Source organism: Salmo trutta, chromosome 23, assembly GCF_901001165.1.
Source record: "Salmo trutta chromosome 23, fSalTru1.1, whole genome shotgun sequence".
Lineage (NCBI taxonomy): Eukaryota > Metazoa > Chordata > Actinopteri > Salmoniformes > Salmonidae > Salmo > Salmo trutta.
In genome coordinates, this window is record NC_042979.1 from 28,265,287 (window position 1) to 28,372,350 (window position 107,064).

The 107,064-nt window shown below is 43.4% G+C and overlaps 6 protein-coding genes across 10 annotated transcripts; 3 read left to right on the top strand and 3 right to left on the bottom strand.

Annotated features, from left to right (window-relative positions):
• Positions 1-1,539: 1,539 nt before the first annotated feature.
• LOC115159726 (proteinase-activated receptor 2-like) lies at positions 1,540-7,311 on the top strand. The gene is made up of 2 exons (XM_029709732.1): positions 1,540-1,695; positions 5,753-7,311. The coding sequence occupies exons 1-2, from the start codon at positions 1,692-1,694 to the stop codon at positions 6,142-6,144; spliced, it is 396 nt and encodes a 131-aa protein (XP_029565592.1). The 5' UTR covers positions 1,540-1,691; the 3' UTR covers positions 6,145-7,311.
• A 9,251-nt stretch (positions 7,312-16,562) lies between these two features.
• On the bottom strand, positions 16,563-17,483 carry ch25hl2 (cholesterol 25-hydroxylase like 2). The gene has a single exon (XM_029710649.1). The coding sequence runs from the start codon at positions 17,481-17,483 to the stop codon at positions 16,563-16,565; it is 921 nt and encodes a 306-aa protein (XP_029566509.1).
• On the top strand, positions 17,373-25,768 carry LOC115159727 (protein S100-A1). Of its 2 annotated transcripts, none has more exons than XM_029709734.1 (4): positions 17,373-17,432; positions 20,812-20,868; positions 21,085-21,257; positions 24,680-25,768. In XM_029709734.1, the coding sequence occupies exons 3-4, from the start codon at positions 21,117-21,119 to the stop codon at positions 24,836-24,838; spliced, it is 300 nt and encodes a 99-aa protein (XP_029565594.1). In that variant the 5' UTR covers positions 17,373-17,432; positions 20,812-20,868; positions 21,085-21,116; the 3' UTR covers positions 24,839-25,768. The 2 variants fall into 2 exon arrangements, with proteins under 2 accessions (XP_029565594.1, XP_029565593.1); XM_029709733.1 differs by having other exon boundaries at positions 17,416-17,432; positions 21,082-21,257.
• A 2,964-nt stretch (positions 25,769-28,732) lies between these two features.
• On the bottom strand, positions 28,733-37,845 carry LOC115160288 (early nodulin-75-like). Its single transcript, XM_029710650.1, has 3 exons — positions 36,939-37,845; positions 35,925-36,852; positions 28,733-28,859 (listed from the first exon to the last, which is right to left on the bottom strand). Exons 1-3 carry the CDS (start codon positions 37,843-37,845, stop codon positions 28,733-28,735), a joined length of 1,962 nt encoding a protein of 653 aa, XP_029566510.1.
• A 995-nt stretch (positions 37,846-38,840) lies between these two features.
• On the bottom strand, positions 38,841-76,859 carry LOC115159729 (corticotropin-releasing factor-binding protein). 2 transcript variants are annotated; one of them, XM_029709741.1, is made up of 8 exons: positions 76,746-76,859; positions 74,925-74,989; positions 43,472-43,565; positions 42,691-42,848; positions 41,860-42,070; positions 40,785-40,933; positions 40,244-40,361; positions 38,841-39,559 (listed from the first exon to the last, which is right to left on the bottom strand). In XM_029709741.1, exons 4-8 carry the CDS (start codon positions 42,835-42,837, stop codon positions 39,405-39,407), a joined length of 780 nt encoding a protein of 259 aa, XP_029565601.1. In that variant the 5' UTR covers positions 42,838-42,848; positions 43,472-43,565; positions 74,925-74,989; positions 76,746-76,859; the 3' UTR covers positions 38,841-39,404. The 2 variants fall into 2 exon arrangements, with proteins under 2 accessions (XP_029565601.1, XP_029565600.1); XM_029709740.1 differs by lacking the exons at positions 74,925-74,989; positions 76,746-76,859 and adding an exon at positions 43,950-44,247.
• Positions 76,416-88,165, top strand: LOC115159728 (angiogenic factor with G patch and FHA domains 1). Of its 3 annotated transcripts, XM_029709736.1 has the most exons (16): positions 76,416-76,500; positions 76,588-76,649; positions 82,242-82,450; positions 82,563-82,662; positions 82,782-83,005; positions 83,270-83,401; positions 83,482-83,682; positions 84,605-85,037; positions 85,259-85,370; positions 85,542-85,593; positions 85,712-85,813; positions 85,941-86,112; positions 86,272-86,351; positions 86,684-86,811; positions 86,957-87,056; positions 87,279-88,165. In XM_029709736.1, the coding sequence occupies exons 3-16, from the start codon at positions 82,250-82,252 to the stop codon at positions 87,492-87,494; spliced, it is 2,253 nt and encodes a 750-aa protein (XP_029565596.1). In that variant the 5' UTR covers positions 76,416-76,500; positions 76,588-76,649; positions 82,242-82,249; the 3' UTR covers positions 87,495-88,165. The 3 variants fall into 3 exon arrangements, with proteins under 3 accessions (XP_029565596.1, XP_029565595.1, XP_029565599.1); XM_029709735.1 differs by having other exon boundaries at positions 76,435-76,649; XM_029709739.1 differs by lacking the exon at positions 84,605-85,037 and adding an exon at positions 84,129-84,198 and having other exon boundaries at positions 76,436-76,649.
• The last annotated feature ends 18,899 nt before the right edge of the window (positions 88,166-107,064 follow it).

A 107,064-nucleotide genomic window follows, 5' to 3' on the forward strand; every position in this document is an offset into this window, starting at 1 on the left:
ATATTTAAAAAATAAATAAAAGAAATGAAATTTATGCATTCACTACTGTAAGTCGCTCTGGATAAGAGCATCTGCTAAATGATTAAAATGTAAATGTAACATTTCTGAATGGTACTCTGAAGTATCCATTCTAACCACAAAAGACTTTGATCTTCAGGGAAGCAGAGAGAGAAACGCTGATGAACTGACTCTCCGCAGGAGGACCGGATTCCAACAGAAATCACGACAACACACTGGGCGTAAATATATATTGATTGCAATTATTCCCGAATGAGTGTGCATTCATGTGCAAAGGATTAGCATTTCATTTCATCTAATTATCAACTGTGTAGTGATTCCTTTTGTCTTTCTCCCATGTTCTCAGTCCCCACTCGCTTCCCTTTTTCCACCAAGCTGTCATATCGGCTTAGCCCACTAGGGAATCTCCCCTATCATTTCCTTGTAACCATATCTACTATGTTTTATGCATTTATGTGATTAGTTAGTTAGTTAGTAAATAAATGATTAAGCCAATTGGTGTATGGATGATTTATAGTAAAGGCTGGGTTCGTGCAGATAACCAACAATTTACGATGTTTGGAATGAGACTAACGTGAGGTAAATAATAATTAATTAATTCGAAGACTAATTGATCAGATATTAAAATATCTGAAGAGTTATATTAGGAAAATTATAACTTTGTAATCTGAAGATTTTCCTTGGTGCCCTGACTTCCTAGTTAATTACTTTTACATGATTAGTTTAATCATGTAATAATAATTACAGAATTGATTTGATAAAATAAGTCTTCACTTTTAATGATGCCAAAGACACAACAGTTATGACATTTTGCTGCAATTAAAGTAAATCTAAAAAGAGATTAAGATAATTTAAATTATTTCTTACAGAGCTACACAACCTGCTCCACATTTTCAAAGTGAAATAAAAAGTATAGAATCATTTTAAGTTAATAGAAATGATGTCTTGATTGTATATGTCTTGACAGCCCAGAGTTAATACTTGGTGGAAGCATCTTTGGCAGCAATTACATCTTTAAATAATTTGGAGTAATATTCTACCAACTCTGCACAACTCTTAGAGCAAAATTATATCTGTTTGTTTGTTTTTGTCGAAATTGCTCCCCCTCTGTACATTTGGTTGGGATTCATTGATGGACAGCAATATGTAAACCAGGCTTTGCTCTTTTCATATTTATTTTGATCCCGACAAACTCCCTATTCTCTGCTGGTGACAAACATACTCATGACATGATGCTGCCACCACATTACTTCAAAATACAGAGGGAATACATGAAGTGCAGGCATACATGAAATGTTGAATAATCTATATCCCCTATAAGATTCACATTGAATCAACTGCGATTTGTCATCTTTGGATAAGACCAAACAGGTTGGAGCCGTGTAAATTCACAGACACTCAAAACCATGTCATGTGACAGAGAGAGAGAGAGAGCGAGGCTACACCGGTAACCTGATTCCGTCAGTCTCTTGTTTTTCCGGTGTGTTCTTCTGTTTATGTAAAAGAGAAAGAAGGCATCGGCATCAGGGTAAGTTAACTACCATCTTGACCTTGGAAGGAGAAGCCAATTCATAGACACAGATCATTTATACTGTACAAAGTTCAAGGACAAGACCTCATCTCAAATACTTTCCTGCTTATTGTTGTTCAGTTGCGAGTGTGCAGCCAATACAATGGGTAAGATTTACCTTTTCTAATTGATCTCATGCCTTTGTCAGTAGCCTACTTGTAGACACATTGTATTATGTTGAGTTAACGTACTTGTACTGGGGTAAATCCATTTGAATTCAATCACTTTTTGACAGCATCCCTTTTGTTTTAAACATAACTTTCCATATATATTTGCTCAGTGGTCAGGAAGTGACTTTTTGGACCTGAATGCCAAAACATTCATGAGATAAAGTATTTATATACACTAGCATTGCTTTCAATTGGGTTGCAGAAAAACAGTCCATGGGAAGCCAGCAGTTAAATACAATTCCATTTCAACTTACTGTGCTGGTAGGCAGGAAGGTTGGTCATTATGATGGGTGGAATTTGAGATAAATATCTAATGGATCGTATTATTAAACAGATTTTCAAACGTGGGTCTGTTGTAGATGTACTTTTTCTCTACTTACCTCATGTCAAAATATAAGTTATTCCTTTTTTGTCCACATGTGGTGCATGTGCCGGACTTTGATTTTGACCTGAGGTAAGCCTACTTTACATCATCTGAGGTTTTTGTGTTGTGCTGGCAGTCAGTTGAGACCAACATGCTCTTGAATACAGGGTGGGCGTCATTTCAACCATAGAATAACATTAATAGAATTAACCTATACCTTCAGATCACTGCAATTTAGCTGGTATGCCATTGAACTTTAAATTGATTTGAAATGATAACTTCTAATTACTATGACAAAGATGGCTGCCGGTCCACACACTGTCGATGTCAACTTAAATGGTCATGTCTAATCTATTATCTACTCTCCTATGATTTCAATAGGTTTCTTATGGCGGATTGACAGTATAATTTAAAACAACAAATATTCCCATTCAATTCAACATTCTCTGATGTGTGGACCTCCAACAATCTTTGAAATTTGAAATGTACATTTTATCCCCATTTTAGTACATTTATTAGCCAAAACATGACACCCACCCTGTATTCAAGCATGTCACGTCTCAACCGATGGCGGACACAACCCAAAAACTGTTTAAATGGTTTGACAACCCTGTTTGTAAGCTTTTAAAAATCAAATCAAATTTTATTGGTCACATACACATGGTTACCAGATGTTAATGCGAGTGTAGCGAAATGCTTGTGCTTCTAGTTCAGACCGCGCAGTAATATTTAACAAGTAATTTAACAATTTCACAACAACTACCTGATACACAAGTGTAACGGAATGAATAAGAATATGTACATAAAGATATATGAATGAGCGATGGCCGTGCGGCATAAGCAAGATGCAGTAGATGGTATAGAGTACAGTATATATATATGAGATGAGTAATGTAGGGTATGTAAACATTATATAAAGTGGCATTGTTTAAAGTGGCTAGTGATACATTTATTACATCCATTTCTTTATTATTAAAGTGGCTAGAGATTTGAGTCAGTATGTTGGCAGCAGCCACTCAATGTTAGTGATGGCTGTTTAACAGTCTGATGGCCTTGAGATAGAAGCTGTTTTTCAGTCTCTCTGTCCCAGCTTTGATGCACCTGTACTGACCTCGCCTTCTGGATGATAGCGGGGTGAACAGGTAGTGGCTCGGGTGGTTGTTGTCCTTGATGATCTTTTTGGCCTTCCTGTGACATCGGGTGGTGTAGGTGTCCTGGAGGGCAGGTAGTTTGGCCCCGGTGATGCGTTGTGCAGACCTCACTACCCTCTGGAGAGCCTTACGGTTTTGGGCGGAGCGGTTGCCATATCAGGCGGTGATACAGCCCGACAGGATGCTCTCGATTGTGCATCTGTAAAAGTTTGTGAGTGTTTTCGGTGACAAGCCAAATTTCTTCAGCCTCCTGAGGTTGAAGAGGCGCTGTTGCACCTTCTTCACCACACTGTCTGTGTGGGTGGAGCATTTCAGTTTGTCCGTGATGTGTACGCTGAGGAACTTAACTTTCCACCTTCTCCACTACTGTCCCGTCAATGTGGCTAGGGAGGTGCTCCCTCTGCTGTTTCCTGAAGTCCACGATCATCTACTTTGTTTTGTTGACATTGAGTGTGAGGTTATTTTTTTGACACCACACTCTGAGGGCCCTCACCTCCTCCCTGTAGGCCGTCTCTTCGTTGTTGGTAATCAAGCCTACCACTGTACAGTAGTGTCGTCTGCAAACTTGATGATTGAGTTGGAGGCGTGCATGGCCACGTAGTAATGGGTGTACAGGGAGTACAGGAGAGGGCTGAGAACGCACCCTTGTAGGGTCCCAGTGTTGAGGACCAGCGGGGTGGAGATGTTGTTTCCTACCCTCACCACCTGGGGGCGGCTCGTCAGAAAGTCCAGGACCCAGTTGTACAGAAAGTCCAGGACCCAGTTGTACAGGGCGGGGTCGAGATCCAGGGTCTCGAGCTTAATGACGAGTTTGGTGGGTACTATGGTGTTAAATGCTGAGCTGTAATCGATGAACAGCGTTCTTACATAGATATTCCTCTTGTCCAGATGGGTTAGGGGAGTGTGATTGCGATTGCATCGTCTGTGGACCTATTGGGGGGGTAAGCAAATTGGAGTGGGTCTAGGGTGTCAGTTAGGGTGGAGGTGATATGATCCTTGACTAGTCTCTCAAAGCACTTCATGATGACAGAAGTGAGTGCTACAGGGCGATAGTCATTTAGCTCAGTTACCTTTGCTTTCTTGGTACAGGAACAATGGTGGCCCTCTTGAAGCATGTGGGAACAGCAGACTGGGATAGGGATTGATTGAATATGTCCATAAACACACCAGCCAGCTGGTCTGTGCATGCTTTGAGGACCCGGCTAGGGATGCCGTCTAGGCCGGCAGCCTTGTGAGGGTTAACACGTTTAAATGTTTTACTCATGTTGGCCACGGTGAAGGAGAGCCCGCAGGTTTTGGTAGCGGGCCGTGTCAGTGGCACTGTTGTCCTCAAAGCGAGAAAAGAAGTTGTTTAATTTGTCTCGGAGCAAGACGTCGATGTTCGCGACGGGGCTGGTTTGCTTTTTGTAATCCATGATTGACTGTAGACCCTGCCACATACGTCTCGTGTATGAGCCATTTAATTGTGACTGTACTTTGTCTCTATACTGACGCTTAGCTTGTTTGATTGCCTTGCGGCGGGAATAGCTACACTGTTTGTATTCGGTCATGTTTCCGGTCGCCTTGCCATGATTAAAAGAAGTGGTTCGAGCTTTCAGTTTTGCGCGAATGCTGCCATCAATCCATGGTTTCTGGTTGGGGAAGATTTTAATAGTCACCGTGGGTACAACATCACTGATGCACTTGCTAATAAACTCGCTCACCGAATCAGCGTATACATCAATGTTGTTGTCTGAGGCTATCCGGAACATATCCCAGTCCACATGATCGAAGCAATCTTGAAGCGTGGAATCAGATTGGACGGACCAGCGTTGAACAGACCTGAGCACGGGCGTTTCCTGTTTTAGTTTCTGTCTATAGGCTGGGAGCAAGTTATCTTTATCTTTTCCAGTGATTTGACATTGTATGTCTCATGGTATGGTAGGGTATGCAAAATAAATCAAACTTTGTGCACCTTTATCTGTTGAATATTTTGGGGTGCTGTCAAAAAGTGATTGAATTCAAATCGATTTACCAACTGGTGACTCGCATCAATGACTCTGTCTCATTATTTAACATAAAAACGTAAAAAGTATTGTGCAGCTATTTATTGTAGGTGTCAATGTTCTTTCACTTATTTATTGTAGGTGTCAATGTACTTTCACCTGACTGGAATATGTATTTTGTGTGTTTTTAGAATGAGTACCCTAGATAGAACATGACCCTGTTTGTGATAATCAGACCAATGAATAAGAGGGAAATTAAAGTTAATAGCCTCATAATTAAACTATATTTGTATCATATATATTTTTCTCATGTCATTTTTAACAATGCAATTTGTGTTACATGTTTAAACTCAAAAGAGCATTGCTCAAGGTGATTATGTTAAATGTTGTCAACCATTTTTTATGGTAGCTTATTGTATGTTGAGAATCACCAACACACTGTCCAATATTACAGATCTTTATCAGTGATGTTTCTCTCCTGTTTTTTATCACAGGTATAGGATGTGGGTTCATTGGGGTGGTCAACCCTCAGGATGCCGACCGCGTCACAGTGGACAAGGCGACCGCGGACACGCTGCGGAGCAGTCTGACCACGGTGTTCCTCCCCATCGTCTACATAGTGGTTTTTGCTGTGGGGCTGCCCACCAACACCATGGCCATCTGGGTCTTCCTGTTCAGGACCAAGAAGAAGCACCCTGCCGCCATCTACATGGCCAACCTGGCTCTGTCTGACCTGCTCTTTGTCATCTGGGCGCCTCTGAAGATCGCCTACCACTTCAACGGTAACGACTGGATCTTTGGAGAGAGGCTGTGTAAAGTCCTGGTTGGCTTCTTCTATGGGAACATGTACTGCTCCATCCTCTTCATCACCTGTCTGAGTATTTAGCGCTACTGGGTGGTGGCCCATCCTCTGTCCCACCAGAAGAAGAACAACAAAATGGCCATCGCTGTCTCCGTCTCTATTTGGGCCTTCATCTGGCTCACCACCACCCCTCTGTACCTCTACGACCACACGGCCAAGCTCAAGGTCCTCAACATCACCACATGCCATGACGTCAACATCATCCATGACCTGGAGAACCCCTTCCCTGATGTAGCGCTCCCCTACTTCTACTTCGTCCTCATGGCTGGCATCGTCTTCCTGGTCCCCTCGCTGGTCATCATCTTGGCCTACATCCTCCTCCTGAAGGCCCTGGGGCACTCCATGATGGACGGGAACCCCGGGAAGAACCGTCAGAAAGCCATTGTTCTGATCGTGACGGTGCTGGTCACCTTCCTGGTGTGTTTTGTCCCCAGTAACATCATGCTAGTCATCCACTACACCCTCCTCAAGGACGGGGTGATCAACAATGGCTATGGCTTCTACATCACCACCCTGTGTCTGGCCAGCCTCAAAAGCTGTCTGGATCCCTTCATCTACTACTTTGTGTCTGAGGACTTCAGGGACCATGTGAAGAACACACTGCTGTGTAGAAGCAGCAGGACGGTGGAGAGGATGAGGGTCTCCTTCAGCTCCATGAAGTACTCCAGGAAGAGCAAGGCCTGTGTGTCTGAGTCAGAGAACACAGAGCAGTACCTGCTAATAGTGCATGGGAGCCATTCAGACGACTAGGTAAAGACACTGGGAGAGGCTCATTGAAAATACAATATTTCTCTGTATGTATGTGGACTGATGCACTGAATGTACCTTATGAAATAAAGATACGAGAGTGATCTGTCCTATAACAGTTGGGATATAGACAGCATTGACAAGAAATGGAACATGGTGGTGTGTGAGTGTTGTGTCCTCTATGAGACAGAGACACACAACCTGACCTCTCACAGGACCAGGACACAAGGATATGGAATTCTGAAGAAAATATGTAGTCACATCACACTAAACAACCCACACAAGAGGAACTATATTTCTCATCTGTGTAACAAAGTGTCAAGGGGAGTTTTAGTATGTTTTAAATTAGGCCTGGACACTGCTGAGCTCCAGACTAGTGAAAATGGATGACCATATCCTGGATTTCTTTTGTGATTTTCATAGACATCTCTCTCATGGATGAAATGAAAGCAGAATGTATTTATCACAGTTCTTGACAGGCTGTTAAAGGGCCAATGCGTAAAGATCTAGTTAGATATTCTAAATTTGAAGAGGTGCATTTTGGACATGATGTTACCTAGCACATGGTCAACATGTTTTATGAAATCCCAAAATATGGACTTCCATTGTGCCTTATAGTGCTAGTGTAAATTAACTCAAATGTCATGCCTTCAGGTGAAAGTTCTGAGTATCATGATTTTTTTTTTTACCTTTATTTATCTAGGCAAGTCAGTTAAGAACAAATTCTTATTTTCAATGATGGCCTAGGAACAGTGGTTTAATTGCCTTGTTCAGGGGCAGAACAACAGATTTTGACCTTGTCAGCTCAGGGATTTGATCTTGCAACCTTTCGGTTATGAGCCTAACGCTCTAACCACTAGGCTACCTGCCGCCCCAATAATGATGAGTGAGATATTTTAGAGGGGCGGTGTTGGAGTAAACTGGCTTTAAGTCTATGGTCTACATATCTTCACCTGGTATATGCCTTTATATAATTACCTCTGTGAGATTATATAGGGCAGTAGGCTGTACACATTAACACTGCTCATTTTTTACTTTAGTGTCGTTATGTTTTAAGCTCACGTGAATTTTTGAAGCCATGAAAAGTTTTTTGTTTTAAGTTTGTTCATTTCTTAAATAAATGTATGCCATATGATAAGCTAATGGTGTTTGTTTCTATAGTTCTTATTGTTCTCTAATGTGTAACTTTGTCTCTGTTGCGTAATCCATATTAATATTCCAATGCCTTGGTGCTCATAGTACTGGATAGACTGAATCACTCCTCTCACATGCCTGGTGGAAGATGATGTTTCAAGAGTCATTGTCCGGGATAATAAAGAGTCATTGTCTGTGATTATGGTAAGGAATTAATGTAATATTTCACAATACCTTTCAGTGTGATAATCTGAAGACTGATGTTTTCTGTTTCAGAACAGTTGACTGTTGTTGAATATATCAACACAAAAGTTGAAACTACAGGGATTTTTCAGTTTCTCATCTCTTAAGAAGACTTGACTCTCTCTCCCTCTCTGTTTCAGTCAACTAAGGTAGGCTAGGCTGAGGAATGTTTTAGAGCAATATTGAACAGCTGTGTTTCTGTTTCCATGGTGTAAGTGATTCCCACAGATATCTGGTCTCTGTGTAGGAACACCTGGAGGGCAGGCAGGAACAACCTCTGATTACTATACACCTCTCTTCCCCTTAGTATATACAGTACCAGTCAACAGTTTGAACACACCTACTCATTCAGGGTTTTTCTTTATTTGTACTATTTTCTACATTGTAGAATAATAGTGAAGACATCAAAACTAGAAAATAACACGTATAGAATCATGTAGTATCCAAAAAAGTATATTTTTGTCACGTCCTGGCCAGTATATAAGGTTAATTGTTTTGTAGTTTGGTCAGGGCGTGACAGAGGGTATTTGTTTTATGTGGTTCGGGGTGGTGTGTTTGTGTAAAGGGTGTTTGATTTAGTATGTCCGGGTTTTGGTTTATGTCTAGGTAGTTCTATGTGGAATCTAGTGTGTGTGTTTCTATGTTTGGTTGATTGGGGCTCGCAGTTGAAGGCAGGTGTTGTCTATCTGCCTTTGATTGAGAGTCTCATATATGAGGGTGTGTTTGTGAGGTGTGGGTGATTGTTCTGTGTTCAGCCCTAGGCTTTGCCAGACTGTTTTGTTGTTCGTTTGTTAGTTCTAGTAGTTTTGTTATTTTGTATTTAGTTGTTTTTTGTAAGTTAATAAATCTAAATATGAGCATACACGTACCTGCTGCATTTTGGTCCTCATTCACCAACGACAACCGTGACAGAATCACCCACCAACAAAGGACCAAGCAGCAGAGGAAGGAGCAGACGGAGTTCGAGTTGGACTGGCGGGAGAAGTGGACTTGGGAGGAAGTTCTGGACGGGGCCGGACCTTGGCATCAGGCTGGGGATTATCAGCGCCCGCAGTGGGAAATTGAGGCAGCCAAGGCGGAGAGGCGATGGTACGAGGCCAGAGACGCGCCGAGGGAGAAGCACGAGAGGCACCCCCAAGAAATTTTTTGGGGGGGGCACACGGGTAGTTTGGCTAGGCGAGGGAAGAGCCGGAAGCCAGCTACTCGTGGTTATATGGAGGAGCGTATGAGGTGGGGAGCGCCATGTTTCGCTGAGAAGCGCAATATCTCACCCATACGCACGCACAGTCCGGTGCGAGTTATTCCAGCCCCTCGCAGGTGCCGTGCTAGAGCGGGCATCCAGCCTGGTAGGAGGATGCCTGCGCAGCGCATCTGGTCACCGGTACGCCTCCGAGGACCAGGCTACCCAACTCCCGCTCTACGCACGGCTACCATCAAGCCCCTGCACAGCCCAGTCTGCCCTGTACGAGCACTCCGCTCGTGCAGGGCTACTAGTTCCATCGAGCCAAGGCGGGTTGTGCAGGAGGTAAGATCTAGACCGGCTGTGCGCCTCCATAGCCCTGGGTTTCCAGCTCCTGTCTCTCGTGCGGACCCGGAAGTGCGTCCACCCAGTCCGACTCGTCCTGTTCCCGCTCCCCGCACTAAACGGCAAGTGCGTAAACCCAGCCTCGCCAGTCAACGGTCGTCGGAGCTGCCCGCCAGTCAACGGTCGTCGGAGCTGCCCGCCAGTCAACGGTCGTCGGAGCTGCCCGCCAGTCAACGGTCGTCGGAGCTGCCCGCCAGTCAACGGTCGTCGGAGCTGCCCGCCAGTCAACGGTCGTCGGAGCTGCCCGCCAGTCAACGGTCGTCGGAGCTGCCCGTCAGTCAACGGTCGTCGGAGCTGCCCGTCAGTCAACGGTCGTCGGAGCTGCCCGTCAGTCAACGGTCGTCGGAGCTGCCCGTCAGTCAACGGTCGTCGGAGCTGCCCGTTCAACGTCGTCGAGCTGCCCGTCAGTCAACGGTCGTCGAAGCTGCCCGTCAGTCAACGGTCGTCGAAGCTGCCCGTCAGTCAACGGTCGTCGAAGCTGCCCGTCAGTCAACGGTCGTCGGAGCTGCCCAGACTGCGCTGAACTGCCGGAGTGGCCAGACTGCGCTGAACTGCCGGAGTGGCCAGACTGCGCTGAACTGCCGGAGTGGCCAGACTGCGCTGAACTGCCGGAGTGGCCAGACTGCGCTGAACTGCCGGAGTGGCCAGACTGCGCTGAACTGCCGGAGTGGCCAGACTGCCCTGACCTGCCCGAGTGGCCAGACTGCCCTGACCTGCCCGAGTGGCCAGACTGCCCTGACCTGCCCGAGTGGCCAGACTGCCCTGACCTGCCCGAGTGGCCAGACTGCCCTGACCTGCCCTGACCTGCCCGAGTGGCCAGACTGCCCAGACAGCCTGGAACGGCCTGAGCCGGAGCCGCCTCCAATATAGGTGGGTTGGGGAGGGGGGGTGTAGCACAGTGCCGTCGTTGACGGCAGCCACCCTCCCTTCCCTCCCTTTAGAAAGGGGGAATTTTTCTTTTGGGTATTGTTTGGGGGTATTTATATATTTTTTTGTGTTAAGGTGCTTCTGGGGTAGCACCTTTAAGGGGGGGGTACTGTCACGTCCTGGCCAGTATATAAGGTTAATTGTTTTGTAGTTTGGTCAGGGCGTGACAGAGGGTATTTGTTTTATGTGGTTCGGGGTGGTGTGTTTGTGTAAAGGGTGTTTGATTTAGTATGTCCGGGTTTTGGTTTATGTCTAGGTAGTTCTATGTGGAATCTAGTGTGTGTGTGTTTCTATGTTTGGTTGATTGGGGCTCTCAGTTGAAGGCAGGTGTTGTCTATCTGCCTTTGATTGAGAGTCTCATATATGAGGGTGTGTTTGTGTTTGTGAGGTGTGGGTGATTGTTCTGTGTTCAGCCCTAGGCTTTGCCAGACTGTTTTGTTGTTCGTTTGTTAGTTCTAGTAGTTTTGTTATTTTGTATTTAGTTGTTTTTTGTAAGTTAATAAATCTAAATATGAGCATACACGTACCTGCTGCATTTTGGTCCTCATTCACCAACGACAACCGTGACAATTTTAGATTCTTTAAAGTATCCACCCTCTGCCTTGATGACAGCTTTGCACACTCTTGGCATTCTCTCAACCATCTTCATCTGGAATGCTTTTCCAACCGTCTTGAAGGAGTTCCCACATATGCTGAGCACTTGTTAACTGCTTTTCCTTCACTGTGGTCCAACTCATCCCAAACCATCTCAATTGGGTTGAGGTTGGGTGATTGTGGACGCCAGGTCATCTGATGCAGCACTCCATCACTCTCCTTCTTGGTCAAATAACCCTTACACAACCTGGAAGTGTGTTGGGTCATTGTCCTGTTGAAAAACACATGATAGTCCTACTAAGCGCAAACCAGATGGGATGGTGTATCGCTGCAGAATGCTGTGGTAGCCATGCTGGTTAAGTGTGCCTTGAATTCTAAATAAATCACTGACAGTGTCACCAGCAAAGCACCCTCACACCATAACACCATTCCCATGCTTCATGGTGGGAACCACACATGCGGAGATCATCCATTCAACTACTCTGCGTCTCACAAAGACACAGTGGTTGGAACCATAAATCTCAAATTTGGACAGACTTCCACCGGTTTAATGTCCATAGCTCGTGTTTTCTGGCCCAAGCAAGTCTCTTGTTCATATGGTGTCCTTTAGTAGTGGTTTCTGTATAGCAATTCAACCATGAAGGCCTGATTCATGCAGTCTCCTCTGAACAGTTGATGTTGAGATGTGTCTGTTACTTGAACTCTGTGAAGCATTTATTTGGGCTGCAATTTCTGAGGCTGGTAACTATAATGAACTTATTCCCTTTAGCAGAGGTAACTTTGGGTCTTCATTTCCTGTGGTGGTCCTCATGAGAGACAGTTTCATCATAGCGCTTGATGGTTTTTGCGACTGCATTTGAAAAAACGTTCAAAAAAGTGATATCTTAAAGTAATGATTGACTGAAAAAAATACAAAAGAACGGTTGGTTTTTTCTTTGTATTATCTTTTACCAGATCTATTGTGTTATATTCTCCTACATTCCTTTCACATTTCCACAAACTTCAAAGTGTTTCCTTCAAATGGTACCAGGAATATGCATATCCTTGCTTCAGGGCCTGAGCTACAGGCAGTTAGATTTGGGTCATTCATGTCATTTCAGGAAAAAAATTGATAAAATGGGGCGGATCCTTAAGAGTTAATCTGAGAGTGGTTACATTTCTCCAGGCCCATCCCTCAGCTTTTTACCAAAACAGAGGCGGGCGACCGTTTTGTTATTGTTTCATCTGTAGATTTACCCTTTAAACAGATGCATATTATCAAGATATCAAAGTGTTACAAACAAAAAGGTAAACAATAGGCCTATAGCAAATGCAGCATATGGCATTCATTTTTCACATGTAAATAGCACTTTTTAGTAGTACTCAAATCATGCCAATCCATGAGAGCAGCATTGATTTTTCAACTCGAATCAATGAGCCCAATCATTCCTCCATGACAACACAATCATAAACAACAGAGTAGGGCTGGCTAATAAGTCCTTAGTTTTGGTGTCATGCTCAGGTAAAACAATTTGGGTAGTCTAAATTTCCACATTTCCAAGACCTATTCTTGAAAATCAAGGTGTATAACATTTATTGGAATGACTAAAATTCTGATAGACTTGGGTTTTTAATGTAAAGATATAATTTAATCGTATTATTATATGTAATAGAAAGCAATGGGTTAGAAGAAGCCTACGTAACCAACCCATAAAGTAAAATGTTACGTCCATATATGGCCAGCTATGTAAACTTTAACATTGATTTATCCTGCAATAGATGTCGTTCAATTGATAACATACATTTTTGTCTTCTTCTAATGCCTCTTAAGGGGAAGGTAATCTAAAAGTAAATGAATCTAATCAGATTACATTACTGAGTTTGGGTAATCCCAAAGTTACTTTACTGATTACAATTTTGGACAGGTAACTAGTAACTTTAATGGACTACATTTAGAAAGTAACCTACCCAACCTTGATCTGCAAAATGTATAGTTTTGAGATAATTCGTATTTTTCAAGTCCCAGATCTCAGAACTGTTTTGTGATGTCTTGCTCTTTCATGACTCAATAAGTATATCACCTTATATACAATTATTTTTGATTGACAATCCAGCTTTCCCACTGGCAAAAACTAGTTGAATCAATGTTGTTTCCATGTCATTTGAACTAAAACATTTTATGTGATGAAGTTGAATCAATGTGGGAAAATTCATCAACTAAGGGAATTTTGTTTTTTTTTATGACATGGTGACATTTGTTTTGATTTCTTGTTAGTTGACAACTCAAGTCATTTAAATAAAAACTGGACGTTGAACTGACGCCTGTGCCCAGTGGGTTGTGTTATTGGATTGCAGATGGAACCATGTAGCACCAAGGTAAAAGGTGTTTGCGCAGATTGAACTTTCTGATTATTATTATTTTGTTTATTGGAAATTGACTTTTTCACAAATCTGACATGCTGTATCTCACATATAAAGGACGACCTAAGGAGAAACTCTATATAAATAACTCTTTTTTTACCAAAATGTCAGATAGGTCACAGTATGCTGATGCCCTTCCTGTCAAGAGGCAGACGTCAGTAGATTTTCATCACCTGAGAGGGAGAGTTGTTTACAGGAACTAGTATTCTCCTAATGGCTTATTCATTTGCATTTAATATAAAATAATAATATAACATATGCCATTAGGCAGACACATTTATCCAAAGCAACTTACTGTCGTGCGTGAATACATTTGAACATAGGGTACAAGAAGAGCAGGCTCTACAATTACAGATGATTTGCAGAGGGAAGGGTGGAGAGAGAGAGTAAAGGGGTGACATGTTTTTGGGTCAATCAGATCACAGATCACGTCACGCCAAGTGTTTACAGTAGTTCTCAAGCTGATAGTAGGGCAGGAAGGTCCTGAGGCTAATTATTTTCAACGTAATCCCGAGGTGCCCAGGGAGATACAGCCACTTCGTTCTATCCCTAGTTCCCATGACTCACCTAATTTGGTTCATTTAACCCACTCACACACAGTCTCTGTTTCAGCCAGTGTCTCATGGCCTGTATTTCTAAAATAGACTCAAGCGTTGCAACACAAGGTGACTATATTCATGCCTCGACACACCAAACCAGTTCTGCAAGTACCGTCACTTTGTGAATAACAACAAACAAAGGCACAGTGTATTGTGGGATGCTGTACCAAGGTTATCAACCACAATCACAGTAGAAGCTCTTTTCCAATAATAACAGAGAGAGATTTTACATGAATGCCATAGGCCTACTGATATTTGCTTAGTGTGTAATGGGTACTGTTGTAATAGATCTACTGCTGTACATACTGTATCATTTGTAGTATATCTTGTGTAAATTCATCCGATGTATATACATATAGATTGCATTTGGATTACTGTTACAGTTCTATTTGGGTTGTTAATTGGATTAGTTCTGACATGTATTTTTGTGTGTGTGTACTTGTCTGACATTTAGGAGCTAGTAACATAAGCATTTCACTGCACCTGCTATAACATCTGCTAAACTGTGTATGCAAGCAATAAACTTCGATTTTATTTGAATATTGTACTTCATGACAAACTGGCAGCTGTTCAAATAAGGAAGTCACTGTGCCTGTGGTCTGCTTCAGGTAATGGGAGTTATACATTTATATATAAACTATTGTCTGACCTTTTCCTATATATGGCAGTCCAGGTGTAAGTGTGTGTATGATTCTCTTCCCATTTCTCAACAAACCTATGGTGTCTAAAATTGTACATTATGTTTAGGGAGACAAATGTTGGATAGTTTGTGCAAGTGCATGTATTTGTGATGAGATACTACATGTGCACAGTGAACAAATGAACATTGTGAATGGATGGTATTGTGCTGAAATATAAGGATTTCATCTCACAGTGGATGACGACTTGTTTAAATGACACTCAACATTCATATATGTTTCATATTGTTTCAAATTTTCCAACAGTAATTTGACAATCTGATTAAAACACAGCTCGCATTCGATACTGCCCACTGGGAACACACTGGTTGAATCAACCTGGTTTCTAGAACCAACGTGGAATAGACGTTGAATTGACTTTGGGTGTTGGGTGCTCTCTAACCCTCCATGAGCCCTCTGCTCCAATCATCATCAGTAGGACAAATGCGCTGCAGTTTCCAATATTATGCATCTATTAGATAACAAGCATACTTTCTAGGAACAGCAAGTATTCTTAGTGATCTGCCAAAGGCACACTTGAAAAGAGAAATAGTTGTGTTTGGTTTTTGTTTAGATCACAGCTGAAGATCATGGATCACAAAGAAGGTGGGAGGGGCAGTGTACACCTCTCAGCCAATAAAAGCATTGACTGTCTGAATGAGAGGATGACACATTAGTATTGGCCCCACGCATCACTCTGGAGGCACACTGGGCACAGCGAAAATACCCTCATTCAGCTCACTGGTTCGTGTGTGTGTGTGTGTGTGTGTGTGTGTGTGTGTGTGTGTGTGTGTGTGTGTGTGTGTGTGTGTGTGTGTGTGTGTGTGTGTGTGTGTGTGTGTGTGTGTGTGTGTGTGTGTGTGTGTGTGTGTGCTCTACTCCCTTGTATTATCCTTCTTGAATTGCGGTGCTGTAATCATGTGTTAATTCTCCTAACAGAACCCAAAAATTCAAAAAATACTTTCAAACAAGGAAATAACTATTTAGGATCAGTTATTAGAATGTCTATAAAACATTTGTTATGTTTACCAGCCTCACATCAAGCAACAGCCAGTTATAGCTATATCCGATTATCCATGTGGTACTGTATGTCATAAGATTTACAATAAAAGTTTATTCAAAAAGAGTTCAATACAGAGAAACATAAGAACCTTTCAATATCAAACATCATAGCAAAAATATATTTCTTTAAATGTAATATTTGTTTTGAGAAAATCTTAAACACAACAAACACACATTTGAAATGCATAAACGTCTGACCTGAGAATGCCATGGAAACCAATCAAAAACCACTGAGTAATCACCAAAAAGATCTATATCACTACATACAAAACCAGAGATCTGAAAGACAGCAACAGTTAGTATGAAGTCAGTAAAGACAAACACACAGAAAAAAAGGTGGAAAATGGGACGAGAGAGAGGTGGACACAGAGAGAGAGACAATATAGAGAGAGTAAGGAGAGGAGAGATATTGGATGAAGTACACACAAAAGGGGGAGAAAAGACAGAGAGAGAGGAGAAAGAAAAAAGCAAGACTCAAGCAGTCCCTTTATCTTTCCTTCCTTGCAGACCTTTCGTAACAGATGTATCTCTGGAAGGGATGGTAGGCACCATGTTGGTCCCCCCCAGCCAGTCCCAGTGGGAGAAGAACGGGGCAAAGTTTGTCCCAGGCATCTGGTGGTGAGCGTCATGTTTGGGGGGTCCACCCCACAGGCCGAAGGGTACCAGGCGGTGCAGAGACCAGGGGAAGTCGTAGCCACAGTGGTCCTCAGTGGACACACAGATGGTGAACATCATGAAGCCCCAGGTGGTCAAGCAGTGGCACTGCAGCAAGAGGGGGTCCACGGTGGTCCAGAATCCCACACTGATCAGCTCCCATGCGGACAGGTACTGGGTGACCAGGCTGAAGGGCTGAAGGTACTGGTGGTGCATGGCATGGAAGGTACGGTACAGCCAGGGGACTCTGTGGTGGAGGAGATGCCAGAGGTAGTACTGGAAGTCAAAGACCACTGTGCACCCCAGGATGCCCAGGAGGAAGCTCGTTAGAGTGGGGGCTTTGCGAGGTAGCGGGATGGGTGGCCTCCACAGCCACTGGCCCACGGTGGCAGGGAAGACATAGACCAGGTGGTTGTAGACTGTGAGGCCGAGCGTGGTCCAGATGTTGTCCCATGTGACAGGTCTGTCTGGGTGGAGCTTGTAGCGGTTGAGGGTGGGCCAGCTGGGGGCCAGGACGTCCAACAGGGTGTAGAGGGTCACCAGGAGGAGGTAGGTGGAGACTGAGATGACCACAGGGAACAGAGGGCTCCGCAGCTCAGCCTGGTGGTACTGCAGGAAGTAGTCCCACACTGGCTGAAGGACGGACGGCTCCGGGAGCCCCAGACCCAGGGTCAGGTTAACTACATCCAGGTGAGAAATCCAGATGACAGCCACATCACTGAACAAACCGCCAGCACTCATTATGACCACAACTAGAATTGGTGGTTCTCTATAAAGTCTACTAATCACAGATGATTAATTTATAACTGGGTTGGTTGCAGCAGAGTCCACAAGAATAGCATAGATCCTTACAGCTCTAACGTAATGTTTGTTTTTCTGCAAAAAGCAAATCATCTGATGCCGTCGTGCCAACTTGGGTTGGCGGTCGATCTTAGCCTCTTATGTACATCGAGGCGCCACCTCCTCCTTCTCCCCTACCCCCCCCCCTCTGGGTTTTAAAGCAGGTGGTCTGTGAAGACCCCTCTTTCTCTGGCCAGAGGATCGCTGCCAGCACTCAGGACCTGAGTCACAGCAGCTCTTATTTCTGACCTAGATCTTAGAGAGCTGCCTCCCACCGATCAGAAGTGACTTGAATTTGACTTGGTCAAAAGAGCAGTGTGTTTTCATTACTGGCATTGAGGAGCAGCAATACACTGTTGTCAAAAAGCAAGACTTTGGTGCAGTCTGTTTAATGCAGACACTGTCGTATGAGCATAATACGTTGAAAAGACATCTTGGTTTGGTTCAAAATACATATTGTTTGTTGAAAAGATGTCCAAAAGACGTATTTCAACCAATTTTGCTCAATGGCCGATAATCTGTCAAATTGATCACTTTGGTTAAACCTGTTGATTATTTTATTAAAAACAACATTTTTAAAGATGTTTTTCTCTTTTTTAATTTGTATTTCTCCCTCTCTTTCTCTTATTGGCTTGTTGTGAGGGCCAACAGTAAAAGCTGTCAGAAGTGACGTTGAGTTCAAAGGTTCTACTTATTCATGTTGAATTACACTTGGCAACAAAAATACAATGTTGAATTGTTGTATGGTTCAGCTTGCATCATACTGCTGAGAAGAAGGTCTGATAGTTGGAAGTGACACCACAGAGGTGGTTTCTATGGTGGAGCTCACGTAATCCCTTTCTAACTCAAACAAGGCTTTATATAAATGTTATCATATTATCTAAATTAATCTAATAATGGGCAATGAATTCTGCTTACATTTTTATGATAATTGCATATAAACGCTGTTTATGTGCAATGGCACCACCAGATTTTGTGCTGTCTGGCACCACTAGAGGGCAGACAAGTACCACTGGAAGAAAGACGGCTCTACTCTGTACCGTAGATAGTTGTTTCTGAAGGGGTTTTTCACTTACATCATTGGAATCTTGATTCCAAAACATTTCATTTGTGGACACACAACCCTTTTCTGAGGGCTGCAATTGAAAATCTCCCTTTTTTCAAATGTTTTCATGAATACCTGAAACTGAGTGATGTGAAGCTCCATTAATCTTTGTTTTTATATGCATTAGAAGAAGTTGAAGTGTAGAGCAGCACATTGTAGGATTTGAATGTATCTCAATGAGAACCTACGTTACTGTGTATTACTGTTGTCTGGTCCATAGCTGTTCCACATACATTTTAGGGACCAAACATGTAACAACAAGATAACCTCATGACACAACAACAAAGTAATCTAATTCTCCAATTTACAGATTTTCAGTTCAACTTTGAAGGGGACTCAGTGGTCGCTATGCAATGCGAGAGTAATTCAATTATGTTTACAGATATCATTTCATTAGGACTCTCACCCCCTCCATGGAGACATTACATGTCTCTTCTGCGTAGCATTTTTTAATTTAGCTTGGCCAACTCTGAAGGGAGCAGTTTCATCAGCCTAAACAACGGAAATACATTTTAGTTGTGGAAGAGGAGGGCGGATAAAGGGTTGAACACAGCTGAGATCCACCCTCCCTCAGGTGAGGTCTGTAGGGGCATGAAGGCTAAACAAAGAACCAGCCTGCGTTGCTGAAGCACCTGAGGCGTAGTCTCCCTACTGGCGCTATGCAGGGAGGGAGCTGGAAATCTGGTCACAATGCGGACATGGTGGACGGATAAAAGACACATTTTAATACCATGTGTAGACCCCCAAGAATTTGGGCACAATCAGAATGTGGACATGATCAGGACAAAGACGCATGTTAGTACGAGAGAGAGAGAGAGAGAGAGAGAGAGAGAGAGTGAGAGAGAGAGAGAGAGAGTGAGAGAGAGAGAGAGAGAGAGAGAAAGAGAGAGAGAGAGAGAGAGAGAGAGAGAGAAAGAGAGAGAGAGAGAGAGGGAGAGAAATAGAGAGAGAGAGAGAGAGAGTGAGAGAGAGAGAGAAAGAGAGAGAGAGAGAGAGAGAGAGAGAGAGAAATAGAGAGAGAGAGAAATAGAGAGAGAGAGAGAGAGAGAGAGAGAGAGAGAGAGAGAGAAGAGAGAGAGAGAGAGAGAGAGAAAGAGAGAGAGAGAGAGAGAGAGAGAAATAGAGAGAGAGAGAGAGAGAGAGAGAGAGAGAGAGAGAGAGAGTGAGAGAGAGAGAGAGAAATAGAGAGAGAGTGAGAGAGAGAGAGAGAGAGAGAGAGAGAGAGAAAGAGAGAGAGAGAGAGAGAGAGAGAGAGAGAGAGAGAGAGAGAGAGAGAGAGAGAGTGAGAGAAATAGAGAGAGAGAGAGTGAGAGAAATAGAGAGAGAAATAGAGAGAGAGAGAAATAGAGAGAGAGAAAGAGAGAGAGAGAAAGAGAGAGAGAGAAAGAGAGAGAGAAAGAGAGAGAGAAAGAGAGAGAGAGAAAGAGAGAGAGAGAGAGAGAAATAGAGAGAGAGAGAGAGAAAGAGAGAGAGAGAGAGAGAGAGAGAGAGAGAAATAGAGAGAGAGAGAGAGAGAGAGAGAGAGAGAGTGAGAGAGAGAGAGAGAGAGAAATAGAGAGAGAGAGAGAGAGAGAGAGAGAGAGAGAGAGAAAGAGAGGGAGAGAAATAGAGAGAGAGAGAGTGAGAGAAATAGAGAGAGAGAAAGAGAGAGAGAGAGAGAGAGAGAGAGAGAGAGAGAGAGAGAGTGAGAGAGAGAGAGAGAGAGAGAGAGAAAGAGAGAGAGAGAGAGAGAGAGAGAGAGAGAGAGAAATAGAGAGAGAGAGAGAGAAATAGAGAGAGAGAGTCACCTTGTTCTCCCATATTCTTCATAAAGAACATATCCTGTACAATCCCATTCAATGCAGCTGAGACACATATTGTACATAGATCTATTTTCAGCTGGCGTGGTGCAGTATCTCTCCACTGGAGTAACACTGAGGGCCTCCTATGACTAAAGTGAACCCATAGGGGAGACCAGGGCCTATATGGGAACATGTTTTGTTTTTCACGGCGCCACCATTGGGCATTTGATTAAAAGCAGAGCAAGAAGACACAGTTACCATGTTACCATGGGTCTCTCACCTGTGGAATTAATTATTGCTATGGCGATGAAGGATGAAACGTCATGTTGCCACTGATTTTTAGATAAACAAGCCATGCTGCAACCTCTCTCAGATCACACCAGCCCAGGATTCTAACCAGGTAGGAACACCACCCCTCATACAGAGCTTTTGTTATGTCTAACCATATGTTGTTTTATGTGTCTGTAGAGTAATATCTCATATTTGTACATGTCGCCTATTGAGTGCTTTTGAATACTTGCGGCCATAGATTTAGACTTAACTCTGACCTTTATTTTAATAAACGTAGACTTTAAACTGTTTTTAAATTGTTTTTCCTTTACACTTTCCCCAGTAGGTTGTGAAAGACATTGTCCTCCTATCAGCACCATGCCAAGCCAACTCCAGAGTGCCATGGACGCACTTATAACAGTTTTCTACAAATACTCCGGGAACGACGGAGACAAATACAAGCTCAACAAGGGAGAGCTGAAACAGCTACTGAACAGTGAACTCACTGACTTTCTCATGGTAAAGAAGCTGTTTAATACTCATAATTTATCAATCTCAATATATGTTGACATGATTTTGGTATTCTCTTCACTAGACAGTGTTTATCAGTTGAAAGGCCCCTAAACACTATTTAATTGTTAATAAATGTATTGGTCACATGCTCCAAATACAACAGGTGTAGACTTTCCAGTGAAATGCTTACTAACGAGCCCATTCCCAACAAAGCAGAGTTTAAAAAGTAAGACAAATATTTGCTAAATAAAAAGGAAATAGTAACACAATAAAAACATTAACGAGGCTATATACAAGGAGTTTCAGTACCAAGTCAATGTGCAGGGGTACGAGGTAGTTGAGGTAATTGAGGTACAGTAGGTACATGTAGGTAGGGGTTAAAAGTGACTAGGCAATCAGGATATATGATTAACAGAGTAGCAACAGCGTATGTTATGTGAAGAGTGTGAAAGTGTGTCTATGTGTGAGTGTATATGTGTGGCGTTTATATGCATGTGTGTGTGTTTGTATGAGCGTATGTGGTGTGTGTGTGTGTGTCTGTGAGTGTTGGAGTGTCAGTGTAGTATGTGTAGTCTAGTGAGTGTGCATAGAGCCAGTGCAAGGAAACTGTAAAACACAGTAGCATGAATAGAAAAAAACAACTGTATAATTTATATTTGTATTCATCTGTTTTAGCTGTGTGTTGAACCTCAAATAAGAAGCTAGCTGTCTTGAATTACAAACCTTCTTGTGACATTTAGATTAAATCATAACAGCATTCATTTCATGATGAACATTAGGGATATTTATGCTGTATTTATGGATATGTTGGGGGGCTTTTTGATGCTACTTGACTACCCATTGAGACTTGAAAGATGAATTAGACAACCAAATACATATTGAATTTATCAGATTCACTCATGTCAGGATTGTACAAATCCATGTGGTCTGTTGTGTTCATTTGTTCCAATGATAGACCTACTACACAACATTTACATGATTCTCTAGAGACGTGGCAATGTTGTTTTTCTGTTCTTCAATATGCCTCAGTGGCTAAAAAGCATACAATTACACTCTTACAAAAAAGGTTTCCAAAAGGGTTCATTAGCTGTCCCCATAGGAGAACCCTTTTTGGTTCCAGGTAGAATCCTCTATAGAAAGGGTTTTACATGGAACCCAAAAGGGTTGTACCTGGAACCAAAAGGGTTCTACCTGCAACCAAGTGCATTATTCAACGTGTTCTCTTATAGGGACAGACAAATAACCCTTTAAGGTTAGCTCCTTTTTTTCTAAGAGTGTAGAACATAGTTGATAAAGAGAATGGTAGAGTTATCTAGTTATCCAAAAAGGAGGCAAGAAGGAAACATTAACGCAAAGGGACCTTATTTGACATTTCTCCTTCTACATTACGCTGGATTAGTTTAGCCGCTGTGAAGTTTTGATTTCTGGTTAAGTTGAGTATAAGTCTCTTGCTTCTGTAATTTTGTGAAAGCAGGCAAGATAGTAGTTCCTCTTCACTGCCCTGTCTGATTGTAGTAGGTTGTTGTAGATAACCTACCATGCTGCAGTGGCGTAGAGGAGTGGACAAGTGTTCGTGTGTGTGTGTGTGTGTGTGTGTGTGTGTGTGTGTGTGTGTGTGTGTGTGTGTGTGTGTGTGTGTGTGTGTGTGTGTGTGTGTGTGTAGATCAGAAGTCCCTACAAGAATAGTAAACAAAAAATGTTTGACCAACTGGGGACATTTTGTTAGTCCCCAAAAGGTCAAATGCTACTTCTAGGGGATTTAGGGTTAAGGTAGAATTAGTGTTAGGGTTAGATTTAGGGTTAGGGTTAAGGTTAGGTTTGGGGCTTAAGGTTAGGGTTAAGGTTAAGGAAAATATGATTTTGAAAGGTTATAAATTGTGTGTACCTGCAAGATTAGTTAAACAAGACTGTGTGTATGCGAGTGTGTTTGGGGAGTAAACCTGCCTGTCTGTGTTCTAATGGATGAGCCTCATACCATGAGAGATGGAGTGAGGGGTTGAAGAGACAAATCTCTCCTCCCTCCTTTTTTTCTCTCTACATCTTCTCCCTCCCTCTGATGGAAGGAAGCCTCAGGTGCCTATGCATCATCACCAGTGACCCACATCACCTCAAAATATAAACTTGGACTACTCTCTTCTGATGTCACTAGTCTCCACCCACCGACGTGCCTCTGACAAGTATAGAGACGGTGTCCTGGTAACAGTCGAATACACATTCAGGACACGCCACAAATGGCACCCTATTCCTTAATTAGTGCACTACTTGTCAAAGTGCCATTGACAAGTAGCGTCATTTGGGACCCATACTGTACTTTCATATCCTGGGGACAACAGTGAGCTAATTACGTGGTTTATTTCCGTAACCTATCACTCTTTTACTGATCACAGGCAGACTGTATGCTGAGACGATAGATATTACTGCTTAATTAGATCCATCGTTGTTACCTTGGGCCAAAGACTGACTTTTCACGTAAATTTCAATGAGATTTGTACATATACAGTCAACCTGTGTGTGTGTGTGCTACATACCTCCATTAGCTCCATGTCACTACTCTGTATCACAGGCTTGCTTGGCTTGACTGACAGAAACCATCCAACGGTCACCATCTCACACACACACACAAGTGCACATACACACTTCTGATGGTTCTCAGCTTATGGTTCATTGATTATCGCCACCGTCACTCTGGATTCCAGTGGACATTGGCTGTGTGGTGTGGTGCCCTGCTGTGCTGTGCGGTGCCCAGTCAGTGCCTTTGGCGGTCTAATATCCGGGATGGGGCTCCAGCACCATGAATCCAATGACTCGGAGCCTGAGGCGTCTCTCCTCAGATCTCCCCCATCTCCATCTCAGATCTCTGGCTGGGAGATTGACACAGGGCCTGATTGCAGCCTGCTGTCATGAGGGGACTTGTTTATTGGCCAAGCAGCTGAATCCAGATCGGTCAATGGGCGACAAGAGACATGATTCAGGACGGTCTATTTCCTGTTGATTAGAGTAGTAGAGTGAGTCGGAGGCCTGGAGTAAGCTCAGTGGAACAGAATACATTAGAGTTACAGTATAGAATATTTGCTGCTGTTCAGTTGTTGTTTTAATTATAAGATATGCCTATATCTTTAGACTCAAAATTATGTTGATCCATAGATCTGTATATTCATTTGAGAGTGGTTACATTCCCCTAGCCCCATCCTTCAGATTATCAAGGTTTTAAATGATTTGATTGGTGGCTCAGTTGGTAGAGCATGGTGTTTGCAATGCCAGGGTTGAGGATTCAAATCCCACGGGGGACCAGTATGGAAAATAAATTGTATGAAATGTATGCAATTCACTACCGTAAGTCGCTCTGGATAAGAGCGTCTGCTAAATGACTAAAATGTAAATGTGGTTAGATCTTTGATTGATTAATTGTTGTTTCTTTTCATTTCCAGTCTCAGAAAGACCCCATGCTGGTGGAGAAGATCATGAATGATCTGGACTCCAACAAAGACAACGAGGTGGACTTCAATGAGTTTGTGGTTCTGGTGGCGGCCCTGACCGTAGCCTGCAACGACTTCTTCCAGGAGAAGCAGAAGAAGAAAGCCAACTAACAGTTCAATCCGAAATGGCTTCCCCTTGCTTATTTAGTGCACTTCTATTGGCCAAAGCGTCATAGGGCTATGCCAGGTCTACATAGGGCTCTGGTCAAAAGTAGTGCACTGCATAGGGAATAGGGAGCCATTTCAGATTGGCCCGTGGATAGAAATAGAATTAGAAACCAACAGAGGTAGAAAGTAACGAATTACAACCACACCCATCATGCTGAACATTGAATATTTACTGTGATCACTTCTCAATTCTCCATGGTCTCAGTGCTACTAAAACCACTACACTATATGTTTGTCAACAGCAGAAGGAGATTAGACTAAAGTCGAAATCATAAATTAACTTACTTTTGCTAGAGATAGGATACTTCTGTCACTCCGACGCGTCAAAACAGATGATTTCAAACATGGTGTCACACTACCCTGAGTGCCAGACTGTTTCAGCTCTCAACAACACTTCTGGCCAGAGAACATAACCACAAAGATCTGGCTAGAGCAGAAACAGACTGGTACCCAAGCTATCGTCACATAGCCTGAGGTGATATCAGAATAAGTGTCTGCTTGGTTAGTTCAACGATTGATTTATTCTGTCATTCATCCACCTTTTCATTGATTTTTGCAATGTATTGTAACTATCAATGTGTCACATCTTGCAAAGAGGGAGGGGGGTTATTTCCTGTAAATCAGAGACATACTTGAGAATGTTCCTTCCATTCTAAAATGTGCTTGTTTCATGAAACCCTTTCTGTCACTTAATGAGAAATGTAAATCTAATTACAATTGCATGAGCATGTTTCTTATTCATAATTAATTTGCCATCACATGTAAATGATTGACAGCATTGACAGCCTATAATCATATGAAAATGATTAGCTTGACAATATTTGTTTTATATTGTGACAGTAACACAGCATAATAAAGTCCTAATCCCCAAGACCTTGAGTGTGTGTGTTTTAGACTCAGTGTGTTGTGCGTGTGAGTGTGTGTGTGTATGTGTATGTGTGCTTGTATGTGCCGGTCCTGTGTGTCCTTCTCATCACTCCTCTGTGGTAGAGTCTTCTGAATATTTCTCAAGGAGAGGTTGTGTTGTGCTTTTGGATGGTCTCTGTATAATGCGCCTGGTGATGCGTTCGATGACGCATGATGATGATGACGCAATCCCCATTAACCACCTGGACCTTTCACCACCTGTCAGTCAAAGTGACTCATGACATCCCAACTTCAGAAGCAGTCACAGTGGCAGTTTTTCCTTGGGGATTCATAAAGTACATCCAAGCTAGAAAGTGCAGAAGAACAACATTTTATTTTTTACAAATGTAATTTTAACCCCTAATCTGAACCTGAGCTTTTACACTAACCTTACACCCACCTTCTGATCCATTAGAAGCAACAAAGCATCTTTAGGTTTTAGAAAAGCGCTATAGAAGAGCAATGTATTATTAACAACAACAGCATACTGTATACAGTACCTCATTAATTATCTCTACAGTCCTAACAGTATCCCCTGTTGTCTGAGCTGAAACTATAACATTAAGAATTAGTAGTCTTCCTTTGTTTTGTCAGAGCCCCAACCCCCTGTCTCTACTCCAACACAGAGATCTGTTATTGAGGATCCTGAAGGAAAAACATTCATGAGCCATCATCTACGTACGTACGGATTCACACGCACACACACACGCACACACACACGCACACACACACGCACACGCACGCACGCACGCACACACATGCACACACACACATACACACACACAGAAAGTTCATTTCTAATTTCTGTGTGATTGGTTGTGATTGAGCGAGATAATGAGCCTGTCCCCCCTGGAGGAAAATTATGTGATGATTATCTTTTTTTTTGTGACAGCTGTAATCATAGAGACTTGGAAATTATACTTATTTTTCCATGATTCATAGATTCTCTCTTTGTTAAAGAACTTGTAGTCGGTGTAACACCATTCTTATCTTTTGTTATTATCAACCCCTTAGAGTGATGTGGTGTCACAGTTAAAGTTTGCTGTTGTGTCATCTTTCCATTGGAAGAATGCTGAACTAGTACATGCATTGCATAGCTTGTCAGTCTCTTCATTTAATATGTGTGTACTGTAAGTAATATGTGTGTACTGTAAGTAAGAATAGTATTTTTTACATCATGGTTTACATGAACCATCCGTGTGTAACACGCAAGCATGCACGCACGCACACACACACACACACACACACACACACACACACACCCTTCCTTTTGACTGCTGTCTCTCCCCATCAAATACACATTTCTCTCTCACTGTCAGAAAGCCTCTATTTCTTTGGTGGCAAAATGTATCTCTTTCTCCCCTTGTCCTTCTCTCTAAACCCTGATCGGACCCTCAGTCTGTGACATCTACAAAACTGATCATGAAGGGCTTGTTTTGCCATTCAAGAATAAACTACAATCATCTATCACTCCCCTCCCATCATGTTATGTTTGGGATGGAGAGATGGAGGGTTGTGATGGTAGATTTTTATTTTCACAGCCAACAGCCCGTCACTCACACTATAATACTTTCAGATGGTCTCTTGGTTTTGGTATTTGTGTTTGTCTCCATGTCTTTCACCTCACAATGGGGCTTCATAATGGGAGGATCAGCTCTTAGTGGTGGCTATAATCTGTAGTAGATATGTGATCCTTCTCTTTCTAATCCTGAATGATAAATGAAGACAACAAAGCCTGACAGGGTACTTATTGACTGTGTCAGCGATAGTTGCAACCAGGGTCTATTTAAATCCCAATGACCAGGGATCAGCCATTTAGTATTTTGTAGTATTTTATTAGGATCCCCATTAGCTACTGCTAAAGCAGCAGCTACTCTTCCACAAAACATAAAACGTTACATAATACATAACATTAATAGACAAGTACAGCACAAGGACAGAACTACATAAAAAGCCATCGGTAGGCTGCTGCAGATACAGGGAAATGTTTCCTTCACGGGGGACTAAGGACTTTATGTTCAAAGATACATATCAGCCCATTAGAAAAAGACACACAAACCACAAAATCCAAGGTTGTCCTTTACAGTTTCTCTCCATATGCCCTTAAAATAACGTAATGAGGGAAAGAGAGAGAAAGAGAAAGAAAGAGGGGGTTAGAGTGAGAAAGCAAGAGAAGGAAAGAGAGGGACAGAGGAAAAGAGGGAGAGAATAAGTGTGAGATTTTCCTCACGGGGGTTTTGGATGGAAAGAGAGACGAGAGACGGACCGTTCAGACGTTTCCACACCATAGTGCTCTAATTCAGCGACAGATGGAAGATGATGCTCACAAACAACACGTGAGGCCGAGCCTCCAGGACAGTTTTCCAGGACAAGTCGGTATGTTCTGCCAAACAGCAAGGTCATCCCCTGGGGCCTAATGACAGGCAGAGAGAAAGAGATGGATAGAGGTGCCATAATAGAAATAAAATGAAGTAGACTAGGCTATTAGAAAGAGAATCCCCATTTGGATCTATCAGAGCCATGTATTTAGACTAAATATCACTTATGATGTCCCTTGTGATTCCTGTTGTACTGACTTTCACTTCTTATGACTTGTTTAATGCAGGAGAAATGTGACCGTTTCCATTGAGAGGTCATGTGGTGACTGATGACATTGAATAGGAAGGATTGCTGCAGTTTTTCCACCTGCACTAAAAGGTCAATGTCATCATGGGAGAATCAAGGCACTATTTAGAGAGAAAACAACTGATTGTTTATCTCAATTAGAGAGTATATCTATTCAAAAGAAAAAATTATAGAAAGAATTAGTGAGAATTAGAAGAACGTTTATCGTCCTTCAACAATGTCAACAGGAATCATTCCTGTCCTGAGAGGGGATCGGTGAGGCATAAAGGACCATGTAAGCAGGGATCAGATTAAGGGCATGTAAGGTTACACTGTTATCTGGAGATAAGGCTCCAGGAGGCCCTGGCCATGTTGCTCTCCCTGCCCGATCAGAGTCACTCTGTCAGAGGGTGGGATGGGGGAATGGGGGGGGGGGGGCATACAACAGGGGCCACTGTCAGGAGGGAGGAGAATTAGAGATATGGGAGAGGAGAGGGGATAAAATACACCAGAGAGGAGATGAGAAAAGCTGTAATGGCTCCTGCTGATAGCAAGTGATACTGGAGAGGAAGAGAGCAGGAGGAGGAGGAGGAGAGACACAACCCAGTGGAGGAAGAGAGATTAAAGTCCAGTGATACAGTGGAAATACACTCTTAAACAGTCAGGGAGAAAATGGATGTTGATAATCCAATGTCCTGATGACATTGGATTAGTTCAAACTGTTGAAGTGCAGACTGGGATGATTTTTCAACCCTCAAAATTGACTAAAAATAATGATTAACAATAATGATTATGAGTACATGGCTATATACAGGGAGTACCAGTACCGAGTTGATGTGTGATGTAGTGCCTTCAAAACGTATTCACACCCGTTGACTTTTCAACATTTTGTTGTGTTACAGCCTGAATTTAAAATTTTATAAATTGAGATTTTGTGTCACTGGCCTACCCCATAATGTTAAAGTGGAATTATGTTTTTCGATAGGTTTACAAATTAATCAAAAATGAAAAGCGGAAATGTCTTTGGTCAATAAGTATTCAATCCATTTGTTATGGCAAGCCTAAATAAGTTCAGGAGTAAAAATGTGTTTAACAAGTCACATAATAAATGTGTTGTGTTCGAGAACACCTAAAGCAAGACCGATACAAGACCGAGACCAGAGGGGGGCGAGACCGAGTCAAGACCGAGACCAGAGGGGGGCGAGACCGAGTCAAGACCGAGACCAGAGGGGGGCGAGACCGAGTCAAGACCGAGACCAGAGGGGGGCGAGACCGAGTCAAGACCGAGACCAGAGGGGGGCGAGACCGAGTCAAGACCGAGACCAGCAAAATGTAAGTCCAAGTCACCATCAAAATACGAGTTCAAGATGTTTCTGTGTTCATATTTCAGAAGAACATATAATCCATTATGAACTCTTATTATGATGGTAATTTGACAAAATTACAATCACAGTATTGAATTCGACTCAGGATTAGACATTCAGAATAGTGAAAAAATGCATGCTGAGGGAAAATAGAGGCACTCTACAAATGATTACTAACCCAAAGACAGTGGGGAACAGAGAAGGGCTAACAGGTAACAGTGCATGTCAGAGCAAAAACCAAGCCATGAGGTTGAAGGAATTGTCCTTAGAGCTCTGAGACAGGATTGTGTCGAGGCAAAGATCTGGTGAAGGGTACCAAAACATTTCTGCAGCATTGAAGGTCCCCAAGAACACAGTGGCCTCCATCATTCTTAAATGGAAGAAGTTTGGAACCACCAAGAGTCTTCCTAAAGCTGACCGCATGACCAAACTGAGCAGTCAGTGGAGAAGGACCTTGGTCAAGGAGGTGACTAAGAAACCGATGGTCACTCTGACAGAGCTTCAGAGTTCCTCTGTGGAGATGTGAGAACCTTCCAGAAGGACAACCATCTCTGCATTACTCCACCAATCAGGCCTTTATGGATTAAACCACCTGACCAAGTCCTAAAGCAATTCCCTAAATCTAAATCCTAAATCCTAAAGCAACTCCCTAAATCTTTCTCAGATTATTACCAATCCCACAAGGTATTACTCCAAACACCCAGAAAAGGCTACACTCCTCGATATTATCCTCACAAATAATCCTGATAGGTATCAGTCTGGTGTTTTCTGTAATAACCTTAGTGATCACTGTTTTACAGCCTGTGTTCATAATGGCTACTCAGTGAAACGACCTGTCCTGATTTGTCATAGACGCTTGCTAAAAAACTTTAATGAGCAAGCCTTCCTTCATGAACTGGCCTCTGTAAAATGGTATAGAATCAGCTTGATCCCCTCTGTCGAAAACGCTTGGACCTTCTTTTTTGATATTTTCAATGGTATTGTTAACAAACACGCCCACATAAAGAAAATTAGAATTAAAAACAGGTTCAGCCCCTGGTTCGACCGTGATCTTGCAGAGTTACTCCACCTCAAGAATTGCATTTGCGAAAGGCTCGGCACACGCATACTCAAGCTGACTGGCTATCTTTCAGGGAAATAAGTGCACTCAGGCTATCCGGAAGGTCAAAGTTAGTTACTTTAAGGAGCAGTTCTCTCTCTGTGGGTCTAACCCCAAGTTCTGGAAAATGGTTAAAGACCTGGAGAATAAACCCTCCTCCTCACTGCTGCCCATGTCCCTTAATGTTGATGATGTGGTTGTTACTGACAAGGAGCACATGGCTGAGCTCTTTAATCACCACTTCATTAAGTCAGGATTCCTTTTTGACTCAGCTATGCCTTCTTGCCCGTCCAACAATTCCTCATCTCCCACCCCTTCTAATGTGACTATCCCCAATGCTTCTCCCTCTTTTTCCCCTGCCCACGACAAAGTTTCTTTCTGCAGGCAGTCACTGAGTCCGAGGTGCTAAAGGAGCTCCTTAAACTTCACCCCAAAAAAACATCTGACCCTATTTCTATTTTGCCCTGTTTATCAAAAGTGTTGGAAAAACCTGTCAGTAATCAACTGACTGGCTTTCTTGATGTGTATAGTATTCTCTCTGGTATGCTCAGGTTATGGATGTGTCACTGCAACCTTAAAGGTCCTCAATGATGTCACCATTACCCTTGATTCTAAGCAATATCGTGCTGCTATTTTATTGACTTGGCCAAAGCTTTTGATGCGGTAGACCATTCCATTCTTGTGGGCCGGCTAAGGAGTATTGGTGTCTCTGAGGGGTCTTTGGCCTGGTTTGCTAACTACCTCTCTCAAAGAGTGCAGTGTATAAAGTCAGAAAATCTGCTGTCTCAGCCACTGCCTGTCACCAAGGGAGTACCCCAAGGCTCGATCCTCAGCCCCACGCTTGTCTCAATTTACATCAACAACATAGCTCAGGCAGTAGGAAGCTCTCTCATCCATTTATAGGCAGATGATACAGTCATATACTCACAGTGTCTCCCGACCGTTCCTGTCTCAGCCTCCAGTATTTATGCTGCAATAGTTTATGTGCCGGGGGACTAGGGTCAGTCTGTTATATCTGGAGTATTTCTCCTGTCTCATCCGGTGTCCTGTGTGAATTTAAGTTCGGTCCCTCTAATTCTCTCTCTCTTTTCTCTCTTTCTCTCTCTCTTCTTTCGCAGGACCTGAGCCCTAGGACCATGCCTCAGGACTACCTGGCCTGATGACTCATTGCTCTCCCCAGTCCACCTGGTCATGCTGTTGCTCCAGTTTCAACTGTTCTGCCTGCGGCTATGGAACCCTGACCTGTTCACTGGACGTGCTACCTTTTCCCAGACCTGCTGTTTTGGGCTGTCTCTCTAATGCACCTGCTGTCTCTAATTCTGAATGATCGGCTATGAAAAGCTGACATTTACTCCTGAGGTGCTGTCCTATTGCACCCTCTACAACCACTGTGATTATTATATCTGACCCTGCTGGTCATCTATGAACGTTTGAACATCTTGGCCATGTTCTGTTATAATCTCCACCCGGCACAGCCAGAAGAGGACTGGCCACCCCTCAGAGCCTGATTCCTTTCTAGGTTTCTTCCTAGGTTCTGGCCTTTCTAGGGAGTTTTTCCTAGCCACCGTGCTTCAACATCTGCATTTCGTGCTGTTTGGGGTTTTAGGCTAGGTTTCTGTAGAGCACTTTGTGACATCGGCTGATGTAAGAAGGGCTTTATAAATAAATGTGATTGATTGATGGATTGAGCTGACCTCTCCTATGAACACCTCCAAAACAAAGATCATGCGATTTGGTAAAAATAATGTCCTTCTTCCCACAGGTGTTATTACTACCTCTGAGGGTTTTGAGCTTGAGGTAGTCACCTCATTACAAGTACTTGGGAGTATGGCTAGACGGTGCACTGTCCTTCTCTCAGCATCGAATAGTCCCCACGATATGCAACTTTTCAGTGAAGTCAGGAACCAATACACGCAGTCAGTCACGAAAGCAAAGGCTAGTTTTTTCAAACAGAAATTTGCATCCTGTAGCTCTAACTCCAAAAAGTTTTGGGACACTGTAAAGTCCATGGAGAATAAGAGCACCTCCTCCCAGCTGCCCACTGCACTGAGGCTAAGTAACACTGTCACCACCGATAAATCCACGGTAATCTAGAATTTCAATATGCATTTCTCTACGGCTGGCCATGCTTTCCTCCTGGCTACCCTAACCCCGGCCAACAGCTCCGCACCCCCCGCAGCTACTTGCCCAAGCCTCCCCAGCTTCTCCTTCACCCAAATCCAGATAGCAGATGTTCTGAAAGAGTTGCAAAACCTGGACCTGTACAAATCAGCTTGGCTAGACAATCTGGACCCTCTCTTTCTAAAATGATCTGCCGCCATTGTTGCAACCCCTATTACCAGTCTGTTCAACCTCTCTTTCGTATCGTCTGAGATCCCTAAAGATTGGAAAGCTGCCGCGGTCATCCCCCTCTTCAAAGGGGGTGATACTCTAGACCCAAACTGTTACAGACCTATATCCATCCTGCCCTGCCTTTCTAAAGTCTTCGAAAGCCAAGTTAATAAACAGATCGCTGACCATTTCAAATCCCACCGTATCTTCTCCGCTGTGCAATCCGATTTCCGAGCTGGTCACAGATGCACCTCAGCCACTCTCAAGGTACTAAACGATATCATAACCGCCATCGATAAAAGACAGTACTGTGCAGCCATCTTCATTGACCTGGCCAAGGCTTTCGACTCTGTCAATCACTGTATTCTTATCGGCAGACTCAACAGCCTTGGTTTCTCAAATGACTGCCTCGCCTGGTTCACCAACTACTTCTCAGACAGAGTTCAGTGTGTCAAATCGGAGGGCCTGTTGTCCGGACCAGTCTCTATGGGGGTACCACAGGGTTCAATTCTCGGGCCGACTCTCTTCTCTGTATATATATCAACGATGTCGCTCTTGCTGCAGGTGATTCCCTGATCCACCTCTACGCAGACGACACCATTCTGTATACATCTGGCCCTTCTTTGGACACTGTTTTAACAAACCTCCAAACGAGCTTCATTGCCATACAACTCTCCTTCCGTGGCCTCCAACTGCTCTTAAACGCTAGTAAAACTAAGTGCATGCTTTTCAACCGTTCGCTGCCCGCACCCGCCCGCCCGACTAGCATCACAACTCTGGACGGTTCTGACTTAGAATATGTGGACAACTACAAATACCTATGTGTCTCCATAGACTGTAAACTCTCCTTCCAGACTCATATTAAACATCTCCAATCCAAAATTAAATCTAGAATCGGCTTCCTACTTCGCAACAAAGCCTCTTTCACTCATGCCTCCAAACATACCCTTGTAAAACTGACTATCCTACCAATCCTCGACTTCGGCAATGTCATTTACAAAATAGCCTCCAACACTCTACTCAGCAAACTGGATGCAGTCTATCACAGTGCCATCCGTTTTGTTCTCTGCTGCCAATGACTGGAACAAATTGCAAAAATCGCTGAAGCTGGAGACTTATATTTCTCTCACTAACTTTAAACATCAGCTATCTGAGCAGCTAACCGATCACTGCAGCTGTACATAGCCCATCTGTAAATAGCCCATCCAATCTACCTACCAATCTACCTACCATCCCCATATTGTATGTATTTACTTTTATGCTCTTTTGCACACCAGTATTTCCACTTGCACATCATCATCTGCACGTCTATCACTCCAGTGTTAATGTGCTAAATTGTAATTACTTCGCTACTATGGCCTATTTATTTCCTTACCTTCTCACGCCATTTGCACACACTGTTTATTCCATGTGTAACTCTGTGTTGTTGTTTGTGTCGCACTGCTTTGCTTTATCTTGGCCAGGTCGCAGGTGTAAATGAGAACTTGTTTTCAACTAGCCTACCTGGTTAAATAAAGGTGAAAAAAAAAAACATATCAAAGCTGCAGGCTAAAGTTAAATCTAGACTTGGTTTCCTGTATTGTAATCGCTCCTCTTTCACCCCAGATGCCAAACTAACCCTGATTCAGATGGCCATCATACCCATGCTAGATTACGGAGACATAATTTATAGATCGGCAGGTAAGGGTGCTCTCGAACGGCTAGATGTTCTTTACCATTCCACAATCAGATTTGCCACCAATGCTCCTTACAGGACACATCACTGCACTCTATACTCCTCTGTAAACTGGTCATCTCTGTATACCCGTCGCAAGACCCACTGGTTGATGCTTATTTATAAAACCCTCTTAGGCCTCACTCTCGGTTCTGGGGGGGCAGGGGGGCCAGTGACAACAATTTTGGACCCCCTTGTGGCCCCCCTAAATGTGGAGTATGAAATAATTTTTACATAACAAATTTTTGCTATCGTTCTTTTTTTACATCCGTTATTAGACAGTGGCAACGATGATGATTATGAACATGGTCTTTTGCCTGCTAATGCAGTGAAGAAAACGATATGGCAACAATAACGTCTAATGTAACTGGCCACTCTAACAGTACAACTGGCCCCAGCTTGGCCCCCCCAGTTGAAATGGTCTAGAACCGCCACTGCAGCCCTCATCCTCCACATACAACACCCGTTCTGCCAGTCACATTCTGTTAAAGGTCCCCAAAGCACACACATCCCGGGGTCGCTACGCTTTTCAAATCTCTGCAGCTAGCGACTGCAACAAACACTCAAACTGGACAGTTTTATCTCAATCTCTTCATTCAAAGACTCAATCATGGACCCTCTTACTGACAGTTGTGGCTGCTTTGTGTGATGTATTGGTGTCTCTACCTTCTTGCCCTTTGTGATGTTGTCTGTGCCCAATAAAGTTTGTACCATGTTGTGTGCTACCATGTTGTTGTCATGTTGTGTTGCTGCCATGCTTTGTTGTTGTCTTAGGTCTCTCTTTATGTAGTGTTGTCTCTCTTGTTGGGATGTGTGTTTTATCCTATATTTATATTGTTTTAATTTTTTATTTTTAAACACAGAACCCCGTCCCCGCAGGAGGCCTTTCACCTTTTGGTAGGCCGTCATTGTAAATAAGAATTTAATCGTAACTGACTTGCCAAGTTAAATAAAGGTTACATAAAATAAAATAAAAATACATAAAATAAAATAAAAATAGAGTGGCCACACGGTGTGGCGGGGCGGTGCTGTGTGGGGCGGTGTGGTGGGGGCGGTGCTGTGTGGGGCGGTGTGGCGGGGGCGGTGCTGTGTGGGGCGGTGTGGCGGGGGCGGTGCTGTGTGGGGCGGTGTGGTGGGGGCTGTGCTGTGTGGGGCGGTGTGGCGGGGGCGGTGCTGTGTGGGGCGGTGTGGCGGGGGCGGTGCTGTGTGGGGCGGTGTGGCGGGGGCGGTGCTGTGTGGGGCGGTGTGGTGGGGGCGGTGCTGTGTGGGGCGGTGTGGTGGGGGCGGTGCTGTGTGGGGCGGTGTGGTGGGGGCGGTGCTGTGTGGGGCGGTGTGGTGGGGGCGGTGCTGTGTGGGGCGGTGTGGTGGGGCAGTGCTGTGTGGGGCGGTGTGGTGGGGGTGGTGCTGTGTGGGGCGGTGTGGGGCGGTGTGTTGGGGACGGTGCTGTGTGGGGCGGTGTGGTGGGGACAGTGCTGTGTGGGGCGGTGCTGTGTGGGGCGGTGTGGGGTGGTGTGGTGGGGGCAGTTCTGTGTGGGGCGGTGTGGTGGGAGCAGTGCTGTGTGGGGCGGTGTGGTGGGGGCAGTGCTGTGTGGGGCGGTGTGGTGGGGTGGTGCTGTGTGGGGTGGTGTGGTGCGGTGTGGTGGGGACGGTGCTGTGTGGGGCGGTGTGGTGGGGACAGTGCTGTGTGGGGCGGTGTGGTGGGGGCAGTGCTGTGTGGGGCGGTGTGGTGGGGGCAGTGCTGTGTGGGGCGGTGTGGTGGGGACAGTGCTGGTGGGGCGGTGTGGTGGGGCAGTGCTGTGTGGGGCGGTGTGGTGGGGGCAGTGCTGTGTGGGGCGGTGTGGTGGGGGCAGTGCTGTGTGGGGCGGTGTGGTGGGGGCGGTGCTGTGTGGGGCGGTGTGGTGGGGGCGGTGCTGTGTGGGGCGGTGTGGTGGGGGCAGTGCTGTGTGGGGCGGTGTGGTGGGGGCGGTGCTGTGTGGGGTGGTGTGGTGGGGGCAGCTGTGTGGGGTGGTGTGGTGGGGGCAGTGCTGTGTGGGGCGGTGTGGTGGGGCGGTGCTGTGTGGGGTGGTGTGGTGGGGGCAGTGCTGTGTGGGGTGGTGTGGTGGGGCAGTGCGGTGTGGGGCGGTGTGGTGGGGCAGTGCTGTGTGGGGCGGTGTGGTGGGGGCGGTGCTGTGTGGGGCGGTGTGGTGGGGGCGGTGCTGTGTGGGGCGGTGTGGTGGGGCGGTGCTGTGTGGGGCGGTGTGGTGGGGGCAGTGCTGTGTGGGGCGGTGTGGTGGGGGTGGTGCTGTGTGGGGCGGTGTGGTGGGGGCGGTGCTGTGTGGGGCGGTGTGGGGTGGGCGGTGCTGTGTGGGGCGGTGTGGGGTGGGCGGTGCTGTGTGGGGCGGTGTGGTGTGGTGGGGGCGGTGCTGTGTGGGGCGGTGTGGGGTGGGCGGTGCTGTGTGGGGCGGTGTGGTGGGGGCAGTGCTGTGTGGGGTGGTGTGGGGTGGTGTGGTGGGGGCAGTGCTGTGTGGGGCGGTGTGGGGCTGTGTGGTGGGGGCAGTGCTACGTGGGGCGGTGTGGGGTGGTGTGGTGGGGACAGTGCTGTGTGAGGCGGTGTGTGGTGGTGTGGTGGGGGCAGTGCTGTGTGGGGTGGTGTGGGGCTGTGTGGTGGGGGCAGTGCTGTGTGGGGCGGTGTGGGGTGGTGTGGTGGGGGCAGTGCTGTGTGGGGCGGTGTGGGGTGGTGTTGGTGGGGGCAGTGCTGTGTGGGGCGGTTTGGGGTGGTGTTGGTGGGGGCAGTGCTGTGTGGGGCGGTGTGGGGTGGTGTGTTGGGGGCAGTGCTGTGTGGGGTGGTGCGGTGGGGGTGGTGCGGTGTGGGGCTGTGTGGTGCGGCAGGTGTCTCACCGTGATAATACACACTCTGACTTTTAATCAAGCCAGCGCTTGTCAGCAACACCATGTTCCGCTGTCCTCCCTATATGCACACACACACACACACGAGGTTAAACTGTGATGTATGACTAAGCTGGTAATTGCAGCTTATCTGCCAGAACAGCTAAAAGTAACTATATCCCCTCTTCCTTCCTCCTTTTCTCTTTCTCTCTCATCCTCCTCTCCTCACTTCCCCTCCTTCTCTCCTTTGCTTTCCTTCCTTCCCTCTTCTTTTCCTGCTCTCCATCTTTCCTCTGTTCTGCTCTCTTTGCCTTCTTCTCTTCACCTCCCTTGTCCTCTCCTTATTCTCTTCCATAATAATGGTATGAGAGGTTAGAGCTGTTTATTATGTTTGTTAAGTCACTGTTATGACATTGATATGTAGCTTCATAACATAGGGTTGTTTTGCAGCTCATCTCAACTCTCTGTCCAACAGCGACAGTCAAAGCATCCCAGTTTAACTCTGAGAAATGTATAAGAGCAGCTCTCTTCTGATAAATGTGTATGCATTCAGACACACACACGACCCTAAATTAACAATAAAGCTTTTAACCTTGGACCCTTGATATCCAAAGTAGCCTGCTTCTAAAAATGGCTCATCAAGATAATGTGTTATTGGTTTGTTTGATGTGCGATGTGGTTTAATACTCCAAATCAATGTACGAATAATTTAAAGTATTAATACATTCTAATCTAAATGTAAGCATGAACTGGAAGGATATCTCTTCAAGATATGGAATGACTTTGATATTACAGTGCTATTTGTGGGAACTCAAGTCTCAAGAACTCAAATCTTATTAAAATCTAATTAATGTCAATATCAATGTATGGATATTTCAGTGTAATGGTGAACTGGAGTGGCTTTTCTTGTTAGGTTGAGACGTGACTGATGCCGATATCGTCCACTTCTCTTCATTGCGTCCCCCCCACCACCCTCCTAGCATTCTCCCTCACAGCAGACCCTGTTTAGTTCTGTATAATTTAACTGATTAGAAAATTAAATGAATTATCAGCTCCAATGAGTGCTTTATCATGCGGCTCAGTTTTATTACAAAAAAATAGTTTGATACAAATAAATATAGATAACAGCAATGAACATGTATTTAGCATACTCTATTGAACACTTGCCTCCGGCCACAGTCCCAAAACGACACACATCGTCTCACAAAATAAATAGAAAGAAACATTCCATTTTTCTACACCCTTCCTTGTAAAGAACGTGAACCAAAACACCCTGCTAACACCCTCACAGGTGTGTTTTCACTGGCATTCATATAATCACACAACTTAGACAACATAAAGACGGAATCAAACCAATAGCAGAACTGCCCACAAACACAAAATAACACTTTATTAAGCTTGAGCGCCAGCCACAATTCATTTAACATATAGTGAAGAAAAAAAACTAATGAGGTAAAAAATAAATCAATCTCTTTAAATTCAAAAAGGAGTACAGAACAGAACATTATGGCAATCCTCAGGATTTTTTTCTGTAATCAGTCTCATGGTAGATTTGGCAGCCAGTGATGGGTGGTCCCCATTAGCTAGGTGGTAGATATAGGAGGTGGAGAGATAGATAGAGAGAGCTCAGCCAGTGAAGCAGAAATCCTCCACACTGTTCACCTTGATCCTCTGCAGCTCCTGCCGGTCCAGCAGCCGGTACTGGAACGCCACCCGGTTGACAAACCTACCGCTGGACACCATTCTCACCACCGTGTTGTCACAACCTATCTTCATCTGGGCTGAAGGATGAGGAAAGGAGAAAGAGAAAAAAACTGGCAGACATGAATAACAGGTTGGAGAGTGTGTCAGCAAAAATAAGACTTTCCATTCAACAATGGATCATAAAGATTTACTCTTAGGCTGCATTTATACAGGCAACCCTATTCTGATCTTTTTTCAGTAATTGGTCTTTTGACCAATTAGATCAGCTCTGAAAAAGATCTGATGTGAAAAGATCTGATGTGATTGGTCAAAAGACCAATTAGTGGGAAAAAAGATCAGAATTGGGCTGCCTATGTAGGCTTAGATATACAGTATTAGGATGGTGATGGTGTGGGTAGTAAAGCTCTACTCTAGTCAGCATGGTGATGGTGTGGGTAGTAAAGCTCTACTCTAGTCAGCATGGTGATGGTGTGGGTAGTAAAGCTCAACTCTAGTCAGCATGGTGATGGTGTGGGTAGTAAAGCTCTACTCTAGTCAGCATGGTGATGGTGTGGGTAGTAAAGCTCTACTCTAGTCAGCATGGTGATGGTGTGGGTAGTAAAGCTCTACTCTAGTCAGCATGGTGATGGTGTGGGTAGTAAAGCTCTACTCTAGTCAGCATAGTGATGGTGTGGGTAGTAAAGCTCTACTCTAGTCAGCATGGTGATGATGGTGGTGATGCTGATGGTGTGGATGATGGTGTGGATGTGGGTGCTGCTCACCGGGGCCATTGAAGTTGTAGCAGAGGTCAGCTACTGGGAACATCTTAGACGGGTCCATCCCGTTCCCTCCCAGCAGCTCCACAAAGTCCCCTGCTCCAGCACAGCCTGGCATGGACTTCTAGAGAGAAAGAGATCAGCTCAGTGGATTAACAAGCATTTTTACTTCCCTTCATACCCTTCTTTTTTCTGTCTTTACACATATCCCTCTGATGACTCAAAGCATCCCCTCATCATCACTGGGAGCTAACACAAGTCTTTAGGTCTTTGGCAGGGTAGTTCACTAAACCACATCCGTTACAACTGCCTAAACATCTAAGCCCCCTTTACTCAAATCTGGACCTTGAAGCCAGAAGCCCTGCTGTTTTCTTTATTCTTGCCCTCTAATCAGGAACTGTTTGATTTAGACCTGTGATGCATGGTGAGTGGAATCTCTGGCCAATCAGTGAGTGGCATTAATCAACCAAATAACAGTGCTGCAGACCTCCAGGCTCAGATGTGAGTAGCTCTGTTCTATGTGGTGATGTCCCTGCTCAGGGCTCACCTTGATGGGGAAGTCGTTGAGGTGTCCCAGGCTGAGCTCAGCAATCTTGATCTCCACGGGGTAGATGATGGAGAAGCTGCAGTTCCTGTGCTGCTGGGGTATCACCATGGTGAAGCTGCCCTCTGGTGTCTGGGAGATGATATTACAGGCTGTGGGGGGGTGGGTGGGTAGGGTGGTATGAGTGTCTGTAGACTTTTCATACATGTTGATCTTCATATAGCACAGCATTTATCAATTTACAGTACTTGTGTAAAATTGTTTAGTAAACAAATGCAAAACACACACACACACACACACACACACACACACACACACACACACACACACAGAAACATGTACGACTTAGAAGTAGGCAGCTTTGTGCTTGGTACATATGCCAGCTAGAGAACACACACTGCTAGGTGCTTGAAATGCCTTCACTCTCTGTACCATAACAGGTACCCTATCTATTAAGCGTATTTAGCCAGCAACCGAAAGGTCGCTGGTTTGATTCCCTGAGCCGACTAGGTGGAAAATCTGCCGATGTGTCCATGAGCAAGGCACTTAACCTTTATTGCTCCTGTAAGTCGCTCTGGATGAGAGCATCTGCTAGATGACTAAAATGTAGTAAAACATCCCTGCTGCGCGCCCTTGATCTTAATACTTAGTTGAGATACACATGCTTAGCCACAACTTACTCTGAAATCTCTCATTAACATGATCCAGCGACAATAATATTATTACAGACAGTATTGGCATGCATCACTACCCTCGCATTATAACACTTTTGTACAACCTAAAGTGTTACTAAATCATTAACACACTACCCTGGCATTATAGCATGTGATAAAGCATTAAAACAGTACATTGGCATCCTGCCCAATGTTAGCACACTTAATGGATGAGACAGGCATTAGGGTCTATCATCAATGATAGCTGTTAAAGTACTCCAGCACACACATTTAACTCAGCATGTTTATCTATACATCGAGTCACTATTGTCGGACGCTATATTCGGACACTAAGTATATAAGTAAAACCCTCAATGCCATTAACAGTAAGACTGGCCATCAGGCTGGTGCAGGTCTCTACTCACGGAAAGGGTTGATGGGTTTCCTGACAGTCAGCGTGAAGGAGCTGCCGATGGTGTGAACGCGGAAGAACACCATTGCAACGTTCTGAGATGACCGTACGGTTCTCCTGACAGTCCCGGAGTCGCAGTAGTCTACGTAGCGTTCCATCAGCGGCACGGCGTGATCCTGGGAACTAGGGAACTTCTCTCCCTTCATCACCCAGCCATCAAACACCTGGAAGAGCAGAGGGAGAGAGGAGAAAGGAGAGGGGAGAGAGGAGAGAGATGTGGACTTAATCAAAACCATTCAATCAAACCCAGTTATCTCTGTAAGCAAAATGGCCAGGATTCCAATAAATGCAGATGAACAACCTGTGCACTGTGATTGACTTTTGAAGGTGATTTCCGTTTAAGCCGGTGTTTTAATCAGGAAGTGACTCTCTGTTATGTCAGTCTGTGTTTAAATCCAGGGTGGGACTTAACTGTAACCTTAGCACAGATTTACAGAGTAAAGTAAGAAAACAACACAGGAAAATACTTGATTTTCCCCCTGGTGACGGCATCTGTTAAGTGGCTATATATTTTAGTGGTAGGCTGAGGGTGTGAGGTGAGGGATTATGCCTGGCCTTGGGTGCTCTCGGCTGGGGAAGAGGACTACTCAGACCTGGGCACAAATTACAACAACAGAATCTGCCAGAAGTTTCATTCCGTCAATGTTCCAGAAATGCCCCTCTATCCCTGGACCTGGTGGTGCTGATGTCAGATAAGGTGACGGTGGGAGTGGAGTATTTGGGACGTACAGTATGTGGGTGTGAAAGAGCTGGTGTGTGTGTGTGTGTGTGTGTGTGTGGTTACCTTGATGAAGTCTCCACCTCTGCAGTCGATGTCAACGCTATCATACTCCACATTGATGACCTGGTTGGGCTCAGCGATGAAGAAAGCAGCACAGCTGAGATGAGGCCGGTCTGCTGTAAAGGTGAACTGACCCTCTGCTGCCACCATGTCCAGACACCCTGAGAGAGGGAGAAAAGGAGGAACGTAGGACGAAGGAAGGGGTTAGAGAAGGATAGAGAGAAAGAGGAGCGATAGAGGGAAGAGATAGAGAAGAGGGCGAGAAGGAGAGAGATGGGTGTGGGGGTAACAGAGAGAGGAGGAAAAGAGAGTGGGATATACAGAGACAGAAAGAGAGATGACATTGAAAGGGAGAGAGAATGGAGACAGGGTTAACATTACATTCTGTGCACAGTGACGGTTTACATTTTACATTATGAAGTATTTCTGACAAAAATTCAATCAATTAATATGCATTTCTATATAATCAAGTAGTATTCATCAATCTGCACATTTGGTCTTGAAAGCCATAAACAGATTATCATTACGTAAATTAAAATCCCACATGTATTATTTTAGATGATTAATTATTTTCAGAATTCCATACACAATTGTGAATTACAAATTCTGAGAAGGAAAATATGAAAAACACCTTAATAAAAACTGCATTTTAGAAGGTGTGATAATGTCAACAGAAAAATATTGCTTCACAAGTCAACCATGTAAATGAAATGGCAAATGTAAATGTAAAATATGCCTATGGTGAATAATGTTTTTTAGGAAATTACTTCAGTCAGTTACTTACGGAGGGGTCGGCTGTAAATGAATTCCTCTGGTATTTCTCTTTTGAGTTCTGAATTAAGAAGTGAAAATAATCCTTCTGGAGTGATCTCATTTTCCTGCAAAAAAAAGAAAGAAAAACATTTAGTTAATATTTAGAAAATAAAGTTAAGATCTAATTTGGCCAAGTGACAGCAATATAGCATCAAGCAAGATAACACAAGGGTTTAAGTAAATGTTAGTAGCTACAGAATGCATAAATCAAGCCAATATGTTCAAAGACGTCTTGAGTAGCATAGAAGTGCACAATGTGAACATTAGGCCTACTTTAGTGAGTACAATGTGAACATTAGGCCTACTTTAGTGAGTACAAAAGGTTGCAACAACTTTTCTTACACAGAACACATTATGGCAATAATTGAGCTTTTATTACAAAGTCTAGTAGAGTAAACACGTGGGAACAAACAGGTCAGTAAAAGGGCCAAGGGCTTCCAGAGGCTTACCTCCATGTACCTGGCGTCTCCCTTGAGAACTGACAGACATAACACAACAAAGAACAGCTGCTCTCGGAAAGTCCCCTCCATATTGCTCAGTATCTCTCTCTGGAGTCTCCCTCGCACCTCAAGAACAGAACTGGGGAAAGTCTGGTCCAGTGCTCAAAGCCACACTCCTTCTTATAGGTCGACGCACCGCACGCTTCTCAATGAAAACGCACTCCGTAAAGATCAATTGATACACAGTGCCCCAGATAGCGTGTTTGTGACGAGAGCAAAGGAGGAATCAATAGGAATCACAGTGCGCCTGTGACTCTGTGACTGTCAGATGAGCACACACACACACAGAGAGAGAGAGAGAGAGAGAGAGAGAGAGAGAGAGAGAGAGAGAGAGAGAGAGAAATAAAGCCAGAGAGAGCACTTTGACAGATGCCTGAGCGCTTAGGACTGTGATAAGCACATACAGTGCATTCGGAAAGCATTCAGACCCCTTGACTTTTTCCACATTTTATTACATTACAGCCTTATTCTAAAATGGATTAAAAAAAAAAAAAATCCCTCATCAATCTACACACTATACCCCATAATGACAAAGCAGAAACAGTTATTTTTGCAAAAAAAATAAATAAACTGAAATATCACATCTACATAAGTATTCAGAGCCTTTATTCAGTACTTTGTTGAAGCACCTTTGGCAGCAATTACAGCCTGAAGTCATTTTTTGGTATGACGCTACAAACTTGGCACACCTGTATTTGGGGAGTTTCTCCCATTCTTCTCTGTAGATCCTCTCAAGCTCCGTCAGGTTGGATGGGGAGCATCGCAGCGCAGCTTTTTTCAGGTTTCTCCAGAAATTTGAAATCGGGTTAAAGTCCGGGCTCTGGCTGGGCAACAACATTCAGAGACTTGTCCCAAAGCCACTCCTGTGTTGAAAACCATGATAGCCTACTTGGAGTTGCCAAAAGGCACCTAAAGCACTCTCAGACCATGAGAAACAAGATTCTCTGGTCTGATGAAACCAAGACTGAACTCTTTGGCCTGAATGCCAAGCGTCACATATGTAGGAAACCTGGCACCATCCCTACGGTGAAGCATGGTGGTGGCAGCATCATGCTGTGGGGATGTTTTTCAACGGCAGGGACTGGGAGACCAGTCAGGATTGAGGGAATGATGGACAGAGCAAAGTACAGAGATATCCTTGATGAAAACCTGCTCCAGAGTGCTCAGGACCTCAGATTGTGGTGAAGGTTCACCTCCCAACAGGACAAGCACACAGCCAAGACAACGCAGAAGTGGCTACGGGACAAGTCCTTGAATGTCCTTGAGTGGCCCAGCCAGAGCAAAGTACGGACAATTCCTTCGACCTCATGGCTTGGTTTTTGCTCTGACATACACTGTCAACTGTGAGACCTTTTATAGATGTGCGTGTACCTTTCCAAATCATGTCCAATCAATTGAATTTACCAGTTGTAGAAACATCTCAGATCAGCTTGTGATTGTATATTATTACTAGTTGTAGTTAAACTAACACAGTTTAGCCAGTCTTGCCATTCTACAAAGTAACTTGAGCTGTATCAGTTTAGCCAGGCCATCCGAGTTTGACCTCCACCGATCACACCATGCATGTCACTGACTGGCTATCTTCTCACCAGATTTCCATTTTGCCCTACCAGTCTCCTCGCTCCCTCCCATGCCCATCCCTCCGAGCCACTTGGCGCCCCAGGCATTTAGAAAGGTCAGCTCCATCCCGGCATGGCATTTAGTCTTTCCTGTACCTGTCCCTCCTGTCCTTCTGTCCTTTTTCTCTCTCAATCAAAACACTGCCAGGGGGTTAAACAATGGCTGGAGTCCTAGCCAACGTCAGCTAGCTTATCCTTGCACCGTGACATCACTGTACTTTTCTGAGACTCATAGTTACTGTTTCCATTGAACCGTTGAAGCTGAGCTGTTTAGCAATACTGAGGAAGTGTGCAGTCCTGGTAGGGTTGGCATGGTTACATGCTATAGCTGGATATGCTACACATGGGATGTATTGTATAACACGGTCAGATGCTATGTATTGTGCCATGAGTTTATGGAAGGGTCATGATGATCACACTGAGCGTTACACCACATCTCACATTACAGAGGACTAGGGGCCTCAACACCCTAACAGCCTATAAACACCCAGTCCAGAAGACATGTTGTGTGCCTGCCTGAGTTCCTCCCCAGCTCTAGCAGAATGTGACCCAAATTTAACAAGTGATTTAGAGAGGCTTGGGGAGCCTCACCGGGATCCAACACACCATTGCTGTGGTAAATCATTCTAACTGGTGTTTGGCTTGTTTAATCCTTCCCTCCATTGTTATTAAAGCTGATTTTCTGGAGTGCTGACGCACTTGGCAGGTCCTCGTTGTTGTCTTACCATAAATCACTCCGTTCCCTGTGATTTCCTCTCCCTCTGCCGTACGAAGGGAGTGCCAGGCAGATTACTGGATTGGGATGCTCTGTAAACCCAGGTGAGCCTCAGTCCAAACGTAAATGCATTCCTTATGGAGCTTTGACAGTGGAAAGATTGTTATGTCTTGTTGGGTTTGTCAGGCTCAGTTTCGTTTGGTTGGCTTTGAATTGGTATTTGCTGAGCGTAAGTGGACTCACTTGGAAGCAAAATGATTAATCCCAAGAGGGGTTTGTATCCCAATGTTGAAATGAAATAAAAATCGAGTTGATTAAATCTGGCCCCATGTAAAAACACTGAGTACACCGGCTCTTTCTGTCTTTATAAAAACATGGTACTCTGGCTGTGTCCTACACAACATAAAAATAAAGGGTCCTTGGTGGACTTTCATTGACAAATGCCAAGAGGGCCCTGAGGGGAGCTGATAGTAGAGTAAACAGTTGTTTTTCATAGACTGAATGGCCATTTCAAGGTCAATTATGTTGTTAGCATCTATTAGCCATAATTGCTGATGATGCTGCCTCTCTGTCTGCCTAGCATGTTTACTGAGAGGTTAGGTACTGTAATTGCTTGCAAGGTCATGTGTTCGATGGGGTACATACACAGCTCCTTAAAATACATCGGATTTTGTATAACCTATGCAGCAGACATTAGAATATTTACTGTATTAAAATATGAAGCATTTTTATTTTGACCCTCTTCCATTGAGTACTAGGCCTATTGTGTTTGAAGCTGACTGAACTGATTTGAACTCTCTTGATCTTCTCAACTGAGCTACATTCAGATCCTGCTATCCTCCTCTTTGGAGTAAATCACTCATCTATGCAGGTAATTTGTCCCATTTCTTGAGAGGAGCCAAGCTAAAGACATAGAAGTGGGTAGGCGTTTCATTGTCCACTTAGGTCAGACATGACTTCCGATGATGTCCGGAATGGACCTCTGATATTAAAATGGCTGCCATTAGCTTAGTGATTATGATGTCACTGGTTTATTACGGGAGAGATTCACTTGTTTTCCCCAGAGAGGATGAGTCTCTTTTGTCTCCCTATTCGTCTGAGAAGGTAGCAGTGGGGTGAGTTCTGATCTCACAAATTCACTTTAATTCTTGACATTTGTCCAACTGTCGCAAGCGTCAAATAGGCAAGGCTACGGTCAAATGTGAGACCAGGTTCCAGTATGTGCACTTTATTAAGTAAGAGACCAAATGTAATCTGGATGAGCAGCTGTAATACTGTCACTACCAGGAAATGAAATGACAATAGCAGCTCTGCACTTTGGTCAAGTGGGCAAACTCGGGTTGAGTAGCTCTCCACAAATACAGAATATTCCTCATTTTCCTAGACAGAGTTTCCATTAGAACAACCTGACACTATTGGTTTAATCCTAAATCACCCCTGGTATAGACAAGGACCTTACCTTCTGGCTCTAAAACAGGGATGGGCAAATGGCGGCCCAGAAGGCCCTCGGATCAGGGCTATCTTCTGTTAACCACCCCACCTTGTCACAACACTACTGATTTGCTCAAACACATTAAGAAGGAAAGAAATTCCACAAATTAACTTTTAAGAAGGCACACCTGTTAATTGAAATGCATTCCTCGTGAAGCTGGTTGAGAGAATGCCAAGAGTGTGCAAAGCTGTCATCAAGGCAAAGGGCAGCTACTTGGTGGCTACTTTGTGTTTAACACTTTTTTGGTTACTACATGAATCCATATGTGTTATTTCATAGTAGAATTATATTGAAGACATCAAAACTATGTAAAATAGTAAAAATAAAGACAAACCCTTGAATGAGTAGGTGTGTCCAAACTTTTGACTGGTACTGTATATATTTAATTAGGAACTCAGTCAGGGTCTCCACTTACTCATGTGAGTTAGAATAGTAGAATACACAAGGTGCAATTTTTAAACTTGTTTGAGCATCAGCAGTTTTTCTCTTGTTATGTCATTCACCGATAGTCAGTCAATTACCCCATGTTAGCTATACTGAACGAAAATATAAACACAACATGTAAAGTGTTGGTCCCATGTTTCATGAACTGAAATAAAAGATCCCAGAAATGTCCCAATTGCACAAAAAGCTTATTTCTCTCAAATGTTGTGCAGAAATTTGTTTACATCCCTGTTAGTGAGCATTTCTTCTTTGCAAAAATAGTCCATCCACTTGACAGGTGTGGCATATCAAGAAGCTGATTAAACAGCATGATTCTTACTGTCACTAAAATGTACAGTTTTTTCACACAACACAATGCCACAGATGTCTCAAGTTTTGAGGGAGTGTGCAATTGGCATGCTGACTGCAAGAATGTCCACCAGAAGAGCTGTTGCCAGAGATTTTAATGTTTGTTTCTCTACCATAAGCCTCCTCCAATGTCGTTTTAGAGTATTTGGCTGTACGTCCAACCAGCCTCACAACTGCAGACCACGCCAGCCCAGGACCTCCACATCCAGCTTCTTCACCTTCGGGATTGACTGAGACCAGCCACCCGGACAGCTGATGAAACTGTGGGTTTGCACAACCGAAGAATTTCTGCACAAACTGTCAGGAACCATCTCAGGGAAGCTGTGTGCTCGTAATCCTCACCAGGGTCTTGACCTGACTGCAGTTTGGCGTCGTAACTGACTTCAGTGGGCAAATGCTCACCTTCGATTGCCACTGGCACTCTGGAGAATTGTGCTCTTCACGGATGAATCCCGGTTTCAACTATACCGGGCAGATGGTAGACAGCGTGTATGGAGTTGTGTGTGCAGTTTGCTTCTGTCAATGTTGTGAACAGAGTGCCCCATGGTGGCAGTGGGGTTATGGTATAGGCACCATTTTATCGATGGCAATTTGAATGCACAGAGATACCGTGATGAGATCCTGAGGCCCATTGTCGTGCCATTCATCCACCGCCATCACATCATGTTTCAGAATAATAATGCATGGCCTCATGTCGCAAAGATCTGTACACAAATCCTGGAAGCTGAAAATGTCCCAGGTCTTCCATGGCCTGCATACTCAGACATGTCACCCATTGAACATGCTCTGGATCAACGTGTACGACAGCGTGTTCCAGGTCCCGCCAATATTCAGCAACTTCGCACAGCTATTGCAGAGGAGTGGGACAACATTCCACAAGCCATAATCAACAGCCTGATCCACTCTACAAAGGAGATGTGCTGCGCTGCATGACAAATGGTGGTCACCAGATACAGACAACTTTTCTGATCCACGCCCCTACCTATTTTTTAAGGAACTGTATCTGTGACCAACAGATGCATATCTGTATTCCCAGTTATGTGAAATCCATAGATTAAGGCCTAATTAACTTATTTCAATTGACTGATTTCCTTATATGAACTGTAACTCAATCTGAAATTATTGCATGTTGTGTTTATATTTTTGTTCAGTATAATTGTTTTATTTATTGTTAAGTTAGCTGGCCGCTAAACTATCTAAACTTGATTTTGTTAGTCAGTCTCACTCAGATATCATATTAAAACCTGCAAACATTTCTCTCCACCTAATGACAAAATTTGTATAATTGCAGGAGATTAGCTGTAAAACGGCTCATTTTCCTCTTCGCCCCATGGCAAAAGGAGTACAATTGCATGCAATTAGTTATAAATTAGCAAAATCTTCTCTCATCCCATTGAAAAATGTAAACATTTTTTCTACACCCAGTGGCAAAATTTGTTGAATTGCACGAAATGAACTCTAAAATGTTTTTTTTATTTTTATTTTTTATCTCTGCTGCCATGAGGGGTGCCACAAAAGAAATGTAACTGAAAATACCTTCTTTACATAAGTATTCAGACCCTTTGCTATGAGACTACAAATTGAGCTGCTGTTTCCATTGATCATCCTTGAGCTGTTCCTACAACTTGATTGGAGTCCACCTGTGGTAAATTCAATTGATTGGACCTGACACACACCTGTCTATATAAGGTCCCACAGTTGACAGTGCATGTCAGAGCAAAAATCAAGCCATGAAGTCGAAGGAATTGTCTGTAGAGCTCCGAGACAGGATTGTGTCGAGGCACAGATCTGGGGAAGGGTACCAAAAAATGTCTGCAGCATTGAAGGTCACCAAGAACACAGTGGCCTCCATCATTCTTAAATGGAAGAAGTTTAGAACCACCAAGAGTCTTCCTAGAGTTGGTCGCCAGGCCAAACTAAGCAATTGGGGGAGAAGGGCCTTGGTCAGGGAGGTGACCAAGATCCCAATGGTCACTCTGACAGAGCTCTAAGGTTCCTCTGTGGAGATAGAACTTTCCCAAAAGACAACCATCTCTGTAGCAGGAATGGCTTCAGGACAAGTCTCTGGATGTCCTTGAGCGGCCCAGTCAGAGCCCAATCAAAAATCTCTGGAGAGACCTGAAAATAGTTGTGCAGCAACGCTCCCCATCCAATCTGACATAGCTTGAGAGGATCTGCAGAGAAGAATGGGAGAAGCTCCCCAAATACAGGTGTGTCAAGCTTGTAGTGTCATACCCAAGAAGATGAGGCTGTAACCGCTGCTGAAGGTGCTTCAACAAAGTACTGAGTAAAGGCTCTTAATAGTTATGTAAATTATATATTTTTTTATTTTTAATAAATTAGCAAACATTTTTAAAAACCTGTTTTTGCTTTGTCATTATGGAGTATTGTGTGTAGATTGATGAAAAAAAACAATTTAATAAATTTTCGAATAAGGCTGTAATGTAACAAAATGTGGGAAAAAGTCAAGGGGTCTGAATACCTCCCGAATGCACTGTATGTATGGATGTGGGTACGCAGACCCTCGAGCAACTGTGGACCCTCATGATGAGTTAGGATTATTTGTGGCCCCCACCCCATCGAAGTTGCTTATCCCTGCTCTTAACAACACTATATAGTTATCTTCAAACCAAGGCGATTGGAAGAGAAATGCAACAATCACGTCCTGCAAAATCTACCAAGACAATACAACACATCCACTATGAGTCGACACACCATGATCCTTCAGAAGACTATTCCCCCTCACTCTCTACCCTCTCCTATAATATACTATCTATCCATCTCATGATATTGTATCCTGCCTCATACGATGAAGGAGTAGGACGAAAGCCTGGAGGTCAAAAACACAGTTCAGTTATCTCATATGTTTCTCTTTCCCTTGTCCACCTCGCTGAAACGATAGAGTTTCAACAAGAGGTGAGTCTTCGATGGAGAGAGACCCACACACCGAGTGCGTGTTTGCGTCGTAACAATAGCAGATCTTCTCAGGGCATAGAGTCCTTGATAAACTAGCAGAGATGGGTATTTCGACAATTTGTAGCATTGTGACATTGAACGAAGCTCAGGGCAGGATAACTATAACCAATGTGTTCCCTCTGTCACAGTATTACGAGACAAACAGCATAGATTTCATGCTGGAAGTGTGTTTAGGAGCAATCAGGACATATGGCTATAGTTCAGTATTATATAACCTTTAGTCCTTTCTCTACAGTGACAAGTTGTGGTTAACATTATGTTAGATATATAATTATTATTTTTCTTCTATATAATTATTCATCACCTCAATACTAATTATCAACACAAACAAAGTCTGCTGTTTTTCCTTACATGTACATTTCTGCATATTTGTACCTGTTTTAAAACACACATCACCAAGCTACCTTGTATTGATTCTGGAAAAGACAACCCCCAGAGTTCAATTCATTAGAAAAGAGAACTCCTCCAAACCCTCTCACTATAATACTTGGTATATTTGGAATATATTGAGGAACTCAAAGGAAATGTCCAGTGAAGTCAAAACAAGATTGATGTAGTTCATTAATAGTTTCTACTGGACTCCTTCAAGGTTGTTTAGAGTTAAGCGGAGGGATATTCCAGAGTCTTGGAGATGCAAGGAGAGTGATGGCACTCTGGTTCACCTTTCATGGTTGTGCCTAAAAGTGCAAGACCTCAGGGCAGCCGTTCATGAAAACATAACATTTATTATAGGTGACGATATTCGATTTTCTCCCAGCCAGTACAATCTAGGTGAGTCCTGACCTTTGTACGATGGTCCTGTGTGGCTCAGTCAGTATAATATGGTGCTTGCAACACAAAGGGTCGTGGATTCGAGACCTGCTGGGGCCACTCATACATCAATATGTACTGTATGTACAAATGACTAAGTTGCTTTGGATAAAAGTGTCTACGAAATGGCCAATATAGATAGATCTCCCTGCTTCTGATGCAAACTGGGTACACACAGCCTGTAAATGTATGGTTCTCTCTACTAGGTACTGTATCAGCATATGAGAAACTTTCTGATTTATCAATGATGTGGAGAAATAGTATTTGAAATGGGGTAAATATCTAGTGTTTCATGAGACCTCAGTGAAAATGGAGTGTTACATTTAAGCCCAACCCTCTTCCTGTGTTCTAGAATCTTGGTTGATGTTTTTATCCTATTCCCTCTGCCAGCGTGATTTGATTAGCCAGTGATTTTATTTGAGTGTTTTTTTTCCCTTTTCTTTTACAGGCAGTGAGTTAATTGGTATTTGTTGGGTCCTATTACTTTGTATTTGTTGTATTCTGTTGTTTCTATATAAAAAGCTGAAAATGTCAAGAAAATATTGGCCATAAAAACAAGATAACTCAAGCTTACATCCACCCATGTCGATGTTGGACGTTGTGGTTGAAAGATGCCCAGCCAGTATTTGTGCCTTATCCTGCGGGGCAGATAAAAGATGTGGTCCACTGACAGGTACGTTACCCATCCACACCTCTCCCTTTATCAACTCCTATGGCTGTTTACTGATACACTGTAATCTGACACATTACATTTAAACAAGCACAGTTAGACTTTTCACCTTGCCCCTACTGACACACACACGATGGCCCAATAAAACTTCACACCTCGCCCCTAATCTCCCCTTGCCCAGCTGATACTCTGACGTCATAGAGTTATGGAACACTGCAGGGGACAACAGACACACACACACACACACACACAGTTCACTCACACCATGCGCAGTTAAACTATGATCCTAGCTCTCTCTATTAAGATGTGATTGATGAACATCAACACGAATGTGTTAAATGAGTTTTGGACATGGCCCCTCACACACACACAATACAAACATAAATAACATATAGTTTAAGATTTAAGCTGTGTTAGTGAGTGAACATCGGGGCTAGTTATCTATTAATTAACTAAATGAGTGCAAAAACAGGAAGATGCTACTTCAAAGATGTCTCTTACACAGGGGGATGGGCTGAACGTGTGTCCGTGTGTGTGTGTGTCCGTGTGTGTGTATAGGCCTCCCAGCTCTGATGGACAGGTCTAGTAATTGATCATAAGCAATCTGGTGCAAACACCCTCATGTCCCTGTGGCTCTGGATGACTCCTTCTAGGTTACTGTAGGACACTGTAGGAGAGGGTCACATTATTACAACATTGTGAAATACACATATGGTAGTCGCTCTGCAGGTGTGTTGAAGAAAATAGTTCAAACTACAATAAACTCCCTCCCACACACTGTCCACACAAAGTATCACTTATTTACTGTGCTGATGTTTCTGCCTTTCCACCTTCGTCACAACATTAGCACCAACAATAAGTGATGTTTTGTGAACTCCTATGTTTCTAGTCATTTTTTAAATGAGAGCATGACACAGAGAACAAAAGAACACGAGGTTCAGAACAAGGTGGGTAACAGGTTAAAAGTGATGGAAATCCAATACATCTACAGTACATTGTTAGGTTCTAAATTAACCTAGTAAAAGTCACGGACGATTAGTAAAGCGTAAACCAAGTTTATTCACCCAGCTGCATAAGACAAAGAACATATTCACACAAGCACTGGTATTTAACCCTTTCTCCTATGCTGAGCTCCACCTTACACATCTGAACAGGCAATACACCTCTGGTGCTAACCAGAAGATTAGTGATGTATGTTCTTCCTCACTTCATCTAACCTGACCTCTGCCCCAAATTGCTCACTCCTCCCCAACTAACGGCTGTCATGTTGACTCGTACCAGTCTCTTCTCCTCCAATTGGATCCCTGATGTCTGACAGTAACATGTCCTGGTAAAATGTAAACATTCTACATTCCCCTCCTTTGGTGACATGAATAAGGATATTTCATATTTTCAAGTTTAAAAGTCAGAATCCAACAGCATACAGTGCCGTCGGGAAAGTATTCAGACTCCACATTTTGTTAGGTTACTGTCACAACGTCCACAGAAGGTGGCACCTCTCCTCGGTCGGGCGGTGCTCGGCGTTCGTCGTCGCCGGCCTACTAGCTGCCACCGATCTGTGTTTCAGTGTCTGTTAGTTATGTCTGTTTTTTGATTGCACCTGTTTCGTGTTTGTCATTAGTGGGGGGGTATTTAGTCTATGTTTAGTTAGGATTCGTGCGGGATTGTTCTTTGTTACGTGTGGTGTTATATTGTTTGGGTTACGACTTATTGTATAGGCAGTAGGGTTGCCGGGCTGCGCCCCGTCTGCCCTTTTGAGCGGAGCTTCTTTTAGTCTTTTTGACTGCTGTGCTCCCAGCCGTATATGGATTTTGCCCTTGGATTTATTAAATCAAGTTTGTTCCAACGGACCTCAGTCTCCTGCGCTTGACTCACCCTAAAACAGTTCTATCCGCTCGTGACAGTTACAGCCTTATTCTAAAATTGATTCAATTGGGGTTTTTTCATCACTCTACACACAATACCCATAATGACAAAGCAAAAACAGGTTTGTCGAAATGTTTGCTAATTTATTAAAAATAAAAAAACTGAAATACACTGCTCAAAAAAATAAAGGGAACACTTAAACAACACATCCTAGATCTGAATGAAAGAAATAATCTTATTAAATACTTTTTTCTTTACATAGTTGAATGTGCTGACAACAAAATCACACAAAAATAATCAATGGAAATCCAATTTATCAATCCATGGAGGTCTGGATTTGGAGTCACACTCAAAATTAAAGTGGAAAACCACACTACAGGCAGATCCAACTTTGATGTAATGTCCTTAAAACAAGTCAAAATGAGGCTCAGTAGTGTGTGTGGCCTCCACGTGCCTGTATGACCTCCCTACAACGCCTGGGCATGCTCCTGATGAGGTGGCGGATGGTCTCCTGAGGGATCTCCTCCCAGACCTGGACTAAAGCATCCGCCAACTCCTTGACAGTCTGTGGTGCAACGTGGCGTTGGTGGATGGAGCGAGACATGATGTCCCAGACGTGCTCAATTGGATTCAGGTCTGGGGAACGGGCGGGCCAGTCCATAGCATCAATGCCTTCCTCTTGCAGGAACTGCTGACACACTCCAGCCACATGAGGTCTAGCATTGTCTTGCATTAGGAGGAACCCAGGGCCGACCGCACCAGCATATGGTCTCACAAGGGGTCTGAGGATCTCATCTCGGTACCTAATGGCAGTCAGGCTACCTCTGGCGAGCACATGGAGGGCTGTGCGGCCCCCCAAAGAAATGCCACCCCACACCATGACTGACCCACTGCCAAACCGGTCATGCTGGAGGATGTTGCAGGCAACAGAACGTTCTCCACGGCGTCTCCAGACTGTCACGTCTGTCACATGTGCTCAGTGTGAACCTGCTTTCATCTGTGAAGAGCACAGGGCGCCAGTGGCGAATTTGCCAATCTTGGTGTTCTCTGGCAAATGCCAAACGTCCTGCACGGTGTTGGGCTGTAAGCACAACCCCCACCTGTGGACGTCGGGCCCTCATACCACCCTCATGGAGTCTGTTTCTGACCGTTTGAGCAGACACATGCACATTTGTGGCCTGCTGGAGGTCATTTTGCAAGGCTCTGGCAGTGCTCCTTCTTGCACAAAGGCGGAGGTAGCGGTCCTGCTGCTGGGTTGTTGCCCTCCTACGACCTCCTCCACGTCTCCTGATGTACTGGCCTGTCTCCTGGTAGCGCCTCCATGCTCTGGATACTACGCTGACAGACACAGCAAACCTTCTTGCCACAGCTCGCATTGATGTGCCATCCTGGATGAGCTGCACTACCTGAGCCACTTGTGTGGGTTGTAGACTCCGTCTCATGCTACCACTAGAGTGAAAGCACTGCCAGCATTCAAAAGTGACCAAAACATCAGCCAGGAAGCATAGGAACTGAGAAGTGGTCTGTGGTCCCCACCTGCAGAACCACTCCTTTATTGGGGGTGTCTTGCTAATTGCCTATAATTTCCACCTGTTGTCTATTCCATTTGCACAACAGCATGTGAAATTTATTGTCAATCAGTGTTGCTTCCTAAGTGGACAGTTTTTTTTTCACAGAAGTGTGATTGACTTGGAGTTACATTGTGTTGTTTAAGTGTTCCCTTTATTTTTTTGAGCAGTGTATTACATTTACATACAGTTGAAGTCGGAAGTTTACATGCACCTTAACCAAATACATTTAAACTCAGTTTTTCACAATTCCTGACATTGAAATCTAGTAAAAATCAGTCAGTTAGGATCAGCACTTTATTTTAAGAATGTGAAATGTCAGAATATTAGTAGAGAGAATGATTTATTTCAGGTTTTATTTATTTCATCACATTCCCAGTGGGTCAGAAGTTTACATACACTCAATTAGTATTTGGTAGCATCGTTTTTAAATTGTTTAACTTGGGTCAAGCATTTCGTGTAGCCTTCCACAAGCTTTCCACAATAAGTTGGGTGAATTTTGGCCCATTTCTCCTGACAGAGTTGGTGTAAGGCAGGTTTGTAGGCCTCCTTGCTCGCACACGCTTTTTCAGTTCTGCCCACAAATTTTCTATGGGATTAAGGTCAGGGCTTTGTGATGGCCTCTCCAATACCTTGACTTTGCTGTCCTTAAGCCATTTTGCCAAAACTTTGGAAGTATGCTTTGGGTCATTGTTCATTTGGAAGACCCATTTGCGACCAAGCTTTAACTTCCTGATTGATGTCTTTAAATGTTGCTTCAATATTTCCACAGAATTTTCCTACCTCCTGATGCCATCTATTTTGTGAAGTGCACCAGTCCCTCCTGCAGCAAAGCACTACCACAACATAATGCTGCCACCCCCGTGCTTCACGTCACGGTTGTGATGGTGTTCTTTGGCTTGCAAGCATCCCCCTATTTCACTCCAAACATAACGATGGTCATTATGGCCAAACAGTTCTATTTTTGTTTCATCAGACCAGACGACATTTCTCCAAAAAGTACGATCTTTGTCCCCATGTGCAGTTGCAAACCGTAGTCTGTCTTTTTTATGGTGGTTTTGGAGCAGCCTTTCAGGTAATAGGACTCATTTTACTGTGGATATAGATACTTTTGTACCCGTTTCCTCCAGCATCTTCACAAGGTCCTTTGCTGTTGTTCTGGGATTGATTTGCACTTTTCGCACCAAAGTACGTTCATCTCTAGGAGACAGAACGCGTCTCCTTCCTGATCAGTATGATGGCTGTGTGGTCCCACGGTGTTTATACTTGAGTACTATTGTTTGTACAGATGAACGTGGTACATTCAGGCATTTGGAAATTTCTCCCAAGGATGAACCAGACTTGTGGAGGGCTACAACTTCTTTTCTGAGGTCTTGGCTGATTTATTTTGATTTTCCCATGATGTCAAGCAAAGAGGCACTGAGTTTGAAGGTAGGCCTTGAAATACATCCACAGGTATACCTCCACTTGACTCACATGATGTCAATTAGCCTATCAGAAGCTTCTAAAGCCATGACATCATTTTCTCGAATTTTCCAAGCTGTTTAAAGGCACAGTCAACATAGTGTATGTTCACTTCTGACCCACTGGAATTGTGATACAGTGAATTATAAGTGAAATAATCTGTCTGTAAACAATTGTTGGAAAAATTACTTGTGTCATGCACAAAGCAGATGTCCTAACCGACTTGCCAAAACTATAGTTTGTTATCAAGAAATTGGTGGAGTCGTTGAAAAATAAGTTTTATTGACTCCAACCTAAGTAACCTAACTTCCGACTTCAACTGTAAGTATTCAGTACTCGAGTCTTCTTGGGTATTACGCTACAAGCTTGGAACACCTGTATTTAGGGAATTTCTCCCATTCTTATCTGCATATCTTCTCAAGCTCTGTCAGGTTGGATGGGGAGCGTTGCTGCTCAGCTATTTGCATGTCTCTCCAGCAATATTCGATCAGGTTTAAATACGGGCTCCGGCTGGGCCCCTCAAGGACATTCAGAGACTTGTCCCGAAGCCACTCCTGCATTGTCTTGGTTGTGTGCTTAGGGTCGTTGTCCTGTTGGAAGGTGAACCTTCGCACCAGTCTGAGGTCCTGAGAGCTCTGGAGCAGCTTTTCATCAAGGATCTCTCTGTACTTTGGTCCGTTCATCTTTGCCTCAATCCTGACTAGTCTCCCAGTCGCTGCTGCTGAAAAACATCCCCACAGCATAATTCTACCACCAACATGCTTCACCGTAGGGATGGTGCCAGGTTTCTTCCATACGTGACACTTGGCATTCAGGCCAAAGAGTTCAATCTTGGTTCCATCAGACCAGAGAATATTGTTTCTCATGAGGAGTGGCTTCCTCCTGGCCACTCTACCATAACGGCCTGATTGGTGGAGTGCTGCAGAGATGGTTGTCCTTCTGGAAGTTTTTCCCATCTCCACAGAGGAACTCTGGAGCTCTGTCAGAGTGACCATCGGGTTTTTGGTCACCTCCCGGACCAAGGCCCTACTCCCCCAATTGCTCAGTTTGGCCGGGCGGCCAGCTCTAGGAAGAGTCTTGGTGGTTCCAAAGTTCTTCCATTTACGAATCATGGAGGCCACTGTGTTCTCGACAACCTTTAGTGCTACAGAAATGTTTTGGTACCCTTCCCCAGATCTGTGCCTTGACACAATCCTGTCTCGGAGCTCTACAGACAATTCCTTCAACCTCATGGCTTGGTTTTTGTACTGACATGCATTGTCAACTGTGAGACCTTATATAGACACGTGGGGGCCTTTCCAAATCATGTCCAATCAATTGCATTTACCACAGGTGGAGTGAGCTCAGTTTTGAGTCTTAAAGCAAAGGGTCTTGAACACTTATTTTTCGCCAGTTTGGCCCTGTCCGTGGGTATCATCAGATGGGGCCACAGTGTCTTCTGATCCCTCCTGTCTCAGCCTCCAGTATTTATGCTGCAGTAGTTTATGTGTCGGGGGGCTAGGGTCAGTCTGTTACATCTGGAGTATTTCTCTTGTCTTATCCGGTGTCCTGCGTGAATTTATATATGCTCTCTCTAATTCTCTCTTTCTCTCTTTCTTTCTTTCTCTCGGAGGACCTGAGCCCTAGGACCATGCCTCAGGTCTACCTGGCATGATGACTCCTTGCTGTCCCCAGTCCACCTGGCCATGCTGCTGCTCCAGTTTCAACTGTTCTGCCTGCGGCTATGGAACCCTGACCTGTTCACCGGACGTGCTTGTTGCACCCTCGACAACTACTATGATTATTATTATTTGACCATGCTGGTCATTTATGAACATTTTAACATCTTGACCATGTTCTGTTATAATATCCACCCGGCACAGCCAGAAGAGGACTGGCCACCCCTCATAGCCTGGTTCCGCTCTAGGTTTCTTCCTAGGTTTTTGGCCTTTCTAGGGAGTTTTTCCTGGGGAGTTTTTCCTAGCCACCGTGCTTCTTTCACATGCATTGCTTGCTGTTTGGGGTTTTAGGCTGGGTTTCTGTACAGCACTTTGAGATTTCAGCTGATGTACGAAGGGCTATATAAATAAATTTGATTTGATTTGATTTGACTTATGTAAAAAAGGTATTTCTGGGCCTCCCGAGTGGCGCAGTGGTCTAGATAGACTGGTTTGAGTCCAGGCTCTGTTGCAGCCGGCTGTGACCGGGCAGTGCACAACTGGCCCAGCGTCGTCCGTGTTAGGGTAGGGCTTGGTCAGCCGGGATGTCCTTGTCCCATCGCGCTCTAGCTACTCCTGTAGCGGGCCAAGCGCATGCATGCTGACACAGTCGCCAGGTGTACTGTGTTTCCTCCGACACATTGATGTGGCTGGTTTCCAGGTTAAGCGGGGATTGTATCAAGAAGATGTGCGGCTTGGCTTGGTTGTGTTTCGGAGGACGCAGGGCTCTCGACCTTTGCCTCTCCCGAATCCGTACGGGAGTTGCAGTGATGGGACAAGACTGTAACTACCAATTGGATTCCATGAAATTGGGGAGAAAAATGGGTAATTAAAATATTTTTTCAATAGATAAATGAAAGATATTTCTGTTTTTAATACATTTGTAAAAATGTCAAAAACCTGTTTTCGCATTGTCATTATGGGGTATTGTGTGTAGATTGCTGAGGATTTTTTTTTTTAATCCATTTTAGAATAAAGCTGTGACGTAACAAAATGTGGAAAAAGTCAAGGAGTCTGAACACTTTCCGAAGGCACTGTATATCTTTTCCAGTGGTGGTCGGTGCATTATTTCAATTACAGCATATCGGATGACTGTCATTCATATTCCATTCATCGAGCTCAATGTAACATCGATAGGTTTAGGCTACTAAATTATACTAAAATTTTCCCTATACCAATCATGAGGTTCCTACAACCTAGCCTATGAAAGAAAGTTTACAACATGGTGCACAGTTCAAGAGAAATTTGAGTAATCAAGGTGATAGACATTGATACATTCAATACCGCCTTGCACTCTCTTGCCTGCATCTAGCTGATCTAGGGTGTAATCATTAGTCCAACATCAGGAAAACAACCTCACACAACATCAACAAAACAAAGGAGATGATCGTGGACTTCAGGAAACAGCAGAGGGAGCATCCCCCTATCCACATCGGCGGGACAGTAGTGGAGAAGGTGGAAAGTTTTATGTTCCTCGGTGTACACATCACGGACAAACTGAAATGGTCCACCCACACAGACAGTGTGGTGAAGAAGGCGCAACAGCGCCTCTTCAACCTCAGGAGGCTGAAGAAATTTGGCTTGTCACCAAAAACACTCAAACGTTTACAGATGCACAATCGAGAGCATCCTGCCCACAACCGCAAGCCTCTCCAGAGGGTAGTGAGGTCTGCACAACGCATCACCGAGGGAAAACTACCTGCCCTCCAGGACACCTACACCACCCGATGTCACAGGAAGGCCAAAAAGATCATCAAGGACAACAACCAGCCGAGCCACTGCATGTTCACCCCGCTATCATCCAGAAGGCGAGGTCAGTACAGGTGCATCAAAGCAGGGACCGAGAGACTGAAAAACAGCTTCTATCTCAAGGCCATCAGACTGTTAAACAGCCATCACTAACATTGAGTGGCTGCTGCCAACATACTGAATCAAATCTCTAGCCACTTTAATAATAAAAAAATGGATGTAATAAATCTATCACTAGTCACTTTAAACAATGCCACTTTATATAATGTTTACATACCCTACATTACTCATCTCATATGTCATCTCAGAAACGAGAGTTTCTATTGGACAAATTATGGTATGTTTATCCCCGTTTTGTTCCGTGTGCTTCCGTTTAAGAAATGTTTTTCAACAGAATCGACGGAATGAGTACTCTTCTGATCACACACAAAAACAGTTCACTTTCACAGCAGCCACATACAAACAGCATGATCCCTTTGAACATTGTATAATTCCTTTTGGCATCTACGAGCTCTCCTCCTTTCATCTTTACTCTTCGCTTATGGACTTCAGTGCACAGCATTTCAGCTCTCTGTGACCAGGCGAAAAAACCTTCCCAAGCCAAACTTTCATATCATAAACACTAACCTCTACACACAGCCTACATTTTTGTCACCATATTAACATCATAGTCAACATAGTGTCACGGCCCCTCCTCTGCAGTGCAGGGGCGGTTCCTCCTGCAGGCAGAGGAGGGTCGTTAGTGATTGGAGCCACCTGGGCTCAGGGTATTTAAACTGCTTCACTAACCACTCTCTCTCTCTCTCTCTGCTCCTCCAGGTATGATCCTGTTTTGTTTGTTCCTTTGTAGTTTTACGTAGTTTCCACTCAGTTATATTCACACACACAGATTCATGCATCCCTGCACAAATCAGCTGGGCTTGACAATCTGGACCCTTTCTTTCTAAAATTATCTGCCGAAATTATTGCAACCCCTATTACTAGCCTGTTCAACCTCTCTTTCGTGTCGTCTGAGATTCCCATAGATTGGAAAGCAGCTGCTGTCATCCCCCTCTTCAAAGGAGGTGACACTCTTGACCCAAATTGCTACAGACCTATATCCATCCTACCCTGCCTTTCTAAGGTCTTCGAAAGCCAAGTCAACAAACAGATTACCGACTATTTCGAATCCCACCGCACCCTCTCCGATATGCAATCTGGTTTCAGAGCTGGTCATGGGTGCACCTCAGCCATGCTCAAGGTCCTAAACGACATCGTAACCGCCATCGATAAGAAACAATACTGTGCTGCCGTATTCATTGACCTGTCCAAAGCTTTTGACTCTGTTAATCACCACATCCTCATCGGCAGACTCAGTAGCCTTGGTTTCTCAAACGATTGCGTTGCCTGGTTCACCAACTACTTCTCTGACAGAGTTCAGTGTGTCAAATCGGAGGGCCTACTGTCTGGACCTCTGGCAGTCTCTATGGGGGTACCACAGGGTTCAATTCTTGGGCCAACTCTTTTCTCTGTATACATAAATGATGTCGCTCTTGCTGCTGGTGAATCTCTGATCCACCTCTACGCAGACGACACCATTCTGTATACTTCTGGCCCTTCTTTGGACACTGTGTTAACAACCCTCCAGACGAGCTTCAATGCCATTCAACTCTCCTTCCGTGGTCTCCAACTGCTCCTAAACACAAGTAAAACTAAATGCATGCTCTTCAACCGATCGCTGCCTGCACCTGCCCGCCCGTCCAGCATAACTTCTCTGGACGGTTCTAACTTAGAATTTGTGGACAACTACAAATACCTAGGTGTCTGGTTAGACTGTAAACTCTCCTTCCAGACTCACATCAATCATCTCCAATCCAAAGTGAAATCTAGAATTGGCTTCCTATTTCGCAACAAAGCATCCTTCACTCATGCTGCCAAACATACCCTCGTAAAACTGACCATCCTACCAATCCTCGACTTCGGCGATGTCATTTACAAAATAGCCTCCAATACCCTACTCAACAAGCTGGATGCAGTCTATCACAGTGCCATCCATTTTCTCACCAAAGCCCCATATACTACCCACCACTGCGACCTGTACGCTCTCGTTGGCTGGCCTTCGCTTCATAATCGTCACCAAACACATTGGCTCCAGGTCATCTACAAGACCCTGCTAGGTAAAGTCCCCCCTTATCTCCGCTCACTGGTCACCATAGCAGCACCCACCTGTAGCACGCGCTCCAGCAGGTATATCTCTCTGGTCACCCCTAAAGCCAACTCCTCCTTTGGTCGTCTCTCCTTCCAGTTCTCTGCTGCCAATGACTGGAACGAACTACAAAAATCTTTGAAACTGGAAACACTTATCTCCCTCACTAGCTTTAAGCACCAGCTGTCAGAGCAGCTCACAGATCATTGCACCTGTACATAGCCCATCTATAATTTAGCCCAATCTACTACCTCTTCCCCTACTGTATTTATTTATTTTATTTATTTTGCTCCTTTGCACCATATTATTTATATTTTAACTTTGAACTTTCTTCAAACTACAAATCTACCTTTCCAGTGTTTTTCTTGCTATACTTTATTTACTTTGCCACCATGGCATTTTTTTGCCTTTACCTCCCTTATCTCACATCATTTGCTCACATTGTATATAGTCTTATTTTTTTTCTACTGCATCATTGATTGTATGTTGTTCTACTCCATGTGTAACTCTGTGTCGTTGTATGTTGTCGAACTGCTTTGCTTTATCTTGGCCAGGTCGCAATTGTAAATGAGAACTTGTTCTCAACTTGCCTACCTGGTTAAATAAAAGGTGAAATAAATAAAATAAAATAAAAAATAAAACATACACCCTACATTATGACATTTCCACACCTCATTCCCTTTTCTTTGTTTAAAGTTAATAGTTTTTGGTTTATAATAAAGAACCCTTTTGATTGGCCTATACCTGTTGTTTGTGTCCTCTCATTTTTGCCACAGGCTATGAGCCGGCCTGTGACAAGTGGGGGCTTGTCCGTAAGTTAAAGTTAATTGTACTTTAGTCTTACTTTAGTATTTTAGTTTAACATTTTGTCATAGTTGGTTAAGGTTTTGTCTGGATTGTTTTTGCTTTATTATAGATACGTTTGTTTATTTGTAATTTGGCTTATTTGACTATTGTTTTATAGTTAACTTGGGTTAGTTTAGTTCAGATTGCCAAATTTTTGGTTTGAGGGGATGTTTTGGTTGGGCCAATATTGTTGAAGAGAGTGAGAGCCATGTGTTCTTTTGGTTCAGTTAGCTTGGTAGCTAAATTTGGTTAGCAATTCACTCTGGGTTTTTGTTCAAGTGGGAGTCCTCTCCTGTTCAGGCTTATCAGTATTTTTGGATTCCCGCTGTCCAATAAAAAAAGATACGCTTATCCACAAAGGGAAAAAATACTTTGGTAAAAAAAAGGCGACATTGGAACAAGTACAGAAATCTGGGCAATACATTCATCTTGATACAATTCACTTTACCAGATAAAGTAAAATGGAGAATTATCAATCTCTGAAAGTCCAATTTAAGTTTGCTAATCAGGGGAGTAAATTTCTCATCATGGAGGGAAGACAAGGTATGGGTGATATTGATCCCTAAGTATTTAAAGCTAGACTTTGGACATACGAAATGGAATAGTATCCTGTGGGATTTCAAATCAAATCAAATCAAATTTATTTATATAGCCCTTCGTACATCAGCTGAAATCTCAAAGTGCTGTACAGAAACCCAGCCTAAAACCCCAAACAGCAAGCAATGCATGTGAAAGAAGCACGGTGGCTGGGAAAAACTCCCTAGGAAAAACTCCTGAGAAAGGCCAAAAACCTAGGAAGAAACCTAGAGAGGAACCAGGCTATGAGGGGTGGCCAGTCCTCTTCTGGCTGTGCCGGGTGGATATTATAACAGAACATGGTCAAGATGTTAAAATGTTCGTAAATGACCAGCATGGTCAAATAATAATAATCATAGTAATTGTCGAGGGTGCAACAAGCACGTCCGGTGAACAGGTCAGGGTTCCGTAGCCGCAGGCAGAACAGTTGAAACTGGAGCAGCAGCATGGCCAGGTGGACTGGGGACAGCAAGGAGTCATCATGCCAGGTAGTCCTAGGGCTCAGGTCCTCCGAGAGAAAGAAAGAAACAAAGAGAGAATTAGAGAGAGCATATTTACATTCACACAGGACACCGGATAAGACAAGAGAATACTCCAGATGAAACAGACTGACCCTAGCCCCCCGACACATAAACTACTGCAGCATAAATACTGGAGGCTGAGACAGGAGGGATCAGAAGACACTGTGGCCCCATCCGATGATACCCCCGGACAGGGCCAAACAGGCAGGATATAACCCCACCCACTTTGCCAAAGCACAGCCCCCACACCACTAGAGGGATATCTACAACCACCAACTTACCGTCCGAAGACAAGGCCGAGTATAGCCCACAAAGATGTCCGCCACGGCACAACCCAAGGGGGGGGGGGCGCCAACCCAGACAGGAAGACCACGTCAGTGGCTCAACCTACTCAAGTGACGCACCCCTCCCATGGACGGCATGGAAGAACACCAGTAAGTCAGTGACTCAGCCCCTGTAAAAGGGTTAGAGGCAGAGAATCCCAGTGGGAAGAGGGGAACCGACAAGGCAGAGACAGCAAGGGCGGTTCGTTGCTCCAGCCTTTCCGTTCACCTTCACACTCCTGGGCCAGACTATACTTAATCATAGGATCTACTGAAGAGATAAGTCTTCAGTAAAGACTTAAAGGTTGAGACTGAGTCTGCGTCTCTCACATGGGTAGGCAGACCATTCCATAAAAATGGAGCTCTATAGGAGAAAGCCCTACCTCCAGCCGTTTGCTTAGAAATTCTAGGGACAATTAGGAGGCCTGCGTCTTGTGACCGTAGCGTACGTGTAGGTATGTACGGCAGGACCAAATCGGAAAGATAGGTAGGAGCAAGCCCATGTAATGCTTTGTAGGTTAGCAGTAAAACCTTGAAATCAGCCCTTGCCTTAACAGGAAGCCAGTGTAGGGAAGCTAGCACTGGAGTAATATGATCAAATTTTTTGGTTCTAGTCAGGATTCTAGCAGCCGTATTTAGCACTAACTGAAGTTTGTTTAGTGCTTTATCCGGGTAGCCGGAAAGTAGAGCATTGCAGTAGTCGAGCCTAGAAGTAACAAAAGCATGGATTAATTTTTCTGCGTCATTTTTGGACAGAAAGTTTCTGATTTTTGCAATGTTACGTAGATGGAAAAAAGCTGTCCTTGAAGCAGTCTTGATATGTTCTTCAAAAGAGAGATCAGGGTCCAGAGTAACGCCGAGGTCCTTCACAGTTTTATTTGAGACGACTGTACAACCATCCAGATTAATTGTCAGATTCAACAGAAGATCTCTTTGTTTCTTGGGACCTAGGACAAGCATCTCTGTTTTGTCCGAGTTTAAAAGTAGAAAATTTGCAGCCATCCACTTCCTTATGTCTGAAACACAGGCTTCTAGCGAGAGCAATTTTGGGGCTTCACCATGTTTCATTGAAATGTACAGCTGTGTGTCGTCCGCATAGCAGTGAAATTTAACATTATGTTTTCGAATGACATCCCCAAGAGGTAAAATATATAGTGAAAACAATAGTGGTCCTAGAACGGAACCTTGAGGAACACCGAAATTTACAATTGATTTGTCAGAGGACGAACCATTCACAGAGACAAACTGATATCTTTCCGACAGATAAGATCTAAACCAGGCCAGAACTTGTCCATGTAGACCAATTTGGGTTTCCAATCTCTCCAAAAGAATGTGGTGATCGATGGTATCAAAAGCGGCACTAAGATCTAGGAGCATGAGGACAGATGCAGAGCCTCGGTCTGACGTCATTAAAAGGTCATTTACCACCTTCACAAGTGCAGTCTCAGTGCTATGATGGGGTCTAAAACCAGACTGAAGCGTTTCGTATACATTGTTTGTCTTCAGGAAGGCAGTGAGTTGCTGCGCAACAACTTTTTCTAAAATTTTTGAGAGGAATGGAAGATTCGATATAGGCCGATAGTTTTTTATAATTTCTGGGTCAAGATTCGGCTTTTTCAAGAGAGGCTTTATTACTGCCACTTTTAGTGAGCTTGGTACACATCCGGTGGATAGAGAGCCGTTTATTATGTTCAACATAGGATGGCCAAGCACAGGAAGCAGCTCTTTCAGTAGTTTAGTTGGAATAGGGTCCAGTATGCAGCTTGAGGGTTTGGAGGCCATGATTATTTTCATCATTGTGTCAAGAGATATAGTACTAAAATACTTTAGTATCTCCCTTGAGCCAAGGTCCTGGCAGAGTTGTGCAGACTCTGGACAATGAAGCCCTGGAGGAATACCCAGATTTAAAGAGGATTTGTAATGCTAATTCATTAATAGGAAAATATTCACTTTTTGAGAAATTATATTTACCTGAAAACACACCAAACCTACGCAGTAGGTCCACTACCTCAGGGACACATGCTTCAGGGTCTAAGATATATAAAAGCGAGTCATCTGCATACAAGGAAACGTTGTGTTCCAGTCCCCATCTGCAGATACCATGTATTGAGGGTGGCCTTTAGCATAATAGAAAGGGGTTCTATCGCCAGGTCAAATAACAGAGGGGACATTGGACATCTCTGGCATGTGGCCCTTGATAATGGGAAATACTGTGAACGAAGTTTGTTTGTAAGTACTGATGCCTTGGGTGATGAGTACAACAGTCAGACCCAGGAAATGAAGTTTGCACCAAAGCCACATTTTCCCAGTACAGAGAATAAATAGTCCCATTCTACCTTGTCAAATTCCTTCTCCGCATCAAAAGAGAACCACTTCGGGAACGTCCAAAGGTGCAGGAGAGTGTATGACATTAAGCAGACGTCAAATGTTAGAAAAGGAGTGGTGACCCTTAATAAACGCTGTCTGAGCCGTTGATATGTCTGTCATAGTGGATTCTATTTGAGAGGCAAACAATTTTGCTAATATTTTTATATCTGCTTTTGAAAGTGAGATCGGTCTGTATGAGCCACACTCAGATACATCTTTGCCGGGTTTTAACAAAAGTGTGATCGATGGGTTGGTCCAGGGCGTTTTCAAAATTCAGAATTTAATTGTCTTCATGTGATTCTAACGTGTAAAGGTCAGATTTTTTTTAAGGTATTATTGATTTCAGTAGGACTAACTGTTAAGACACCCGAGGTGTTGTGAATTTGAGGGATCAGCTGTGAGGCAGATTTACACTTGAGTTGATGAGCTAGAAGTAGACTAGTCTTCTTCATGTTCGTAAACAAAACCTTGTGCGCGGAGTAGCTGCTGCTCAGCCTTATCTGTGGATAGTAAATTGTACTGAGTTTGAAGATTCAAATCAAATGTTATTTGTCACATGCGCCGAATACAACAGGTGTAGACCTTACAGTGAAATGCGTACTTACAAGCTGTTAACCAACAACGCAGTTTTAAGAAAAATCTAAATAACAAATAATTAAAGAGCAGCATTAAAATAACAGTAGTGAGGCTATATACAGGGGGTACCGGTACAGAGTCAATGTGCAGGGGCACAGGTTAGTTGAGGTAATTTAGGTAATATGCACATGTAGGTAGAGTTAAAGTGACTATGCATGACGCCTGGTATTAAAAACCAATCCCGTTCATTATACAGCTGACAGCTTATTCAGAGAAGCTGACACCTTACCAAGATGAACTGCCTCAGGCGTCTGGACACTGGAGAGCATAGTGCCAGACAAGAACTCAAGTCTCACATGTCCAATTGGGTCACACACACACACACGCACACAATACACACACACACACACACACACACCTCCCACAGCCCAGTGTCAATGAAGACGACAGCCGTGTGTCAAAGTCTCCTGACAGACAGAGCAGATTGATTTGACTCCAGCTCAGTGCCCAGAATACAGCCCAAGCCCACTGGATGCCACACCCAGGGTGGTTGGTAACATGGCTTCCCATCAGGGAGCTGCTGTCATCAGTGTGTGTGTGTGTGTGTGTATACGGTGCATTCGGAAAGTATTCAGACCCCTTGACTTTTTCCACATTTTGTTATGATACAGTCAATAACACAATAGAAAAGAAAAATGGTAAAATCTATGTACAGTGTGTGCAAATGTAGAAGAGTAAGAAGGTAGGCAATAAATAGGCCATAGAGGTGAAATAATTACAATTAGCATTAATACTGGAGTGATAGATGTGCAGATGATGATGTGCAAGTAGAGATACTGGGGTGCAAAAGAGCAAGAAGGTAAGTAATAATATGGGGATGAGGTACTTGGTTGGATGGGCTATTTACAGATTGGCTGTGTACAGGTACAGTGATCGGTAAGCTGCTCTGACAGCTAATGCTTAAAGTTAAGAGTGCAGCTTCAGTGATTTTTGCAATTTGTTCCAGTTATTGACAGCAGAGAACTGGATGGAAAGGCAGCCAAAGGAAGTGTTGTCTTTGGGGATGACCAGTGCAATATAGTTAGGGGCGGCAGGTAGCCTAGTGGCTAGAGCGTTGGACTAGTAACCGAAAGGTTGCAAGATCGAATCCCCACGCTGACAAGGTAAAACTCTGTCATTCTGCCCCTGAACAAGGCAGTTAACCCACTAGGTCGTCATTGAAAATAAGAATTTGTTCTTAACTGACTTGCCTAGTTAAATAAAGGTACAAAGAAAATAAAAAATGAAATAGGTGCTGGTGAGTGTTGCTATGGTGACCAGTGAGCTGAGATAAGGTGGAGCAAGTGGGTTTGGCAACAGATATGTAGTGAGGGCCAGCCAACAAGAGCGTACAGGTCGCAGTGGTGGGTAGTATATGGGGCTTTGGTGACAAAACGGATGGCACAGTGATAGACTACATCCAGTTTGCTGAGTGTTGGGGGCTATTTTGTAAATTACATCGCCGAAGTCAAGGATCGGTAGGATAGTCAGTTTTGCGAGGGTATGTTTGGCAGCATGAGTGAAGGAGGTGGCTTTGTTGCGAAATAGGAATTCTAGATTTAATTTTGGATTGGAGATGCTTAATGTGAGTCTGGACGGAGAGTTTACAGTCTAACCAGACACATAGGTATTTGTAGTTGTCCACATATTCTAGGTCAGAACCGTCCAGAGTAGTGATGCTAGTCGGGCGAGAGGGTGCGGGCAGCGATCAGTTGAAGAGCATGCACTTAGTTTTACTAGCGTTTAAGAGCAGTTGGAGGTCACGGAAGGAGAGTTGTATGGCGTTGAAGCTCGTTTGGAGGTTAGTTAACACAGTGTCCAAAGAAGGGCCTGATGTATACAGAATGGTGTGGTCTGCGTAGAGGTGGATCAGAGAATCACCAGCAGCAAGAGCGACATCATTGACGTATACAGAGAAGAGAGTCGGCCTGAGAATTGAACCCTGTTGCACCCCATAGAGACTGCCAGAGGTCCAGAGAACAGGCCCTCCGATTTGACACACCAAACTCTTTCTGAGAAGTAGTTGGTGAACCAGGTGAGGCAGTCATTTGAGAAACCAAGGCTGTTGAGTCTGCTGATAAGAATGTTGTGATTGACAGAGTCGAAAGCCTTGGCCAGGTCGATGGATATGGCTGCACAGTAATGTCTCTTATCAATGGCGGTTATGATATCGTTTAGGACCTTGAGCGTGGCTGAGGTGCACCCATGACCAGCTCTGACACCAGATAGCATACCGGAGAAGGTACAGTGGGATTCTAAATGGTTGGTTGTCTGTTTGTTAACTTGGCTTTCGAAGACCTTAGAAAGGCAGGGTAGGATAGATATAGGTCTGTAGCAGTTTGGGTCTAGAGTGTCTCCCCGTTTGAAGAGGGGGATGATCGCGGCAGCTTTCCAATCTTTGGGAATCTCAGATGATACGAAAGAGAGGTTGAACAGGCTAGTAATAGGGGTTGCAACAATTTCAGCAGATCATTTTAGAAAGAGAGGGTCCAGATTGTCTAGCCCGGTTGATTTGTAGGGGTCCAGATTTTGCAGCTCTTTCAGAACATCAGCTGTCTGGATTTGGGTGAAGGAGAAATGGGGGAGGCTTGGGCGAGTTGCTGTGGTGGGTGTCGGGCAGTTGACTGGGGTAGGGGTAGCCAGGAATACTTTCCAAATGCACTGTATATACAGTACCAGTCAAAAGTTTGGACACACCTACTCGTCGAAGCGTTTTCTTTATTTTTACTATTTTCTACGTTTTAAAATAAAAGTGAAGACATCAAAACTATGAAATAACACAAATGCAATCATGTAGTAACCAACAAAGTGTTAAACTCAAAATATATTTTATATTTGAGATTCTTCAAAGTAGCCACCCTTTGCGTTGATGACAGCTTTGCACACGCTTGGCATTCTCTCAACCAGCTTCATGAGGTAAACACCTGGAATGCATTTCAATTAACAGGTGTGCCTTGTTAAAAGTTAATTTGTGGAATTTCCTCTGCAGTAGAGGTAACTCTGTCTTCCTTTCCTGTGTCAGTCATCATGAGAGCCAGTTTCATCGTAGCGCTTGATGGTTTTTGCGACTGCCCTTGAATAAATAAGTTCTTGAAATTTTCTGAATTTACTCACTTTCATATCTTAATGTAATGATGGACTGTCATTTCGCTTTGCTTATTTGAGCTGTTCTTGCCATAATATGGACTTGGTATTTTACCAAATAGGGCTATCTTCTGTGTACCACCCCTACCTTGTCACAACACAACTGATTGGCTCAAACACATTAAGAAGGAAAGAAATTCCAGAAATGAACTTTTAATAAGGCACACCTGTTAAGTGAAATGCATTCCAGGTAATCTCATGAAACTGGTTGAGAGAATGCCAAGAGTGTGCAAAGCTGTCATCAAGGCAAAGGGTGGCTACTTTGAAGAATCTCAAATATAAAATATATTTTGATTTGTTTAATACTTTTTTGGTTACTACATGATTCCATATGTGTTATTTAGTAGTTTTGATGTCTTCACTATTATTCCACAATGTAGAAAATAGTAAAAATAAAGAAATCCTGGAATGAGTAGGTGTGTCCAAACTTTTGACTGGCACTGTATTTTCTATATGTATATATATATACACTTAATATTAATTTATTACATTTTTTTATGGTTTGGACATAGGCGGCCCCAAAAAAAACACGTAGGCAGCCAACCAAAAACTTGTTTATGCAGATAAAAATAAAACATGGTGTGTGTGGGGGACAGTCATCTTGTTTCCATCGGTGGTGTCCAATACCACCACCTGGAGGTTTCATAACACTCAGATGTAATCACTTCCAAGCCCACCATACATCCCAAACACTATCTGTAATGACATGCCAACAGCCTGGCTTATCAGACACAAACCATTGTGCAGAAAACCAGTTCAATAAGCTCGCCATCTATGTCGATTCGCAGGGACCTTACCTATCGCTTCTCTATCAATGATGCTTATCTCCTTTCCCTCACAAAAATTTGAAAGGAGAATGTTTCCAATTTAAAACAGAAATGCAAACGTTATGATACCATCCAGCATTTCCACGTTGTGTAGCACTGGTTTTCATCAGGAGAAGTTGTCCTACGCACGGAGGACGTCATCCACACGCAGACGGCTGCTTCTCCCCTCCCTAATCCCCTAAACACAGCTATTCTGGGAGATTCAGTTAAAAGTATCAGCTCGGATCTTCCAGCCCTCCCACAGCCCCCCAGCATCCACCCCTTTGACGTACCATTGTATGTTTTCTGTCAGCACTCCCCCTTACCTTTCGTCCACTACCTCCCACTATCCTCCCTTATTCCACTTCTCTCTATGGGCCAGGGGATCAGGGCCTTAATATCTAACAGGTTGATGTGAAATACAACCAAACACTCACGCATGCATGCACACACATCCCATAACAGGGTTTTATCTGGATCAAAAAGTGTCTTAGGTGGTGGACGTGGCAGGGCGGTTGGCCCGGCTGTAGAGATTTTTTAAAGCCAATTTCGTGATATTCTACAAATTTCCCCATGGAGTTAAGATACATTTTTGCCATTTTAAAGCAAATGTCCTGCAATTCTACACATTTTGCCATGGAGCTGAGATACATTTTTGCCATTTTAAAGCTAATTAACTTCAATTCTGTGCCTTTTACCATGCCTAATACTGTGTTATTTTGCTCAAAGATAATAACAAAGTCAATACTGCAAAATTCATTGTTTGGAATTTTCCATGACAGTCTTATTTTTTATTGTTCAAAAGTTTGGCATCACTTAGAAATGTCCTTGTTTTTGAAAGAAAATCTAATTTTTTGTCCATTAAAATAACATCAAATTGATCAGAAATTCAGTGTAGACATTGTTAATGTTGTAAATGACTACTGTAGATGGAAACGGTTGATTTTTAATGGAATATCTACATAGGCGTACAGAGACCCATTATCAGCAACGATCACTCCTGTGTTCCAACGGCACGTTGTGTTAGCTAATCTAAGTTATTAATTTTAAAAGGCTAATTGATCATTAGAAAACCCTTTTGCAATTATGTTAGTAGAGCTGAAAACCTTTGTCCTGATTAAAGAAGCAATAAACCCGGCCTTCTTTAGACTAGTTGAGTATCTGGAGCATCAGCATTGTGTGTTCGACTACAGGCTCAAAATGACCAGAAACAAAGACCTTTCTTCTGAAACTCGTCAGTCTTTTCTTGTTCTGAGAAATTAAGGCTATTCCATGCGAGAAATTGCCAAGAAACTGAAGATCTCGTACAACGCTTTGTACTACTCCCTTCACAGAACAGCGCAAACTGGCTCTAACCAGAATAGAAAGAGGAGTGAGAGGCCCCTGTGCACAACTGAGCAAGAGGACAAGTACATTAGACGCCTTGCAAGTCCTCAACTGGCAGCTTCATTAAATAGTACCCGCAAAACACCAGTCTCAACGTCAACAGTGAAGAGGCGACTCCGGGATGCTGGCCTTCTAAGTAGAGTTGCAAAGAAAAGCCATATCTCAGACTGGCAAATAAAAATAAAATATTAAGATGGGCAAAAGAACACAGACACTGGACAGAGGACCAGAGGACCTCTGCCTAGAAGGCCAGCAATACGGAGTCGCCTTTCACTTGACATTGAGACTGGTGTTTTGCAGGTACTATATATATTACACTGTTTGGATTTAGGTCACCCCCCAAAAAAGCTCCAATGATTTCAATGGCAGAAAAATCCCTGCACAACATGTGACATCCAGCGATGCAATTCTACATAGTGCCAAGTGTATCTGGACCACTGAAGTGTGGTGAATTAATTTGACTAGGAAACAGCATGCAAAATCCTGATTTAGGGAAACTAAAAGCTGTTTATGGAGTAACACCCATAATCTACACACTTCTGCTGTCTGGGCAGAAAACAGAGGGATTAACACCCCATAGTGTGGAGGACAGGAAGGGATTGAGGGAAGGATGGAAGTATGGAGGGAGGGAAAGAGCCAAAGGACACAGGGGTGGAAGGAGATATGGAGGAATATGCACGTGTGTGTGTCTGTGTGAGAGATTTAGAGAGACAGATAGAAGCCCATGTGGTAGGTACCTGGCTGTATGTATCTTGAAGCCCCTTGAATGTTCAGCAGCAATACAGTAAGGTCATCACTACACCTGGAATGAAAATACCAATTAAGGGAGTTGGAGTGCATCAAATCTAAAGGTTTGTGCATGACATTAATCACTCATCATCACACTTCCAGTGTGTGTGTGTGTGCGCTCCCCAGCCCTCTATGCTTCCTCCATTATCTCCACCTGTAAAATGAGTCAACTAATTACGCCTGTATTTCCATTCAATTAGAAGACGGCTGACTTCTTCCTCTCAGCTCCCTCTCAGCTAACAGGAAGTCACATTCATTAGTGTGTGTGCGAAGCCCTCTTCTGACGAGATTAGTTTTACTGGGGGAAGTCGGGTGCACGAGCACAAAACACCACATACTTCATTTTAGTCCTGTGCGACTCTGCCATGTCAGTAATTTTCACATGGCAGGAGAGTAATAATTCCAGCCAGAATAACCTACTGTTTTTCTGCTGACTTCAAGGTCCTCTGATAATACTTATCCTGTGCAAATTATCATCCCTGTGTTTTGAGGGGTATAAAAGCATTTAACAGGTGCTGGTCACAGTTTGGGTAAGAACATGGGAACAAATTGATGCTTAAAACAAAGTGCTAATGCACTTGGCCTACAGATGAATGATATGATTTGTCATTATCTTTCCTAGTGCCTATTTCTCTTTTAAAACATTATGAGGATAATAGTTGACAAGTTGAAATATCTTCACGCTTAGAACAGCCTCCAGGCATAATGGTACATTTTATATGAGAAAAATATATAACAGGAGGCATTTTGGTAAAACTAATCCCATCTGACCATCCTCTGGAAAAACAGACATGCTGGGGTAATAATTACATAACCGACATTCTATTAATACAAGTAGGTTGTGAATAGGGCTAATGACTCTTCATTAGGGGCCAGGCAGGATGTTACTGCTGCCGCTACTTTGATTTTGAGGGAAAGTGTTCTTCACAGGTGTTAAGAAAAATAAGTGGATCACTTTTAATGCAGTTTCTCACCTGTAGACCCACTTGGTGTTCATTTATATACACACACACACATGTTTTGTAAATTTGTGTGATTGGTTGAAGTTGTTACTATGGAGACAACACTTAAAAAATGAATTTCCTAATGTTTGGATTTCGAAACAGTCAAGAGCTGGAAAGCAATGCTTGGCAGAGTTTCCAAACAACACACACTGACTGCATACATTTTGCTCACAATCTCTACAGCCAAACTCGTCATGACCCCTGCTGGTCTGTATGTGGATGTATTTATTGACAGTAAATTGAGTGCAGTAGTATTTACATTTCTACAGCATAACATGTTTTGACTGATAATCGATACCATCACATATTTTTTAGAACACAAACCTCTGCGATACATGTATTTTTTTATTCAACCAGAGATAATGAGTTATTTCCAAATACTCGACCTATTCACACTCCAAACCACGAGTGGCGCTGTCAGCCAGCGGTGGCATCTTGTACATGGAAGATAGAATGACGTTTGTTAAAAAAATGGCGGCCACGGTCGAAGTGGATTGTAAACACATCAACTGTACCAATTGTAACTTTTTTTTATTATCAACAAAACATGTAGTCGGGTGTGTCAGCAATGCATGGTGATTACAAGATGTTTATGTTCAACTTACAGGTTGATATTCTTGGCGGAGAGAAAGGAGGGCGTTCGTCCAAGCGAAGAAAACAAACGAATCGGTAAGACCATCCACAGCTAACGTTAGTTAGTTAGCAGTATGTTAGGAGATTGCTAACGCTAGCTTACCATATCAATGAATGAAGGTGCAAACTTACCATACTGGTTGTACCCTAGTTTATCCTTATGCTGTTGGTAATTTGAGACAATACCTACAGCAAAATTCGGTCTGTGCGTGGCTCTCACGGTTTGTTCACACCTGAAGTATTGGGTACATGGCGTTTGCGCATGCGTCAGGTAAATTAAAATGACAGTTTATTCAACATTCTGGAAATACAAGGTACCTTTATTAAAAAGCAACGGATTAAAGTCTGGCCTAATCAGCTATTTAGGTCAGGAAGCCCACTAGACATTATGGTGATAACTAGGCTAGCTTTTCCATAGTAACTAGACCTACCCTAGCCCTTGATCATGACTCTCTGTTCCATTACATTACACATGCCATTGGATGAAGGCGTCTACTGTAGGAGGGAGTTTTGTTAAGATCCCCTATGCTCTGTCTGAACATTAACATACATCGCTTGCGGTACGGTTTTGGAAGCATTAGGCCCTTATCTCTCATATCAGCTCCAGCTCAGCGTTCAACACAATCGTGCCCACAAAGCTAATCACTAAGCTAAGGACCCTGGGACTAAACACCTCCCTCTGCAACTGGATCCTGGTAAAAACACATGCCACGCTGGGGGTGCATGCTTAGTCCCCTCCTGTACTCCTTGTTCACTCACGACTGCGTGGCCAAGCACGACTCCAACACCATCATTACGCTTGCTGACGACACAACAGTGTTAGGCAATGATGAGACAGCCTATAGGGAGGAGATCAGAGACCTGGCAGTGTGGTGCCCAGACAACAACCTCTCCCTCAACGTGAGCAAGACATAGGAGATGATCGTGGACTACAGCAAAAGGAGGGCCGAACATGTCCTCATTAACATTGACGGGGCTGTAGTGGAGCAGGTAGAGTTTCAAGTTCCTTGGAGTACACATCACCAACAAACTATCATGGTCCAAACTAGGGTTGCAAAGGGTCGGAAACCTTCCCAAATTTTTTCGAAATGTTTTCATGAGAAGTTAAGCCTGGGAATTTGGGGAATTTTGCTTAAATTCATCAAAACATTTAGCTTATAACAGTGAACCTTTTTTGTGGGATACACATATGGAAATTCTAGGTCTTGTGGCATATTTTGGTTAAACTATCCCCAATTCAATGGAATTGCAACCCTCTGCATGCACAGTGCATTCTTCCATCACATGTACAGCTGATTCTCAAGATCTTGCACACTAATGAGATGCTATTGAGCCCACACTGCTACACTGTCTGAGCCAAGGACTACATGCTTTCTGGTAAGTTTTGATTACAATACTGGGTGGGGTGAATATATTTTATGACATCATTTTTTGTTAACTAGTAAATAGTAGCCTACAGCAAAGTGTGTTTAAATCATTTCTAACTTGTTAACAATTTCTGCTAGTTAGTTTTTGCTACCATGTGGGTTTTGGCTTGCTTGAGCCTGCTAACTGAGTAGTGTTAATTCACCTGTTTCCATGCATGTTTCAAACATTTATCTTACAAAGGAGTTGTTTAATCTAACTGCTTAACTATTTATCTGTACATTAATTGTATTTGGGGTTTTTTTACTCCTGTTTTTCTAATCTATACAGGAAAATGCCACGGGCACTATCTGATGTGTGGAGACATTTCACTGCAGCTAATGTGGAAGGAAAAGCTGTGTACATGTGCAAATACTGTGCCAAATCATATGTGAAGAATGCAACAAAGATGCAGATTCATCTGGCCAAGTGCATAAAGTTCCCTCAGCGCTCACAACAAGCAACCTCTGACAAAAGTCCCTCTACTTTTATTTGAGTTGAAAATAATGAATCAGACACCTTATCGATAGCAACAGCTCATGGTCCTCCTGGAATCAGAAGTTTTTTGACTCAATGAAGGAACGTAGTCAGAGAAATGCTGGTTCACCTGTGTATTGGAAGAGAATTCTGAATGTTCTTCGCCCAGCATACACCCCTCCAACCAGACATGCTTTATCTACTAATTTGTTGGATGCAGAGTTCAACAGAGTTCAAGTGAAGATCAAGCAAATCATAGAGAAAGCAGACTGTATTACAATCATCTCTGATGGGTGGTTGAATGTTCGTGGGCAAGGAATAATTATCTACATCATCTCCACCCCTCAACCCGTATTCTACAAGAGCACAGAGACAAGGGACAACAGACACACCGGTCTCTACATTGCAGATGAGCTGATGCAGTCATCACTGACCTTGGACCACAGAAGGTATTTGCACTGGTGACAGACAATGCTGCGAACATGAAGGCTGATTGGTCTAAAGTGGAGGTGTCCTATCCTCACATCACACCGATTGGCTGTGCTGCTCATGCATTGAATCTACTCCTCAAAGACATCATGGCAGTGAAAACAATGGATATACTCTACAAGAGAGCCAAGGAAATTATTAAGAATGCGAAGGGTCATCCAGTTATAGCAGCAATCTACCTCACCAAGCAAAGTGAGAAGAATAAGAGCACCACATTGAAGCTGCCTAGCAACACCCGTTGAGGTGGTGTTGTCATCATGTTTATAAGTCTCTTGGAGGGGAAGGAGTCTCTCCAAGAAATGGCCATATCACAGTCTGCCGATATGGACAACCTCATCAAGAGGATCCTCCTGGATGATGTATTTTGGGAGAGACTGGTAAGCAGACTTAAACTCCTGAAACCTATAGCAGTAGCCATTGCTCGGATTGAGGGAGACAATGCCCTCCTGTCTGATGTTCAGACTCTGCTTGCAGATGTAAGAGAAGAAATCCGTTCTGCCCTGCCCACTTCACTGTTGCTCCAAGCAGAGGAAACTGCAGTTCTGAAACACATCAAAGGGTGAAGACTTCTGCCTGAAGCCTATACACGCCGCAGCGTACATGTTGGACCCCAACTATGCTAGAAAGAGCATCCGGTCTGGTGCAGAGATCAACAAGGCCTATGGTGTCATCACTACCATGTCTCGCCACCTTGGCCTGGATGTGGGCAAGGTTCTTGGCAGTCTGGAGTAGTACACTTCCAAGCAAGGGCTTTGGGATGGAGATGCAATATGGCAGTTGTGCCAACATATCTCATCAGCCACCTGGTGGAAGGGACTTTGTGGATCTGAGGCTCTTTCCCCTGTTGCCTCCATCATCCTCCAAATCCCACCAACATCAGCCACCTCAGAGCGCAACTGGTCCTTGTTTTTTGAAGATGCACACCAAAGCACGCAACAGGCTGACCAATACAAGGGGTGAAAAAATAGTGGCCATCGGGGCAAATTTGGGGCTTTTTGAGCCTGACAACGAGCCATCCTCAACAAGGTTGGAAAGTGACAGTGAAGATGAGGCCTCAGACTCTGATGTTCAAGAGGTGGACATTAAGGAGGTCCAAGGAGAAGACATGGAAACCTGAGAGGAAGACAACCAATGCTTTCGTTTCTAGACTATCATTTTATGTTGAAAACATTTTTGGGAGATGCTATGGATCATTCAAATTCCCTTTTGTTGTTCAGTGAAATCATCATGTGAAGAGTCAACTCATTTAATTAAAGTTCAATTCGTAACTAAATTGTTTTTTTATTTCTATTGGAAGGATTTTACCATTTGCAATTATGTCTACTTATGATAAGGTAAAAGGTTTATGTTTCGGTCTCCATATGATATGGCAAATACATTACTGTTCAAAAGGTTGGAGTCACTTAGAAGTGTCCTTGTTTTTTATAGAAAAGCTAATTTTTATCCATTTAAAATAACATCAAATTGATCAGAAATACAGTGTAGACATTGTTAATGTTGTAAATGACTGGTGTAGCTGGAAACGTCTGATTTAAAAAAAAAAAATGGAATGTCTAATTAGGTACGTGTACAGAGGCCCATTATCAGCAACCATCACTCCTGTGCTCCAATGGCACGTTGTGTTAGCTAATCCAAGCTTATCATTTAAAAGGCTAATTGATCATTAGAAAACCCTTTTGCAATTATGTTAGCACAGCTGAAAACTGTTGTGCTGATTTTAAAGAAGCAATAAACCTGTCCTTTAGACTAGTTGAGTATCTGAGGCATCAGCATTTGTGGGTTCGATTACAAGCTAAAAATGGGCAGAAACAAAGAACTTTCTTCTGAAACACATCAGTCTATTCCTGTTCTGAGAAATGAAGGATATTCCATGCAAGAAATTGCCAAGAAACTGAAGATCACCTACAACGCTGTGTACTACTCCCTTCACAGAACAGTGCAAACTGGCTCTAACCAGAATAGAAAGAGTGGGAGGCCCCAGTGCACAACTGAGCAAGATTTCAAGTACATTAGTGTCTAGTTTGAGAAACAGACGCCTCACAAGTCCTCAACTGGCAGCTTCATTAAATAGTACCATGCAAAACACCTGGCTCAACGTCAACAGTGAAGAGGCGACTCCGGGATGCTGGCCTTCTAGGCAGAGTTCCTCTGTTCTTTTGCCCATCTTAAACTTTTTTTATTTTTTATTGGCTAGTCTGAGATGAGGCTTTTTCTTTTCAACTCTGCCTAGAAGGCCAGCATCCCGGAGTCGCCTCCAAACACACCAAGTCCAAACACACCAAGAAAGTTGTGAAGAGAGCATGACAATGCCTTTCCCCCTCGGGAGACTGAAAAGATTTGGCATGGGTCCCCAGATCCTCAAAAAGTTATACAGCTGCACCATCGAGAGCGTCCTGACCGGTTGCGTCACCGCCTGACCGGTACATCACTGGGGCCAAGCTTTCCAGGACCTATATATTAGGCAGTGTTAGAGGAAGGCCCAAAAAATTGTCAGACTCCAGTCACCCAAGTCATAGACTTCTCTCTGCTATGGCATGGCAAGCGGTACCGGAGCGCCAAGTTTAGGATCAAAAGGCTCCTTAACAGCTTCTACCCCCAAGCCATAAGACAGCTGAACAATTAATCAAATGGCCACCCGGACTGCACCCATGCACATTGACTTGGTACCGGTACACCATTTTTAAAGTTTATTTAGTAAATATTATCTTAACTCTTTTCTTAACTGCATTGTTGGTTAAGGGCTCATAAGTAAGTATTTCACACTCTTATCTCCATGTTACAGCACATTTTTACGGAAAACAGACGGCAGACGAGGCGATACCTGTGCTAATTAGCTATCTAGTATGCCCCGAACACTTTTGTGTAAGCATAACTCGAGAAGTGTAGCGGAAGTGTAGTTTTGTCAGATGGAGATACCCTTAGCTGTATGGATCTGCCAAAACTGCTACAGTAAGTGTATCTTTTTAGGATTCTTTCTCGCTGATGAAAGATAAGGGCATTATGTTTCGAAAGCCATATCGCAAGCGATGGTTATTGACGTTTCTAAACATTTAAAACACAGTATAGGAATTGTAGTTCACATGAAGCAGTTGTGGGTGAAGCTAATGGCCGAGATCTGTAGGGAGAAGGCAGAATGCTGCCTAGAGTTTGAGAGCTGGCCTATCCTTTAATGCATACCAATTTGAACAAATAATAAAGCTAGCATATTATGGTTATAGCAATCACTTTACACGTTGTAACCCTGTGTGTCATTGACAGCCGGAAGTATGGCGACAAATGGAGAGAAGGCGAGTGGAGGAGAGGAGGGGTCGGATTCCGAGGTGGCTGAGCTTCGCCAGAAAGTAGAGTCGCTAAAGCAAGAACTGAAAAGCTGCACAAAAGAACTGACCAAATTACAGAAACGACTGACCAAGTCTGAGAGGCTTCAGAAAAGCACAGAAAGCTACAATGAAGACTTGAGGAAACAGGTAGCTACCAAGAACAACCTAGCCATCATTAAATAAGTATATGATATGCACAAATGAGTGAATTTACAACTTACGGTGATACTTTTTTCCTTGACATGACTTTATACAATAGGTCAACAAGCTTAGTGCAGAGATTCATGAACGAAAGAAAAAGGCGAAAGAGAGAGCTGAAGCTGAGACACAGACAGAGGAATATACCTGGTCAGAAACTGGTGAGCAATCTAACCACCACCCATTCCCAGGACCAGCAGTTTGGGATTGATCCAAAGAAATTATTTTATTTTATGTTGCTCCACTTACAGATGCATTGATCCTTCTGTGTTATTTGCAGATTATTACAACTACTACTATGGAGGAGGCTACTACCAGGGTGATGGTGTGGCTACAGACACCCAGAGGACCGTGACACCTGAGGGCCAGGAAGCCACTGATGCCTCAGAGATGACAGCTACAGAATCAACCACTGACACAGCTACAGACATGACGACAGACACAGCCACAGCGAGGATTACAGAGGTGTCTGTAGAGGGTGGTATTGCTGCCGCTCAACCAGAGGCGAGTTTGATTACTGTCCCTCCACTCATTCTAGTCTGAGGACAGTGAGGAGTCTCGTCTTCCAAAAGACTACCTTTTTTTTGTGCTGATCTTCCTAACACCTGACCAGAATCACTCCATCATGGGCCGTGGCTAAAGAAGACTATTAGAAACATGATCATGATGTCTATTTGGAAGGGCACAAGAAATACTAGAAGGTTGATGACCGACATAGTGTAAAACAGTTTGGGAACTTTCTTTCTTTACTTGTGTTTGTTCCAGCAGGAAGTGGATACGGGCTCCATAGCTGACATGCTGAGAGCCACAGCTGAGCAGGCCATGACACAGACTGGCTTTGTGTTTGATGAGACCACAGGGATGTACTACGACCACAGCACTGGCTTTTACTACGACTCGGTACTAAACCACCCATACACACGATCACGATGTCATTATTTAACACTCTTTTTAATTGCGTCACTGTCTCCCTCCCCTAGGCCAGTCAGTTGTACTATGATAACAACACAGGGATGTACTACTACTACGATGCAGAGAGTGGCAAGTACCAGTTCCACTCCAGGATAGAGGTTCCTACTGTACAGCCTGTCTCAGAGACCAGCCAGGTGAAAAAGAGCCTAGACAAGAAAGGAAGGAAGTGGAAGAAAGTTCCAGAGAGAACCTCCCGTCAGGATGATAAGGTAGGTGACCGTACCAGAGATGAACCAGAAACACTACAAGAGAATTACAGCAAATTATTTTTTTAAAATAATGATTAAGAAGGGATAATTGATATGTTTTAACTAGCTAAACATTTCTCATTGTTGTATACAACAATGTATCCTTATTGTTTTTGATAACAATGTTATCCTTACTGTTTTTGATTTGTGCTGACCTGAGACATGATGGTCCTGAAGCATCCTCCCCTTCAGTAGTTTAGAGATTGTAATTGACTTGTTAGGATCCATTTTAACCATGATCTATGTGGTCTCAGTTGTCAAATACTTGCAGGGGTGATTATAGACTTTCTGCAGCTATAGTTTTTTTTTTCTGCTGTAGAGTGAGATACATTTTTGTCAAGTACAGGGTTTTGGCTATTGCTTGCAGCTGCTGTTTAGTTGACTGAATGCTATTCCTCTGGTCATAGGTAGAAGACGTGACTAACTCACTGGCTAACATGAAGATTTCCTATTTCTGGAACTCAGCTTCCCGTAGAGGTACACGTCTCACACAGATACTTAGAACAATTATTTAACAGCAGAAAGACCCCCATGCAGACATGAGGTATAGCCTACACAGCTTTGGTGCAAAAAAAAGTCAGGTTTCAGAGCTCAGGGATTTGGCTGCTTAGTCTGGTCAAGAGTACTTTTTTGAGGATCACTTTCATTGTATTGCAGCTTGAGTCAATAAATGTACTTTGCTGTGATGCAGTACAGGCCTACTGTCTTTGAGAACTGAGACCCATATCCAAAAAGGACCCCAAAACAATACAGGGAGGTTTTGATGCAGAGAGCTCACTGTCCAAATTTCTAGAAAGCCTCGTGTCCCGTGTCTGCCAAGGGAGTTCTCTAGAGATGCTTCAGGTGCATCCTCCCCTCTGATTTATTGCCTGTCTGCCGACAGGGCCTTGTAAAGAAGGAGCTGGACCTTAATGAGTGGGTGGAGCGGCGAATCCCCAAGAGGGGCGCAGGCTCGCGCAGGCAGAGGGGCCGGTCTCTTACTCCAGACACTCCTCTGCAAAAAAAAAGCTCCTTGAAGGCTCGCCAGGCGAAGAGCGCCGAACGCTCGTTGAAGAGGAAGAAGAGGAAGGACGGGTTGCGCTCCGATGATGCGAGCAGCTCGAGGAGGAGGAAGAAGAAGAAGGCTAAATCAGATAAACTCATCAAGAAAAAGAAGGCAGCTAAAGCAGCGTCTGCGTCGCGGAGTGATGACTCGAGTGGGAACAATGATCCTGAGGAGGGGGAGATCACGGAGTCGGAGGGAGAATGGAAGTCTACCTCTTCCTCCCCTCCTCCCACCAAATACAGCTCAGAGTCAGAGATAGACAGTCAGGAAGGTGAGAGGCGAGGACGGACACAGTTTAGAGTTATTCAGCCTGTCAGCTTTCTATGCACTTTTCGCTGGGGTTTCTTTAAAGGTGAAGGCAAAATGAAACAAAAGTCTAACATCACCTGATATTTGTTCATCTGTTTTCCTAAATGTTTCCTGTAGTTAAAATATTGCTCAGCAGAATTGCCATGTCAGTGTATGTGATATTGTGTGTATGTGTGTTCCCAGTTGCTGAGAAGGTGTGGCCACCCTGTGTGAGGGTGACAGTGGTCAGATCTCCAGTGTTACAGACAGGAACACTCTTCATCATCACAGCTGACTCTCCAGCCACCATTGGCAGGTCAGTACAGCTCTGTAGACTGCTTTGTTTCGATTGAATGGCCCATGCGTGGTCAGTTCACCTATTTAACCACCAGGGGGAATGAGAGCTCAGATCATTATTTCTGAAACGGAAGTTTAAACTACCTGTGGCATTTTGAGGTACTGTTTTAACATAAGTCTATCTTTTCAGGGAGAAGGATATGAACCATGCCATTAGTATATCTGAAATGGGAGTCAGTAAGGTATGACAACTTATTTCATTTATTTGTTAGATTCTGCTACATGCATTAGTAGTCTGCAGGCCATCAAATTAAATCTTAATGGTATTGATGGGTTATATATATTTTATTTAAATTCCAGCTCCATGCAGAGGTGTACTTTGACCAGGACCAACAGTGCTACATGCTAGTGGACCAGGGAAGCCAGAACGGAACTGTCCTCAATGGCAACCGAATACTACAGGTGGGTCAGACACGCACTCACTCACACACACACACACACACACACACACACACACACACACACACACACACACACACACCTTGGTTGGAAAGTGAAGTGGTAACAGTATTGTTTTCCCTCCCATCAGCCCAATGCTAAGTGTGACCCTTGCCCTCTGACCCATGGGGATGAGGTGAAGATGGGAGAGACTGTTCTGTCCTTTCACATCCACGCAGGGACAGACACCTGTGACGGCTGTGAACCTGGACAGGTCATGGCTCACCTCAGCAAACACCAGAGGAACCAACCACTACAGACCGGTAGCGAACAACCTGATTATTTTGCAGACACTAATGTGTTGCATCCATCTTTGAACGTTGTCTGTATAAGACCGAACACTAATGCAATGCTCACACACCTAGTTACCCATGCCACACACACGGCCCAGTCTCTAACTAGCCAGATGTGTTGTTCCTCAGGTCCAGCTCCAACCAAAGAGGACAAGGAGCTGCTCCGACAAAAAGAACTGAAACAGATGAAGGTTAAATATGGCCTGAAGGTAAGTGACTGGTTCACCACCACTACAACTTCATCTGTTGTCCCCATCTGCAGTTTTATTACTGCTGAATAAGGTCCATTGGTAATCCTTCGTTGGAAATGTCCTTGTCAATCAGATCTCCACCTACCTTCTCTGTGTATACAAAGATGTTATCTGACAGAAGTTTTCATCCAATTAAACTGTTCTGTTTTGCTCAAGCAAGTCTTGTTGAAATGTAAGTTGCTAGAGACTGAGCAGTCCCATAGTTTACCTTCTTTCCTTGTCGCTAACAGAGCAGTGAGTATATTACTTTGTTTAGTAAGTGTCTCCTTTGTCTCCCTCTGTCCCAACAGAGCACTGAGTATGAAGAGGATAAAGCCCTGAGGAACCCCAGGTATGTGGACCGGGCCGAGTCTCGCCGTCAGACCGTGGGCAGCGAGGGAGTCTTTCAACGGGATGACGCACCCGCCTCTGTACACATGTACGTAGCCATCCGATTGGTTGAGTCATTGCAAGTGTGTGTGCCACGTATGGACATGTATGTAGTAAGAACTAGTGGTTCCCACGTCCTAGACTGATCTGAAGTTGTCTTGTCTCTTTTTGTACTTGTTTCCCTCCTTGTCCAGTGAGATCAGTGAAGTCAACAAGGGAAGGAAGATGTTGGAGAAGATGGGCTGGAAGAAAGGAGAAGGCCTGGGCAAAGATGGAGCTGGAATGAAAGACCCGGTAATCTTAACATTTCCCCCTCTCTATTGGGGTTCTCCTAGTATTCCCAGTTTTCAGAGATGGGAGTTTTTCTACAGTATTTAACTAGGATTAATGAATAGCTATAGTGTTTAAGTTGACCGAACCGCAAACCAGTATCCTCCACCTGTTGTGATTTCATCCAAGTTCTTTCTCACTTTGCTCACACATCTGATATTTCCTACCATTCTTGTTTCCCCGTAGATCCAGTTGAAGATCCGGAAGTCCCAGTCAGGCTTTGGGGCGGGAGCTGCTGTGTCGGTGGACGAGGCTGGGTCTCTGAGTAGGACCAAGACCCAGAGGAACTGGGAGAAGGCCAGGGAGCGGTTTAATGACACATGCCAGACAGAGACACCCACAGTCAAGAAGGAGCAGAGCCCAGCACCCAAACCCTGGGTTAAAGGAGAAGTGACTGATTGACATCCAATGTTTCTAGTCTATATCTCAGAAAGGCCAGTCGCCCAATCCACCATGGAGAAGTGGGTAATTGATTGCAGACAGAAACACAGGGTGGTCTAATTGCATTATCTCTACTGCCTGATTCCACTTCTTGGAATGAGGATGGAGTGGAGTGAGTATGGTGCTGGTACTCAGATTTTATTCCAACCTGCAATAAAGTGGCATAGCGCCATCTGTCCAGTCATTCAGAACTGTGCAGTGTGAACATTAAATGTGTGGGGTTTTTATTTTTATCTTTATTTAACTAGGCAAGTCAGGTAAGAACAAATTCTTATTTTCAATGACGGCCTAGGAACAGTGGGTTAACTGCCTTGTTCAGGGGCAGAACGACAGATGTTTACCTTGTCAGCTCGGGGATTCAATCTTGCAACCTTTCGATTACTAGTCCAACGCTCTAACCACTAGGCTACCTGCTGCCCAAGAGAGGGATAGGGCAGAAGCAGAATTGGGTTCTGCACAATTTTTTTTATGTAATTACATTTTTTTAATATGCAAAGAACCTCGTTCCTGCAAATGTGTGACATGTCTTACTCTTGAATTAAAATGAATGTAAAGCACAACAGTTTTTTGAGCAGCCTGTGATATCCACCGAAACTGTACAATCATACTTAATAAAATGTTGTTTTGATTTTGTCTGCAGTACAAAAGGTCCTTATTTCAGGGGGTGAAGCGCATGCTAGCTAGATAACTAATATAAACGCACGTGCACTTTTCCCGATTGGTTGAGTCATGGCTATGTTGTCTGTCTAAAAACAATTATGTGCTTTCACCCATGGAATTAGCTGTTAGGGGGTCAAAGGTAGGATGACCTGAAATATTCTGCTTTTACAAAATGTGATGCTGTTTTAAAATGAAACACAATACCTTGCTTTTGTTAATGGCCATAACAAGCACCAACTTCAAATCCGGCGGCACTAGGACTGCAAGGACGTACTTCGGTTGCACGCCTAGAAGCGGACCCGAAAAAGTTCCTCTGAAGTTTAACCGACTTCAAAATCAGTAATTTCTCGGGTCCCCAGCCATCCATTCCTCAACTCGATGGGGACAACGACCGGGAACCGCGGATGCAGTTTCTCGCTTTTCTAGACCGAAATTAATAATCCCAACGTTTTACCACTCGCAAAGGACATAACCCAGGTTCAAGAAATGAGTCGGATTTCAACAGTAGAAAGTGAATTGTCCAATGGACCGCAAAAGGTAAGGCAATTTGAGTTATTAATGATGAAGAGAACACTATGTAGTACAAGTACACTATTCCAACACTACAACTTGATTAGGCCATTTTTATCATGCGACTTCAACCCATGACGGGAATTTTATACAGGCCTACCACGAATTGCCCTTGATAACAAACTGCTGATATGACCTAGACATTAATTTGGTGACTTTATGTATAGTATTTTATCTAATGTTATTTAGCCTATTTTACTATAGGCATCCATATGCATAATTTACATAGACAAAGCTCCATATGACTAGGCTGACGAATGAATCTGTCATGATGGGAAGAATTGTTCTCCTTGGCCTGATGTGGTGTTATACACTGTAGCCTATGAGAAGAGTTTTGCAGGAGATTGCAGCTGAACTAATTATTTGTGCAGAGGAGACCCTTAGGCTCAGGTTATAGGGTGGCTTGAAGTTAAATGCCCCCCTCCTGTAATTCTCACAGAAACCACTTTATGTCACCCAAGAAAATGTCAACACTTTCACTGGATTGCTCAACAAAAAAATGTCATCTGTCTCATCTCAACTCTTTAAATCAGTCCAACAAAATGATTGCGCTACATTGATCTAATATCTATATACAGTACCAGTCAAAAGTTTGGACACACATACTCATTCAAGGATAATCAACACTATGAAATAACACATATGGAATCATGTAGTAACCAAAAAAAGTATTTATATTTTATATTTGAGATTCTTCAAAGTAGCCACCTTGATGACAGCTTTGCACACTCTTGGCACTTGCCTAGTTAAACAAAGGTAAAATATAAAAATAAAAAATCTCAACCAGCTTCATGAGGTAGTCACCTGGAATGCATTTCACTTAACAGGTGTTCCTTGTTAAAAGTTAATTTGTGGAATTTCTTTCCTTCTTAATGCGTTTGATGCAATCAGTTGTGTTGTGACAAGGTAGGGGTGGTATACATTAGATAGCCCTATTTGGTAAAAGACCAAGTCCATATTATGGCAAGAACAGCTCAAATAAGCAAAGTGAAACGACAGTCCAAAACATGAAGGTCAGTCAATCCGGGAAATTTCAAGAACTTAGAAAGTTTCTTCAAGTGCAGTCGCAAAAAACCATCAAGTGCTATGATGCAACTGACTCTCATGAGGACCGTCATAGGAATGGTTGACCCAGAATTACCTCTGCTACTGAGGATAAGTTCATTACAGTTACCAGACTCAGAAATTGCAGCCCAAATAAATGCTTCACAAAGTTCAAGTAACAGACATCTCAACATCAATTGTTCAGATGAGGCTGTGTGAATCAGGCCTTCATGGTCAAATTGCTGTACAGAAACCACTACTAAAGGACACCAATAATAAGAAGAGACTTGCTTGGACCAAGAAACACGAGCAATCGACATTAGATCGGTGGAAATTTGTCCTTTGGTCTGGAGTCCAAATTGGAGATTTATGGTTCCTACCGCCGTGTCTTTGTGAGATGCGGTGTGGGTGAACGGATGATCTCTGCATGTGTATTTCCCACCGTAAAGCATGGAGGAGGAAGTGTTATGGTGTGGGGGTCATTTGCTGGTGACACTGTATGTGAATTATTTAGAATTCAAGGCACACTTAACCAGCATTGCTAACACACCATTCTGCAGTGATACGCCATCCCACGTGGTTTGCGCTTAGTGGGACTATCATTTGTTTTTCAACAAGACAATGACCCAAAACACCTCCAGGCTGTGTAAGGGCTGTTTTACCAAGAAGGGGGAGTGATGGAGTGCTGCATTAGATGACCTGGCCTCCACAATCCCCCGACCTCAACCAAATTGAGATGGTTTGGGATGAGGTACCGCAGAGTGAAGGAAAAGCAGGCAACAAGTGCTCAGTATATGTGGGAACTCCTTCAAGACTGTTGGAAAAGCATTCCAGGTGAAGCTGGTCGAGAGAATTCCAAGAGTGTGCAAAGCTGTCATCAAGGCAAAGGGTGGCTATTTGAAGAATCTCATATATAAAATATATTTAGATTTGTTTAACACTTTTTTTGTTTTTTCATAGTTTTGATGTCTTCACCATTATTCTACAATGTAGAAAATTGTAAAAATAAAGAAAAACCCTTGAATGAGTAGGTGTTCTAAAACTTTCGACTGGTAGTGTATATATAATCTAATGAAGTTAGCTCTATAAACTTGTTTATATACTTAAACCAGTAGGGGCGCCTAAAGATAAATAGTCCACTTTATTAGAAATAAATTGTAATCACTTTTTAATAAAGTAGTAACATTTAAAGTGAGTATGTTTGGGGCAAAACGGGAAAAATGCCCCAGGTCAATCAATGCAAGTCAATGGTTCAAATCATCTATAAGTAATTTCTTTGAGTTACACAATTTTGAGATACTTTAGGATGATTTGGACAGGAAGGGCAAAAATAAAAATATATTAATAGTGAGATGTGCAATGTCATTCTATTCCGATGTTTGATTTATTTAAAATAAGATACTAAGACTTTCGTTTTTAAGAGTAAATTACTCAAATGCCCCAATAAAACACATATCATGGATTTTGACACACTAATCTTCGGGGGGCATTTTGCCCCATATAGGTGAGTGTTTTTCCTCCTTTTTAAAGGTTTTTCTTAATTGAATAACAAAAAACAAAATATTCTGCCCTCTTATTTCCCTTCAAAATGAGTTTGTCTAAGGATAGCCAGATGCACATATCTAAATCTTACCAAATGTAGCTTATTTCTGTCAGAAAATAGACATTTCTCTTAAGGGGGGGGGGCGTTTTCCCCCCAAGTTACCCTATGGTTGTATCATAATAAGGACATATTTTATGATCTTTATGGGTGGATGTAACCCCACTGTTACACTTTATAATCTGGATATAATCAGATCATATTACACTATTTGGTTCTAATCAGATTAAGGGAATCATGCAGTGTACAGTGTTTCCCCACTGTGCCAAGAATTTGATTGTTTTGTCCTTGGTATTGTTTGATTTACAGTAGGTCTAAGCTAGTTGCCAGGCAATAGGCACTTCTTGGCTCAAAAACAGCAGAGTTGTTTCCTTTCTCTCTTTCAAAGACTCTCAAGTCCCTGAACACAAATCAAGTGTGCAAGATATCGCCAGAGGGGATGGCTGCCGTCTTATCGGCTCTTAACCAACCATGCTATTTTGTTTGTTTTTTTGCCTTGTTCGTAACTTGTTTTGTACATAATGTTACTGCTACCGTCTCTCATGACCGAAAGAGCTTCTGGACATCAGAACTGTGATTACTCACCTCTGATTAGACAAATAATTTTTCTTCCATGAGTCAGACTGAAAGGAGATACTAAAGACACCCGACCACGCCCAGATCCTCGGCATTCGCTGTAGAAGGAAACAGAGATTTCGCGGAAAAAGATCAGGGTACCATGTGAGGATCAGGCGACGAGTGTCTAATCTGCCTTTGCCTTCTGTCCTGCTAGCTAACGTTCAATCGCTGGAAAACAAATGGGATGAACTGAAAGCACGTATATCCTACCAACGGGACATTAAAAACTGTAATATCTTATGTTTCACCAATTCGTGGCTGAACGATGACATTAAGAACATACAGCTGGTGGGATATACACTCTATCGGCAGGATAGAACAGCAGCCTCTGGTAAGACACGGTTCGGGGGCCTATGCATATAATTAAACAACAGCTGGTGCACGATATCTAAGGAAGTCTCAAGGTTTTGCTAGCCTGAGGTAGAGTATCGCATGATAAGCTGTAGACCACACTATCTACCAAGAGAGTTTTCATCTGTATTTTTCGTAGCTGTCTACATACCACCACAGACCGATCCTGACACTAAAACCACACTCAATGAGCTGTATACTGCCATAAGCAAACAGGAAAACGCTCATCCAGAGGCGGCGCTCCTAGTGGCTGGGGACTTTAATGCAAGGAAACTTAAATCAGTTTTACATCATTTTTATCAGCATGTTAAATGTGCAACCAGTGGGAAAATAATTCTAGATCACCTTTACTCCAAACACAGAGACGCATACAAAGCTCTCCGTCGACCCTCCATATGGCAAATATGACCATAATTCTATCCTCCTGATTCCTGATTACAAGCAAAGATAAAAGCAGGAAGCACCAGTGACTCAGTCTATAAAAAAGTGGTCAGATTAAGCAGATGCTAAGCTACAGGACTGTTTTACTAGCACAGGCTGGAATATGTTCCGGGATTCATCCGATGACATTTTAGGAGTACACCACATCAGTCGCTGGCTTTATCAATAAGTGCATTGATGACGTCGTCCCCACAGTGACTGTATGTACATAGCCCAACCAGAAGCCATGGATTACAGGCAACATTTCCACTGAGCTAAAGGCTAGAGCTGCCGCTTTCAAGGAGTGGGACTCTAACCCGGAAGCTTATAAGAAATCCCGCTATGCCCTCCGACAAACCATCAAACAGGCAAAGCGTCAATACAGGACTAAGATCAAATTGTACTACACTGGCTCCAACGCTCATCGGACGTGGCAAGGCTTGAAAACTATTACAGACTACAAAGGAAAGCAAAGCCGAGAGCTGCCCAGTGACACGAGCCTACCAGACAAGCTAAATAACTTCTATGCACGCTTCGAGGCAAGTAACACTGAAACATGCATGAGAGCATCAGCTGTTCCGGACGACTGTATGATCACGCTTTCCGTAGCCAATGTGAGTAAGACCTTTAAACAGGTCAACATTTACAAGACCGGAGGACCAGACGGATTACCAGAATCTGTACTCCGAGCATGCGCTGACCAACTGGCAAGTGTCTTTACTGACATTTTCAACCTCTCCCTGTCCGAGTCTGTAATACCAACATGTTTTAAGCAAACCGCCATAGTCCCTGTGCCCAAGAACACTAAGGTAACCTGCCTAAACGACTACCTACCCGTAGCACTTACGTCTGTAGCAATGAAGTGCCTTGAAAGGCTGGACATGGCTCACATCAACACCATCATCCCAGAAACCCTAGACCCACTCCAATTTGCATACCGCACCAACAGATCCACAGATGATGCAATCTCCATTGCACTCCACACTGCCCTTTCCCACCTGGACAAAAGGAACACCTATGTGAGAATGCTATTCATTGACTACAGCTCAGCGTTCAACACCATAGTGTCCTCAAAGCTCATCAAGAAGTTAGGTCCTTGGGAGTAAACACCTCCCTCTACAACTGGATGCTGGACTTCCTGAAGGGCCTGCCCCAGGTGGTAAGGGTAGGTAACAACACATCAGACACGCTGATCCTCAACACAGGGGCCCCTCAGGGGTGCGTGCTCAGTCCCCTCCTGTACTCCCTGTTCACTCATAACTGCACGGCCAGGCAGGACTCCAAGACCATCATTAAATTTGCACACAACAGTGGTAGGCCTGATCACCGACAACGACGAGTAGGTTAGAGACCTGGCCGTGTGGTGCCAGGACAACAACCTCTCCCTCAACGTGATCAAGACAAAGGAGATGATTGTGGATAACAGGAAAAAGAGGACAGAGCACGCCCCCTTTTTCTCATCAATGGGGCAGCAGTGGAGCAGGTTGAGAGCTTCAAGTTCCTTGGCGTCCACATCACCAACAAACTAACATGGTCCAAGCACACCAAGACAGTCGTGATGAGGGCACGACAAAACCTATTCCCCTCAGGAGACTGAAAAGATTTGGCATGGGTCCTCAGATCCTCAAAAGCTTTTACAGCTACAGCATCAAGAGCATCCTGATGGGTAACATCACTGCCTGGTATGGTAACTGCTCTGCCTCCGAGAGCAAGGCACTACAGAGGGTAGTGCGAACGGCCCAGAACATCACTGGAGCCAAGCTTCCTGCTATCCAGGACCTCTATACCAGGCGGTGTCAGAGGAATATCCTAAAAATTGTCAAAAACTCCAGCCACCCTAGTCATAGACTGTTCTTTCTGCTACCGCACGGCAAGCAGTACCGTAGCACTAAGTCTAGGTCCAAGAGGCTTCTTAAAACCTGTTGAGGCCAGGGGGCAGGATCTTATCCCGGTATTGGGATTCATTGTCATGTGACCATGGCGGGGAATTCAAAACTGCAAGAGTAATCATTTCAAATAATCAAATAATCAACTATTTTCCTCCATTTGAAAGATATATCTCCTAAATCTAACCACGCTGTCCGATTTTCAGAGGCTTTACGGAGAATGCATAAAGTTAGGTTATGTGAGGAGAGTACATTGACAATAGCTGCGTGTAATGTTTAGCCAATTCAAAGAAGGGCATCAACAGACAGAAAACTAGCTAGAATTATGCACTTACCTTTGACAATCTGCATCAGATGACACTCATAGGACATTATGTTAGACAATACATGCATTTTTAGTTCCATCAAGTTCATATTTATATCCAAAAACAGCATTTACAGTCGCGGTGAAATTCAGAATTTTTTTCGGCTCGAATGCTCCCAGTGAATCCAGCATTACAAATCACGGAATTACTATTCGAAAACATTGGTAAATTATAATATTGTCATTCAAAGAATAATATATTATCATCTCGTAATTGCTACCGAATGGCCAGATCTCAAAATAACTTTACAGGGAAATCACATTTTGCTATAAACTGGGTACTATGCTAACAACATAAGCTAAGCTATAAGCTAAGCTAAGCCGTTAGCATTAGCATCATCTAATATCGATAATAACATTCTAAATATCCCCTTACCTTTGATTATCTCCATCAGAAGGCGCTGCCAGCGATCCCAGGTCCAGAACAAATGTGGTTTCTTTTGACAAAGTTCATAATTTATGTCCAAATAGTTAGCGTTCAGTAGGCTCCCACAAAATGAGGTGGGCAGTGTAAAGTCACGCCGAAAAGCTAAAAAAAACCTAGTAAATAATCTATTTATGTTTGTTCAAACATGTCAAACGTTGTTTAGCATTAATCTTTTGGTCCATTTTTAACGTGAAACATTAGTAAACATCAGTAATATTTTCACACAACCTATCAAGTGTCTAGAATAAACGATTATGACAAAGACACTCTTCTCAGATTCATGCGCAGGCGCAAAAAATGAAGTGATGACGTGTCAACTTGTAAGCTTTCTAATTCGGTCTGTATTCATGACAGATGCTTCCAACAACTTTCTAAAGATCGTTGACATCTAGTGGAAGCAGTAGGAGTTGCGAACTGAATCCTTTCTCACTGTGGTATCTGTAAAACAATGACACTAAATAGTACAGTCACAAAATTCTCATTTTTTTTAATCTATTTTTCACAGGTTTTTGCCTGCAATATGAGTTTTGTTATACTTACAGACACCATTCAAACTGTTTTAGAAAATTCAGAGTGTTTTCTATCCGAATGTGTTAATAATATGCATATCCTAGCTTCTGAGTTGGTGTAGGAGGCAGTTAAAAATGGGCACATATTTTTTTCAAAATTCTCAATACTGCCCCCGTGGCCCGTAGAGGTTAACAGCTTCTGCCCTCAAGCCGTAAGACTCCTGAACATCTAGTCAAATGGCTACCCAGTCTATTTGCAGTGCCCCCCCCCCCCTTGCCCCCTTTTTACACCACTGCTACTCTCTTGTCATTTATGCATAGTCACTTTAATAACTCTACCAACATGTACATACTACCTCAAATAACCGGTGCCCCCGCACATAGACTCTGTATTGGTACTCCCCTGTATATAGGCTCGCTATTGTTATTTCACTGCTGCTCTTTAATTACTTTTTACTTAAACATTTTTGAAACTGCATTGTTGGTTAGGGGCTCGTAAGTAGGCACTTCACTGTAAGGTCCACACCTGTTGTATTCGGCGCATTTGACTAATACAATTGAATTTCATGAGAGTCACCTGGAATGCATTTGAATTAACAGGTGTGCCTTCTTAAAAGTTCATTTGTGGAGTTTCTTTCCTTCTTAATGTGTTTCAGCCAATCAGTTGTGTTGTGACAAGGTATGGGTGGTATACATTAGATATCCCTATTTGGTAAAAGACCAAGTCCATATTATGGCAAGAACAGCTCAAATAAGCAAAGAGAAACGACAGTCCATCATTACTTTAAGACATGAAGGTCAGTCAATACGGAAAATTTCAAGAACTTTTAAAGTTTCTTCAAGTGCCGTCGCAAAAACCATCAAGCGCTATAATGAAACTGGCTCTCATGAGGACCGACACAGGAATGGAAGACCCAGAGTTCCTCTGTTGCAGAGGATAAGTTCATTAGAGTTACCAGCCTCAGAAATTGCAGCCCAAATATATGCTTCAGAGTTCAAGTAACAGACACATCTCAACATCAGCTGTTCAGAGGAGACTGCGTGAATCAGGCCTTCTTGTTCGAATTGCTGCAAAGAAAGCACTACTAAAGGACACCAATAATAAGAAGAGACTTGCTTGGGCCAAAAAACACAAGCCATGGACATTAGACCAGTGGAAATTTGTCCTTTGGTCTGGAGTCCAAATTGGAGATTTTTTGGCTCCAACCGCCGTGTCTTTGTGAGACGCGGTGTGGGTGAACGGATGATCTCCGCATCTGTATTTCCCACCGTAAAGCATTGAGGAGGAGGTATTATGGTATGGGGGTGCTTTGCTGGTGACACTGGCTGTGATGTTTTTATTTATTCAAGACACACAGCATTCTGCAGCAATACACCATCCCATCTGGTTCGTGCTTAGTGTGACTATTGTTTGTTTTTCAACAGGACAATGACCCAACACACCTCCAGGCTGTGTAAGTCAATTTGACCAAGAAAGAGAGTAATGGAGTGCTGCATTAGATGACCTGGCCTCCACAATTAATATGACACAAGTCGAGATCCAGATGCAGACACAGGAGGCAGATGGTTGGAGTCTTACAATGTTTATTAATCCAAAAGGAGTAGGCAAGAGAATGGTCGTGGACAGGCAAAAGGTCAAAACCAGATCATTGTCCAGGAGGTACAGAGTGGCAGAAAGGCTCGTGGTTAGGCAGGTGGGTATAGAGTCCAGGACAGGCAAGGGTCAAAACCGGAAGGACTGGAAAAAGGAGAATAGCAAAGGCAGGAGTACGGGGAAAAACGCTGGCTGACTTGGAACATACAAGACAAACTGGCACAGAGAGACAGGAAACACAGGGATAAATACACTGGGGAAAATCAGTGACACCTGGAGGGGGTGGAGACAATCACAAAGACAGGTGAAACAGATCAGGGCGTGACAACAATCACCTGACCTCAACCCAATTGAGATGTTTTGGGATGAGTTGGACCGCAGAGTGAAGGAAAAGCAGCCAACAACCCTGTTCCTGGAGAGCAAAAACCTACAGGAGGGTAGCTCACCAGGAACAGGGTTGGAGAACCCTGGTCAAGACTGTGTTAATATGCCTGTAACTTTTGAATTATATATGTGCTGTATACAGCCTACACAGGGCTGGAATTTAAGGATTTTGGGCACTGGCCATTTCCATTACTGGGCCTTATGATGCAACCCTGCATAAAGCAAGCTCAGCCCTGTTAGTTATATTGTCTTCTATTATCTTGTCTGTGTAACATAAACCCCCCTGTTAGTCTAGTTTTATATGAACAAATACAAGGTTGCTGCAGTTTGACAGGGTTTTCATCCTCCCTATAGGGTCAGGAATTTTTCCAGGAGTTGAAAACTATGTTACCTGTGTTGAAAATCTCTGTTCTCATCATAACACATATAAAACCGTTTTGCAACTGATTAATCAATATGTCATACCCTACACAGAGATTGACTTTAAAGTCTGAAAGGCACTTAACCATCGGCCAAGTCAGCAGTATTTTTGGGTTGGCCGAAGATTATGGCCACTTGCCCGAAAATGAGAAAATATTTGTTTACATGCAGAAATGCTATAACTTGTCGGTCGCTTAATTAAACAGGCAGGAAGCAGACAAAACCTTTTTTCTGGCCTGCTACATTGGACGCATAACTTTTGCAGAATGAGATATTCCTATTCACTTCAACAAAACCTGGCGCTACCTTGTTGTTACCCACATAAGGGGGAAGTTAGCATAGCTAGGCGAAATAGTGTATCTCGGACGGAGCAATAGGATAAAGTGCCCTGCACTCTGCTCGCCCTGACCAGAAGTTACACTTCCAGTGTAGTAATTCTTTTGCGATGCCCCTACTGGGATTCTTTGCAGTTTGGTTGTTTTCAGTAAAGAAAAATCCCCTGCTTAATGGGACAACCACCGAGCAGGCTCAACTTGCCAGGCTGCCATAAATGCCATAAATCTTTCACTTAAACAATGAGGATGAACCAGAAAGATTAGTTTTAGGCTTCGCCGACTAGAATGTCTTACAAACACTTCATTTTAACAATGTAACACTAAAACTAGTGGCAACTGAGCTGCCAACAACGTTAAGGAGACAAAATGTTAACTTTGCTGGAGTTTTGAACACATGGGTATACGGGGATAGGAGACAGATTTAAGGTGTACTGAAACATTCATCCTAAGGTGTACTGAAACATTCATCCTAAGGTGTTCTGAAACATTCATCCTACGGTGTTCTGAAACATTCATCCTAAGGTGTACTGAAACATTCATCCTAAGGTGTACTGAAACATTCATCCTAAGGTGTACTGAAACATTCATCCTAAGGTGTACTGAAACATTCATCCTAAGGTGTACTGAAACATTCATCCTAAGGTGTACTGAAACATTCATCCTAAGGTGTTCTGAAACATTCATCCTAAGGTGTTCTGAAACATTCATCCTAAGGTGTACTGAAACATTCATCCTAAGGTGTACTGAAACATTCATCCTAAGGTGTACTGAAACATTCATCCTAAGGTGTACTGAAACATTCATCCTAAGGTGTACTGAAACATTCATCCTAAGGTGTACTGAAACATTCATCCTAAGGTGTTCTGAAACATTCATCCTAAGGTGTTCTGAAACATTCATCCTAAGGTGTACTGAAACATTCATCCTAAGGTGTTCTGAAACATTCATCCTAAGGTGTTCTGAAACATTCATCCTAAGGTGTTCTGAAACATTCATCCTCAGGTGTTCTGAAACATTCATCCTCAGGTGTTCTGAAACATTCATCCTAAGGTGTACTGAAACATTCATCCTAAGGTGTTCTAAAACATTCATCCTAAGGTGTTCTGAAACATTCATCCTAAGGTGTTCTGAAACAGGACATGGTGTGTCGTAACACCACTTGATCAAGAGTTGTGCAACACCTTGCAGAAGACTGGGAGCCCTACTGGAAAAGTTGAAAACACTATTATGGTGTTTCCAGTCCTGTTTCATGTAGACTTAGATCCCTTCTCTTTTGGTGCCGTTTCCTCTCTCAAATGCTCCTAAACACTATGATGGTGTTCACATCCTGTCTAGTGTAAAATAACAACCCTTCTTCTGGAGTTTCCAAATATTGTAGATGGGAGTCCCTCTTTTTGTTTATTATTCTTATATGGTGTGCTGATAGACTCCTCATTGGTAATTCCAAAAGGTCAAATGTACAGTATTATGCTCAAACAAAATATAAGAGAAAATATAGTTTTGTGAAAATACAAACTATGAAGATTGTCTAGGATAATAATTCATGAGTACAATATTACTTTTTCAAGACATGATTTTGAAGCTTCAAATGCTTTATCTTTTTTTTGCAACTTATTAAATAACAACAAAACATTAACAGGTGTTTCACTTTTTTACAATGATAAAGGAAGTTCAAAGATCTGTCAGGTATTTGTTATTCTTCTAAATCTAGGGAAATATGGCATTTTATTTCACATGATCAAAAAATGACAGGCAATGACTGCTAATGTTAGCAGTAACACTTATACGAACTTGTACATGGCAGTGTTGGGCCAGTAACCGAAAGGTTGCTGGATTGAATCCCCAAGCTGACAAGGTAAAAATCTGTCGCTCTGCCCCACGGGGGACCAGTACGGAGAAAAACATTTATGAAATGTATGCATTCACTACTGTAAGTCGCTCTGGATAAGAGTGTCTGCTAAATTACTAAAATGTAAATGTAAACAAGGCAGTTAACCCACTGTTCCCCTGTAGGCTGTCGTAAGTAAGAATTTGTTCTTTACTGACTTGCCTAGTTAAATATATACACAACTTCAGCCCAGGGTTCAATGTGATCAACCAGTTATCCATCATGCTAGTGTCTCTGACCTGAGTCAAATAAAATGTTCATCACATGCTTTGTAAACAACAGGTGGGGACAAACAGTGAAATGCTTACTTACACGGGCCTGTCATGCCAAATAATGTCTTCCGGCCAAAAAGTGTTACCCTCTGCATCACAATGGGGTTCAATAAACTGTTCGCGTCCGATGCTATATCAACGTGAGACCGTTTTATGGTTTAGTGAAGTGTTATAAATGGGAGATGTACTTTTCAACACTTTTGGAAGGTATAGCCTACCTCAAGCTGGTCCCTCTCCGACTCAGAGCACAGAAAATCAGACTGATCCGAACTCACTGGTTCTGGTGGATGGGATACCTCCTGGGGGGCTCGGCCAGTCGAAGGTCCTAAAGTCATTTGGAGAGGTAAATTGAAGAGGTACATTTTTATAAGCATAACTCTACCAGTTCTTGCTTTCTCAAATGTCAACCAAAGCTTAACATACTTTGTCTATTGAGCTTCACTGAAGTGTAGGGCATCAGTGCTTTCAGTGGTCGACCGTCCAACTGTAGAAGCTTGTTGGCTTCCACCGAGGTAACCCTAGGAAGACAGAACAATATCACTGTTAGGGAGACTCAAACTAGCTTCAGGTTATTTTGTGTTAAAATGCAAATAGTTATTATACGAGATTTTTTATATTCATCTTAACAGATGGTGACCCCAGCTAGGAGCAGAGCGGTTTCCCAGGTCTCGTCTTCCTTTCGTCCTTCTAGCAAACCAAGTAATTTGCCCGGATGTCGTACCACATGGTCCCCTTCGTGATTCTGCTCCGGTAGCTCTCCTTCTGTTTCTCCTGCGCCTTGTCAATGTTCAGTCTCAACTTGATTGATAACAGGAATAAATGCAATTATATTTCATATTACAAATACATTTCCTAAATATCTCTTGGAGGGCCAGAAAAACCTCCACATCCTTCTCAGTCCGTGCCTCAACTTCCACCACATCAGGTGGGGTTTCCGTGATCTGAAAGTACCTTATATATTAATATCAATAGACAAACAGCACTAAGTCAATCTTGGGTGAACCGTGGGTTGAAGATGTCCATCATCGCCTTGGAGGTGGCCTCGGCAGTCTCGTCCTTGATGGGTATCATACAAAACAAAAATAATTGTTTTTGTTCCAAGCACCCTTTTTAATGGGTTACAGAAGGGAATTTAGAGTTAAGCACGTAGTCTTCATTTACTGACCTTAATGGGTAATGCCTCCACCCACTTGGTAAAGGGATCAGTCGCCATCAGACACCAGCTGTTGCCATTCCTGGATTTCGTGAAGGGTCCGATGAGGTCCACCCCTAACATTCAAAGTGGTCCGATGAGGTCCACCCCTAACATTCAAAGTGGTCCGATGAGGTCCACCCCAAACATTCAAAGTGGTCCGATGAGGTCCACCCCAAACATTCAAAGTGGTCCGATGAGGTCCACCCCTAACATTCAAAGTGGTCCGATGAGGTCCACCCCAAACATTCGAAGTGGTCCGATGAGGTCCACCCCTAACATTCAAAGTGGTCCGACGAGGTCCACCCCAAACATTCAAAGTGGTCCGATGAGGTCCACCCCTAACATTCAAAGTGGTCCGATGAGGTCCACCCCTAACATTCAAAGTGGTCCGATGAGGTCCACCCCTAACATTCAAAGTGGTCCGATGAGGTCCACCCCTAACATTCAAAGTGGTCCGATGAGGTCCACCCCTAACATTCAAAGTGGTCCGATGAGGTCCACCCCTAACATTCAAAGTGGTCCGATGAGGTCCACCCCAAACATTCAAAGTGGTCCGATGAGGTCCACCCCAAACATTCAGTGTTAGAGAGAAGATTACTTTATTCTTACCCGTATCTGTGTCATACAGTATACAGATTTTTATATTTGCAAGAATACTGACACACATTCTATAATATTGAACTCTGCTGTAGTCAAGTAAAGCAAACATTGTAAAATAACTTTCTCTGTTTCTCTCTCCATCTTTCACCATTTCTTCCTCTCCCCTCTCTCTGTCTGTCTAGCGAAGACACCTAGTTTAAGGGCATTTGGAAAGCCCATTATTTGTTATACCTATCCATTTGATTGATCAGGATTAATTTATAGCTAGATACCTCAATATGACAGACGACTACATCACTGGAGGCTGCTGAGGGGAGGACGGCTCATAATAATGGCTGGAATGGATTCGATGGAATGGAATGGTATCAACCACATGGAAACCACATGTTTGATTCCAGACATTATGAACCATTTATGCTATAACCATTGGCATTTCAAAATCTTTGGATTGTATGAGAGACACAGTCTGCCAAAACATACAATTAAATCAATGGATTGTATGAGACACAGTCTGCCAAAACATACAATTAAATCAATGGATTGTATGAGACACAGTCTGCCAAAACATACAATTAAACCATTGGATTGTATGAGAGACAGTCTGCCAAAACATACAATTAAATCATTGGATTGTATGAGACACAGTCTGCCAAAACATACAATTAAATCTTTGGATTGTATGAGAGACACAGCCTGCCAAAACATACAATTAAATCATTGGATTGTATGAGACACAGTCTGCCAAAACATACAATTAAATCTTTGGATTGTATGAGAGACACAGCCTGCCAAAACATACAATTAAATCATTGGATTGTATGAGACACAGTCTGCCAAAACATACAATTAAATCTTTGGATTGTATGAGAGACACAGTCTGCCAAAACATACAATTAAATCATTGGATTGTATGAGACACAGTCTGCCAAAACATACAATTAAATCTTTGGATTGTATGAGAGACACAGTCTGCCAAAACATACAATTAAATCATTAGATTGTATGAGAGACACAGTCTGCCAAAACATACAATTAAACCATTGGATTGTATGAGAGACACAGTCTGCCAAAACATACAATTAAATCAAAGTTTATTGGTCAAGTACACCGTTTTGTTTTGATGCTACCTTACATCCACTGAAATGCCAACAATGGTTCTTACAAGATAAACCCCCCTCCCCCCCACCAATATTCAAATTGAAGAAGTACTTTTAAATCAAATCAAATTGTATTTGTCACATGTGCCGAATACAACAGGTATTTCACCTTACCGTAAAATGCTTACTTACAAGCCCTTAATCAACAATGCAGTTCAAGAAATAAAGTTTAGAAAATATTTACTAAATAAACTAAAGTAAAAAATGTAAAAGTAACACGAGAATTAGTGTTTCAGAGTACTTCCATTCTGTTTTGAAATACATTCAGTGTATTTTAACACTTACATTGGGTTTATATTCACACACCAGATCTCAGTGTGTGTGTACTACTTAGCATGGCTATACTATTTTAACAGTGTACAGTTTTGTTGTTTTCAGTCAAAAAAACTCACCTGGGGCAACTTTAGAGCAGGCTCAACTCACCCGACTGCTCAGTGCAATTGCCCCAGGCAATAGGGCAACCCTTAAGGTCCCTGTTACAACTAGATTCCAGAGTTTTACCTGGTTACCATTAGGATGCCACCTCTGATGAGATGTGTGTGATGTCTGACGTGTGTGCGGACTATACACCAGTGGCGGTTCTAGAACATTTCAAATGGGGGGGGGGGCAAGCTGGGGCCAGTTACATTGGACGTTATTGTTGTCATATCGTTTACTTCACTGCATTGCAGCCATTAGCAGGCAAAATACCATGTTCATAATCATTAGTGTTCCGAGTTGCCACTGTCTAATAACAGAATGGTAGCAAAAATGTGTTATGTAAAAATGATTTCATACTCCACATTTAGGGGGTCCCCTGCCCCACCCCCCACCCCAGAACCACCCCTGCTATGCACACACACACACAATCTCTTACAACCATATCTCTCTCTTTCTCTCTCTGTCTCTCTCTCTCTCTCACACACACACACACACCGTCTTTTAAACAAATGATTTGTCTATCTTTTCTGTGTTTGTGTATAATTGCAGTGGCACGTGAAATAGCCACATTGATGAATAGCCTCCTAGATAGATTGTCAGATAATAGATCATGTCTCTAGTTGACATATAGGCTCAGTCTTCAAATTTCGAAATGATTTGGATCCATTCACACCGCCAGGAAATGCGAGGAGGAACCTGCTGACCAGTGGTGACCAACTGCGACGAGCCCTGGATTGGATGACAGCAGCCTACGATGATGAGAGCGAGAGAGAGACCTCAGTCAATAAAATGCGATGGCCAGATGAAGACGAAATGAGCCAGTGTGATCCAGCGATTTCACGCGGCGTTTTTTTTAAATCCAATCAATACGATGATGAAAAGGATAAGGAGAAGAATAGCGTCTTTGTTACGACACCAACATACGGATAGCTTGATGGTTGCAAATGGTTACGTTCGCACAGCCTGGGCTATGTAGGCTAGAGAAGATCATATCATTAATCGACATTATTGCCAGCCATGAAATGACATAACGTCTAGGCCTGTATGTTGTAATACATGAGGTGAGAGACAACCAGGAGCAGCCGATGATCGGAGAGAACAGCGGCCACAGCGCAGCGCCAGGCATCTGGGACAGTGATAACTCAGGGAGAGCGCTGTTTACTGTCATCTGAGATCTGGCTCCGGACCAGCGGTGAGGCATGGGCTGCGCTCCCAGCATCCACGTCTCCCAGAGCGGCGTGATCTACTGCCGAGACTCGGACGAGTCCAACTCTCCGCACCAGACCACCACTATATCCCAGGGCACCGCGGCCACCCTCCATGGGCTGTTCATCAAGACGGACGCGGCCGACACCATCCCCTCGGTAATCACTTACCAGACCAGGCAGTCCCGGAACAAATCTCACGGAGAAAGGAGAGAGAACAGCGGGGGACTCATCGGCATCGAGGCTGAGACACAGACCAGTCACACCAGTGTCAAGGTAGATAGGGGTTTGCTTTTTCACAATCACAAGGAATGAATCAAGCTATTCAGAAGGCCATTATATTCTAGTATCTTATCAAGTATCTGCGCCCTTTAAAACCAATTATACAAGAATCTCATTCTGTCTTGCATGGGGGATAGCTAGTCTGATATCATTCATGAATAACGTGATTGTTTTGTGTTCATGGAATTTCTTATGATTGTTTGTGATCCGTCAACGTGTTGAGGTAGAAAGATAGATATTTGGGGCTCAGCCCAGACATATCCTAGGTAGCTGGAATGATTAATCATACATTCATAGAAGATAGGGATGGAAGTTCTCATCTGGTGACATTTGTCATCTGGTGTCATAAACACAACTTTTTTTTGAAGGGTTAGGGTGAGCAAGTGAGTGAGTGAGTGAGAGTAGCAGCATGGTGAAAGTGCAGTCCAAGATAATTAACTTTATAATTTAACTTATAAGAGCTCATTGTTCTAAATATTTTAGTGACACTTGAACTATCTGTGTCTCAGTCATGCATCATAAAGCACTTTGGGTTGCTGATAAGGACTATGTGACAAATGTACAAATGTATAGGTGTACATACAGCGCTATACAAATAAATAGTGATTGACTAATTGATAAATACAGACAGACTGACCATTCATTGACTGACTGACTGACTAACAGACTGATATTGCTCATCTCTAATGTCATCAGTTTGAGACAGTGCTATGTAGGCCATATGACAGAGAGGTCACAAACCTCACACAGTAACCTCACACAGTAACTTCTCACTATGGCCTAATAACTTAATGGTCTTTATAGAACTGTATCATGAGTTGATGAGAGAGAGGGAGAGGGATAGAGATGTAAGAATGTGGTCTGTCTTCCTCTCTCACTCTCTCTTCCTCTCTCTCTCTCTCTTCCTCTCTCTCACTCTCTCGCTCTCTCTTCCTCTCTCTCTCTCTCTCTCTCCTTTCTCTCTCTCTCTCTCTCTCTCTTCTCTTCTCTCTCACTCTCTTCTATCTCTCGGCTCTCTACTCATCTCCTCTCATCGCTCTCTCTTCCTCTCTCTCTCCTCTCTTCTCGCTCCACTCTCTCTCTCTTCACTCTCTTCTCTCTCGCTTCTTTCCCTCGCTTCCCCTCTCCTCACTCTTGCTTCTCCTCTCTCTCGCTCTCTCTTCCTCTCTCTCTCTCTCTCTCTCTCTTCCTTTCTCTCACTCTCTCTTCCTCTCTCTCACTCTCTCTTTCCTCTCTCTCTCTCTTCCTCTCTCTCTCTCCCTCTCTCTCTTCCTCTCTCTCACTCTCCTTCCCCTCTCTCGCTCTCTCTTCCCTCTCTCTCACTCTCTTC

Coding starts and splice junctions, on each gene's coding strand:
- LOC115159728 (XM_029709735.1), top strand. CDS start 76,553: ATGGTGATTACAAGATGTTTATGTTCAACTTACAGGTTGATATTCTTG. Junction 83,402..83,481: donor CTGGCTTTTACTACGACTCG/GTACTAAACCAC, acceptor TCCCTCCCCTAG/GCCAGTCAGTTGTACTATGA. Junction 85,594..85,711: donor CTGAAATGGGAGTCAGTAAG/GTATGACAACTT, acceptor TTTAAATTCCAG/CTCCATGCAGAGGTGTACTT.
- LOC115159727 (XM_029709734.1), top strand. CDS start 21,117: ATGCCAAGCCAACTCCAGAGTGCCATGGACGCACTTATAACAGTTTTC. Junction 21,258..24,679: donor AACTCACTGACTTTCTCATG/GTAAAGAAGCTG, acceptor TTTCATTTCCAG/TCTCAGAAAGACCCCATGCT.
- LOC115159729 (XM_029709740.1), bottom strand. CDS start 44,030: ATGGAGGGGACTTTCCGAGAGCAGCTGTTCTTTGTTGTGTTATGTCTG. Junction 42,071..42,690: donor GAGGTGGAGACTTCATCAAG/GTAACCACACAC, acceptor CTGCTCTTCCAG/GTGTTTGATGGCTGGGTGAT. Junction 39,560..40,243: donor CTACAACTTCAATGGCCCCG/GTGAGCAGCACC, acceptor CTCATCCTTCAG/CCCAGATGAAGATAGGTTGT.
- ch25hl2 (XM_029710649.1), bottom strand. CDS start 17,483: ATGAGTGCTGGCGGTTTGTTCAGTGATGTGGCTGTCATCTGGATTTCT.
- LOC115160288 (XM_029710650.1), bottom strand. CDS start 37,845: ATGGTGTTGCTGACAAGCGCTGGCTTGATTAAAAGTCAGAGTGTGTAT. Junction 36,853..36,938: donor CCACCACACCGCCCCACACA/GCACTGCCCCCA, acceptor CGCCCCACACAG/CACTGCCCCCACCACACCGC. Junction 28,860..35,924: donor CAGCACCGCCCCGCCACACC/GTGTGGCCACTC, acceptor CCCTCCTGACAG/TGGCCCCTGTTGTATGCCCC.